General features: G+C 44.6%; 7 protein-coding genes and 6 non-coding genes across 13 annotated transcripts; 3 read left to right on the top strand and 10 right to left on the bottom strand.

Moving 5' to 3' along the window:
* The first annotated feature begins 23,075 nt into the window (after window positions 1–23,075).
* Window positions 23,076–34,578, top strand: mxra5a (matrix-remodelling associated 5a). Its single transcript, XM_070930828.1, has 8 exons — window positions 23,076–23,260; window positions 23,405–23,534; window positions 24,263–24,653; window positions 24,809–28,202; window positions 28,287–28,846; window positions 30,432–31,350; window positions 31,459–31,785; window positions 32,988–34,578. The coding sequence occupies exons 1-8, from the start codon at window positions 23,076–23,078 to the stop codon at window positions 34,576–34,578; spliced, it is 7,497 nt and encodes a 2,498-aa protein (XP_070786929.1).
* A 6,328-nt stretch (window positions 34,579–40,906) lies between these two features.
* Window positions 40,907–53,652, bottom strand: gyg2 (glycogenin 2). Its single transcript, XM_070930926.1, has 9 exons — window positions 53,584–53,652; window positions 49,446–49,657; window positions 49,138–49,312; window positions 47,245–47,407; window positions 46,183–46,309; window positions 45,714–45,909; window positions 44,442–44,537; window positions 42,401–42,535; window positions 40,907–41,399 (listed from the first exon to the last, which is right to left on the bottom strand). Exons 1-9 carry the CDS (start codon window positions 53,650–53,652, stop codon window positions 41,274–41,276), a joined length of 1,299 nt encoding a protein of 432 aa, XP_070787027.1. The 3' UTR covers window positions 40,907–41,273.
* A 1,539-nt stretch (window positions 53,653–55,191) lies between these two features.
* On the bottom strand, window positions 55,192–71,119 carry cd99 (CD99 molecule). Its single transcript, XM_070930925.1, has 13 exons — window positions 70,915–71,119; window positions 67,362–67,394; window positions 66,545–66,604; window positions 65,513–65,551; window positions 65,000–65,053; window positions 64,826–64,864; window positions 64,315–64,368; window positions 62,897–62,980; window positions 61,149–61,181; window positions 60,254–60,274; window positions 56,692–56,808; window positions 56,517–56,570; window positions 55,192–55,818 (listed from the first exon to the last, which is right to left on the bottom strand). The coding sequence occupies exons 1-13, from the start codon at window positions 70,976–70,978 to the stop codon at window positions 55,790–55,792; spliced, it is 681 nt and encodes a 226-aa protein (XP_070787026.1). The 5' UTR covers window positions 70,979–71,119; the 3' UTR covers window positions 55,192–55,789.
* A 13,427-nt stretch (window positions 71,120–84,546) lies between these two features.
* On the top strand, window positions 84,547–96,390 carry dhrsx (dehydrogenase/reductase (SDR family) X-linked). Its single transcript, XM_070930790.1, has 7 exons — window positions 84,547–84,646; window positions 90,992–91,099; window positions 91,611–91,679; window positions 93,603–93,704; window positions 93,815–94,022; window positions 94,899–95,106; window positions 95,690–96,390. Exons 1-7 carry the CDS (start codon window positions 84,547–84,549, stop codon window positions 95,861–95,863), a joined length of 969 nt encoding a protein of 322 aa, XP_070786891.1. The 3' UTR covers window positions 95,864–96,390.
* LOC139306933 (E3 SUMO-protein ligase ZBED1-like) lies at window positions 87,178–89,229 on the top strand. Its single transcript, XM_070930897.1, has one exon. It carries the CDS (start codon window positions 87,178–87,180, stop codon window positions 89,227–89,229), a length of 2,052 nt encoding a protein of 683 aa, XP_070786998.1.
* A 3,397-nt stretch (window positions 96,391–99,787) lies between the features above and the next one.
* LOC139306891 (ankyrin repeat domain-containing protein SOWAHC-like) lies at window positions 99,788–101,533 on the bottom strand. The gene has a single exon (XM_070930854.1). It carries the CDS (start codon window positions 101,531–101,533, stop codon window positions 99,788–99,790), a length of 1,746 nt encoding a protein of 581 aa, XP_070786955.1.
* Window positions 101,534–103,432: 1,899 nt separating this feature from the next.
* Window positions 103,433–109,538, bottom strand: cep70 (centrosomal protein 70). Its single transcript, XM_070930804.1, has 16 exons — window positions 109,458–109,538; window positions 109,264–109,363; window positions 108,896–109,019; window positions 107,692–107,875; window positions 107,301–107,476; window positions 106,643–106,702; window positions 106,449–106,548; window positions 106,281–106,369; window positions 106,120–106,197; window positions 105,581–105,668; window positions 105,298–105,450; window positions 105,002–105,154; window positions 104,644–104,812; window positions 104,416–104,524; window positions 104,227–104,306; window positions 103,433–103,572 (listed from the first exon to the last, which is right to left on the bottom strand). Exons 1-16 carry the CDS (start codon window positions 109,536–109,538, stop codon window positions 103,511–103,513), a joined length of 1,806 nt encoding a protein of 601 aa, XP_070786905.1. The 3' UTR covers window positions 103,433–103,510.
* Window positions 109,539–115,086: 5,548 nt separating this feature from the next.
* trnal-cag (transfer RNA leucine (anticodon CAG)) lies at window positions 115,087–115,169 on the bottom strand. The gene has a single exon. It is a non-coding gene; the product is annotated as a tRNA-Leu (tRNA).
* A 2,213-nt stretch (window positions 115,170–117,382) lies between these two features.
* On the bottom strand, window positions 117,383–117,454 carry trnaq-uug (transfer RNA glutamine (anticodon UUG)). Its single transcript has one exon. It is a non-coding gene; the product is annotated as a tRNA-Gln (tRNA).
* A 762-nt stretch (window positions 117,455–118,216) lies between these two features.
* Window positions 118,217–118,288, bottom strand: trnaq-uug (transfer RNA glutamine (anticodon UUG)). Its single transcript has one exon. It is a non-coding gene; the product is annotated as a tRNA-Gln (tRNA).
* An 817-nt stretch (window positions 118,289–119,105) lies between these two features.
* trnaq-cug (transfer RNA glutamine (anticodon CUG)) lies at window positions 119,106–119,177 on the bottom strand. Its single transcript has one exon. It is a non-coding gene; the product is annotated as a tRNA-Gln (tRNA).
* A 1,513-nt stretch (window positions 119,178–120,690) lies between these two features.
* On the bottom strand, window positions 120,691–120,773 carry trnal-aag (transfer RNA leucine (anticodon AAG)). The gene has a single exon. It is a non-coding gene; the product is annotated as a tRNA-Leu (tRNA).
* An 8,030-nt stretch (window positions 120,774–128,803) lies between these two features.
* On the bottom strand, window positions 128,804–128,875 carry trnaq-cug (transfer RNA glutamine (anticodon CUG)). Its single transcript has one exon. It is a non-coding gene; the product is annotated as a tRNA-Gln (tRNA).
* Between the last annotated feature and the right edge of the window lie 7,211 nt (window positions 128,876–136,086).

Raw genomic sequence — 136,086 nt, 5'->3', positions numbered from 1 at the left:
CTGTGTGTTAGCCACTTTATTTGAAAATGTGTGACCAGTAGCACTTGTAAAAAGGTGCCTTACATCACGGTTTGACGGGGCGTGATGTCTCGCGACGTAAAGTTCCACTTGAAGCCGCTTTTTTTTTTGGGAGCTCCGTGCGGCGCTAGCGGAGGTTCAAAATCACGGAACCCTCTGTACCGCGAGGTCCCGCCGCAAACGCCTGCTGTGTCCTGTCGCCGGTCCACGATGGGTTCATTCGCGGACCAGAAGACTTTGTCATTACCGCCGAGTCCCAGCTGTTCTGCAAAACGAGACTTTCCCCGTGACACCTTGTGCTCATTCACCCCGCATATCACCGCCGCCATTATCGCTGTTGTCGCGCTTTTAAAGCCGAGCCACCACCGTAGAGCCGGCATCACAGTTGACCCTAGTCAGTATTCATCTGCATTTCAGTTCATTGTGTCGCCGAGGCTTCATTTTGCTGTTGGCCTTTTAAAAATAAACATAAGATTCTGTTCGCTGTTCCATTAAAACCCAAGTGATGTGATTTTTTTTTTTTTTTTGTGCCTCGCCCCTTCATTACAGAGCTAAGCTAACGGGATCTCATCGGTGCTCGGACCAAAAAGCACCACGTCTTCAAGGACAGGCAGGAAACACTTCAAAAAGGATGCCTCGGGTTCATGGCGACGCTTACAAAAGCGCGAGTCCGTTGCGTGGCCTGTGTAAGGAAGGAAATATGATGCAGAAAGGCCAGTTTGAGTAATAAATCCATGTGTTTTTATTTTTATTTTTTAAAAGGAAAATAGGCTTTATTACAATGTGTGTTTTATCCTCATGTTTCACAGGTGATTCTTACTTGCGAATTGTACACATTTGATTGGTAAAACCTTAAAATGACTTGGGATGATCTCGTTACAAATTTGGTGGGGGGTTCAGCAGTGGCGTGAATGCAGAAGTTGGTCGGAACGAAGCCATCGTTTTATTTCCAGGGGCCCCTTTTGTTACCACCTTTGCCCACCCCTCGTTAACACATTTTCATCCGGCTGGCTGCCACGCTCACCGCCATCACCTAAAATCTATGCTCCTATGATTCAGTTTTTTTGTTTGTTTGTTTGTTTTTCACATTGCAACTGTGAAATCCCTCTGAACAGAGCCTGGTCAATACTGGATTTTAATGGCACGGTCAATATTTGACATGACATTACATAAGGTAAACATTTTTTTTTTAACGTAGATGTGTACAGAGTGCGACATTTTACAGTTTAAAATATAATAAATAAACTGGCAATTAAATTAGTATCAGTAACAAACAACAAATACAAAGATATTTTATTGTCGAAAGAAGAAAAATATGCCTTTTTGTTTCGTCTCGAGGCTGAAAGCTTCTCCTAACTCTCCGAGTCAGGAGCACTCCCACGGCACGCCAACGCTAGATCCAGCAGCTCCGACGCGGACTGGCCCCCCTCCATCTGTCAGCCAATCACCATGCGCACGGTGAGGACGCCCATTCATCCTTCCTGGGGTGCCTGCATCATCACTTCTGCGCTGCTCCCTCCGAGACACTAGAGCAGTACTCCCCCAACACCTAGAAACGCACTTAAAGGTCCCATATCATGCTCATTTCCAGCTCTGTTTTTATTCTGGGACTACGCTAGAGTAGCTTTGCATGATTCACAGTTCATAAAAAGGTCCTTGTTTATCTTCTCCTGGTCCGAAACGAGCCGTTTTAGACCAACTGAACCACCTCGGAACCGATGGCGTGTGTGGCGGCATCACAACCTTACCGAAGTCCCTAGCGGCCTCGTTTTAAAGGGCGCGGTTTCTATATATGGACTTTATACGCAATTCTCCGCGGACCGAGCGTTTCGATACTTTTGCAGTGTTTACACCGCACCCATAGACCTGCTTTACCAATCAAACAAGACACGGAGATCTCACTTTCTACAATATGGGACCTTTTAAACGACCTGGAACACACGTCCCCGCCAGTTCTCCGACATTTCTTGACGTGTGCTCTCATAATGATGCATGTCTGCGATAAGCTGCTTCCAAAGTGCTTATCGGTCCGTCCTATATTGTTGATTCAACATCACACGAGACAAACCTCTATTCACACACAACTGCAAAGGTAGTACCTCCTCCCTTCTACAGTCAACACGTGCAGTATAGTATACTATATACATTCAGTAGCAGCTCTGTGTCTCTTGTTTATATGTAGCTTATATAATGTAAAAAAAACAACAAAAAAAAACTTTTTTTTTTCCTGCTGAGTCGAGGTGGCGTGGTGCTCGCATCCATTCAGAGCAGCTTTTTTGCGCAACGCTTGTGTCGCCCCCCGGCCCCATTATGTTTTATATCGCCCCACCTTTGCCTTTTTTTAAAATGTGTGTTTTGTCAGCAACATAACAATGCCCTTTAATATATTTCAGTAACCCTTTATGCCTTGAATTATGGAACTTTAAAGCACTGGCACATGTTTGTATGAAGACTGTGGGGTCTCTGTGGAACAACCGGAAGTGACAAAAAAAAAAAAAGAAACCCGTTCTCTTTCCTCTTCTTCTCTTGTCTTGCCTGGTCTTTGCCGCCCTCCTTACTCGCTCCACATTCTCCAATCACTCGGCAGCTCTGGGGGGGGGGGTCTTCCTTTTTGGTGATGTTTAAGGCCTCTCTTTAGACATTACCTGGTGATGAAATGCGAAATGCTCCACTGTGTTCGCCAGCAGCTAGTCTGTAACGGTGTCTGGCCCTAACCCTAATGCAGGTGATTGGTGGAGCCTGTTGGCCATAATACTAAAACAATGAGCTGAAAGGGGGCTTAAAAAAAAAAAAGGGGTGGTGAAGAGGGGGGGGGGGCTGCAGCGGTGGTGATGGTTCTTTGCGGGTTCATCAGTGGTGGAAGGAGGACTCGGATCATTTACCCACAGGCGGAATGAGTAGGATTTGTTGGTTGCTACGTTTTTTATAGTCCCGCACTCATACCCTGTGCGCTGTTATTGGCTGGGGTTGGGTTGACACCCAGAAATGTCTCGAACACAGCAAAATAAGATAAAACAGGGTCTCTGCAGACACATATGATTGAGAGGGACTATTTTTGTCTGTACATTTTTAGGAAAATCCTTCTCATTCTGCCTTTTAAGTAAAAGTAGCAATACGACAATGTAAGAAATACTGTGTAAAATACAAGTACATAAGTATTGGCATCACAAGTACCAAAAGTAACAGTAGTCCATTTATGGAATGGCAATTTTCAGAATAATAATTATTAAGTATAATTATATATTAATTATGTAAGTATAAAATAGCATAAAATGGAAGCACAAGTGCCTAAAAATTGTACCGTACTTGAGTAAACGTACCAGTAGGTACGTTCCACCACTGGGACTCGTCGCCGAGAACTGACCTGTTATCGTGACACGCAAGTCATTTGTCCCATTGTTATTAGAAAAACATGGTGTCACGTTCTCTGCAACCACACATATAGAATACTACAATTTTTTTTTATTGTTTCTATTTTTTTTTCTAACAGAACACATTTAAATTTCTACACATGGTGGGGGGTGGGGGGCTTTAAAGGAATGAATTGCACTTTTCCAACTTCCAAGTCCATTAGTTATAAAGAGAGGAGCTGCGGGGGAAAGAATCATGAGCAGTTTTCCCCAAAACTGTCTAGACTCACTGACAGACTCCAGGAGGTCACTGTTGTTTCTCTCCCCGTATGACTAAGGAGACACTTCATTACTGAATAAGCTCCTCAGGAATGGTTTGTGACCACACAGTTCATCTGCGGGGGTGGGGGGGGGGTTCAGTCCTAATTTTGATGCTCAGACGGTTGATATTAAGAATGCCTGGTGGTAATCAAAGCTCTTCGACGGCAGCCGAGGTGTTGGCGGTTTTTCTTGGGTTAACCGCCTCCTGAGGAAACCCCTGACGTGGCACTTCCCGGCTATTACAGTGTGTTTTTTTTTTCCGATGGAGTCGGTCGCCTTGCGTCTCGTTAACTCTAATCCCCGTTTAATTCCGTATATTACAAGGATTATGGTCAATTCTATTAGCTTTCATTTCCTCTCCCCATCTCCGGAATCCGAAGGTAGGGCTGCCGTTAAATGTGCTGAACGCCGTGTCTCGCGGAGGGGTTATTATGTTTACAGTGGAAAAGTGAGTCACGGTTTTGTCTGGAGTCCCTGCTCGTTCTCTCTTAAGTGATGACAGTCGGGCCTGCGCGGCTCCAGCAGTCCAACTGCTAATGAATGCCTCATGAAGTGCTTTCAAGGTGAATTTGGAGGAGTGGTGGCAGATGGTGTGGGAGCGCAGGGCGATACTTCCCAGAAGGCCTCGGGGAGGTCAGAAAAAGTCCTAATGGGTCTAATATCGCTTCCAAATTCCACCCGATCTGCAGCGTTTACGCTAAATGACAACTACAATTCAGTTCCTGCAATTCGAGTAGAGACGTGTATTAGTACAATCGCAGTATTTTTAGCTTCTTTCAGCTCATTGTTTTGGTTTACTGGTCCACAAACTCCGCTCTCATCGGTCTTATTTTTTCCCCACGCATTTACGTTGTATATCAACGTTATATGGGAGAGATTGTGTTTTTTTTTCAGCTCGGAAAGTGTGTGTGTGTGTTGCACTTTATGTGAGCCCGCTAAGGGCAACGGGACCACATTCCTGGCGAGCCGCTGCACGCTCACGTAGTTTGAACATGCACACTGCTAGCGAGGACTCGTAAAGTCAGTCAGCTGACTCCGTTACGTCAGTCACACTGCGAGATCTAGTTCAAGTCTAGTTCTCTTTATGATGAGACACTTTCATTTTGTCTTTGTTGCAATATTCTGGAAATAATCATCAGGACTATTGCCGTGTATTTACACTCCTGGGGCCACATCTCATGTCTGGACTTCAAGCCAACCCCTTGTTGGGAACGTGACTGGTGTTGATGCAGACTTTTGGAAGGTTATGAGCAGACTCTTTCTTACCCTACTTTCAGGACCCCTCACGGACTCAGTGGTACAGGCCCGGGGGGCCCCAGGGGACCAGGATCCCACCGGACCTTTTTTGGCATTGCAGCCTATTTAGTTTACCGTTGTATCATGGCCGCAAGTTGTCATTTGTCATGTTTTATCAGTTGCCAGTCTCAAGAGGGTCGGTCGTACCTCTTTTTTTTTGACAGGACAGTAGAGAGAGACAGGAAAGGCGGGGGGGGGGGGGGGGGGGGGCATGCAGCAAAGAGCCCGGGCCGCTGCGGCAAGTACCCAACCCCCGACGCCTTGTCTCTTTTGATGGACAATGCCCGCTGACCCGCACTCCTGAGGTATCCTGGTGTAGCGCCTGTCTTCATCTGTTTGTTAACCTAAATGAACTGAACTGTTGAGCTGTTGACGCTGATAATCCGTCATTAAAAGGTAGTATATACACTGTAAACCCCCCCCCCCCCCCCCCCCCCCCATTTTGTAAGGTCTTTTTAAGTGTCATTGGCCCTGTGGAGCCCCACCCGGCCAAACAACAGGGCGCGCTTGTTTACATGCCCTGTGATATCGCGCTAATAACAAGTCAGCACTCGGGTCGTGTCCGCAGCGGTAACCTGGGATTCCTGTCATCAGCGCGGGCCGTGAATGCACCACACCCCTGCTGGGGAGGAGAGACGACACCTCCACACATCACTCCACCCGCCCGACTGGAACTCTACAGGCACATTTACCACCACTTGGGGACATGCTCTCTCTGTGGAAGGTCATTAAATCCAAGCGAAAGAGAAGATAGTTCAGAAATTAATCTTGTAGGGAAAAAAGGGCCAGGTGACCCAGAATAAAGTCCGAACTTTGAGAATTAAGTCAGAAGAAAAGGTAAGAATATAAGTAATGAGTTTGACAAAATAATAAATGAAGCAAAACGTTCCACCTACCAGCTTTTTCCAGAGCTTTGGGACCTCTTGATGGGTCTACCTTAATCTACTTTAATTAGAGGGTACTTGTGTGTTGGAACAAAGTGCGGTTCACTTTGATTTGAGAGGCAGTTAATTGTACCTGCCAGGATAGGGTCACTGACGCCCTGGGGGGGTCACCACTGGTTGCCACACCAAGATGCCGAAGTACGCGTTGGGCTCAGGTCCCTCTTCAATACAATTTTATTTATATAGCGCCAAATCACAACAGAAGTCATCTCATGACACTTTACAAATAGAGCAGGTCTAGACCGACTCTTTAAAGCAGAACCAGGACTCTAGGTGGGCGGTCATCTGCTTTGACCGGTTGGGTTGGAGAGAGAAAGAGAGACATAGAGGGGGAGGGAGGGAGAAAGAGGGAGGGGGAGAGACAGACAGGCAGAGAAGTATGGCAGCACTAGCAGTAGCAATAGCAGCTATAATTATAATAATAATGGAAATATGACTGATAATAGTAGTAATAACAGCTGAGATTAATAATAGCAATAACAGCTTTAATAGTAACAGAACTAAGACTAAACTTAATAGATGTAGTGATGAGATTCAAGCAGGCCCATGGCGGCAGCACCCAGGCGTACCAGGACCACGATCCATGGGAACCTGCGAGACGGCGAAGCACAAAGAAACTCCGGGGGAAGATATAAAGTTAATAACATGCATTGGAGGGTGATGAATGTGTAAAGATGGAGAGGGAGAGGAGGAAAGCTCTGTGCATCATGGGAAGTCCCCCAGTAGTCTAGGCCTATAGCAGCATAACTAGGGGGGCTGGTCCAGGCAGGGCCTGAGCCAGTTCTCTAGTGGGGTAATAGGGTGCTATGAGCTCTTTAAGATATGATGGTGTCTGACCAGTGAGAGCTTTATAGGTCAGGAGAAGGATTTTAAACTCTATTCTGGATTTTACAGGGAGCCAGCGCAGCGAAGCTAATACAGGAGGAATATGATCTCTTTCCCTGGTTCCTGTCGGTACACGTGCCACAGCATTCTGGATCAGCTGGAGAGTCCTCAGGGACTTGGATTGGGACAGCCTGATAATAAGGAATCGCAATAATCCAGCCTAGACGTGACAAATGCATGGACTTGTTTTTCTGCATGTGTTTGAGACAGGATCTTCCTGATTTTTGCAATGTTACGGAGGTGAAAGAAGGCAGTCCGTCCTGACGTTTGTTTTACGTGGGAGTTAAAGGACACGTCCTGATCAAAGACAACTCCGAGATTCCTCACAGCGGTCTGGTAGCCAGGGTTCAGTCTGCCGAGACCCACTCCCGTCATTGTAGGTAGTGAGGCCACATGGCGTCCACCCTATGTTATCTTTTTAGGCTACGCCCAAAGGCTAGGCCCCATGGCTGTAACATGCGTCTTGGGCGGTCCAATCACAAGTGGACAGCTCCAAGTACAGGTGTGAAAGCACCCAAGACGTGAAGGCTTTGCTTGTTGCTAAAGTCATCGCTAACTACTGCTAACTACCGTACTGTAGCTGCCATTGCCTGTGTAGCTAACAGTGCTCTTAGCTAGCTGACTCTAACCATCTGACTCTCGGAGCCCCGGGCCCGAAAACCTCCTCCTCCTCCCAGCGGTCCAATGCCCCTGTGCTTGGTGCGCCGAGCTAACTGAGCTAACGGCAGCCACAGTTAGTAGCAGTCAGCAGAAACCAGAACATATTTTCCCCATAAAATACGATCAAGTTTCACCAAAAACTGTGAATAAAGTTGCGAGTTTTTGTACAGTGATAAGTGAGGCCCGCCCCCAACCTAGTTTTTGTCTCATTTGTGGTCAGTCAATTCAGTGCCCCATACTGCTATTTTCCAAGCACTCTGTAGGCTTTAGGAAGCTGGCCAATCAGAAATAAAGTGGCCATTTAGGGGAGGGAGGGCCTTAAAGAGACAGGAGCTCAAACGGCTCGTTTCAGACTGAGGGGCGCTGCATAAAGGGCTAGTAGAAGATAAATAAGGTTTTTTTTTAACTGTGAATCTTGCAAATCTACTCTATAATGGAGTCCCAGAACAAAAATATAGAGCTGGAAATGAGCACAATGGGTCCCCTTTAATAACCCCTTTTATGTCCCCACCGATCAGACCGCCGCACGCTTTGTTATGTGGGTGAATCAACCCTTCAGTGCCGGAAAAAAAAAATGTTGCCTAACGTCTGTGAACCGTCAGTTCAATCAAATCGTGGTACACTGTGACTTAACAGCACTAGAAACATTTGGCATGACATCTTTCTTTCTTTCTTTTCTTTTTTATTGGGGGGGGGGGGGGGGGGGGGTTCAAAGACTTGATGTTTTGGATTTTTCCATTTCCACTCGCTATTTCTCGCGTGACAGGTCGGACTTTGCCAAACCGGCGTCTCTTCGCGCGCACTTCACTCCGGGACTCCTCTCTCGGTAAACAGGCGCTCAATTGCCTGGTGCTTCCCATCCATCAGCACAACAACAGCTGGATATGATTGAGCGTCTCTCTGCTCTGTCCCTGAAATCTCTGGAGACAAAGACACACACACACACACACCGTTTCCCACACAGTCTAGTCTTGCTATCTCTCTCTCTCTCTCTCTCTCTCTCCCCCCAACTTTCTCTCCCACATCAAACCAAACCTCTGGAGAAAGCCCCATTTTCAAGGCTCCAGTAGGAGCTCAATCATCCAGGCTTCCCTCAAATACCTCCCATGTGGTTTCAATGTACTCCTGACATTTCTTTCCCAGCTCTGTTATCCCTAGAAACATTTCATTTCATTGATGGATTTTCATATTAGCCCCCCCCCCCCCTCCTCTTACTGCTGCTACTTAGTTGCTCAGCCATGCTTGTTTGCACATTAAGCCCACTTAGCCTCATGACCCCTTGACACGCGGAGTAAGTGTTTTCGCCGGTGCCCTGGCGCTTGTGCTGTCGAGCACAATGTGGGATTCGGCGCGCTATTGGAGACATCTTCTTGGCACCGGAGGAAGGAAACATTAAACACAGGCTGATGGCTGTAGGACAAGAGAGAGAGAGAGAGAGAGAAAGAGAGAGAGATTCAGAGATTCATCATCCTGCTGGCCAGGAACGCATCCAAACACTGCTGCCTAGCTCAGGCGGCCCACCGCAAGTCAGTGAATCAGCCCTGATTCCTGACGGTTAATGTGTCTGCTTTGCAAAGCTGCAAATATCTGTGGCTACGTTAGACAGTGCGCAGAGCATCGGTTGGCCCGAATTCAGCAAGCGGCTCGCAAAGAATAAAAGTCCCCCCCCCCCCCACCGTCACTCCCTTTCGTGAATCACGAATAAGTCATCGGAAAATGTCCAGACGCGTTGCCAACGCGTTATCACGGGAATCTGGTTACATCAGACTCTCTGCGTGTGTGCGTGTTTGTGCATATACTGATAAGCACTGATGATGTGCAGACGCAGACATGGCCATGAGTGTGTGTGTGTGTGTGTTCGCGTGCACGTGCACGTGGAGTCCAGGCTGCTGATGATGGATGAAACCTTTGCTGTAGTGAAGTACTATTGAGGAAAATATTTTTTTTGGATTTTTCTTCTTCTTCTTCTTCTTCTTCTTTTTTTTTTAACTTCCTGGAGTCTCCACTACTGGTTGCCTGGGCAACTGCTCAGACGCAAGAAAAGGTGCCCCCATAAAATGGCAAATTGTCATTTTACACACCGATTAAACGAATGAGATACGATTGTGTTAATCGGTGTCTCTCCTGTCGCTCTCCGCCAGAAAGCGAATCCGCGTATATTTCCTAAACTTTGCAGTATGTTTTTACAATAAGGCACTGGTAACTTTTACTCTTGCAAACCGACCCAGGACTACGTTCAACAACTTTGGCTTTCTCAATCCAATGCCAGTTTGTCTGGATTGGGTTATGGTTGATTGTGACGGTCACGGCTGCTACCATGACGACCTGTCAGTCAGGCTAGCGGCGCGTGGTTGTTCGGAAAAAAGACGCTCCTGGGAGTCGGCTTGCTCGCAGTTTCTTCTGGCAAGCAACATTTTACAAGCTAGCTTGTGCATAGAGCCCTCAGGTTCTCAGATCCCCAGCTCCACCCTCTCGTCCAAATATGGTCACTTCTGGTTCCCAAAAAAACACTTCGGAGAAAGTCTGGTCTGGCTCAACCTGTTTGTAGTCCGTCGGGCGGCGCTAAGCCCAGGATGCGGCGATGGGTGCCCTCGCAAAAAAACCCCGGCAACAAGCCGATCCCAACAGCCTACATCCGAGAAAAAAAAAACGGCTGCACACTTTGTATTAAATATTGAAAAAAAATTGGAATTGTATGCTCGATCATTCGGATATGTAAAGACTGGGACCCTGACTGGTGGCATGTCTGTATGCGTGGAACTCCCTACCTGAGGCAGGTGCTGCAGAGTTGTTGGAGCATGCTTTCTCCTCATATCCTGTTCCTATCTGTCTCCATGTGTGGGGTCTGGCGTTGGTCCCTGTGATTCCCCCCCCCCCCTCCATATGCTCATCCAGCCTTCTCTGCTGCGCCGCTCGCAAGGCATCCATGTGTTTCTGTTTCGGAGACGCATCCGCTTAACTCCCAACACTCAGAGGCCATCTGCCTCCTCCTGAGCCTTTTTTTTTAATGATGCACTACCTGTATCAGCTTTTGGTTAGTAGTTATGTAAGCGTGCATTCCTCTGTTCATCTTTTATGTTTCACCTGGAAGAAGGAGGAGGAGGAGGAGGAGGGACTGGAACCATCTTGTTCTTGCTCCGAATACGACTTGTGTTTGTCTCAGGATCTATCAGGCAAAACACAACATTCTCACAATACGGTTGGAGTAAAAATCCCTATTAAAGCTGCTCTGGCCAGGTCTTTTGAAACGCATATGGCCGCCAACGGCCACGACACCAGAGTGTTACCGAATATTATGCACGTTACTTGTTTTTCACTTCAACTTTTCATGGCACGAGCAGCCCGTGAAAGTTCAAGGCGGTCCTCACAAGAAAAAGCATGTTGGCGCGTATTTTGACCTCTAGGCGGACACGGAAACCGCGACTCTTCCCAATCAGGAGCAAATGCGAGGTTATGCTGTAATGCTCGCTCACGGTATGGTGCATTGCGTTATTATAACCTTTTCTGAAGGTAGGCGTTAGTGTATGGCTGTTTTAGCTAGCCGTGCCCAATAATAAACTGGCAACTGGGTGTGTAAATGACCTCTTTTCTCAACACGTCTGGCGTGAAACGACGAGTCCGGGCTTCAGATCATTCATTCATCACCATCTGGAGCAGGGGATATCATTATGGAATCTGATTTATCTCTGTGATTTGGCTCTTATGTGTATCCAGAAGGGTGACGCAACCGGGGTCACGAGGACAGCTGCACCGTGACACGAAGGGGGGAATCCGACCGTGAGCCCTCGTTGTCAAGTTGTCAAGAGCAACCGGGGGATGAGATCTTCCAGCAATAAGACGACCAAACATTACCGAATGCATGCAGTATCCTTGTTCAGAAACAGGTGGCCACCAAACAGCCCTGCTCTCCCATGAAACTCGAGCTTGCACGTCATTATCTCCCCCCCTTCCCCGGCATAGCTTTCCCATGATCCAGCTGCCTTCCCCAAAGAACCACTGGAAATGGCAGACAAGGGAGTCATTTACAGCTGATGTGTTGCTCCCTCGGGGGTGTGGAAGGACCCCCCCCCCATATGGAAGCATCCACAGTACATGTGTTACACTTCAGCTGAAAATATATATTCACACGTTCAGTTTGAAGTTTCATGAAAGAAGAAATGGTCCCCCATGAATAGTGTGTTGAAATGTTCGCCTCCGTTGTGTTAAGGTGGGTGGAGGCAGAGACGGACACCTTGCCTGACGGAGGTTCACCCCACCGCTGCATACGCGCCATAGTTAGCCAAATGGCTATTTTGTAGTCCCCGGGCAGAAAGACTATTAGATTCACATTAAAAGGGTGAACATATGCCGGGATAGAGTTCTGTGTCTTCACCGAGGCTTGTGTGCCAGTCCGTCTTGTAGATCTGGGTAAGTGTCAAGTCATTGGAACCCCCGGCACCCCGGACATCTGACACCACATGTCACGTCTATCCGTCCAATGTTTGTTGAGACATTTGAGTCTGAAGTGGTGTCGCTCTGACGACGATTTGCGCCCTACATTTCGTTTTTTTGGCAGACAGATTGATGGGGCTCACGAAATGACTTAATCCCAAAAAATGCGTGCGCGAAATACGTTTAAGATGTGTCATTGGAATCGATCCAAGGACGGGGCTGTCAGTTAAACATGCCATCAACGAGACAAAAATGTTTTGTATTTTATTCGTCGTTCATCGAGTCATACAGTTGGACAGACTGGGGTGTTACGGAGTCCACTACGGGCCATTATGGTGGATTTCTGGGCCCCTGTGGAGAGTTTTTAGGGGAATAAAACGTAGAGCTCGGGATCCGAAGCGAGCAAGCTTCGCCGTATACGTGTTGTTTTGTCTCCAAATGGGAAATACAGACGCAGTATCTCATTTAAATCTGAAGTGCCCCCTAAAAGTACAATCACAGGGGTTAGAAAGCCCTCTGAACGTCCCCCTCTGGTCGAGTCGACATGTGTCAGCGTCCTCGTACATACCAGTCGGCCAACGTATGTGTGTGTGTGTGTGTGTGTGTGTGTGTTTAAAGTGTGTGAACTGTTTCACGCATCTGTAGTTAGTGTGTATGTTTACCTGGCAGCCAGTCGCAGGGGCTCCAGTCTGACCTGCCGCACCTCTCTCTCTCTCTCTTTTTTTTTTACCTTGCCCACCAGCCAGTCGACATGAGGCATCATGTAGGGTGTGAGCACAGCTGCAGCGCAGCAGGCGAGGGGGCGGGGGTGTTTATTCTCTGGAGTGAGGCTGCGGGCCAGCAGAATACAGAGCGGTGGAGGAAGAGAAAAAAAAAAAAGGCTCGCCTTGAATTGAGGGAACTGACCTAGAAACCTGCGACTGAAAACACACACACACACACAAATTGCAGAAACGCGAGGAGGGAAAACAGCTGCCAGCGGGCTTCCTCGGGGCTACCGATCGCCGGCCGGTCCGATCATATGTGGCCACATATGTGAGCAAACTAGAAATCAGTCCCTGTCCTCTAAATGTTTTAGAATACCACGTTTTTACGTAGGGGGGTTATAAGCTGTGGTTGCCCGGTTGTGACCTCTTCATCTGGAGGACCCTGAGGAGAATCCGGACCAAAGTCAATTCATCATGCACGTATTAACGGTAGACTGGGTGGACATCTTATAGGCAGCGTGGAGCCCACGATTAATAGTCCATTATTAACGGCTTGCCAACATTCGTAACCGTGTTATTACAAAAATGATGTATTAACCGATAGCACAGCCATAGCCATAAAGATATAGAAACAGATACAGGAAACAGTGGCCTCAACGTGCATTCAGACCCCCCCCACCCCCCCACCCCCCTCCTCGGCAATATGTTTAAGTTGACCCAAGATAAAGGTTTAGATCATCTTCTTTAGCTTGTTATAACAACATGTTTCCAGATCTCGGGCAGTTCACTTAGAACCAACGTCCAATGCACCATACTTTTCTTTCATGTTTGAAATGTTCTGACTTCGGAAAACCTTAGTGATAATACATAAACGAGTGTCATGGTCATGATATATTAATGCATGCGTCGAGGACGGTGAGTGCTTGCGTTTAGCCCCGCGTGGTTGTGAGGGAGCGCGCTGTTTGTTTTTGTGCAGCTCGGTGCCTGCTAGGTGTGTCTGGAGAACTGAAGAACAGATGTTATCCCTGGTCCCCCTGTGTGTGTGTGTTTCTGGTGGACAGGGTCTGGCCGACCACATCACAGAGCATGGAAACTTCCCATGACTTCCAGCTAGGGCGAGATCAATAGCGTGCGGGAAATGAGATTACAGTCGGCAGTAGCATTGCAAGACAATTGCCCGATCAAAGGACGTCGTCTTGTTTTGAGTGCGAGCAAAGTATCCTCGCAAGTGCTAACTTTCTCTCGCGGGGTGACGGTACGGCGCATTTGAAATGTTTTATTTCTACCTTCCCATCGTCTGTTTGAATCGATGTTTCTCTTTTTGGAGACAGAGCAAGCAAAAACTATGACCAGCTGTTGGTTGTCTTAAGCTGCAGTTCCTCTGGTGGCCACTAGATGCCGACTCCAGCACGTTCCAAACCTCTGATTGCAGATAACTCGTCCGATTTGCTCGGGGATTCAAGCAAGGGGGGGGTTTGCCTCGTGTATTAGCATTGGCGTTACATTTGAACTCGACACTGTTATTGGTGGTAAGAGGAAGGGTTAGAAGAGTCTTTGAGGACCTTTCCGAACTACCCCGAGCGAGGATTCTTTCGGAGAAACTGATTCCTGATCTCTGGGACTCGAATGTAACACTGATGCTCATCCATGAGAGGCACAAACTGGGGCTGTAGGTTCAGGTTAGATAAAGATTGTAGTAACGGTTAATAAAAAAAAACAAGCAAACCTTAATTGTTGGTCTAGGACTAGCCTCCCCAACCCTAACCCTTTCTGCTGCACTACATGAAGGGAACGCATTACTTTCTACATTCGCAGTTTAGCACTGGATGTAAATTGTGAGTGGCAGAATCGTCCAATGTGGACGTTATTACCAGGAAACTTGGCCGTAGAAAGTATGTGCTTTTTGTGATGTGGGTGAACTGCCCCTTTTAAAAAGGCGTATGTCCAATTTAATCACGATCTAGGGGACTTTCCCTTACTTCCACTTCCCTTAGATTTTCCAGCTTTAGCAACTGACAAGCACCAAGAGATAAGCTAGCAGCTATTTTGTTTTATGCAAAGTCACAATAGCCTCCGCGGTAACATCTGCTTCTTCTTGGCTGATTTAAGGAAAATGAGAAAAGATCGAGAGGACGTCCAAAGGGGCATTTCAGTTGAGTTGTGAAATGAACTGCAGGAACTAAACTCCCCCCCTCTTTCAAGAATCCTGTCTGGTAGGAAAAAAAAAAAAGAAATATCTCTGGAGTTTGAGTGACACATGTCAACCCCCCCCCCCCCACCCCTTACATGAGGTCATAACCGGTTCCCAGCGAGGAGGACACAGGGAGAGAAAAATCGGTTCGAGTTTTAGAGGCTGACACATGTTAACGTTCGAAAAATGTGTCCAGGGGTGACGAGTTCATGGAATTTTCTTTTCCCCCTCCCCTCTCCTTGGACCGTAAAGCTGCCTTTTCTCTACAATGACTTAAAGTTCGCCCCCCCCCCCCCAAAAAAAAAATTTCTACAGGGAAGAGGGATGAAGCGCTGATCCCTTTACCTTCTGCCGCCTCGATCAGCGAACGCCGCAGCCTGGCATTGCGTCCGCAGATGTTGAGGATTTCACCTTCTAACTTTCCAGGCATTAGGCTTCCCTTGGCGTTTATGTAATGTCCAAACTGTATCCAAGGGCTCTCTGGCCCGGGGCTGCATGGGCTTTCCTTTCCCCCCCTCCCCCAAAGAAAATCGTCATTAGATTGCAGAAAGTCACCCTGAGCACATACGAAAGCCATATGTCTGACTGAGGGAGATTTACAGTGTGTGTGTGTGTATGTGTGTGTAAAGGCAGGAATACTCACAGATTCTTTTCACTTCTTCTCTCCAGCTTTTATTGCCTTTTTCATTCGGTCTGTCTGTCTCTCTCTCTCTCACACACATGCACTCACAGCCTTTCTCTTAAACTCAGCTTATTTTCGGGGTGCGTCACGGCCGCTGGTCGGACACAGAGGGTCTACTCATCCACAGGCCATCTCCACATATGAGACTCGTTTTACTGGCGGATATGCAGTAAACTACCTCGTGTCCCATATTCACTGTTTTCATTCGCGCAATACCATCACAGGATCACAATTTCCTTCAAAATACGAGACATATGACTCCTGTTGAACCTGCCTGCGGCTTATCTGCACGCATCCATTGAAGTGAATGTGTGGTAAGTGTGGTTATGTAAAGAAAGACGTTAGTCTCATGTCTGTGTGTTGGGAGTTAGGGATCTAGTTAGCCTAGCTTAGCATAATGACACCAACAGAAAGGAGAGAAGAAAGTTGCGTGTGCTTTAACTATTTCTTGGTGACAGCGAGGTGCTGCTGGTGGGTGAACTTTGGACAGATCCAGGCTAGCTATGTGTATATATATATATATATATATATATATATATATGTATGTGTATATATGTATGTATGAAGAGCCCAGCAGTACCACCAAATTCCTAATTTTGCGGTTCACAGTTGAGTTTTAAAACACAGCCAGCGAGTTTTGGAGGACATTTTGGAACTTAGGCCACTACTGGGTGCTATAACAGAGCCAGGAAGTGTCATTTCTAAACTTGTTGAATAGCGGTGTTTATCCTAATGTGAGAATAATGGGATTATATATTTAAAAAAAACAACGTGAATTCAACATTGTTAAACTGAATGCGGAGAATATAGTTCAGGTATATCTTCTGATGTTGCGGATCCTTTCGTTTTTATGAGACACCCTCTGTTCTGGTACATTTTTCTTCGACTGAAGTCTGCTGAAATGCATTTACTGTTGACAAAATTTTCCAACGTCAGTGTTTTTTTTCTGTGGGTTTTTAATTTTTATAGATTGGGCAAATTCCTGTGGCCCACGATCCCTCTCTCATCACGAACCAAACCTCACGGGAAGGAATCCCTCATTCTAAAGATGAAACACGCAGAGCTCCGCCAAAAAACAAAACAAAACAACGAGTCGCGTTTTGATTAAAACACTCTAATCAAACCATGCGATGACTCCCAAACAAAAGCTATTAAGTTTTACCAAGCAGTGTTGGGACTCTCGCTTGCCATTCGCCGCACTGAGGAAAATAACAGACCAGAACGAGTTTTAATCACATTGTTTAGGGTGAAAATCTTTTTACGTACAGACAGAATTCTTTTTTCTTTTTTAATGGATAGTGACAGACGGGAGAGACAGGAAAGGTGGGAGTTTTATGAGGAGTATCATGGAAACAGGCAGACTCCATCTCCCCATCCTGCCTGAAGCGCTGCGCCGATCAGCTGTCTCCGGTGTTCACGGACATCTTCAACACCTCACTGGAGACATGCCACGTGCCAGCCTGCTTCAAGGCCTCCACCATCATCCCCGTCCCCAAAAAACCAGGGCCCACAGGATTAAATGACTACAGACCCATCGCCCTGACCTCTATGGTCATGAAATCATTTGAACGCCTGGTCCTGTCCCACCTCAAATCCATCACCGACCCTCTGCTGGACCCCCTGCAGTTCTCCTACAGAGCCAACAGGCCGTCAACCTGGCTCTACACTTCATCCTCCAGCACCTGGACTCCGCAGGATCCTATGCCAGGATCCTGTTTGTGGACTTCAGCTCTGCTTTCAACACGATCGTCCCAGCTCTTCTTCAGGACAAGCTCTCCCAGCTGAACGTGCTTGACCCCACCTGCAGGTGGATCACGGATTTCCTGTCTGACAGGAAGCAGCACGTGAAGCTGGGGAAACATGTCTCAGACTCGCGGACGATCAGCACCGGCTCCCCTCAAGGCTGCGTTCTTTCTCCTCTACTCTTCTCCCTGTACACCAACAGCTGCACCTCCAGTCACCAGTCCGTCAAGCTCCTGAAGTTCACGGACGACACCACCCTCATCGGACTCATCTCTGGAGAGGATGAGTCTGCCTACAGGTGGGAGATTGACCATCTGGTGACCTGGTGCAACAGCAACAACCTGGAGCTTAACGCTTCAAAGACAGTGGAGATGGTTGTAGACTTTAGGAAGAGCGCAGCCCCACCCGCCCCCATCACCCTGTGTGACTCTCCAGTGGACACTGTGGAGTCCTTCCGTTTCCTGGGCTCCATCATCAGCCAGGACCTCCGGTGGGAGCTGAACATCAGCTCCCTCATCAAGAAAGCCCAACAGAGGATGTACTTCCTGAGGCAGCTGAGGAAGTTTAACCTGCCACAAAAAATGCTGGTTCACTTCTACACTGCCATCATAGAGTCCATCCTCACCTCCTCCATCACCGTCTGGTACGCTGCTGCCTCCACCAAGGACAGACGCAGACTGCAGCGTATCATCCGCTCTGCAGAGAGGGTGATTGGCTGCAACCTCCCATCTCTTCAGGACCTGTACTCCTCCAGGACCCTGAGGAGAGCAGGGAAGATCGCTGCCGACCCCTCCCACCCGGACACCATCTGTTCGACCCCCTCCCCTCTGGCAGGAGGCTGCGGTCCATCAGGACCAAAACCTCCCGCCACAAAAACAGTTTCTCCCCCCCCCCGAACACAAACACCAGTTATACGTTATATTAACGTACATCACCCCTGTCCCCCCTGCGTTACATTAACGTACCCACCCCCTACTGGACACTTTACCTGGACACTTTACTTTATTCTGGTCACTGCACTGTTGTTATTTATCTTATTTTTATTCTTATTCTTATTTTACCTTTTACCTTTTATATTCTACTTATTTGTTACAATAGCATTTGTTACAATAGCACCTTCAGACCACAGCAAATTCCTTGTAATGCATGTTACTTGGCAATAAACAGTTTCTGATTCTGATTCTGACACAGGCGATGTCAGGTTAAGAAGACCACCTTTGGAGCAAAGTTACATGCATCTGGCTTACTGTGTGTTGCAGCACTCCTTGGCACCGAACCCCGAGTTGCTCCTGACGGAGGCCAGCACCTCGCATGGCAGCTCAGTCGCCATCGGTGTGTGTGTGTGTGTGTGTGAGACCGAATCTTAAGGCTGAAAAGGCGCCACGTAAGTCAGTGGTACCTCATCAGCACAACGTTAGCATTACTCAGACAGCTTCGGTAATGACCGACGAATTCTCACAAGCAACCACGACCACTGTGACAGTGGCACAGGCAGCTGATCCCAGAGCAGCGCAGGAGAACCGTTCTAATTAGCAATGCTACGTACGTGGTGATGGATGTCTTTCAGACTGCTGCAGAGGAAAGTTTTTCTCTTCATCCTGGTGTGTAAATGGACTTCCGTAACATTGAGTACATTTGGCTTTCAACTTTTTTTTTTTTTTTTTTATATGCAGTCAGTCAAATATCCTGGAACCAGGCAGCCTCATCAATCCTGAGAGTAATTCACGGAGCTGCTCGGTTAGCATTCGTTTTGTTGATTAACTGCCTCTTTCTTCTTTTCAGGCGATAACTCTGAGGGGTGACGAGGAGTTCCAGGAACAAGAACTGCTGGAAAATGGAGAATAATGTTGTTTGCATTGGAACTGACTGGCTGTAAACTGTTTCACTGGTAGTTTATTGGATCCTACGTTGGATATGGGCCAATTTTTTTATTTTTTTGCATTGAGCAGCACATTTAGGATGTCACGCCTTCTGCAGTGTGCCTCCACGCCTTTTCGAGGATCGATTCTCTGAAACTCAACTGCAAAGTGCTGAAGCAGACTGCGTCCGCCAATCAATTTACACTCACGATCTGCTTTGGGGGGGGGGGCAGGGGGGGCTGGAAATGATTGCTGAAGCACGCGCTACCTGCAACCGAAATGTACTCGCCGTTGCAGCCGACCTTGAGATGATCCCGTGACGTCCAGGATCAGAGCTAAGCTAGCGGCCCAGCTTGGACCTTGGAGCAGCTTGTGAGGCTGCGATGGGTGGACCTCGGACCCTCCAGGGGGTCGTTGCCAGATCTCAGCAGTTACTTCGGTGAACACGGTGTTATATCATAGTCAACGGAACTGATGGCCAGATGTGGAAAAATGCAACCTAAGTTGTACAAAAACTGTGTTAATTGACCATTTTCCTTGCACACCTGGGCGCTGCATTCCCTTTTTTCTCACCTGCAGGCGAGTGAGCGGGGCAGCGCTACCCCAGTCCACGCAACACCCACAACATCGTTTCAATCCCTCACGCACATCTCACACTCACACAGTCCTTGTTAATGTGCAGCTAGCGACGTATTGAACGAACTGGCTTTTGTTAAATAAATGGCTTTTTCGAAGCTTTTACGCGTCTTAAAAAAAGGCGGTTGCTAACAAATGGCTAAGTGAGAGCACAGCGGTTCACGCCGAACACGGGAAGTCATCCGCTCACTAGTCCATCTTTCCGGCCTTGTTGTCTTTATACTCTCTATCTATCTATCTATCTATCTATCTATCTGTATTGTCTTAAAGGTTAAGCTTAGCGGTGGTGGCGTTGAAGTAATGCAACCGTGGTGCAGTCCTAAACGTTAGCTTTTTGCATTCTGCCGATTCCATTTAAGCTTCAGAAATCATAGACGTGGCGTTCATTTGTGAAGATGGCCTTGCTGAACAAAACCTTTTTCAAGTATCATAAGCTTTTGCGTTTTTGCCGCAGAGCTGATTTTCTGCAATAATCCAAGATCCCGTGGAAAAAAACCCGGGTGGCGATGCCAACTTCTGGGTTGGCCCGCAAAAATACGTCACCCCTGCAGCGCTCTGGAGGGTTATGATTTCATTAATTAATAAGAGGTTGCAACAGAAGTTGAACTATAAAATGGCCCTGGGTTTGAGTGTTTCAGGAGCTCCGTGAAATATTCATTCCTCAAATAAAATCATCCGGGGTTACTCGCGTACAGCGATGGGCCCGCAGTGTCACCGTGATGGATGGAGGCCCTCGGATCAGCGGCAGGAAACGGGAACCGAACCTCGACAAACCGTCCCTCCGTCACCTTTGGACCCCCCCCCCCCTCAGCAGATCCACCGATGGGGCCAACATTTCCGGCACGTGATAAAATCAGCTTTTTGGATCGGGCAGGCATTCGTGTTCCAGTTTCACAAAATCAGACCTCCTCAACTTTCCCTCAGTCCTGTCCTGCCCTGTGGCCCATTGTTGTCATGCCCCCCCCCCCCCCCCCCCCCCCGTGTGTGTGTGTGTGTGTGTGTGTTTTGCCTGTATATGTGTCATGCTTTTTTTTTTTTTGTTTCCCCAGTGGGTGTGCGTCTAGACTGCACGTGGTGCACATGTGAGTCAGCAATAATGGAAGGGCTTTGAAGTTTGCCTTTAGCAACCCAACCCCCCCCACCCCACCCCCCTCTGTCTTTACAGTCAGAGATGGTGAGCAGGGCAAGCCCAGCAGTTTTGCCCCCTTTTAGGCTGACATAGCAGTTTATGCGTGAATTCAGCGCATGTCATAACCCAGTGTCTCACCTTTTCTCACCCAAGTTCACCTTTTCCTTAACTTCCCTTGGCTCCCTGTTTATGAAAGTCTCCTACCAGCATGTGAAAGCTTTTGTGTGTTTAATTTGTTAATCTGATACTCTGTTTGACACATTTCAAGTCTTTTTTTTTTTTTTTTTTTGAGTTCTCTTGCCCCCCCCCCCGAACAACCGCCCCCACTGGACCCCGGAACTCCAGGGGACTCTGAAAGCATCCAAGGCTTACAGTGTGTCAGCAGGTTTGTTCATTTAATCTAACTGTAAGGAGTATTTGGGAACATGCATCGCGTACGTTTCTGGTGATTCTAATGAGAAGAGGAAGTGGGTCGGGATGGGGAGGGGGGGTAAGATAAATCTGACACTTTTGAATCAAGATAACTTGTAAGACAAAATAAAAGCTTGTGCATCAATTTGTGGCCTCAAGGCAAGGTTATGCAGTTAGGGTCAATACCGTTTTTTGATGCATTACTGCGCAAAAGGTCAAAGGTCAAGACCAACGTTTTGGGGGGTTTTTGCTATTCAGGGACACGTGGACATTTTATGGTCTGCAGGGATCAAAGGAACCTAATCAAGTTGGTTTGGGTTGAGGCATTTCTTGAACCAAGAATTGTTTCGGCGGATCAGAGGACCATGGTCTTCCAATCTCCACGGTGCTTGGTACCCCAGAGGTAGGTCCACAAACAAGGCAGCATCTGTTCGGCTTGACTTCCTGGTTTTCGGTTTAGCGCCTACATTCATCTGCACCGTCTGTCCCGCGTTCAGGTCCCCGCAGGACCCTGCAGGATCCCCAGTCCCTCTGCTGCCCTCCGGATGTTCCTGAGAGGTCGGTGAGTCGAGCCAAACTTCATAACCCAGTAAGCCAGTAAGCGGACCCTGTGATGGGATCTTTAAGAAGCAGCAGCAAACATCCTAATTGACCAAGCCATTACCTCGCATAATTCACACAATTCACTTTTACTATTAAGTGTGTGACAAATGAATTGGTAATAAGGGGCGCTTCATTATTAATACAAAACAGAAGTGATTTTTAAGGCCACTCTCTCCCCTACATCCCTCAGTTCAGCTCATCTTCGCTTTAGATGTCCTCCTGCTTCTCTTGGGGAAGGGGGGGGGGTTATCTGACTTCTCATAGTTCCAATTTGACTCATGGAATGTCTCCCAGCAACGCGCAAAAACAAGCATTATTTTACTCAGCGGCAGTAAGAGTGTGATTTAGCCGCGCTCTGAGTCATGACCCTCTCTCTAAACTCCCCTCCCCAAAAAAACAGAACCCCCCCCCCCCCCCCCCGCCGCCTTCTGGCTCCTCCTGTTGCGTCTCCACCATGCGTGCTGGAGAGTCTCCTCCACTCCCTGCTTACCGGAGACCCGCAGAGCGCGCTGGCAATTGCGGAGTTGAGCCCAAACTCTCCACCCAACCCCCTCCTCGCCACCCCAACACACACACCCCAGATGCAGATTTTCACGGGGACGCCAGCGTTGTTTGATTTTTTTTGTGTTTTTGGTTCCATTATTTATTTATTTTTAATTCAGCTGCACGGTTTCTTTTGACTTCACCCATGTCGGAGTGGAATGTGAGGGGTTCTCTGGAGAGAGGCTACCACGGGTCTGAGGTAAGGGCATCTACATTTTCATCACAATGATTTGAGCTGAAGTTCTGAAATATTTGGGATGGGGGGGGGGCGCACTTTGGCTGGAAACCCCCGCTCCTCCGCGCCGCCCTCCGCCGTGCGTAATTTAGCGTTCGAGTTCATCCATTCGCGCGGTGATGGAGGCTGAGGAGAGTCGCCCGCAGCCGAACTTGAGCCGAACTCGGGCAAACTAAGCGGACCCTCTGCCGGATTGTGGCCGTCACCTGAGTCATCTGTTTTATTCCGACTTCCGAGTTTTATTTCTACAGCAACGTCAGCGTCGTTCTTTGCACTCTCCGCCTCGTCTTTTATTTTGAAAAGTGCGATCCACGGTAATAATAATAATAATAATAATAATAATAATAATAACCGCATGTGTCACGTTGGCAATATCATCACTGTAGTTATTACGCGGACGGCCGCTGTGACTGCTCCTCCCGCGGGTGAAGATGGACCCTCCCGCCGTGTGCGTCCTCCAGACCCTGCTGGTGCTGATGATCCTGCCCCCCGTCGCCTCCGTCCCCTGCCCCCGGCCCTGCTCCTGCCCCCAGCCCACGGAGCTCCACTGCACCTTCCGCTCCCTCGTCGCCATCCCAGCTGCTGTGTCCAAACAAGTGGAACGCATGAACCTGGGGTCAGTCCTCCTCCTTATTTTATTTATTTATTTATTTTTTGTTGTTGTTGTGCAGCATAAAAAAGAGATTTAAAACTTCATGGCATGTCAACACCCAGGTTTGAATGTTTGTTCCGCCGCCCCACTCTGGTTGTGTTGTTTCAGGTTCAACAGCATTAACAGGATCACAGACAAATCGCTGGCTGGCCTGAGCAAGCTGGAGCTTCTGATGGTCCATGGGAACGACATCCACGGTCTACCAGATGGAGCGTTCAGGGACCTTACGTCACTACAGGTGCACATAGACCCACTGGTCCATAAAAAATGTTTTCCCAGGGAGTGAATGAGGGAATCAATGAATGGTGGCTGTGGCTCGGGTTTGAGCGTGCCTTGAGAAAGACCCTGAACCCCAATGAACATTTGCACGTTCTGATGGCTTTTATGACTTTTATGAGATTATGGAATCTCATAAAAACACAATGTAGAATACTGAACTTTAATGCTGTCATCACCCATTTGGAACAGTGGGTGTGTGCCTCGGGACTATGGTGTCGCGTTTTATAGGCTGACCAGGTACATCTGCGGCATATAATTCCATTTTCAAAAAAAGAAGACCACATTTGTGCCTCTACAAATTCCAGAGGAGGCCAGAATCATAACTGTATTTTAAAGGGACGGCAACCATTTTATTTGATCTATCCCCTATTTTCTATCATGCTGCTATTTACTACTTTTTATTTTATTTTTTTTACTTTTATTATTTAGATACCAAGAATTAACCTGAAACCAGGACCTGGACCTCCCACTCAATTCTAAATTGATGATGTTGTGACTGTACCAGAGAAATATTACAATGCAATACATAAAGCTTGCGTTGAGTAAAATGTGGCTACATCATTAGATTAAATAGAACTATTCTAAATGTGTTGTTGAAGATCTCTCCCCTGATCAGCATAACATATGTCTCTTAATTTCATCATTACTAATGGTGACTTTCATTCTCCTCGTTGCTCATTGGCTCAGATGTTGAAGATGAGCTACAACAAGCTGCGGGAGATCAACAGACACACCCTTCAGGGTCTGTGGGCCTTGGCCAGGTTGCACCTGGACCACAACCGGCTGGAGTTCATCCACCCAGACACCTTCCAGGGCCTCACCTCCCTGCGGCTGCTGCAGCTGGAAGGCAATCGACTTCAGCAGCTGCACCCAGCCGCCTTCACCACCTTCACGCTGATGGGCCACTTCCACGTCTCCACTCTGAGGCACCTCTACCTGTCGGACAACAGGCTGGCGTCACTGCCCTCCAGGTTGGTGGCCACCATGCCTCAGCTGGAGAACCTGTACCTCCATGGGAACCCATGGGCATGTGACTGCAACATGAGGTGGCTATATGACTGGGATAAAACCTCACCAGGTTAGACTGTTATTCAGATTTTTTCCTGTGCTTGTGGTTAAAAACTAGTGAACTGATACTTTAGAGTATGTAAATAATTTATGTATTGCAACAATGAAAGAGGATAATTCAAGGTCTTATTTGACAGTGTTGTTGATTTTTTTTTTTTTATCCAGGTGTCTTCAAATGTAAAAAGGACAGGGCCCTTCCCGGTGGCCAGCTATGTCCCATGTGCTCCTCTCCAAAGCACCTCCAGAGTAAAGAGCTCCAGGCTGTGGAGAACCTGGTCTGTAGCAGCCCCGTCATCACCTCTCCTAACAGGACTTCCCCACCTGATGATGTCGAGAGTGAGGTCATGACCACGGAGGATTTCAGGGAACCATTTGGAAACATCTCCCTGGGCCTGTCCGACGAACACGGGAATGAGGTGGATCTGGAGTGTAGCGTTGGTGAGCCGAGAGAGCTTAGCAAGATCAACTGGGAGCAGGTCAACCAGTTCCAGCTGGCCTCCAACGTCACTTTGGCGGTGGATCTTGAATGCCCGGTTGATAGAGAAAAGTATGAGCGACTGTGGAGGCTAATCGCATACTACAGCAATGTGCCAGCCCACTTACAAAGGGGGATTATGCTTAGCAAAGAGCCTCATCCAACCTATGTGTACAGGCAGGACTCTGAGAAGGATGCCCTGTACTACACAGGTGTTAAAGCTAACATCATGGCCCTGCCAACATGGCTGATGCAGACAACTGCAGACCTTCAGCTGAACAGACTTCAGTCGTCAGCCAAGATGGTAAAATTGATCCTGAGCGCGGACTTCTCTGAGACAGTGGAGGCGGAACTGATGCGGAGACAGAGGAGGACATGGGTCATGACCGAGTCGACCAGTGCGACTCGCAAAGTGTTGAGCGCTATCCTGGGAAGCCCAAGTCAAATGCACTGTGATGCGCACAGTTCTGGCCAACCGGTCATCCACTGGATGCTGCCAGATGGCTCCAAGGTGGAGGCACCGTACAGCAGTCCGGACAACAGGGTGTCTGTGTCCAGTGATGGACGACTTGTCATTAAAGCTGTCAGCCACACGGACACAGGAATTTACTACTGCATTGCCAAGGTTCACGGAGACCTTGCTGTCTTGCCATTCCGTCTTACAGTGCAGGAATCCTCTAGCCCTCCCCCGGGGGAGGACGCCTCAATTGCACCTATCGAGGAATTTGCAGGTAACCCCATTTCCCTGCCTTGCATTGCATCTGGTTCCCCTGATGCTGAAATTAACTGGATTCTACCAAGCAGTAACATAATTAGTTTCCAAGCCAACTCCTCCAGAGCTTCGGTCTATTCCAATGGCACTCTACATATCCCACATACTCAGTTATTGGACAGCGGTCATTATAAATGCGTCGCCATAAATCAACACGGTGTGGATACACTGGCTACAAAAGTCACTCTCGTCAGGCGCAAATCACTGATAAGGCCTCTGAGGAAGTTTCCAGCAAGACCTCAGTCAGCCTCAGGGGTCAACACTCAGATTAAAGTTCCCACAGAGGATACACAGGAAGCATCAGGGGACATGGAGGTTACTCAGGTTGGGACTCCAATGAGCCGCTTGGATCCTTTGAGAAGGAGAATTCCAGGAGGTGTGGCCCCAGGCAGGAGGGGCATCCATCCATCAAGGAATATGTGGCGGAGGCCGCCGGTGCTTCGAAAACCAACGGGGTCACGCGTTGAAGACAGGAAGAACACAGTTGAGAGCAGGAGGAAGATTAATATGTCAAAGAGCAAAATCGACCCGGAGAAATGGGCTGACATTCTGGCTAAGATTAGGGATAGAAATGCTCAGAATACTGTGACACCACTCCCAGTTCAGCACACGACAGAGAGGAAATTTACAGAGCGGACAACACAGCCCCGAGAATCTATTGAGGGATCATCAGATGGCGTGACTGGGCAGGAAAAAGAGGGCCAGGATTACTTCACAACACCACACACTCCTGTACAAGATACACAAATGAAAACTAATAAACACAGCACACAAGGCCAAAGCACACATGTGACATCTAATAGCTACAGCGCACATAATACACGTGGTGTGACGTCAGACAGTCAGCACACACAGGCTACATACAACGTGCAACACTCAACCCGTGATATGAACTCGGATCAGCACACAACTTCAAACAGTGTATTTTTCCACGCACAGACCACATCTGTTCCCCTACAAGCTGTCACTTTCTGGCAGGCTAGCACAAACATTGCAAGCAGCAGCAGTACATTTTCTCTACAAGAGAACCATAGCACAAATACAGATGTTGACGGAGTCAAAACAGCTGATTGGTCCAAGGCATTGGATAGGAGCAAGAATATGGATAGGCCGAATGTTGTTGCCAGCTCTAATAATGACAGAGAACTCTTTTTGAGTGGGAGTCAAATTATCCCTTCGGTCAACCCAAATGAATCAAAAACAAGCCAAGAGGAAAATGGAAAATATCTCAGTGAGACTGCGACAGAGTCTCACGCTCAGCCAAAGGACACAACTTTTTATGATCTCCAATCTCAAGCAATGCTCACAACAGCGTCTCCGACAACTACGCTTGTACCCACCACTACAAGAAGGAGGGGGTCTGAAGGGCGATCGTCGCCGCGCCTACGGCACCCTAACTCCAGGAGAAGGAATGGGGGACGGCGGAGAAGGCCAAACAGAAGGAAACAAAAGCTGAATAAACCCACCCAGTTTACTGCCACCGATGCTCCCCAAGCAACAGCCAGGACCACTGCCCCCACACGACTAAAAATAGCACCATTAGAAGTTACAACAGCCAAATTCAATACCACTGTTCCATTCAGCGGCAGCCAAGCGGCGTCATCAGGCAGACTGAATCATGAAGAAAGCACAGTCTCGAGGCATGACGACAAGGCAGCCACCAGACTCTCTTCACTACCAGCTTCTCTCCCCGAAACAAATGACAGCCTTCTACCCCAGGCCAAACCACTATTCAAAAGCACATCGGTGGCACCATCATTTCCAACAGCCTCTCCAGGAGTGGGTCACGGGAGGACGAGTTCTCAAACGGCCTTGGGAATCTCAGAGCACTTGGATATGCTCACATCAACCACTCAGCAGAGGTTTACGGGCAGCCCTCGTCCACCTGTTCAACCCTTAGAGGAGACACAAAGGATAAGCGTAACCGGAGACCTTGGACCTGTGCCACGCTCGGACAATTCCTCTGGGATTTTTCACACTGTGACGCAAGTGCAGACAGATGTTGGGCAGAATCAATCCGTCCGGGAATACCCACACACCGAAAAGGGTGGGAAGATGCCTTTGAAAGAGACTGGCATGCATTTTTCACTGCCGCCATCGCCGTCTGCCTCAGCTGCTTCCTCGATTGAGCACGAAATCAAGACAACCTCTGCGTACACTTCACGTGACTTAATTACAACACTGAGCTCGCTTTCTGAGGGTGATTGGGATACAGAGCAGATTACCACAAAGAAGCCAACAGCACCTGAAACATCTTATCATAGTTCTAGTCAAAATAAAACCACAAGCGGTGAGTCAGAGGTAGATCTTAAAGAAACGGCAAAAATAAGAATTAATGTAGATGCTCCCATCCCAAGTGTTGCCGTAACGACACCTCCCTCTGCTGCTGCTTCTACTTCATCAAGGCCCGATGCTGTGATCCCATCCAGAGTGGTGCCATATGTTACACTACCCAAAATGTCTTCCGCAGGAGCCAAAGTGGGCCCCTCACCGAGGGCCACCACTCAGGAGGCTCCCAGGACCAGCACTATTCCTGACAACCACAGTCAAGACCAACAAATCGAACCCATCACCACATCAGAGCCTAGGAGAACGTCAGAGTTCCATCCTGCAACCCAGTCAACGGACCACAAACTGGTTCTATTTATTAGTACAAATCCAACTTCCCCAGCCCTTGAATTTACCAGCGGGCAGACAATCGAGCCGACATCCACCCCTGCCCCAACAATGGCTGCAATCCAAACTGATCCACCCAGAGAGGGACCGCTAACAAGCACTAAAGATGTGTCCAAAAAGCACCATCTACCTGGACAAGAAACTATTCCAAGAGGCAAGCCAAGGATAACTAAGAGTAATTTCCAGACTTTCACTGTGAAAGCTGAAACAGATGCTCAGCTTCCCTGTGAGGCTGAGGGCGAGCCAATGCCCTTCCTGTCATGGGCTAAAGTTGCCAATGGTATGTATGACTCAACCTCATTACTCAGCTTTACGTACATTGTCAGGTCAGCTTTGGCACTTGGTGCAAACACTATGGAAAATGGAAATAACTAAGTGTGTAAGACCCCAGAATTTCTTTTTTTTTATCTGTGGTCTTTTTTTTATTTAAGTTTCCAATAAGCACAGAGCAATATAAATTATTATAACCATTCCTGTTATTATAATAATATATATTATATAATAGATCTAATAATAATAATGCCTAATAGCAAGTCAAATTAGATAAAACATAACTCAGCTTTAAGGATAATGTCCATATGCATATAAGAGTTCAGCCAAATGATCACATCCTACCTGCCACTGCAATAAAAGGTCAGCACAGTTAGTAGTCATCGAAGCATATTGTTCCACAGCTCAGGCATAATCAGGATGATAAGATAGGTCCTGGGGGGGAGGAAGAGAGTCCCAAAGTTTCATTCCCAAGCAGATAACGTCTTCAGGTTTATGAGAAACACTATAGGATCCCATCAAGTAGTGTTATCCTCAGTCTAGCAATTAGCCCAAGGGAAAATTAGCCCATACTTGAGCATTTCACCTCTCCAAACGTGGCTTGGTGAAGGTTTATTTCTCCGTCTCCGGTCTGGAAGTGATAAACCCTCACAACAATCGGATGGGGGGGGGGGGGTTCCCTTTTTTTTTTTTGGCTTGTTTTACAGGCCCTATCAAGGATGGGTTAATTATCCAGTTTCAGGATATCTTGTCCTCAGATATCCCAGTAATGCGGATGTATATTTTGCCTCAACATCGACTGAGAGTTTACTGATATTAGCCAGATCCGAATCTCACCACTTCTGACTTCTCAAGCTCCACCAGACAACTACCATGATTCTGAGAAGTTCTATCGAGCTGCAGTGGCCGCCATCATTTCTTTCTCTGAATGCTTTAATGTACACCTTAAGACACCTGACAGGCTCACTTAACCATGACTCTGTCGAGGTTGTTGAACTTGGCGTGGAAGCAGTGGCGAGTAGGATCTGGCAAGATTGGAGACTCAGTTCCTTTAATCAGGCCTTTTATAGCCCAAGTGGTGCAGGCACAGTCCAAGTTAACTTGATCAGCTGTAAATAAATTGGGTTTCCTTTTGTCAATCAAACTGCCATGACACAGCAGACCGGAAAAGTCTGGAAGAAAATAGGGTTTTTGACACTTTACAGATGCTGATACGACTGTACCCACTGACTTCACAACAAGCAGGAGAACAGTTTTCTCGCTTGTACTGTGACAATTTGGTAGCGATCAAGATCAAATCTATTGCCAGACAGAATGTTGCCATTGCTATTGTTTTACAATACGCTAATTGAATGGAAACATTGTGTTGGAACTGGCTTTGTGCGCCTTGGAATAAATATTCTTTTATTGCTAAAAGCTGAGTCGAGGGTACACTCCCTGATAAACAAATAAGTCGTGTAAAGTGTGTATTAATTAGGACGAGGACAGTATATTGTTGTTGTTTTTTTTCTACATTCAATACTTCACATTAAACGTTGTACTATGTGTAAGAAAACACTGTCATATTAGAAATCGCTCTCTTTCCATTCATGCAGGGGCGAGTATTGCTGAGAACACCAGGGTCCAGAGGTTTGAGGTCCAACCAAATGGTACATTAATCATCAGGAACACGCAGCCCGTGGATCGGGGCCAGTACCTGTGCACAGTCCAGAACCAGTATGGCACAGACAAGATGATGGTCAACCTTGTGGTCCTGTCTCAGCATCCGCGGGTCCTCCAACCTCGGCACAGAGACGTCACTGTGCATCTCGGTGGCAAGGTTGATTTGGAGTGTAAAGCGGAGGGGCACCCTAAGCCTCAAGTCACATGGGTGCTCCCTAACCATGTCCACATGGCTGCTGCCCCACTTGGTGTTGTCCCTCAGCAGCGCGTGGCCATCTCGAGTAATGGGACCCTCCAGCTCAGCCAGGCCACTTACACAGACAGAGGGATTTATAAGTGCATTGGTAGCAGCTCAGCCGGAGCCGACACAGTCTCGGTCCGCCTTCATGTCTCAGCGTTGCCACCTGTCATTCAGCAGGCACAACATGAGAACACCACCCTCCCAGAGGGCAGCACCGCCTACATCCACTGTGCTGCCACAGGCGCCCCTCAGCCTATCATCCGCTGGATCATACCTGATGGCGTGCAGCTCACTGCTTCTCAGTTTGTTACTGGACGCAACGTCTTCGTCTTCCCCAATGGGACCCTCTACATACGGGGATTGGGCCCGGGAAATGCTGGGAGATATGAGTGCTCAGCCAGTAACACGGTGGCATCCAGCAAGAGAACGGTTGTCTTGAGCATAAAAAGGAATCCGTCCTCTGCCAAGGCCAGTATCATCTCATCGTCCCCCCAGAGAACGGATGTGATCTACGGGGGGAGGCTGCTGCTTGACTGTGTGGCAACAGGAGAGCCGGAGCCCCGGATCATCTGGAGGACACCCTCTAAGAAGCTGGTGGATGCTCAGTACAGGTGACAAAGTCAATAATTAGTTCATAATTTTTCTACATCCTCATTTAAATGTTTAAATGAATACATTTAATGTGCTCTGAATGCCATTGGTTTCTATTATCTTTTCAGTTTTGACACCAGGATCAAGGCGTTCCCCAACGGCACTATAACCGTTCATTCTGTGACAGATAAGGACAGCGGCGACTACCTGTGCGTGGCACGTAACAAGATGGGCGATGACTACGTTCTGCTCCAGGTCAACGTGCTGACCAGGCCGGCCAAGATTGAGCAGAAGCAGCAGCGACCCAGTCAGGAAGTGGTGTATGGTGGAGACCTGAAGGTGGACTGCGTGGCCTCTGGTTTCCCCAACCCCGAGATCAGCTGGGCACTGCCGGATGGCACCATGGTCAACCTGGTCAAACAAAGAGATAGTGTCGGCGGGGGGCGCAGTCGCAGGTATGAGCTGCTTAGGAGTAGTGAATCTTAGAATTCACTTTCTTTCCCAAAAGACACCAGACATTCGCCTGTAGCACAAAGGGAGTTCAACTTCGTTCGCCTCTCTTTGAGCTACCCGAGCCCTACGCTCAGTTGCTCGTTTATTAGGTCCCCCAAGTTAAAACTAATGCAGTCTGGTTCAACTTTATGCTCATTTTGGAGGGTGTAGATTGTAGCGGTGATTGTTGACTTAGGGTTGTTTCTAATATTTTGTTCACCCCATTTATTTCAATGGTAGTACACTCTGTACTGATCCCTGCTGAACCTCTTCCCTGGTTGAACCGGCCTACTGACTAGTCCTCTAATCTCGCTTTGTGAAATTTGTAATCCACCCCATGGATTGACTGTATGTTGTCCTCTCTTTATACCCTTGAATTACAAGTGTAAACAAATCTAAAGATACCAGGCTAATTTTCCCCACTTTGAAATTCCCCAATTTCTGCTTAACAGTAAGATTAAGTAATTAACCTTTCACTTTCGATGTTTTCGTCACCATTTGAACGTGTAGAGAAATTCTTATACATCTTCTTACACACAAATGAAGAAGATATATGTCCATATCAGTTATTGGAAACTACTCTGTGCTACTGCGGCGGCTCCCCACCTTAAGATGAATGACTTTTTTCCTCACAAAACAAAAACACTTTCATATTTCATCTGTATTTATAGTTTCCTGCTATGACATGTGGAACATACTGTAAATACTACTTGCCAGTCTATTAAGGTTTGGCAACCAAGCATGTTTCTTTCTGACACATAATAGCTGACTGAACACGGGAAAATAGGCTCACAGAGCATCTTTCTCAAAAAAAAAAAGACTTAAAAGATAAGCACAGAGCCTGCATCACTGGTATGCAAAGGCATTCACTAGCGGCTTTCATTTATATGGATGTACATGGAAAACCATATGAAGGAAGCATTTTTCTATTGTTCATTTGTATTTGTGCTGGGTAATTCTCTCTTCAGTAAGACAAGAGCTTAATATGACAAAAGACAGTCATAATGTGTCATGTCCAAATCTTAATAACGACATAATTCCGTAGAATTATAAATGTTCTATTTCATTCCATTAATGCACATACCGCTTAACTGACAGCGGCAGTCATCCAAGTGTAACGATTAATATTCCTCCCCCCCCCTTCCCTTTCTGAACATGTATACAGGTATGTGGTGTTTGACAATGGGACGCTGTTCTTCAACGACGTCGGCATGCCAGAGGAAGGTGACTACACCTGCTATGCTGAGAACCAACTTGGCAAAGATGAGATGAAGGTTAGAGTCAAGGTCAAGGTTGCAACCTCCCCACCACAAATCCATGGTAAAGACCAAAAGATCGTCAGGGTTTTCTACGGTGAGACCGTTGCGCTGAGATGTAACGCCAAAGGGGAACCGATGCCGGTCATCACATGGATATCCCCTACAAATAGAGTCATCTCGCCTGCTTTAGACAAATACCAGGTCCTGGATGATGGGACATTGGTGGTTCAAAAGGTCCAACGTTTTGATGGAGGTAACTACACTTGCATGGCCAGAAACAATGCAGGACAAGACCACAAAGTCATCAGGCTGGAGGTCCTGGTAACATCTCCAATGATCAACGGCTTAAGTGGAACTGCCCACACCGTCAAGGTGACTGCAGTCCAGGATCAGCGGAGGCTGGTGGACTGCGTGGCGAAGGGAACCCCCACCCCTCGCATCATGTGGGTTCTACCAGGAAATGTGATCCTTCCTGCACCGTACTACAGCAACAAAATGACAGTTCACCAAAATGGTACCTTGGAAATCCGGTCACCCAAGAGGACAGACTCGGGGCAGCTGGCTTGTATTGCTCGTAATGAAGGAGGGGAGGTCAGGCTGGTGGTTAACTTGGACGTGAAAGAGGTTGTCGAGAGGCCACAAATTAGAGGACCCAAGACAGACAGCCTGTCGCTGACTGTTGGGAATGCCATGACTTTGAATTGCTCCATTGAGGGCTCGGCATTACCTCACGTCACGTGGATCTTACCCAATGGCACACCTTTGCATAGTGGTGCTCGGTTCGCAAAGCTTTTTCACCGGCCCGACGGCTCTTTGATCATCAGCAACCCCTCTGTTGCTGAGGCTGGCATGTACCGCTGTCTGGGGCGTAACGCTCGCGGGCTTGTGGAGCATACAATCACGTTGTCCCCGGGGAGAAAGCCAGAGATCAGCAACAGATATAACTCTCCTGTCAGTGTCGTGAATGGGGAAAGACTTTTGCTTCATTGTCAAACCAGTGGCGAACCCCTTAGGCTAACATGGACATTACCCAGTGGGGTTGTCCTCAACAGGCCGCAAAGAGCGGGACGATATGCTGTACTGCCCAACGGGACGCTTGCCATCCAACAAGTGTCAGTCTATGATCGGGGTTCCTACATTTGTCGGGCTGCAAACGAGTACGGCAGCTCTCTGCTTTCTGTATCGGTAATTGTGATTGCATACCCACCTCAAATTACCAAGGGCCCTCCCTCTGTAACTTACGCTAAACGCGGAGTTGCTGTTCAGTTGAACTGTGTCGCAACTGGGACCCCTAGAGTGGAGGTGGCGTGGGAAACACCTGATAAAACCCGCTTGGCCGTCGTTGCACAGCCACGCCTTTTCGGAAACAAGTACATCCACCCGCAAGGTTCCCTTATCATCCAGCACCCAACGCAAAGAGACGCTGGGGTCTACCGATGCACAGCTCGGAATGCCATCGGCGTAGACTCTAAAGCCACATTTCTCAATGTGTTCTGAAGGATTTCACTGTCCACCGTGGCCCACTGCCATACTGTATGCCCAAGCAACTGCCTAGTTGAAAGCAGCTAATGATTTTTAATGATCAAAATGTTGTAAAAACCTGCTGTCACAATGATGAAATAACGAGTTGAGTTAACACCTGCAGTTGAGTGTGCGCTGTATCGAGGCCAAACGTCGATGGCATTTTCGTGCACCGTAGTTTGTCGTTTTCACCATTTTGTGTATCATCCACATCACTTGGAAATATATCTATCGGCCTCCCATTTTGAATACTTTTAATAGCAATGTTTGCTAAAGAAATGCTAATCGTGTGGGAAAGCAGGCAACAATAACGCCTTGGTTTGACATAATGCCATGTGTTCCAGTTTGCCTTTGTTGTTGCATTGCATCATTTCTTTTGTTTATAGTTATCGCTCGTAGACGGTTGCTGTTGTCATGTTCTCATTATTTTTGGTTACCTTTCAGTTGTTGCCTTTTTTGCAGTTTAGCTTTAGGCTAATGACTCCCATAGCATATTGCCCATTACCAAGTGACGGTAGGATTGGATTGGCACCTCATCCCGCAAGGTAATACACAGGCCAAACTCCATAACAAAGCCACATTTTCAATAAAATACATGGGCCACATTTATAAACTTGTAGTTATCTCAAATCACTCAGGGAGGATGGGGCGCACAAGTGACTAAATTGTAGTTCTTTAAATGAAGTTGAATGAAAACACCAGGTGCTTTACAAAAATGCCTCAAGCAAAACGTGGTGCAGTCGCTTCTGACAGTGACAGATTGTGCCAAGCCGTAAAGAACGGCATAACTTCTCATTTTCTAACTGGGATATATTGTTTAACTTAATTACAGAGTTGACTGAAAACGTGTGCGGCGTTGCCTTTGATTCATTTGATTAATTTTTACTGTCGCGGATGTCCATCTGAGGTATTTTCCCGTGTGTTATTTTTCCATAACTGGACTCAGATATTTCAGTAATAATTGCTTCCTGCTCTCAGCAGCGCACGCCACCGTTGAATCTGCCTCTGGAAAATTGCTGACGCAGGGTTCTGTGTCCTCATTTGTAAATTATTTGTCTTCGACAGACTGTGATGCATAGCAATTTCCCCATATTTTAATAAAAGTTTCCCACCTGTGTCTACTAAGCTCAGAGTCAAAAGCAGAAACTTTTTTTTATTTATTTTTTTTTTATTGCTGAGGCAGCAATAAAGCAAACGGCTGGAAGAATGATGACTCAAGAATGTTTGCCACTGTACCATAAATGACATTCATAAGTGAGAATAATGGTTTTTTTTTTTAAATAACTTAGAAATAGGAGCGTTTGCCAAAAAAAACAAAAAAAAAAAACACCATACAGAAGTTTGTCACTTTTTACTTGCTACTACTTTTTTCGCAATGGAATTATTCAAAAGTTGCACGCAGTTTTTTTTGTTTTTTTTATTCAGCTGGCCTCGGGGAGCAGAGCACAGACACAAATCTGAGAAAGTGCTCTTTTTGGACGAAGGAAGTAGGTCACCGTTGGCTCTCGAGGACTTGAGACTCGCAATCATTGCTTTGGGAATACGGCCGCAGTCTCGTCTTCCAGAAAGAAGAAACATCTGGAGCCGCGAGGAAACCCCCCCCCCCCCCATTAGTTCAGCCGATTTCAGCCTGAAAGAGTCTCACTGTCAGTATCTGCGGAGTTCTGTGGCTCTCTTTGTCAAACCTGGCATTCATCATATCAGTCAGGGGGAGCTGGGGTTAGCCAGTGCTACCACTGTGCTGCCTCATCTAACGTCTACCCGAATGATCTTCAGCTTTGGTCTTGCAGATGAAATCAACATTTTCCATCCTGGAAAGTGATTAGACTGTATATTTTACCCCCCCCCCCCCCACACACTTTGTCGCGACCTCTTCTGGTCTGACCCGGATGGTCTGTTGTGGAAACTGACATCGTGGGACATTGAAGGAGAGGTCACCATTTGAGGGATTAGTGCCAAACAAGGCACGTCCCCTTCAGCTCGGATGCAACAAAACAAGGAGAGGCCTTGCGTGGCTGATCGACATGGAATTTGTGTCCTACAGCAACGCAATCAATACTTTTGAGACGACGTCGGCTTCTTTCTTCGGTGCGCGAAAAAAGACATCGGAGATGTGGAGACTCCTCGATAATGGAAATGAAAGCAGCCCTGGGCCAACACCTTTCCTCCTCTGCGCCGCCTGCGATGTTGACAACATTTTCATCAGGCTCTTTCAGCCAGCTGTTAAGTGCGCACGTGTGATATATATCACCCCCCCCCCCCCCCCCCGTCTTTGACAGTGTGTTCATTTAAATGTTGTTTCAAGCAAAATGGTTTTAAAGGTAACAGACTAAAACACTTTAGAGCAGTGACGCCCAAGGAGAAACGTCGGCTCCTTTGCTCTGAACGTAAAGGAAAGTGTCAGGAATCTGCTCGGTGCTTCGCGGGTTTCGTGTTTTCTAAGAACCTTTTTCTCTGCCGCGCATTTGAAAAGATGATTCCAACCTCACAAAGTTGGTTTCTCCTTGTTAACGTTAACGGACTGTTTCACCAGCTGCTTCGTTTCAACGTATGACAAGACACAGGCCACAAGAGTCTCCCCCTGGTTCCAGCTGCTGTGCGGTAAACTTTGGACCTTTGGATCGTCTCCCACTCCGGGAATTAGTGTCTAAGGGCGGATGTGAACATGCCTGTAGGCCAACTTGCTGCTGGATTTTGTTGAATTTATTCTGCCTGAGTTGGATAAGATTCGCAGAATTGATGTTCCGGACCCCAGCAGCCAACTGAGAAATCCTCTTTTTTTTTTACGAGCCCACTGAAAACTGTATCCTAGCTTATCAAGAGGTAACAAATGGACCTCAAACATCCCTGAAGATGCATATGTCCGTCGTATTGCAGAGTGCTTAGTTAGTTAGTGTAATTGGGGGAATCTGGTTTGGTTTGTGGCCCAGAATTTGGTCGGCAGCGCACCACTGCAAGGACGAACCCCATTCGGCTGCTCTGCCCCATCAGGAGCCTTGGAATGAGTGCATACCGGAATCCCCTCCACGGCTGACTCGTCGTTACCCTCGCGGCGCCCAATTAGCCTGATCACAGAAATTGGGGGTCATCGGGATCCTTGAAGCGCTGATCAAATTAGCTGGGCGGCTTTGAGCGTGAATCTAAGTAGTCATGCGACGGCTACCGCACATGATGAGCGGAGGAGGCGGTTCAGAGCGGTTAACCCAGAAACATATGGAGGCGCTTAGGATTCTCTGACAGTCATCACATTTCCCTCTGTGTTTGTCTGAAGGCAATCACAGCATGGCTTAAATAACAGCTGGGGCTGACTGGCATGGGCATGTAGCCTACACCTGCACACACACACACCAATGCTCTCCTTCCTTTTCCTCTGCCCCCCCCCCCCTCTCACACACACACAGCCTCATCCACAATCATCCCTGAATCACTTACTCCATCAAGCAGAAATCTTGTGTACTCATCAAGCCACAGAAGAGTTCCAGATGGGGACATTATCAGGACTATTTGTTCATCTAAACACACTAAAAGAGGGGTGGGGGTGGCACTTATTGAAAATAAAGAATAAAGAAGTGAAGGGGGGAGACAGAGGGAATAGAACCCAGGTGCTTCACCATTCTAGACCAAAAACAGCCCTCGGAGCCCCTGGTTATTTGGCCAAGCGTGCCGTTCAGATTCCTCCCCCTCGAGATTTGCGCTTCTCGGAGGCACATATGGGTGTCAGTCCGACACCGTCAAAACAAATAGACTGGGCCAGTATGGGGAAATTCTTTGTGGGGTCAGCGTGGGGGCATGCGCCGGTTACGCAAGTGAGAGGCTGAAGGCTCTCCGCGAGTTATGCATTTGATTGGTTTCATTCAAACAAGCAGCGCATGTTTGTTTTGCGCTTTTTAACTTTTCTCCCTGGTTGAGTTGCTCAGGAGGCTGAAATGGCCATGGGTCTGCTAGAAACACGGATTTCTTGCTGGCGAAAAGTGGCACCTAGCGCCATCATCAGGTTAAAATGTCAGTACTGTCCGATACTTAGGTTTATAGACCAAAATACCCACAGAACTAACGCCAGCCCCCTCAGCCTCAGCCGTACTTTGTGTTTAGTGCTAACTAGCAAATGTTTGGAATGCTAACACACTAAGCTATGATGTGAACATGGTAGACATGGCTAACATTGTCACTGTGAAAATGTTAGCATGCTGACGTTCACATTTAGTGCCTAAATGCAGCCTCACAGAGCCACTAGTGTATTGACATTGTTCATTCATAAGTGACTGCGACATTAGCAGTTAGCATGCTAGCTTTGTTAGCTTTTTTTCTTGTTGTTGTTATGTATTTCTTACATCAGCTTTTCACAATTCAAAGGAAAGGGTGAAAGTGTGCGCCGCCGACTCATGTGCTCCGCAGCCACGGAGGTGTCGCTGGGGGGGGGGGGGGGGTCGAACAGGGTTCAGGGGTCAACACCTCATGTTACTTGGCCACAACTGTGTGGTCCTCTTCGGCGGTTCTTTGGCATCCCCTACGTAACTGTAACCCCTACATTTTTGGCTAATGTGGCTAATCTAGCCCTTGATGAAATATGTTTCCAATAGGCTGTTAATCATTGGCCAAAGTGGGTGGCCCACATCCAACATCATTTTTTATTTATTGAATCACAAATGAACTGCGGCAGACTTCGTGCGACATGCCTCACTGGTTTACATACTATCACTGTGATTATGTGTATATATATATATATATAACTTGTAATTTTGCCTTTGATTATCTTGGACTGCCACATTGGTTAATTAATATCAGCGTTTGCCGCCTTGTGTTGACACGCTTTGTCAATCCCTCCTTGTAATTACCACTCGGAGGCTGACAGGTCGTATTTATGCTAAATCACACACAACACGAATGCAGAATTAGACTCCAGTCTGCCAGCTAATCGTTGCAGGAGCTGGTTTCACAGATTCATAGTCAGTCAGCTCAGCTGCTGTCTATTTGCTGGAATAAAAGCTGCAGACTCCGGTGGGGGGGGGCGTCTATGGCACCCCAACAGAGCCGTCCAAATAAAGATATCTGTTGTTAGTTAACCTGGGTTAGGAGCCGCCTCGAACGGCGTTATTTCAAGAATGTCAGCGTCTGCGGGGACTAATCTCTGATTCCTTTTTGCCTTCTCAGAGCTTAATGAATGAGGCAGTCAAGGGAAACCAGCAACTTATCCCAGATCGGCGCTCGCACTTTAATCTTGATGAATCGGAGTCAAGCGGGAGCCGCTCGTCCGAGAGCATCGATGTGCCTGGTTGACTTTCAAAGCAATCATTATAAGGCCTTTTTTCGCAGCGCAGGCCCCCGGCCCCCAGCCCTAGCTCACCTCCCGCCATTCGCTTTGCATTCGCCACACTATCTTCCATCGCCGTGTCACAACATTATGGGAGGAACGCCTATGAAAATTACATGCGCCGTGTGCCCGGTGGATAAGGATCACACAGCATACTGCTGACTGCAGCCAGACACCTATTAATCTGTTGTCCCTGCCTCTCTTTGTTTTGTTGCCACGATGGAGAGAGTTCTGATAGAAGCGCCGCAGTGCCCCCTGGTGGAAAAACTAGCACACAACCTCAAGCAGAGAAGTGAATGCAGATTAAGTTGTTGAAAGAGAATAAATCAATAGGAAAATATCACAAGCTTGACTGTCAACATGGATACTTGTGTGAGTGGAGCGTTCACAATTTGGAGATGTTGAATCGTTAACTTCAATTAATTATTTTGCTTTTGTAACGTGGTATATCAAATAGGATTGGGTAGTGCGTTATTTTAGGAATCCCCTACAGTAATTTATAAGTAGGTTACCCGGAAATAAGTATAAATAGCCTCAGAGTTACATAAATAAATTGGATGTTAGCCTGTAGAGAAATTTTCCATCATGTACTCTCTATAGTTACACTCAATCAGTTCACTGGAATTCATCAAATTGGAAGCAAACCACTTGGTCAGCATGGAGCCAAAATAAAGAAAATGACAACCATTCTAATGGAGTACACACAGTCCTGCTGCCGCAAATACTCACTGGAGCACCAAATTGTGGATTAATCCGCCGCTGAAAATAGTCCCCAGCAAATGAACTTATTGCTACTTTAACGTCTGATTAAAACCCCACTGACCACCTGTTTTTGTGAGCTGGATTTCGTTGACAAGATAATTATGAGAATGACACCAGCGTATTAGCTGTCGTTAACCTTTGATGGCGCAGAGACAGAAAGAAAACCACAGCACTGTAAAATCACTTTTACTGTCATTTGTGTCATGTCAATTTTCAGCAGGTACTGCACAATAGTGGTTTCTAGTGTTTTATAACTCTATCAAATGATTTGATCGCAGAGGATTCTGTTTGTAGAAAAAGAAAACAATCCTGGTATAAAAAAAAAAGTGGTTCAGTCTTATGTGTTGGTTTTAGTCCCCAGGTCAGTCTCAATGTCCCCATGAGGGTGGTGGGAGTGGTACACATCACCTCTCAGCCCCAGCGTCTTGATACTACAGCTAGGTGTCAGAGGTCTCACACATGGGAACACAAATCAGTATTTTAGTCTGCCTGTAAAACACGGCGTCGGTCAGATCCTGAAATCCCAGGCTGGAACCACCGGCTTCGGACTAAACTGACAGTCAGTTCGGATTACAGAGCTGTTCCCGCAAGTGGGCCGTTAGTCCAGGAAGCGATCCAGCATCCTCTGGATGTTTTGGAAGGCGTCTCGGCCCAGGTAGTCGGCCTGCCCGGCCTCCCACAGCCTGCGATGCTCCAGCCTCTCTGCCTCTGGGTCTGCGGCCGCCTGCCGCGATGAAGTGGGAGGAAAAACAAATCAGTCTTCAAAGGGAGTGTGTCACAAGAAAGACTCTCTACTCAGGCTCGATCTTAGGTTCTAGCTTCAGGCTCTCAGTATGTGCAGTTGGGCGCGTGCAATTTCACAATTGGCAGATTGCCGTTATTCTATATGCATTATTTATTTGAATGCTCATCTTTTGAACACTTTCAACTAATCGGTTTTACCTTCAGGATCATTCAAAGCGGCCACACTGAGCTTGGAGGCACCTTTTGTTTCAAATAAACGCTTTATTAATGGTAATAAATTAGATACGCAGTAAGGTAACATTAGAATTAACAATAATAATTACATTTACGATCGCAGACACCAAAAAAACAACCCCTTTGTTAATGAGGTATTAGTGATCTAAGCATTAACCCCCCCTCCGCCCCCTCCAAGTACAGTACGCTCCCAACTCAGGGTTGACGTTTCGGAAGCCGAGTACAGCACAGTCGGATAGCTGGATGGATGTGCAGAGGAGCGTTAACTGCTCAGGTTCTAGAGTCAGCATGAACGATCACACATCATTCGTTGCTGTCAGTCGAAGAACTGATCTGACGCCTGTCGGTCTTCCACCACTGGCCTCGGCCGCTGTTGCTGTGTGAACAAGCCAGTCAGAGGCGCCAGTCAGAGCTGTGGTAAATGTGGACGCCTTGCGGTTGGGTACGAACTGCAATCAGTTTTTGAAAACTTCCGCCGGTTGTTAAAATGCGCATGTAACAGAATATTAAGTTGTAGGATTGGAAGTTTCAGACCGAGATGCGCCTTGAGAGATAACTTCTCTACGTGTGTTTGGAGCATTGGAGGACCACCCGGAACACCCGGAACCCTTTCAAGATATCAACGGTGAGGAATCGTAATTACGGGGACACAACAAATGAGGGAGTGTATCTCTAAACTGGTCTTGTGTTTCGACCAATGTGGCAATCAGGGTGGTAGAGAAGTCAGAAAGGAAAAGGTTTACGTACGGGACGTGTACCACCAGTGTCCGAGGCGCCGCTGCCGCCCTCCAACCCCTCTGCTCCAAGAGCTGGGTCCTGGATCTCGGCCCTCTCGGACGTTCCTGAGTCTTCCTCCACCGCCGTGTCATCTGCGGGGGAACGCTGCAGACACCAGTACGTCATGTCATGCTGTACACAAAATGTCGGATGTTCATGTTCATGTTCATGTTCATGGGGTGCTGTCATACGGGAGGGTGTGTGTGTGTGTGTGTGTGTGTGTGTGTGTGTGTGTGTGTGTGTGTGTCTGTTCGGGGGCTAATCTTACAAGCTCGTACAAGCACAATGCATCAAGTTGAAATGAATTAAACAAAATGACAGAAACGCAATGAGGAGGCTCAGAGGCCTGTGGCAGATAATAGGCTCTGTGTGTGTTCTGTTTTGTTTTGTTTTTTTCTTTTCTGCCGGAGTCAAATGCAGTGAAGCAGAAATACTCATAAATTAACAGTCTCATCTACTGGAACTAACAAGAGGCACTCGAGCTGCCTAATAAGCCACCATAATAATCACCATGATATACTATAAACACAAGTGGCTATGCTAATAAGGCCATTCATTAAGCTAATTAATAGAGTGATTAGATAATATTTCTAATGACTACTTCACAGAATATGTGTGACTTAAAATGAAGTATGTTTAAAGGAGCTTTTTTTTTTTCTTCTCTTTTGATGGAGCTAGCAGCTTCCCTCCACTTCCAGTCTTTGTGCTAAGCTAGGCTAACATGTCCCAGACCCATCTCTGTTCTGGATGCACAGAGATGAATGGTATTATTATTATAATTATTAATGAACAGTCTCATCTACTGGAACTAACAAGAGGCACTCGAGCTGCCTAATAAGCCACCGTAATAATCACCATGATATATTATAAACACAAGTGGCTATGCTAATAAGGCCATTCATTAAGCTAATTCATGGATTGATTAGATAATATTTGTAATGACTACTTAGAATATGTGTGACTTAAAATAAAGTATGTTTGAAGTAGCTTTTTTTTTCTTTTGATGGAGCTAGCAGCTTCCAGTCTTTGTGCTAAGCTAGGCTAACATGTCCCAGACCCATCTCTACTGGATGCACAGAGATGAATGGTATTATTATTATTATTATTATTAATTAACAGTCTCATCTACTGGAACTAACAAGAGGCACTCGAGCTGCCTTCTAAGCCACCATTATAATCACCATAATATATTATAAACACAAGTGGCTATGCTAATAAGGCCATTCATTAAGCTAATTCATGGATTGATTAGATAATATTTCTAATGACTACTTACTTCACAGAATGTGACTTCAAATGAAGTATGTTTAAAGGAGCTTTTTTTTTTCTCTTTTGATGGAGCTAGCAACTTCTCCCTGCTTCCAGTCTTTGTGCTAAGCTAGGCTAACATGTCCCAGACCCATCTCTGTACTGGTTGCCCAGAGGTGAAGGGTAAATGTACTTACACTTATTTGGCGCTTTTCAACCTTGGTGGTTCCCACAGACCTTTACAGTTTGGTTTCACACATCAAATATTGGTTGTATGTGCGTGTGTGTCATTTTCAATTGAACACTGGGAGCCAAAATGAAGGATTTTAAAGGCACCCCCACAGGTGTTTTAGGTGTGCAGTACCTTTAGTGCAGCAGGGTTTTTTTTTGGTCACTTGGGGACAGCGCAATAAGCCGTAAACACAACAGTGTTGAATGTGTTAGTTGCCTATTTACCCATCCAGCAGACCCAGAGCAACATAGCATTTATTTGAATGAACCTGACGAATGCCAAGTCCAATATTCGCCCTCCTTTTTAGCTCTCGTTTCTCAACTCCTGAGAGAAATATCTGGCTCTTTCTTTCTGAAGGGGGAAATGTTTCATTTACATATTGGTGAGGTACCATGCTTAAACACACACACACACACACACACACACGCGTCAAGACACCATGGCCATAACAAACATAATATCCGACAGTGGCACAAAAGTAGAGCTATCAATCAAGGTCAAAAGGATCAACATTCTGGTGTCTCAGCTTACCGCCTTTGCTTCAGGAGGGAGTGAAAAATGCGCGAGCAGCGACTCAGAGCGGTCCAAGTTTTCCCTAAATGGCACCTTGGCATCTCGTTGTTGGATCTGCAAAACAAGGGAGGGATTTTTTTTTTTTTTTTAGTGTTCAACCAATACCGGTTCCGAGGCAGCCACGTGTTTATGTTGCAAGCCAAGCTCTGCAGCAGCTTATGTGACGGACCGGCAAACCTTCGACTAAAGAGGGCGAAGTCATCAGCGAACTGTTGAGCGTTCAGAGTGAAAGCCCAGCAGGGCCACTGCCAAAGACGGCACGTGGTTGACCTCCCGCACAATAACATTGGGTGACGCTGCTTTCATTTCTAGAGTAACCCTGAGAGTCTTTTAGTCAAACCAGAGCATGACCAGCTGAACATGTAAAATATACGTAATAAACTTCCAATAATAAATCAACAAAGAATTAATGTTTACTTGGGGTTTAAAGGCTTAGGGTGGTGATATCCTCTATTTTTCCTTCTTGTCAGCTAATCCCGTGTGCAGAGCTGAGCCAACGATGAATGCATCTGCTAACAAGCATTGTGTGTTTGTGTGTGTGTATCAAGATAGCTCTTATTCCACTGAAAATAGTCCCCAACAAACGCACCATTTTCCTTCTGTTTGAGTTTTGAGTAACGTTTGATAAACACCACAGTCAGCAGCTGTTTCAGGCCTTTTATCCCTTTCAAATGAAATCATATATTTGTGAGCTGTTTTTTTTTTAAAGATTTATGTCTTCAGTACTTTGGAAACCCAAAGGGCTTTTTCGAGGCAGAGCGCCAAGTGTTGAGGGACGGACTAACTCACTGTTTTCCAGAATCGAGGTGTTGTGTATGCTGGCTTACAGGGAATGGTGTTAATGTTAAAATAATCCTGTTCTTTTCAAACCACAATGTGGGCCTACTTCAGGTATATTCTGTGTGACTTTGTCTTGTGTCTTTAGATTGCAGTGTAAACGTCTGTTGGCTATTTAATTGTCATTCATGTCACATCAAGTGGTAGATTAAAAAAAGTGCAGAAGATGAACAAACCTGAATCAGAGGCCTTTTATTTTATTCATGAACCTTTCCCTCCCTGACTGGTGCAGCATATTAACAGTGTGGCTGCGTTTATCAGGGTCCCAGCACTGAACCGGCTCGGTTCCTGGAGGTCGGCCCACGTTTGAGCAAGGTCCCGGGCTCCTAACCTGGCTGAGCGTGCAAACCAGAATCAGAGAGCGCAGAATCAGAAGACAGGCGCCTTTCGTACCAGTTGTGGTTTCTCCAAGCCTTGACCGGACTGCGCCCCCGGTGGAGACGATGCCGCGGGACCGAGTTCGTGTTCCTTCCACCACAGAGACACGAACGGTTCCATGGTGTGTGAGCGGCTGCCGTCCCTCCAGCTGCTGGAGCTCCAGGGCTTCAATGCTCCCAAGAAATGGACGATCTTCGCGTTGTGGCCAAACCTGCGGCGGCAAAATGACAACTCCGACATGTTTGCGTCGCGTACAAGGACTTCATGTGCAATCATGTGCCTCTGATTTGACTACTTGGTGGTGGTCCAAGCTGAAATCACATTCTATCTATTACTGCAAGGCACTGCATAGATGAGAATTAGCAATTCCGTCCGTGAGTGCGGTGTCATTACTACTGATTATAGGTTAACCCTCATCCACAAATACAAAAGTGTGTAAACAGAGTAGGGCGTGTGATGGGTATAAAGTATGGTAAACACTCGCTGTTGGAAAGCAGGGAGGTAGCTGTAGACGGTGCTGGCACTGAGGTTGTAGACAAACGGCAGGTGTTTACTGATGTCGTCCACCGGCCAGCCACTGAAGAAAGAGTTCAACAGGCCCTGGTCCCCCCCTGACAGCAACCGGGGAGAAACAGATAGCGTTAACAGGCGCGAATAGCCCGCCATTCTAGTCTTAAAGCTGGAGTGCGGAACGTTGCGCCTGCAGGGTTTTTTTTTTATGCGTTGCAAATTGTCCCGCCTGGTGCTATCTGAAGTATCCTTGATGCGTGGTCTCTGTCTCTACATGGCGTCCCATTCAGCTCGGTTGGCGTACAAAACGCATCACTACTGTTGCACCAGGATCTCCACCAAGAGATTTACCCGGCGGTGAAAAGCGGAATCAACATTGCGTGAAGTCGCTTGACAACGGCTTGAATGTTAACGGACGTTCATTTATACGTAAAAGTCCCGCACTCCAGCTTTAAAAAGGAGCTGTTCACTGTGTTCTGCCAATAAAGAAAGGACCCGAAATCACACAGGGGCATAGGGCAAATGAGTGGGTACGGGTAAGAAAATCAATTTTTCCCGAACTGGGTTTAAAGCCCAACAAGAAGCTGAATTCTCAGTAATCAAGCTGCCGACGTCAAGAGCGAAGATGTGAACTGCGTAACAGAGACACCACGCGATGAAGGACTTTTAAGTAGAGTCAGGAGTTATCGGCAACAGATGGATGGATGTAAAGTCGCATGTGGGTTAGGCAGTCCCCTTTAAACAAGTCCCGAATGCCGAACTTTCATGCGCTTTCAGTCAAATTCTTCTCCTGAAAAAACACACACAAATTTTAGTCAGTATTCATAGTTTTTCAGGTGTTACATCCCACCAAAATAAACAATGGACCACTTTCATTCATTTTAAAAGAGAGAGAGAGACAGAATAACAAGCAACTGAACTCTTGCCTCTTCTTTTGATTCTGTCTGAATGGATTCAGCGGAGTTGCCAGTAATCAGAGCACACAGAGCATTCTCCGATTGTTTAGTTTGAACCCTGACATGTTGCTGCGCGTTACCGTCAAAGCTGCCGCGCTGCAAGGCGTGATCCAGGAGGCCGGCGTGGGTTCGGAGGGACGGCACGAAGACAAACACGCCGGAGTTGAAGCAGTCGGGCCAGCCGGGATCAGGGGCCGCCGACAGCTCGTCTCTCTCGAATAGCTCGTCCACGTTGCGCAGAACCTGAGGGGGAACAGGTCTAACATCTGAAAGCTGGACCGGTGGATATGCGAGCGCATGTGTGTGTGTGTGTGTGTGTGTGTGTGAGGGTAAATGCCCTTTGAAGGCTGATATGCACACGTTTAGGTTGCAACAGCCGAGAGACGGACGGAAGTCTCAGTTCTGCCTCCACCCCGATTCAGTGCAGGTAAATGGGATCTAGTTTGTGCTGCTCAAAGCGTTGAAAATTAACAAGACCTTCCAGTCCAGATTCATTAGGTCATTACCTCTCTTTACAAATCTGAATTTCCTTCAGGTGCGCTAATTGATCCGAATGTATCCAACAAATCTGAGGAACCATTACCTCAGGGTAAAAGCCTCAAATGCTATGCTTTCCGTCTCGGAGAAATCTTAAAATGTCCAATAAAAGCACTAAAGGACGACATGCTGCTCAACCTCAACAGCGGCCTCCCCCAGCTCTGAGTGCGCCTGTGGACCCCCCTCAGCCCCGAAAACTTGAGCTCCTCGCCGACCGGCGCAAAGACAAAGACAAGCGGACATGTTTTTATTGTATTCTTAAGACTTGGGTTCTTACTCATGCTGTTTAGGGTCTCAATGCATTGTTGCACGGACGAGGACTCTGACATTGGAGTTGTGCAAGAAGGAATCCCTTCACGGCCGGTATATATGTACTACAGCAACCAATGAATCTTTCAACACATATGGGCACGCGAGTATTGTTTCAAGACAAGACTTGACGAAATGTGAACCGACCTGAAGGGCACAGACAGCGGCGACAAACATGCATTGAGGTCCAGCACGGTAGGGACGTTTGGGAGTGCAAGACCAGCGCACAAGCAGATGTCAGCGTATGTCAGCGCCGGTATAACCTCGTAACCTACGTTGTTCATCTCCTGTTTACTGAATGCGGCCTTCAAACGCACCTGCCCCTGCTACCCACGAGGGCGCCGTTTACACTGACCAAACAATGGGCCCCAGGCATGTCCTCCGACATGCGTGCAGGTATCGATTTCCAACGGGAACATGTTTGACTTCACTGACCCACACTGGGGGGACACTGGCTAACAGTTCAGAACATCAATGGATAAGCCTTAAAGGAGGTACACACCCACAGAGTGTGTTGACTGACAGATAGCCGGCATTTTATTTAGACAAGCCTCTGCCCCCCCCCACCCACCCACTGTGTGTTCCCCGCCGCAGACACACGCTGCTGAGGAGCTTTTCAAGATGCGGACTAAAAACAAACGAATCTGTTTTAGCGGAAGGATGGTTTTGGACATGCTGGGCACAAGACAGCTTTCAGATTCCCTGATCTGAGACCCGATCTCCTCTTTTTCCTTCCGTAGAACCGTAAAACAGCCTCACTATTTAAATAGACAGCATTTCCCGCGGCTCCTTCACAATAAAAGCCAACAGAATGCCTTTTTAATGTGAAGGAGCAGCAACAGGACATGTTTGGTTTACGTTAGCCTACGCATCGTCCCTGTCAAATGAACATCCATCAAACTATCAGGGACTTATTTTAGGGCACACATTTTAGCAATAAGCTAACCCAAAGCGAGTGCCGGCCTCAGTCTGGCACCCACATCACCCGGGGGGCACAAGGGGGCTGTCACAAAAGCCCACGCCGTCGGATTAATCTGGAACAACAACAACGACAACGGGGATTCTACACATAGTGGTATAGTGCTGTCAACGCGCGTCACATGTACTGTATGTTCGAGTAGACTCACAAGCGTGTCGGCGTCCAGGAAGACACATTTGCTGTACTGGGTCAGAGTCCAGCAGTGGATCTTGGTGAAGGTGACGCCGAGCTCAGGACGTCCCAGCAAGGACAGGCGGAGATGGTCCTCGCTGTCCATCACATCCACCATGATGACCTCGTCGAACACATTCTTAAGGGCGAGCCTGGTGAATTATGAAGATTAGTTATTACTTATAGTTGGGGGCTAATGCCAGGACTTCAATCAGTTTAAACACGTGCGAATTTTCACAGAATTGTATATTAGTGTTGGGACAGAAAAGGTGCGTCTCAACCCACCTTGACTGCTCTGAGACGTTCGGCGTGACCATGACGACGATGCTGCGAGTTGTCCCGTGGCGCTGTAAACTTCGAGCCACCACGATGGCGCCCATGCAGTATGGGTCTGTGGTGGCCAGAGTGACGAAGGCCTCACCGGCTAGAGAGCGATCAGATGACGGAATTAGAAAAAGACATACACAGCACTGATGTCTAACCTCAGCTATGATGGACTGGATGACGTTTATGCCAATACAAATGCACAGATGGGGGCTGGGTTGCACCAGCTAGTCATAGATCCGTTTAAGTTTAAGTTCATAGTCACTGCAAAAAGTACTGACTTCATTAATCAGGTTGCACCATCAAAACTTGAGAAATGCCCCAGCCAGTGAAGACTTTACGTGTAAATGTGTCGCTCGGAAACATCTACGGCGCGGTCCAATCGAGAGCAATCAACTATGTAAACAGGAAGTCACCGCGGTATCGCAAGTTAGCGTAACATCACAGTTTCAGAGGCTAAAAGATCCGTATTTTGTAAATGCTGACCTAACTGACCTTATTTATTCATTTATTTGCAATTTGGGGTACGTTGCGTTATTTCGGTCAAAACGAAATTTTAAAATCTTTGTTGTTCAACACAATCATCGAGTTTCAGGTCAGACGTGTCGACCTCTTTTGCCCCCTCACTCTAAACGGGTCACATGTGAGCATGCTAACTTATGTTAGCTTTGTTGATTAGCTCAGTTGGCGACGCGACAGCCGCGCTTGGCCGCAAACGCACTCTCCTGAGGCGGCTTAGCTTATTAGCTAGATTCGCCATCTGGGCGCTGGCTTGAACATAGATTTGTTTTTGTGATAGTACTTAATTTTTGATTTGTATTCGTGCTCGGCGGGAAAAGTTGTTCCGCGCAGAAACAAAAACACATGGCGTACATCGGGTCACGTGCAGAGAGGGGAAAAAGATTTAAAACAAAAATGGCCGGGTGGTTGAGTAAGCCGTCTCCTGGAATAAACACCAGGTCCCAGGCCACAGACAATCAGCACCTCCCTACCTATGTAATAGCAGCAGCCCATGATTATACAGTACACAACATACATGTACACATGCATATATATATATATATATATACATCTGCAACGCATACACTTACATACATATTACCCATACACATACGTATTAAGTATAAATTTGCACATATACGTATATAAGTATACCAATATATCGAATACGCGTGCCCAAGTGGGTGGTACTGGCTGAGTTATTAGTAAGTATTTTGCCGCTTCACACATGACTTAATTCTGATGTATTTGTAATCATTTTTTCTTCATTCCCACATGGACACTCTTAATAGTGAAAGTAGATTTGTTGTTGCTTTTCAACCTTTCAACGGCTCCCATAACCCCCACCCGGCTCCACCCTGTTCTACCCCCCCCCCCCCCCCCCCCGTGCGACGGTGCTGACCACCTTAAAGACTTCCACTTGAAGACTCTGCAGTACGTACGACGACATTTTCACACAAAGGACCACTAATGGTTCTTTGAATGCATTCATTTCCATTGTTGGTTTTACAATTAAGGGTCCCACACGGCGCATTAACTGCGCAGTCGTGACAGGCGGAGGCATGTAAAAACCTTTTGTCTGCAGCCAGTCTCTTGGCTGCGTGCAGCGTTCAATTTCACTTGCCGTTTGAGCAGAGCGTGGAGGGGCACAGAGTCTATTCTGACTTCAAGTCGAACTGGGTCACTACAGTGTGCTTCCGTGTAATTTAACAAACTCGGAGGGGGAGACCGGAGACAAGAGTGTGTGTGTGGAGGAGGTCAACTGCTGCGTCTGACTGAAATTCGATCTTGCGCATTTTCAAAATCGAGAGCAAATTCTGTTAAATGAAGTCACCCACCTGACATTTCGACGTCTCAAATCTTTTCCTCGCTGTCGTGCTTGGGAGGCCTCTTGGCTTCTAGGCTTCTTGGCTTCTAGGAACAGTCCGTCATGAGGGGCACCCAGCTGACACCGGGGCCTTAAATACCAGGGAGGATGACTTAGAATCTGAAGCCCCGCGATGAAGTCACGTCCCCCGTTCTGTTTTTTTTTTGTTTTTTTTCTCTCAGCAAGAGTAAAGAGCGGCGGCAGAGGCCCGTGTTTGTTCAACTGGTCATTCAACTAGTAGGAAAGGGGGCTTTGCCAAGTCTTGTGCAACGGACACGACCTTCACAGCTTGCCCCCCCCCCCCGGGAATTTTCAGACCCTTTTATCAGTCATTATGTTACAATGTGACAGTTGTTATTCTGGGTGATTTGTTTCTTCTTCCTCCTCAATTTACTTGTGATTTCATCAAACTTTTAGATTCATTCATTTAGATTTAGCCGGTAGTGCTCTTCCAGGTTCCCGCCCCCCTAGACTCATCTTCTGTCCCTCATTTTCTGCCAAGCTGAAAGCATGAACAGCATGAATGTTTTAGATTCTGTGGCTCCGGTCAGATATAAAACGTTGGAATCGACCTTTTTCTGCCGTGGTTGAATGACGAAATGAGGAATTTGAAAAAGGGGCAACGCTGGAAGGCGGAGCGGAAACGGAAGAAGAAGGATAAATGACGGTGACCCCCCCTCGCTTCTCTCGAAGACCTGGTGTCCGCTTATCAGTGTGGGATCAACTGTCCCTCAGAGCTGACCGCCAAGAGGGCGGCTGCTTACCCCTCCTAAAGAAGCCCCCCCTCTGTTTTAAGTCGTTCTAGGCCCATCTCTAAGCTGCCATTTATGTCCAAGATACAGATTTAGAAAACATTGTCTCCACTCATTGATTTATTTTTTTTAGTGGGCCACCGTGTTGTTCAGCCGTCTGGGAAAAACTATGCTGGCAAAAGTGGTGTGGGCAAAGAGGTCCTTCTCTGTTATGCTGGGAGATGCCTCCTTGTCTCGCGCTCTTCTCTTTTGTGGGGTCCCCCCAGGGGTTTATTCTGGGTCCCATCTTACTAGGTGGAGTGTAAATGACTGGCAGCTGGTGGACAAAGTTATAGGAATCTCCTTGATATGAGGATGTGTTAACCTCATCACCTCCTTCAGGGGTCATCAGTCAATACCAGATATTGTCGGATGTGACTTTGTACATAAAACAAAAACTATTAGATGTCATGCTTATATTTGAATATTAAAGCTGCAGTAGGCAATGTACTTTCATTATAATTTTTGTTGAAATAACTATTTTTGACCATTGGTTGTTTGATTCAGACTGGGTCCAGTTTTTTAACTAAATACAAAGGGTCTGACATGCAATCATAGTTAGCTAACATGTTAGCCAACATCACTGCGACTCTGTACCGGTAACGGCAAAATCAGGGGAGGGTCAATCGACCCTCAGAGAGGCATTTTCAAGTAGCCTTAGTGCTAACGGTAGCACCATAACAAGTCATCTGTGAAATGTTGATATTTAACCCAGCCAGCTAAAACAAGCTAACACACATGTCTGGTGCCTTGCAACAGCAAGAGGCTAACCATGCAAACCAATGCCCTGGAACAGAGCTAGCGCATGTTTGGTGCGTAATTTGGTGGCTGTATTAAGTAATGCCGCTAATCTAGAATAGAAGGAAAAACTAGAAAACGAATCAAGTTAACTTGGAAGTTGACTTTGCATTATTTTACGTTTTGTTTCTCTGTAGAAACGAGATTGATTTGTGGTTAATTCATTTGAGTTTAATCTATAGAAGATGATTACTGTGCGGACCCTGAGTTGAGATTATTCTGTCATACTTACAAACCGATCTCAAGGTGAAGAGTGGACCTTCGGCTGAAATTAGTAATCATGAGGCAAGAGATGACAAAACACAGATGAACTGTACAACACCACTTTACTGAAAACATGTACACACACACACACACACACACACTTTAGATCCACTCGCAAAAGTAAACATTGATCAAATCATCTGGCTTGAGTCTCTGCTTGTAAAGCTGAGGCAGGTTTGAATACGAAATACACTTCAAATTGAGATCACGACTGTTGATAATGAAACGCTCAACTTGCAGCATCAAGCCTAAAGCGAAAGTCGGCAGGCATCTATACACATTGTCCTTAGTATTTACAGCTCACAAGGGTGCAACTCATTTGACTGTTTTATAGCGTCATAACGATCAGAATCCCCTGACGCAATGGCTCTGGTCTTACGACACTTGGTGTGCTCATGTTTTGCCGAGGTCCAAGGGAGTCAACATGAACAAAGGCAAACGCGTCCATGATCCGAAGTGTGGACCCGTGTTCCTCGACTGCACGAGACCTCCAACTTATCAGGTCGTTTCTGTCGATTGTTTGATTCCCACGAAAAAAAAAATCGTACTCTCTGAAAAACAAAGTCAAAATGTGCCAGTGCGGTAAAAAAAAACTTGTTTCCGACAAAAAAAAATCGCCTTGTTTCAAGGACTTTTCGACAAACAAGTTTGCTTGTTTCATGTTTCACTTTGTCACTAGTAGGGCAGTGGAAAAACACAACCTCTCAACCTTGAAGTTGTCATGGCTAAGACGTTAGCAACAGCAACCAGCAGACATATTAGCACTTCATTAGAACTGTGTTTGTGTCCACCTGACGAATGTAAATGTGTGGTATTTATTCTTCTCCTGGTTCGGTTTTCGGTCTCCACCAACTCCTGAGGAAAAGAGTTGGCTCTTTAGCTGCTACATGCCCCACCATGTTCACCTGCCCGATGCTGTAGCTTTGTTTAACATGGATAAGCACCGTTTGTGGGCTGTAAAACCAAAATAATGAGCTTAAAAATTTTTTGTTTTGTTTTAAAAAAAAAAAAGGCTAATCATCTGTGGGTTTACAAGCAGCACCTTTCACATTACACAGTCATTTGGTTCATTGTTGATATAAGAATACTGATTAGTGCAGCTTTAAGAAAACAAGACTTTAGGGAATCAAATTACAGACAAAAAATGTTTTAGCAGTGCAAAATCAATCCCCAACATGACAACACGCAAAAAAAAAAAAGCCGATGCTATACGGTACAAAAAGATCCTCAACAATCTCACGATGACACGCCACTAAATTGTGTACATTTATTGGATGTATACATGTGTTTCATAGCCTCCATCTGCTGACGGTCGTGATAAGCATTTCGTATTAAAAGCTCCTTCTGCCGGATTTAGCTCCAGCTACATGATGATCATGTCAGCACGACCAGCTTGAAACATCTTTGGGTTACGCTGTAGATAGGATCGCTGTGAATTCTCAAATAGCTGCCGGCACCTTTATTCACCTCGACTGCAGGTGCGACCGGGACCTTTATTTGAGACAGGCCTTAATTCCCTGTATAATGTACATTCCGACGACTCTAATTCAATCAGCATGTCAAACTCACCACTCCATCCTGAGCTCTGAGCTTCTCCTCTCTGATAACGTACAACTGCTTCCATTTTGCAGTTTTTCTAAATTCTAAATTGCCTTCCAGCAGCTCAAAGGGCTGGTAGGGCTTTTACTTTGAAACATCTACAGGAAGAGTACAAAAAACAGCAAAGTAGAGGGAATTGGGAGTTAATTAGTGAATGAAAGCAGTATTTGTGATAACAAGAGAAACTGAGGGCAGCAGAGTGGGGAGTTTGACATGACCACGAATGCCACCCCTGCCTCCCGTCGTTATTTGAATACCTGCTTTTATTTGAGAATTTACGGCATATGGTTAAGGCAGACTCTGAGGTGTGCATTACAGGGTTGGTTCACAAAAACAAAAAGAAATCAAACAATTTTTTGTTTTTTTTTCTTCGTGGTTTTGGGTGAACAAACCCTTTAAAGGATTTAAGGTGCTAAAGAAAATACTTTACATCCAAACCGATGCAAATACCTTAAGTTTGTTCGATCCTTCTTAGATGCCAGCTGGGTTCGGAACGTCACAGGAGAGAGTCTTTTCCGTTTTCCGACTTGTGTGTGACGCAGTGAACCCCGCCCCATGCAGCAGCCATGTTAAAACTAATCACACTCATCTGCAGCTATTATAGTGTAAAAGGGTTTTCAAAAACAAAAACAACGTATTCATGTAGTACAGTAGTTACACACAGCCAAGAGCACATCGACACAAAGCTCTGTGCAAAAACCACCATCTGTAGACATCATCACTGAAGTAATCAGAGCAGCTCCACTGACAGCTAGGATTTCAGTTTTGTTAAAAAAATAAAATAACATTTTTAAAAAAAAGTTAACGGCTTTACAGGTTTTCAAGTTAGGATGAAGTTGCATTTATGCATTAACCTGATACAGACGGACAGACCCAGGGGAAGCCGTCGGGACATTCCTGGAATTTTCCAGACAAAAGGGGCGATTGAATGTTGTCGTCGAGAAGGCCGCTGACTTTTCTTTGGCGCGTGCGTGCCGGAAAGGCGTCTAAGATGTCCTGAGCAGGTTGCTGAAAACTGCAATTTGGAGAAAAGAAACAGTGTGACTGGATTGAAGAGGGCCTGAACCCGAAAGCCGAGTCTGCAGAGAGCCTGCAGGCGGGCAGGCAGGCAGGCAGGCAGGCAGGCAGGCAAATGTTTTCCTGCACCACATTTACCTGATTGTTACTGGTTACTCCGTAGATTAAGATTTTATACACAAAACATATGAAGACTTTAAATATGATGCATCGCTATGGATAATAATTCAATAATAAGCCAAGCTGCATAATGAGTTTTTTTAATTTTTTTTTTACTTATGATACCTTAAGTAACATTTAGCTGCTAATAACTTTTACTTACACTACTGTGAGACTGTGATTCTGTGTCTGTTCCAGCGATGCATGTATCTATAAAGTGCAGCTCTGTCTTAATATTCTTAAAACGAGTGTTAAAATTCACTACCAAAACACAAGGTCACTCATTCCTGTTTCTCCTTGTGGGCAAGGGAGCTTACATAGCATCCGGGTTAGACGGCAAAAAAGTTCAAATATTTCAACCTTGGACGGCAATTTTTTCAACGGTCCAGCTCTCATCCACTAAAACGACATCCGGTTTGCCGTCTGACTCCACAACGACACCTTACTAACATCACATGTTGTTGTTTTTTGTTGTTTTTTTTTTTACTTTCATTGTCACCCATACAATAAAAAGAAAAAAAAGAAAAAGAAACCTACCTTGAGGATCAGACTGAGTGCCGTGATGGCCTTTACCGCTCTCTGGATCTGCACCTGAATAAAGAACATTTTATCAGCGTGATCCCTGTGGCACGTGCCGTGACGACAGCACGACACTTCCTTTTACTTGTGACTATATTGGTGGCTACATATTGTCGATGTATGGGACACTGACCCCCCTGAATCTTGAAGCAGAGCTTCTTCTTCTGGTAAGCAAAGTAACTGGACGCTGCTCCCAACAGAGCCACTCCGATGGTGCTGACGATTCCTGCTATCTGTCCAGATCCAGCTGCTGCGGGACCGAACACACACACACACACACACAGTTTAAATCAGAAGCTAATGTTATGTAGCATGAAGTAGTACTAGTAGTAGCAGTAGTTTTAGCTTTTGCAATCATGAGTGCATTGTTTCCCATGTGTCTTTGTCATCCCTTATTAGATGTTTTCCTCTACCAGCAACTTTTCCATTATTTTGTAGCCATTCGTTTCATTTTCTATGTAAAAATGTAAGCGTTAATTCCTGCCGAGGTATTGAAGAATTCACACAAATAAAAATCGGCCCGAGTAGGTCCCTTGATACTTTTCCTCTCCTAAAGCTGACCTTAATAGCAATTCTTCGATATATGGCTGATGAAAGTTTGATAAATAGGGGCCACGCTTCCTAGACTGTGGACTGTCATAACCTCCGTTTTCCACAAGGTGGCGGTCAATAACTTTTGATCACAGCCAGAATACTTTTCACTGGGTAAAAAAAGACACACTGGAAGGAAGAAAAACGTTAAAATGTGGTAAAGTGAAAAACAGAACGTGTTTGTCGTCGCTGAAGCAGTGAAGACGCAAAAACTAACACAGTCAATAAAAGACAGAGCAGATCCACAAAGCTTGGATTAAAAGTGAGAAGTGAAAACGCCCGAGCTCCGGGGCAGGGTGGGGCACAGAGGCACACACACACACACACACACACACACACACAAAGGGATAATGACACCGAGACACACACTGGCGGCGTGAATAATAAGCCTGGCTCTTCTGTCAACTGGCATGACTTTAAAACCACAGTGAGTCACGAGGAAGAGGTGTGTCTTGTGATGGTGAGGTGTACTATAACAGGGCGTTGCCTGGACATAAAAAAACCCCAAAAAAAACCAAACAGAAACAGGATGGCAGCATACATATGACTTACTGCTGGAAAGTACAGCATGTGTGCGCGCCGTTCTTCTTTCCCCACACAGACGCGGGACGCCTGAAGTGCCTATCCTATCTGATTTTCAACATGAATGTGTGGAGGAGAGTGTTGTCGTTCTGGGGTGCACATGCACCTTGTCCTCAGTGTTATTATTAGCAGCGGTATAAGAAGCAGTAACATATCTGTAACACTCATAACTCACTGTGCATCAGTTCATAACAAGCCTGTATTATCGTGCCTTTATATCATTGCATTATTTGCTATATCGTGGTGCTCTCTTGCGTTTCTATCACATATTCTTCATAGTATTGTATTATTACTCTATAGTGTGTATATACTGCACATTACATACTTTACATTGTTCATCATTACGTATATTGTACTCATTATTCATGCCTATACACATATACTTCTGCATACAGTGCACATACCATACAAATATTTCAATTCACTTATACAATCTAAGGTGTTGTAATGTACATATACTGTATGTTTTGCTTTTCTAATGCCACCTCTAATTTCTTTTTATTTTTTAAATGTATTTGTAATAAACAGGTTCATGTAATGTATGCAAACATGAAGTGTGGGCTACACCTAAGGGCATGAATCTGCATTATGAAAAGCTCCTTGTAGTTCCTTGTTCCTGCCACAGTAACCGTGGAAACAAACAATGCAGAAACTGATGATCATCAGGCAAGAGTTGAAGTAATACGGAGCGTCTTCTGTCTACGATTTCTAAGCAGATTCATGGGTGTTTATCCGCTCAACATCGGGCTCTTACCAATTTTAGGTTCTGCTGTGCGTGCGGGTCGCTCGGTCGGTTCTCCGGGCCTTGCGTGGATCACAAATCAAACACATTGTGACGTGAACGCCGTCCGTTCCACAGGTTTGTTTTATTCAGTGCGCAATACACGTGCCATGACTCATTGCAGCAATGCTACAAATTCCGTAAAGGCTCAAGGCAAACGCAAGAAAGGCTTTAACTACAAAGAACCCACTGAAAATAAAAAAAAAACGCCGCCACCAGTTACCAAAGAGTCCACAAAGAGCTACTCACTGAAGCTGAAAGTGCCGTCGGGGGGGGACCATCATCTGATCAAATATCTAAAAGTTTATTCAAAGACAATGGGGTGATTCTGACATGAGAAGAATGACCATCTTGGAGGTCTACGCCTCTACATGGTGGATCTGTGAATGCCGGCTATGTTAAGAATGTGTGCACACAGCTGCAGACTGGAGGATCCAAGGTGTTGGGACTGACGCAGGCGGCAACCAGGCGTGTCCTGACACGAAGTGGTGGCAGCAAAACGGCCCCTCGTAGACGAAGACTTTGCCTTCCGCTGACGCAGACATGATGGTCACTAAAAAGAGTCTTTAGGCTCCTTCAAAAACTCCTACACATGAACTTTAGCAGAGCAGATCTTTCTTATTAACCAAGTAACAATGCTCTATTCAGCAACTCATCAAATCAGACACTTCATTTGTCATATGAGCTTATTTAGCGCTAAATAAAAAAGCAAAAAAAAACTCCCCTGCAGCATTACTGCTGTAAACTAACAACATACAAGTGAGTCATGGCCTTCATGAAAGGAGAAGGAATGTATGTACACACCCAAATGCAGGATGTCTGGTAAGTCTGGAATCACGGGGGGAAAAAGCAAGCACTACATTATCTCTTGCAGCTCTGCCGGTTAACCTCACACGGCCTGCGTCAGAGTGGAGCACCCAAGAGGGGAGCAACTCCAGACTGAATCACAAATGTCAGATGCAGAGTTTAGAGCTGCTCTGCGACAAAATAACTTAAAAGAAACTGTGAAAAAAAAAAAAGGTACCCCAATGAGCGCAATCTTACACCCTACTATGTAGCCCATCAGATGTTTGACCAAAACACCTGTAAGACCTGGGAGCCAATCTTAATGGGCTGATGGCTCATGGCATAGCTCGCAGCAGGTCCATGGCCCTCTCTAACAGAGGCGTTAAGGTTTGCTTTATGTTGGACATCCACATATAGAATTCTTCTGGAATGTTAGCATTTAGCATCTTCAGGATTTGGCCCCACAGAAGGTCTGGATCTGCAACGACACACAATCGTAGCAGGGTTTTAGCCAAAGGAACCAGACCAGGGGTACCAATATGAAGAATACACCAGTGCGAGACCGAGGTGAAATTCAATTAAATGCAGATCTAAGCTCCAGCTGACAACGACTATGCCAAGTTGAGCCTGACAAGCGGACATGGTCATGAGCTGCTTTCAAAGCCACGAGCGCAACGGCAAATCAATATGCGGCGGCGGCAACATGTGGAATGACTAAAACACCAGCACACGCAACTGTTGGATCAGAGACGGAAAAAAAAAAACAGGTGGCTTCCTCTAAGACGGGAAACGGGAAATTCCCTACAACAGCTCAAGGGGCCAGGGTCAGTTCAGCAGGGAGACATCACGCTGCCCACACTGACTGACAGTGACAAAGCGCAACGAGACACAAAGACAGGAAAGGGAACGTCCGGAAGAGCGTGGAACAGAGCGAGACTTAAAGAGACGGACTTACCTTGAGGCTCATCAGCGCCACCTGCGAGGAGAGCAGAATGCAAATCAGTCTACGGAATTCATACCACATTGTACGGCACAGGCTCAGTTTTGTTCCAATAATCAATATGTATCTGTGTTGAGTCCCAAAGACTCTAATTATTTAGAACTGCACTTCCAGAGAGTTGGGGGACTAAGAAAGTATCCTGACTTTTAGTCCCTAGTATGGTTCAAGCTCCAAAAACACTAGATCCTACGTTCAGTCCAAGTCTGGCCCAGGAACCTTTCTTGCTTTGACCTAAACGCTAATGCTAACATGCTCGCGGCGACCCTGTTAACATGCTGATGGGAATGTTGTATCGTTTTGCAGGTAGGACATTGGAGCCATTAAGACTGTGACCCCCGACGGTGGCACTAGTTACAAAGTCAGAGGATCGCGAAAGCTATTAGTCCCAGAAGACGCTGTCTACAAGCGTTTTTTTTTACGGGTCGGAGGGGGTTCTCCTCATGAACAGTGCATTTACTTTAGTGCCCCTAAAGCACACCAAACTGTGCAAGAGTGACTATGTTCCTTTCCAGTATGGTAGTTTCTACACCGTGGAAACGGCATGAGGAAGCATTGACCACTTCAAAGTAAAAGAGACTGAGAAATATTGCCTCTGCTGTTGCATGGAATGTAGCACCACATGGAGGGTGTGAAGCACTGCCACAGACCAGCTCTGTATATGTTAGGTGACTACCGATGGGTCCATTATTGGCTTGCTGTATGGACGCTAAGGGGACCCAGCCAGGACCAGTGTCATTCTTGGGGCTGCCGTCGGTCTCGTTGCCCTTTTGCTCTCCTTTATGAGCTAAAACTAATGACAAACGTTTTATGGTACGGCAGAATATAAGAACATAGGAATAAAAAAACGTACCCTGAGGATTGTGGCCAGGGTCCGCTCCACGGCCTGGATTCAAAAGAAAAAAGGGAGAAAAGTCAAGTTTGAAATGATCCCCCCCTCCCCCGCCTCCTCCCAACAGCAGAGTCCTGAGGGGAGGCAGTGGTGAAAATGACTATTTTGCATTGGCTCTCTAAACAGAAATAGACACAACAGAGCAGTATTACTGTCTCGTCGCTGTCCTTCCTCTTGTACACGTTTAATTCGTCATGAGTTAAGTTCCAGCTGAGGGGCTCTGTGTGTTCAAGTGAGCTGCAGTTGATAACAGGCTACTTCAGCTGCTCCTTCACGTATACGATCGCACGGAATCAGATCTGGAAACCAACCATGTGGCTCTAATTACGCTGGAAAGCCTGTGGGTTTGTATTCCTTTTTTTTTTCTCTTTGGGAGGAGGACAACTAATCACTTCCATGCCCTGACTGAACAACAGCACGCAGACACAAAAGACGAAACGCCGAGAAGCGGCCGTGTGTCTTACTTATCAGGACTCCTTTCAATGTGCAATTGGATCATTTTGGAATTTTATTTTTTTATTGAAAAAGTGATCAATAATAGGCCATGACAAATCCATGCAAAGCACAAGCACCGAAACCTGTGTCTTATTTACTCATTAAACATGAGCGGAGCAATAGCGCTGGAACAGTCCCTGTAAACAACGAATTCCATCAACCAACCCGAACGATCGAACCAACGGTAATGCAACTTTGGCGAACGTAAAAAGTGAAAACAAAAACTCCACTCTTGAGTTTGAAAGTTTTAAAGCGGAGCATTTTAAAACGCTATGGCAGGAGAATGGGAAGCGCTAATGTGAAGTAAATGTCACCAGGGAGGTCCTTTAATGTAGTACACCCTCAGCTCCACATTGTGTACACTTGTACACTATCTGATCTTTCTATGAGCCGTCAAAAAACTGCACATGGGTGTATGTCGGCGGATTGCAGGACTAAGGCGCACGCCGCGAAAACCACGTCCTGTGTGAAACCAGCTTGAACACCGAAAGAGACTCCGCCTACTACCTACACCCGTCTCTCTTTAATTGACCGCTACTAGTCATTACCAACATGGAGACACGATCAGAAAGTGGCGTGTGACCTGCAAGCACCCACGGAAACAGTCAGATTGCATAAATGTTGTGCCATTCTCTTGAGACATTCCGCTTGGCTGAGTCAGCGGTAGCGACGGACAACTACACACAACAACAACAAAAAAAAAAAGACAGCTAAATGAGCAAATACCAAATTTCAGTCAAAACTACAAGTATAAGAAAGTATACATATATATAAATACATAAATGTTACTGTTATCTACTAATAGAAAATGGAGCAGTCTCGATTTTGTTTGCTGCTTTTTTTTTGGGGGGGGGGGGGGGGGGGCATCCTGTCTATCAACTGCAGTTCAGATTCACTCCCTGAGTTTATCAAAGCGTCTTATGTAACCCATGTAATTAAAATTCTCTTTCATCTCGCTGGTTTTGAACTCAAGTGTGAATTGTGTTGGGCTGCGAAAACATCATTAGTACACTGGGGTCTCGTTTTTGGGACGCGAGGCTGCTGCAATAACTAGGTAACAATGCAGATTTAACCGTGACGGCCTGCAGTGTGAGCGCAGTCTGACGTATTTAGGTGACATTTGATCCAAACAGGGACAAAAAGGGCCGCAGCAGCAGAGGAATCAAAAGCCAAATCAAAATGGAGAAACGGTTCGGGTGGTACTGATGTCTTACCCCCTCCTCCTGATCGGCCTCCGTCAGGCTTGTAGTCCCCGCCGCTGACGTCAAACAAGTCCGAGTCATCAAAACTTCCACCACCTTTAACAAAAGGGCAACACAAATTCATAAAAAAAAAAAAAGTATGTTACATTTTTCTACTCTTCAGTGCATAAAAGGCTGCTGTTATTTTGTATTTCTTCTATTGTCAACAAGTCCCGTGAAAAGACCAAATCCGACAATGTGTTAGTCCGTCTCACAAGACTTCCCTACTCAGCTCCAAGGCCATTGGTTCCCACTGACGACGTAAAGCTTGTAAAACAGCTCACAAGTACATAGTTTCTTTAAACAGCAGATTTGTTGGGGACTATTGTCAGCGGTGGATGAATCCACATTTGGTGCTCTAGTGAGTATTTGGGGCAGCAGGACAGTGTGTGTGGGATTGAGTCGAAACAAACTACGGTGCGTGTTCACGGTAATGAGGAAACATGTCACATGTCAGTGCAACAGTGTGGCTCATTGATGTGTTTTAAATAGTTTTTGGACAACAATGGAGCTCTAGGGCACAGAGGAACAAGATATATAATGCTTTGGTACTCGTTAGTAGACTTATTCACTGTTGGTTTATGTCTGCACATGGGATTAGTTGACAAGAAGAAAAACATAGAATATCACCAGCCTTGTCCTTTAACATCCGTGTAAATTAGGAAGTCAAAGAACCGATAAATGAGTTGAAATGTTTGTAGACGCACCTCCTCCACTCTTTGGTGGTTTAACAGCAGGTTTGTCAGTTTTGGGGACGGGGTCTGCGGATACAAAAGAGGTCATCAGCATCAATAATGAAGTAAATACGGAAAGAAAGCAGATGCGTTATGGTGTGTGGCGTCGGAGATAAATTACCAGAGGATTATAATGGCAAAAGGAATCAAGTAATAATAAAGCAAAAGAAAAGCTGGGGAACCCCTCTACACCCCGGCGAGCTGTTCCAAAAAAATGTCAACTTTCTGGCAGTGGCTACTTATATTTATGCTTTATATAAATCGAATGGCCTTAAAAGCAACGCTGGGTCGATGATGTACTTAGTAAGCTAGTTAGCTGGACATGCTAACGTTTGCAGTTTACATCAGATAAAGACACTATGTAATGATGGTTTTTAAATGATAAAAACAAGAAAACATCAGCGATTAAAACGTCACACTGGTCAGACCATAGTTAGAAACCATTTGTAATTTCACATCTAAGAGACTTTCCAACAGCTTTACCTGGGCCGAAAGCGTCCTCCAAATTAAATCCAAATCCATCTACAACACATAAATAAAACATACTTATTAGTAGATTGTAGATTAGTACATTCATTGTTGGTCCTTTAACATAACATCCGTGTAAATTAGGAAGTGAAAGAACCAATAAATGAGTTGAAATGTTTGTAGACGCACCTCCTCCACTCTTTGGTGGTTTAACAGCAGGTTTGTCAGTTTTGGGGACAGGGTCTGTGGATACAAAAGACATCATCAGCATCAATAATGAAGTAAATACGGAAAGAAAGCAGATGCGTTATGGTGTGTGGCGTCGGAGATAAATTACCAGAGGATTATAATGGCAAAAGGAATCAAGTAATAATAAAGCAAAAGAAAAGCTGGGGAACCCCTCTACACCCCGGCGAGCTGTTCCAAAAAAAATGTCAACTTTCTGGCAGTGGCTACTTATATTTATGCTTTATATAAATCGAATGGCCTTAAAAGCAACGCTGGGTCGATGATGTACTTAGTAAGCTAGTTAGCTGGACATGCTAACGTTTGCAGTTTACATCAGATAAAGACACTATGTAATGATGGTTTTTAAATGATAAAAACAAGAAAACATCAGCGATTAAAACGTCACACTGGTCAGACCATAGTTAGAAACCATTTGTAATTTCACATCTAAGAGACTTTCCAACAGCTTTACCTGGGCCGAAAGCGTCCTCCAAATTAAATCCAAATCCATCTACAACACATAAATAAAACATACTTATTAGTAGATTGTAGATTAGTACATTCATTGTTGGTCCTTTAACATAACATCCGTGTAAATTAGGAAGTGAAAGAACCAATAAATGAGTTGAAATGTTTGTAGACGCACCTCCTCCACTCTTTGGTGGTTTAACAGCAGGTTTGTCAGTTTTGGGGACAGGGTCTGCGGATACAAAAGAGGTCATCAGCATCAATAATGAAGTAAATACGGAAAGAAAGCAGATGCGTTATGGTGTGTGGCATCAGAGCTAAATTACCGGAGGATTATAATGGCAAAAGGAATCAAGTGATAATAAACCAAAAGAAAAAAGCTGGAGAACTCCTCTACACCCCGGCGAGCTGTTCCAAAAAAAATGTCAACTTTGTGGCAGTGGCCGCTTATATTTATGCTTTATATAAATCTAATGGCCTTGAAAGAAACGCTAGGTCGCTAATGTAGTTAGTAAGCTAGTTAGCTGGGCATGCTAACGTTTGCAGTTTACATCAGATAAAGACACTATGTAATGATGGTTTTTAAATGATAAAAACAAGAAAACATCAGCAATTAAAACGCCACACTGGTCAGACCATAGTTGGAAACCATTTGTAATTTCACATCCAAGAGACTTTCCAACAGCTTTACCTGGGCCGAAAGCGTCCTCCAAATTAAGTCCAAATCCATCTATAACACATAAATAAACATACTTATTAGCAGATTGTAGATTAGTACATTCATTGTTAAACCAAAAGAGACATTGACAGCGGCCATTTTTACATTTTTACTTGTGCTCCCAGTACAGGCCTCTAAGTCAAACTGCCCATGTTCATGTTCTTTTCATCAAGTTCAGCCTATTTTTAACCTTCCATCACATGGCAAGCTAAATCTGACCAGCAGCTAAGAGTGAGCAGCAGGGTCTAAGGGACCAAGATGGTGAACGTGGTGAACATTACACCGGCTTACATCGACATGTTAGCATTGTCATAGCTGAGCGTGCAAGCCTTCAGACATTAGCATTTAGCTCAAAGCACCACTGCGGCTGTGGTCGCTTAGAACCATAGACTGTTACCTTTTATAATCTATGGTTCAAACGCCACCTGTGGTTGTTTCTCTTTGTTATAAGTGGAATGTAAGATGTTCAGGTCACACACACTTATATCAGCTGCACACTTCCTGGTTTGTGCAAAAGGAGCCAGACAACCCCAAGCAGCATTATACCACCCTTGGCGTGACAGCATCATGGTGTTAAGCAATACTTAAGACGTTAGACCTTGTAAGCAAGCCATTGGTGAAAATAATGTCTGATATGTTGGTACTACTTTTATGCTCGAAAAAACAAGCTGAAACAACTCTGAGCAAAACATGTTCAGACATTTCTGGTGTGTAATCCGTAGAGGGTTCTGCAGGTGTAATCTGTAATCGAACCACAGCTTCCGTTTTTTGGGTTACTGCAGGAAGTGCAATTTGACTCAAATAAATGCTTTCAAGAAAGCCGGTCCTTTTAGTGCTAAAATATATTTGATCAGTCAGCTGGGCTATCTTGTCCAAAACAGGACACAAGAAAACCTAAGTACTGTTAACAAAGGGCATAACTTCCACAGGGGGCATGTCCCCCTAGCTTTTAAATATTCGGACCCCCTCATAAGCTCATGTTTTAACAGGTGAAAGGATACAAACCATCAGTTTTAGGTTTCTCTGGGGCCTTCGGTAGGTCTTTGGGCTTTGCAGGTGTTGGTGCTGAAGAACAAAAAGAGTTTGTGCAGCGTTACTATCACAACATTTCCATCCAGCATCCCCCAGACCAACAATGTTAACCCCAGGTCCGGCTTTTGTCTGGCACTTTGGCCCACGTCTCCTCCGGAGAGTTTGCTCCGTTGTGATGGCGATTGATCACGATCACATGTTGGGACACGACCAAAGTTCACGTCAGGGCAACTGAGCTATCTCCAACTGAGGTGGACTACGAGGTGCGAGTCAAAGCTCTGGGAAGAGGCTAGTGAGTGGATTATGAGACTAAGGAATAAAAGGTTTTTGTCAACCGTATTAAACTACAACATATATTGCATTTGCTCGTTCTGAAGGCGTACAGTGTGACGCTAATATCAATTGAAACCCCCCCCCCCCATAATAAACACTCCGTCTACTCTATAGTGAGTCATGAATGGATTATGAATCATCATCATTCAATTCATATCCTCAAAGGAAAAAAGGATCTGAAAGGAACCCGCCGACAGTCAGATCAGATCACGTGCTAATTCGGATGCACCACGTGATTGGAGCTGATAAGAGAGTCTGCTCGGATCCACTTGGTTATTAACCACGTTACATCCACAGCAATACAACGGGACCCTACTTGACCCAAAAAAGATTGACCTGGCCTGACCCGGGATCTGGATAGGGTCAGGTTACTTACCGGTGTGGACCGGTGAAAACTAGTGTATGCGTTTCACACTGGGAATAGGGACACTCAAATAAAATTGCCATAGAGACTTACCTACGTCGTCAATGGCATCACTCAGCTCAAATCCTGTGTGTGGAAGACACGAAGAACATCATTACAAACAGGACAACAAGTCACGACTGATTCACAGTGAACATCAACTGTTTTCTCAAGTAAACCATAGCGATAGATTCCTTTTGACTATTAACCAGCTACACTATTTATCTGCTTTTCACTGCGCGCGCACACACACATACACACACACACACACACGCACACAGTGTTCTGTCATGGTGGCAGCACATGTGTTCTGTGTTTGGGTGTTGCAGGGAGTCGCACCGTGTATTTGCTCGTTGCTATGGCAGCGTCAACTAATACGCTGGGCAGCTTTGAGGCATGAGTCACTACTGAAACTAGTGAGCTGCTTCCCCACAGAAAAAGGCACAATGTTTTTTGCCTGCGAGGCTGGAAAGGCCCGAGTTACAATGAAATGCAGTGAAATGCGCACCTGTGAAAGTTATTTCAAGGACAGGCTAATCTTACCACTTTCTGTGTTAGTTTGGCATGTTAGCTAGGCATGGGACGATCGCAGTGTGGTGGTGCAAATCAGTGCAAAAGGGCTCTACCCTTTTAAATCAGGACTGACTCCACAGTGTCACATGTGAATTTAAGCCTTCCAGCAGCAAAAACTGCTTTTACAGTGAAGCAGCTACAGGACAGCTGATATCTAACACCACATAAAAACTTGCAGTATTCCTATTCCAGAAAACAAGCAAGTCCTGCAGAATCTTTTTTTTTTCCCTTTTTCTTTTGGTATACTCTAAAATTAGCCTGGGAACCAGACGGATCTGCGAGCTCATGTTTTATTTGCTCTGGCAGATGCGTCTGGTATCGCAGCGTGCACCTCCACCGCCTCATATTGAAAACTTGTTTTAAAATGCTATTCAACTAAACCAGTCAGACAGGCTGCAACATGCTTGATAGGTCAATTTGTCCATTATTTAGCGTCCGCAGGAGATGTTTCAGTATTTCCATTGTTCTAATTTTCTCTTCAAATCTGCTTAATTGAGACCACCGTTTTTGTTTTTTGTTTTTTACGGTTTTACTTCATCAAACATGGATGTGGTTTGGATAAAAGGCTGGGGCTCTAATATTCAATATGGCAAGTTTCATCTCCAAGCTATGGTTCCACTGACAATGTACCAATTTGCCTACAGACTATCCAGACCAGTTGACGTCATATAAATCTTTTATTATTACTTCCTCTTTCCTTTTCCTCAGTGAAACCTGGCTAAATATGCTTCTCTTTTGTGGGTTTCAGCGTTTTTACGACGTCCCACAAGCTGTTCCACATGAAAAATGTGAAAAAACTATTTATGAACGATACAATTCAATTCTAAAGATATTCCATCTCTGCCAAATGTCAACATAAGCCGTGACTAAGCTACAAAACATCAGTCAAACCTACTTCAAGCAGACAGCGTGCCAGACTGGATCGGTCATCCGGCCTTCTGTAAACCTGTTTGTGCATTTTTATTTTCCTTTTTCTTTGAGTCTTCATACCGTCAAACCCATTTCAAGTATTTATTTCGTACTGAAACTGTTATATAATGACCCCATTGCTATTTTGTCTATATTATCTTTCTTTTTCTTTATTTATTGTGACTTCACTCTTGTAATAAACTAAATTCCCCTGGAGCAATGTATGTGGGCAGCTAAATATTTCATCCCTATGTGACTCTGACACCATTAGCAATGGTGTGGCGCCATGACAGCCTCCACTCTTCTGGCTGCAGGGATCTGCTCCCATTCATCCATTCAACGCCAATGTTGGGCGATAAGGTCTGTGCTGCGCCTCATCCCAAAGCTGTTGGGATGACGTGGAGGTCAGTCAAGTTCTCCCACACCAAACTGGGGAAAACCATTTCTTTATAACCTGACTTTGTCATGTTCATGCAGGAAAAAGGACTTCCCCAGACTGTTGCCACAAAGTTTGGAAGAACGCCATTGTCTAGATCATAGGTCACTAACATACGCCGTCCTATACGGACCCGAACGCAGCTTTTCTAGTCTTTACGACAATGATTTAGCGGCTCAGGAACAGACCAATTGCGTACAAGTTACGCCCAGCCCACGCGATGCTACTCGGCCAATCAAATCTGTGCATTCCAGGCGAGAAACATTGCTACTCTGCAATTAAGCACTTTATTTTAAGATGCACAATTGTTTTTCTCCAAAAGCTATGTTATTTTTTAAACGCAGCCCTTCTTTTACTTAGAGAGAAGAACATTATATGTATAACGTTAAGTGACAATAAATATAAATACATGCAGACGTTGATACAACTACTAGGCTACTTCAATATATATACAGTGCTTAACAAATTTATTAGACCACCTGTCATAAAAATGAGAAAACACAAATATTTTAGAAATCTGTCAAAAACTTGTTTCAAACTAAAAATTGTATTGTTATTTATTAGGCAAATAACAAACTGGAACAACTAAATAGTTCTTGTTCACATATATTGACCAAAAATCTTGATATCTGGTATGACCTCCTTTGGCCCTGATAACAGCTTGCATTCCTGCAACCACAAAACAAAATTTTCTGTTCAGGAATGCAAGTAAATAACTGTAATTTGGCATCTCAATCAAAAAATAATAATGTGCTTTACTATTTTTTTCTGCTTTGTTTGTAAAACAGTAAATTTGAGAATTCATGGATAACAACAATAACTATATTTTAGCATTAAAGATATCATTTTGATTAAAGAGCTTGGCTTGCACATACTGGTGGATTAACCATTACAGAAACATCAAATATTATGGTAATCAGCAATACTGTTCATTTAGGGCAGCGGTGGCAAACTCCTTACACTGGGTGGTGGTCTAATACATTTGTTAAGCACTGTATATATCACACTAAATCACAAGGCAAGTTAGACATTAGGATGTTCCGGACCTTTGCTTGAGGACATTTTCTCTAACTGGACATAGACCCCTGGTCTATATCATTGTATCCTGTGGCACTGGGACGTCCCTTAACTGGAAATGAGGGGCCTAGTCCAAACATATTAAACGCATACATTCTTCAGTTAAAAACGTACACATAGTGGCTCCTACAGTCCTTAAAACACAACTGCGCACTCTGACCCGCATCTATTCTCTGTCTACAGCAACACTTTTGATTCAGTTCTTCATTCAGTGGAAATCCAGTGTTCTTGCAGTTAGCTTGGACATCGAATAAACCGACTTTTCGGCAGCTAGCATGTCGAACAGTCAAATTTAAGGGGACGGAGCTCGGAGAGCCCGGGGCACTCGGTGCGCACAGGATGGAGAGGGACGAGATACCATCACGAGGTGACTACAGATAACCCCATGGCTACTGGTTTGCAGCAAACGATACAAAAGTTAACATAAAACGTCCTTGGCTATGTAATAGTTCTAATTTAGCTGCCAGGAGGGGGGGGAATAGAGGATAGCCGTAAATGAGTCTTTCCTGCGTCACCTTACAAGGCAAAGCCGCTGAAATACGTACCATAACTCTGACATAACCATTACACAGCCTGTCATTTCGCTCATTATAAGTCCGACGATAAGCTTACCGCCTTGTGTGAATGTTCCGGGAACAAGAAAAAGAAGCAAAACGACCCCACAGCGAAACCTCATGATGACTTCTCCTTCTCCTCGGCTACTACCGCGCAGGTGTTTTAGCTCAAGTTACTATGAACTTTTCTAGCTCCGTCTCCCAAGTGTCTGGCTGGCTGGCTATCTAGCTAACTCGGTATTTGTGGACACAGCTTTCTTGCAGCGTTTACAGACCGCACAGTAAACCCCCGGTGTGGTGTCCCCTTACAGTTTGTAGTGAGTCAACTTTGCCTATGGAACATACTGGGGTGTGGCAGCCCGTCAGAGGGGCGGTGTTTCCATGCCTGGATAAAGTGTGTTTGAATTAACCCTTCGGCGTGTTTTATCCACCGGACATGTGCAAGGAGTTACATAAGGATAAAGCCAACGTAACTCCAGCAACCTTTTTTTTTTATCGAAATAGTTCTATTTTTCGAACTTTTCGTTCATTCCAAACTACGCCGAACTGCAATTACATATGTATACACACACAACATGTAAAATCTTTTAGTTTGCATACAAATTAGGCTACAACAATCTGTTTCTTGATTCGGCATACGTTCCAGTCTTATTGCAGCTCGAATTTTGATTTTTTTTTTTAAATAAAAAAAAAAATTGCAACTTTCATATCCCGTTATCATGTTGTCATGTCTTCACAGGAGCAAAACGGCGACATTTACAAAGGTTTTGTTGAATTAAAGTGCTACGTTATGGGGCAGTTTTAGTCTTTAATTCACCAATAGATCATCCTCATTTACAGGTAAAGTGGCAAGGAATGTGGTTTTGAATGGCATTTGGCGTAAAGTTCATAACATTCAGTCATTTCTAAAAAAAAAAAAAAAAAAGAGTATTACTGGGAAGAAGAATGAGCAGCTCTTGAAGCATCAAACAAATCAAAGTATTAACTTGTTTGGTCTAAAAAATAGAAGTGTCAACTTTACATCAGTTTTTATTCATAACATAAGGGGCCAGAATTATCACTAAAAGCACAGCCTCAATTTATAAGACCAAACCATTTTCACAGGAGGAGGGGTTGTGGGTGTGGGCCACTGCCCAGCTGGCCCAACATGAACCGGCACATGAACCAACAGTGAAACTTGTGTGCCACCTAGTGTATGCAGACCTGGCTTTCATTTGGAATTATTATACTTCTGGTGTGGGCTTTTGTTGTTTCATACCAGGTGGTCTTCTAAAGTCATCGTCGCGGTCACTCATCGATGATGATTGCCTGTTTTGACCTCGCAATGTACAGTGTAATCTAATCAGCTCTGCCTGCGTTCTGTGGGGTCCCTCCTGTTGATTGTAACAATTATATACAGTTAAACTGAAAAAAACACTTGACCGATCTCTTTGGAATCCATAATGTTTTTCAGTAACTGTGTATATGACAGGAACAAAAAGCACAAAGCTTTTCTCCCATTCAGCATCATCATCATCATCATCATCCTTGTGTACAAAGCTTGCAACTTGGCCTGAGGTTAGCGGTAGAGAACAGAAATCATTTCTATAGAGTTGAGGCCTTGCATCATTAGTTTGATACTCCACTGAACTGACAATGCAGGACAAATCACCAACACCCAGGACTCTCATCTCATCACCTTATTTGAATAATGCCCCGTTGTTTGTTTTAGTTTTTCAAAAACCTTCTCTTCTTCTTCTCTAACGTTTTTTTCCCCAGGTTTTCCTGTGTGTTGTCCGGCCATTCCTCACCTCCATTACAGGCTTCTGCAGTGTGGTCCACAGTGAAAAGTTAGAAGTGGTCGACTTCGCCAGGAGGAAGACAATTACAAAATGTCAACATTTGCACGGTGAGATCTGTCTTCGTTGTTCATTTATCCAATCAGAAGCTGTCCAAACAGATGACAGTGAAAGAAGCATTAAAGCCTGCCTCTTCCATCTGGTGCTGTATGTGCATTTAGTAATAAGGCTGTAATCCTGACTGATCACGCAACAGTGACGTGGCTCTACTACATTGTCACCGCTAAATGCTCTTTTTCCTCAGCTAACATGTCATGGCAGGTGCATATCATTATGTGTTTCCTGTTGGACATGGGTTATTGGGACGTGGAAAGGCTCTGCACACCCCAACAGGTAAAACACCTGTTTGATTATGCTGTGCCCTGTGCTCATGTTGGAGGTGTCCTAATACTCCTACAATTGCAGTCTTGAGCACTTAGCCACACCAGTCCAGCCGTTGGTGTAAGTGTGTCCTATAAGGCCTGTTTGCGGACTGACATTATATTTTAACAGATATGAAGAAATTTAAAGGTCCCATATTGTGCTCATTTCCAGCTCTGTGTTTTTATTCTGGGACTCCACTAGAGTAGCTTTGCATGATTCACAGTTAAAAAAAAAAAGAAAAAAAAAGGTCCTTATTTATCTTCTACTGGCCCTTTATGCAGCCCCCTCCAAAAAAGAAGAGTAGTCCTGAGCAAGAAAGACATGGAAATCTCACTTTCTACTAGATCGGACCTTTAAGTTTATGATATGTTGGACTCACTGTGAATATTGCTATTATTCAAGATTTTATCAAAGATTTTGAGAATATATTCTTAATCATCCTTAAACATTTTATCAGACAGAAACCATTCAAAACAAAATGCCACGTCTCTTTTCATTTGTGAGAGTCACAGAATGGCCTCATCAAGCAACCTCGATAGACCCCAACGTGATTGCGGTCTTAACCAGCATTTCGACGTTGTGGCAGTTACTGGAAATATGTCACGCAAGTAGGCGCCCTTGCCTGCTCACGAGTGACGCCCAATTTTGTCCCACCCTAACAGGTCCAACGAAGCTGATAGGAGAGTGAGTGAGTCAGGTATTTAGTCTGCACACACGCAAGCAGGCCTGAGAACAGCTCTAATCATCCAGAAAAAAATCAAGTCACCCGTGTCTTTGATATTCAGAAATGAGTCCGACTCACAGGACATTTTGACTTGTCATGGTAAGAAAAAGGCAAACATTAGCGGTGGCTCCGTTCCAGCAGTAATTAATTGCAACACAATGCAGCAGTGGAACGATGTCATCTGTCTTTGGAAAGCTGAAAGTTCTATTCGACTCGCCCCACCAGGGGGGGCTCATTCCCTCACTTTTTGGAGCCACGTTTTTTAACCAGTGATTGGCACACATTAGCCAAATAACATAGTGATGTGCACAAAAGTTCACCACTCACGATCAACTTGAGTGATTCACCAGGAGTGTAATAAAGCATCCTCCACCGGTCAGCATCACCCACCTTGCCACCATGTATCTCTTCAAGCCTTCTGGATCATAACTTGTGCTTTTAAAATGCAGTAGAGTTGTTTCTTGAAATAATGAATTCATAATAAAATGATAAATGACGTCAGTGTTTTTATTTTTATTTTTTAGAAATGTTTATTCATCAGGATAAAAAGGATTTAAGAAGTTCAGGCATGTTCAGGATGGCGTCTTCTTCTTCCAGCCCGTCCTCTTCACGTCTGAAAACACAAGCTCCATCAGTAACAGTGAGCTGTCGGATGAAAGGAAATCCGTGCTGGAGGGATCTCATAAAGCCACAGGAAATATTATGTATTATTTTCTACTCACAGATGTCTTCCTGTATCTCCACCCTTAGCGGCTGGGCCTCCCATTGAAGCGAGCCGAAGGGGACCGAGCAACCAGCTGCAGCAGCAGGCGGAGCTGCTGGTTTTGATTCTCGATGACCGCGCCCAGTTTTTGGACCACGCTTCCCTGGCAATCTGAGGGAGAGTTTAAATGAATCACAGGAGGAGATAACGCTCTCTACTCACGTGTCGCAGTAGCCTCCTAATATCCAAGTAAACTAGTGAGCGTGGAATAAAAGGAGAGGTGAGGTTTGTAGACTCACCTCCTCCGGTGGGTTTATCGGTGGGCTTTGGAGCTGTGGGAAGAACAGCATTGGACATGACATCAGTTATATCAGGGGGCACTTAAGAGAGCGCATACCAAGACCACGTGATCATTTTCACTTTTGAGTCCGCATATGTGCGAAATGTAGTGAAGACTGGAGGGAATTTAAAAGAGTGGAGAATCTGTTTGGGCAGAAATGTGTGTGGTCTATTTTCACCTTGAACCAAGGTGAATCCAGAACAAGAAAACACAAGGTTCAGGAGTGTGAGCCGAAACATTAAGCGCTTCCATACATGGCCACGCGGCGATGCTAAATTCCATCAGATTTCGCTGAAATCTGTGTTTTGTGAGATATCCTGCTCAATGGAAAGACCCTAAACATGACCTTCTTGGCTGGATGGGAACGTGGAAACAATAACAGAAGCAGGACTTTACCTGGACGGAGAGCGTCCTCCAGATTGAACCCAAAGCCGTCTGGGAATGAAGAATGTCAACGATGCATTAAAATTGATTTGGCTTTTCTGAACGGCAAATGGAAGAAATGCAAACCCACCGCCACCATTAAAATGAGGGAACCACTTTTTGGAAGAATTCTGGAAGGCTTATTAAGATACTTTATGTTGGTTTGCACTTTCATTTGTCAAGAATTGGCGAGAAATGAGCAGTACTCACTTCCTCCAGCAGGCTTGGGAGGTTTGGGATCTGTGGATCAACAGAAACAGTATTGTCAGTATTACAGTATGTTGACTCAAGCTAACTATATTAGCAGACTGTAATTAACCGGAAGGTGTATAGCTTTATGCGTGACGATAATTATCGTTCTCAGCCCGCAGCTCAGTTTCAGTTTCCTCTCCAAGATTCATGAAAATTTTGTCAAGACAAATCTACGGTAACTCTTGGATACTGTTAAGGGAGAAAATGGATTGATTTGTTGGCCACTCTGAAGTCTAATGTTCACTCGCCTTTTAGCTCTGGTTTGGTCTCCACCAACTCCATATCTTTAGCTTTTGGCTAGAAACAACTTTGTCGTCTGTAAAAACCAAATAATGAGCTAAAAGAGGCAAAAAAGCTCAGCAGAGCTAAAAGAAGAACTGTACATCCACATTAACTACGGATCATAGATTACGTGCGAAGCTGTTAAACTGAGTTAGCGATGACATGCTAATGTTGACGTGCGCCTGCTGGATGAACAAAATGACCATCTGAATTAACATTTCAATCAAAGACAAGCAAAAACAAATCAGGTGGCATGAGATGATACTATGTCAGTGTTGTGTTTGCAGCTTGTTCTGCTGCCCCCAAGTGGCCAAAAATTAATTAGCACAGCTTTAATTATAATGAGCAGCATTGGTGTAAATTTATGTCTATCAGCCACGTAAAGTCCATTTCTGTCCAACATTTAATATCAGAGAGTCGTTCCAAATAGCTGAGTTTTACCTGGACCAACAGCATCTGCCAAATTGAACCCAAGGCCCAAAAAATTGTTCATTACAATATATACAGTTTATATATATCTATATATATATATCATTACAAGTGTAATAATGACTCACCTCCTCCAGTGGGTTTAGTAGGTTTGGGTCCTGTAAGATAGAGATGCATAAATAGAAGGCCTCCCTGTCCTCCTGTCCATTTTTTCTTGTTCCTTAACTTCTACACATTGTTTTTTTCTTTCATTTTTCCAGGTAAAAATTGAAGGGGAACCCCCCCCCCCCCACCCTCAAATGCTACATATTAATAAAATGCAATCAAGTTGTTTAGACTTGAATAAAGGGGCAATGAAATGGGGTTATTTACCTGTCCAAAGTTTGTTATTACCTTTAACTAAACTCTCTAACAGTTAGAGCCACTAAAGTGACTAGTGAACCGAGGGGAGTTCAGCTCGTACAAATATGCCCTGATCGAATCTTAAGAGCTACCCAGAATCGTTCATGAACATTCTGCCACATGTTAACGTCTCCTGAAGTTACTCACCATTGCCACGAAGAGCGTCAAACAAGCTAAGTCCTGTTTGAGAACAAAAAGACCATTGGGAAAACCATTACAAAACACAAGGTTAACAGCCATTTTGATGACCTGCTTCAGTTATGGCAGCCAACATTAAGTTTCCCGATGTTGTGAAACGCAGGAGTTTCAACATCAACATCGACTGTAAGCTGCGAGGACATTTGGGGATTTGTGGTGGAAAAATCAGGGTGTGTGTGTCTTTAAACTCAGACCTGATGTTGCTCAACGTGGCTCAGAAAACACACTTGACTATTAGATAAATACAGTGATTATAAAATGCATTGCAGCCTAATAATTTGTTCTGATGGCAAGAAGTCTACTTGGTTTTTGCCTTATCGGACGTGAAATTGCCCTCCTGAAATCTGTTTTCAAACCCTTTATTACCTTTAATATTTCGGACTAATTTATTACCCATAATGACAATAATGATAATAATAATAATAGTCTGAAGCATTTGCACACTCACCACTCCATCGCTTAGGTCGGTGCGCAGCCGCTTCCTGGCTGGGATCTGTGAGTACAGAAACATCAAGTGAAACCAGCACAGGTTCTGGAGCAGTGTCTATTACTGACGACTTTACCTGGACTGGGACTGGCCTGCAGATCAGACCCAAAGCCAGCAGAAGCCAAATAGAATATCAAACAAAATACAAATTCTGTTTAAATTGACCTGGACCTTTTGTTTCTGGCAGTTTTACACTACTGTGCAATACTGCGCTGGACATTCAGTATTGCATATGTAAAAAAAAACCTTCCACCACCTTCTCATCCATGGTACATACGAGGGACCATAGATGGTTGCTATGCTGGAGGAAAACATAAACCCAGTCAAATGGATTTTTACACAACCTATGCAACCTAAAAGGTGTTCTCGCGAATTTATTATTGCAGATGTACAAAGCATTAATGAATGATGAATTGCCATCAATGGCCCCAATGTGCTCTTGTCCGTTTAATATTTCAGCTGCTATCGTGCTCACATGGTGCATGTTCTTTAACAACTGTATGTTTAATATCATATTAGCATAAACTACCTGACATACAGCAAACCTGGGGGCAGGACAGTGTTCTAGCATGACAAAATAAAAAAACCTTGATAAATGCATAACAGCAGATGAAAAAATGACAGTGTTTCTCTGGAGCTAGAATGTTGGGCGCGTGTTGGGCCCCTGTGCAGAGGTGGTGCTTTAGGTGATTAGTTCCACCACAGGTTTATCTCCCGGGTGGCAGCAGAAATGGCGCAAACGCTGCGGTGGCATTAACCCACACATCAGACAACCACAGCATCTGTTTCTCAAGCGGAAAGCAGGGCGTGTTGCTGCTGCTGCCGTTGTCGGGACTCGCATGTCTTTGGTTAGCTCCGCCAGACCGCAGCCTCATTAAGGCAGCAGCTGGACACCCCAGCCCGACTCACACTAATGAATCTGAAGTGCATTCAACATCTATTTCTCCACCATGTTTCATCTTTCGGCCCACCTGTAGAGTATTAACACTTTCAAATCTAAGTTAATTGGAGATTCTTATTGGAGAACTTAATTATTTGTTAAAGGATAACTCTGGTGGGATTCTGTATTTTCTTCTTTTCCCATGTGCAGGGCCAAACTGACACAAAATGTATCTACTAACAAGCCTGATGTACAGTATCTTCTTCCTCTGTGCCATAGAACTCAATGATCCACACTGTTGCACTGGGAACACTGGGAACACACTGTAGTTCATTTTAACTCAGTTTAAATCCCAAATGTGGATTAATGTGCCGCTCAGTATCCAACAAATGCATTATTTCCTCATGTTCATTGTTAAAAAAACTACCGTGACCGGCTAACACATTGTTCTTTTTATGGGATTTGCTGATAAGAAAAAAAAATTAAATGAGCGTAACTGTACACATGGGAAATAATCCCTTATAATTATGTATTTTCAGTCTGATACGATCTTCTTGTTCCTGTCTCTAATTTTAATGAGGATGATGTGGAAATGATCAAAAGCTCCTGAACATCTAAACGAGTCATTTAGACTTTAAAGCCGACGTGGACGAGAAGCTCTTGAAGCCTTGACAAGTTTCCCGTAGAAGTAAAGGCGCGCGCAAGCTTTGTTTTAAATGGCGTTCAAAATACAAAATACAATAGATCAGACACAACATGAAGCCTGATGAGCTTTTCAGGCATTTCTTGGGATATAATGGTGTTGAAAGGACTCCTGTAAATTAAATGAATGAATGATCTCACTTATATAGCGCCTTTCAACCTTCACGGTTCCCAAAGCGCTTTACAGCTAAGTCTCATTCACCCATTCACACACCAATGGCGACCGAGCTGACATGCAAGGTGCTGGTCTCCATCGGGAGCAACTTAGGGTTCAGTGTCTTGCTCAAGGACACTTCGACATGACGGGGGCAGCCGGGGGTCGAACCCCCAACCCGCTCTAACCAGCTTTACCTCCCGTGCGACAGTGCTAACCACTGCGCCACCATGCCGCCCGTACAACGGTCATTTTACCTTTTCCTGTCGCCGTTCCAGTGACCAGAAGTAGAAGGAAAGCGAGCCCCAAACCGAACTCCATTTTGACTGAGGCTTCCAAACTTGAAGTAGATGTGGCCGTCTGTCTTGTGCAGTCCTGGCTCCTACCTTTTAAAGAATGGGACTGGGGTGCGGCAGTCTGGGGGGGAGGTGTATTACGAAAGGATACTCTCAACGGACGCTGACAAAAACAGATTAGTTAAGATTAGTTAACGTTGCAACAGAACAATTAGTGGTGTGACTTATTTTACGCAGTAATTACTTGTTAAAAAACAGAAGAATGAGCCCTCCCTGTGGTCGTTTTACACCAATCAATAACAAGCGTGGAATAACCACCACTTATGTGCATTAACTACCGGGTATTATTCAGTAATGTACATTTTTTCATTCGTTCTTTACATTTTCATTTTTTAAAGAAGGACCTATTATGCTTTTTCTTATTTTCTGTCATATATATCATGTTAAAATGTTGCATATTATGTTAAAGTTGCCAAATAATGAGGTATGTAGAAGTAATCCCTGTGAGCCAAAAGCTCAGGCCTTGGACTGCCATCGGACCTCTCCTATCACTGAGTTGAGAAGCTTAGGCCTTTAGTTCATCATCTTCCAGTGGAAGCTTCTTGCGCTTGCTTTTAGCGTCTTTCCTTCTGAACAGATCAGTTTCTGGGGGTCAGCGAGCTGGGTTTTAGGGTTCATGTGGTGTGGTGTGGAGGAAAAGGATTCCTCAACCTCAACCACAAAGCAGTTTTTTGGGGGGGGTGTGAAGAGGAAGCAGAAACAGTCCGTCAAACACAGAAATTCTCCAGGGTCCTGCAGATTCTTAGCCTGATAATCAGACTGAATTGCCATATTTGTTTCCTTTTATTCAAGAGTTGTTATTAACTTGTGCATCTGCAACATCCACACTTGTCGCCATTTTTTTCTCTGTTGCTATATCTTCCATGGATGTGGCTAGGTAGCTAGCTATGTAGGAAGACATTATTACTCTCGTTGGCTGTCGTTGGCTTGGTTGTGGGCAGGTGTCAAGACGCCTACTCTCACTTATATAGCGCTTTGCAACCTTCTCGGTTCCCAAAGCGCTTTACAGCTACGTCTCATTCACCCACATTCACACCCCAATGGCGACCAAGCCGCCATGCGAGGTGCTGGTTCGAGGATACTTCAACACGACGGGGGGGGGGGGGGGGGGCAGCCGGGGAACCGAACCCCCAACCCGCTCTAACCAGCTTTTCACCTCCCGTGCGACAGTGCTAACCGCTGCGCCACTGAAGCGGTTCTGTCTGTCTGTCCTCTCTGTGGACAGATTTCGTCAACGCGGTAGGTGCGTAATTGCGATCAAAATGAAAGCCGAATTCGAAGGTGGGTTTGGGCCGAGCAAGGGCGCCGGAAGTACTTAACGCCCCTGACCCACATTCCTGTCGCAGATGACTGTTAATGGTCATGTTAGCATGCAGTACGACCCATGAATACTCATGTAATAATGTAGTAATGACTACTGAGTACGGCTGATGTGGTCCCTGTGCAAGATGGTCTCTAGTTGGTCATGTCTACCATGTCGGAGGGGGGGCTTTTGTGTCTTTTTCTCCATTTCTTCTGTTGACAGGCTGACTGGCTGAACTGTACCTGACCCTTTCAACCTGCGAAAGTACATTTGATGAGAGCAGGTTTTTCTTTTGAGAAGAAACAAAACATTGGGGTGCAGCTCAAGTTTACCCTGGGCTCGACCCCATCTCTGAACTCGAAACGAAATGAGGATTCGTCCTTAATTCTCGGTAGATGAGGTGCTCCTGCAGGACGACTTATTATCTCGCACTTCTGGATTTTAGCCAGCAGCCATCATCTGTTACTTGCCGAAATATTTCCACGTAACACAGCTCATTCGTAGCTCACCATCTGCCGTGCGGTTGCCCTTCGGCAAGTTAAGAGGTGAGCTGACCTGGCCAGCTTTCACTGTTTCACTGCAGAACTTGACCCAGTTTGGCAAAAGAAGCCCTCGCAGAGGACAAAAAAAGGAGACGCAAAGTTTTTCAGACGCAGAAATTATGATGAGCCGCCAAGCTGTACGCACTGGAGATGTCAAAATACTTCATGTGTACTTCAGTGATATCTCAAAATGGATGATGGAACGCCGCCTTCAGCTCAGTCTCTCTAAGTCGGAACTCCTGGGGATCCTACTAGACCGCCTTTTGTGACGGGGGATCAGGAGGTGCGTTGTGTGCCCCTGTAGCTGAAGTGGAACGTGACCAAATTTACCGAGGTTAATCCTCGGTAAGTTTGGTGCTTTCTTGGACATTGTTGCATAGTTACATCGCTGGTTATTTCCATTCCTGATTGGATATTCATAAGCTCCTAACGTTTCAGTGTTTAATAGTAGCAGTAGGATAATAGTAGAATTAATGTTTCCCATATGTAGGTGTTATTAGTTGCATTTATTACCCATAGTATAGTATCTGCCTGTGTCTTCAGTCTCATAGAGTGCAATTCATATAATTGCATCTCAAACAAATATCCTGTACAATAGTCAGCAATAAAGAGGCTATTGTGCAAAGCCATTCTTCCGAAGGAATCACGTCCATATCTACCGGTTCAACCGGTAAAAACCCATCATCACAGTGTCCCAGATTTCAAAAATCTTTCTGGGGACAGGCAAATCATCGCGTTTACGCTAACCTGCCCGTTGGATATGATGTGTGCAAAGTTGACACGTTAACCTGAGGATGGAGCGTCCAACATGGAAAAAAAAGGTTCATCTTCTGGAGGACGATGTGCAGTGACTCCAGCGGAGTCTGATGGTGGACAGGCACAAGCGGAAATGTTGGCCGTAATCATCAGGGGATGTCTTCTGGGGATCCTGAATATCAAACCCAGTTTCATAGCTCACCGGCCTGTATTGGTTGTGGTATCTTGTTCTGGACCAAACTGTTTGACAGACTATGATGGTCGTCATATTTTACCCAGTGAAGGAGTCGGAAATCGGAATGCTTTCTTTCATGCAGCCACAGATGACATGAAAGAACCTTGGGGGACGATACGATCGGCTACATTTCGACTGGTAATTATAAAATTGGAAGCTTGTAATTAGTAGATATGGTCCCAAATGTCAAATATACCCTTGATGCAGAACCTTTACTACTTCCCCACATGAATGAATGCGCATCTGTTTGACAGCACACCATGACAAATTATTCAATAGTGGATATTGATTCATTCAGACCAATGACCCCACATGGTTCAGACAACAAACAACAAGACTCTGTTATTTCCCAGCGTTTCGAGGCCATTGCAAATCACCTTGGGGGAGGACTGGGAAGGAATGCTCACTCTATATTAGAGCTTGGTTTAATTAATGTGAGGTTTTCAAAGTTTGTAGTAAATGACGTAAGCTGCATGAGCTAAGTCACGGCTTTTATGATCACCGCTGCCATAATAAATCCAGCAAGATATAAACTATGAATAGAAATGAATTATATTGAGTGTATCGCACCGCTGATCAAAGCATGCATTATGCTTCCCATGTGAGCGGAGCTGCGGGGGTCTGTGCAATATAATTTTGTCATCTGCCCATGTCTGCGATGGTCTGTTTTCTGGGAATTTGGGGGATTTTGGTAGGGTAGAGCGGGTTGGGGGTTCGACCCCCGGCTAATTAACCCTAATTAGTTGCTCCCCATGGAGACCACCAATGGATAAATGTGACCTGATCTGTAAAAGCGCTTTTCGGAACCGTTAAGGTTGAAATGAGTGAAGACCATTTACCATCTCAGGACAGGCAGGATAATGGTGGTGTTTTGGGTTGGCTGAAGTTCCTCTGTTTCACCTAAGCTAGAGCAAGCCGCGGCGACATCCAAAGGCTCAGTTGCGGTTGTTTCAGCCACACCTGACTTGACCCTTAAGGGCCCCACACATGAGGGGAGCGGTGGGGAAGCGCTACCCTTGGCGTGGCGCACACGGCTTGAAATTTCTCGTGAGTGCTGCGCTCAAAGTTCTAATTACTTCAAATTTGACCTTTCAAAGTGCAACCAATGCGATAACAGCTGTATGCGATGTAGCCAGAAGCGACACACACAAGCCGGGGAGGCAGAGAGTGACGGAAGGGAAAGCTCATACTCTGTGTTCCAGAATTCCCCAAACTTAACATTAACATGAAAAAACATACCACGGCATTGCCAGGAAAAGTAATGCGTGGCGAATTGTCGGCAGTCACGTGAGGCCACCAGGTTTGTGAACAGGCACATAGTTTACAGACTGATGTGTATTATTTGATACTAATTGTAAAAGTAGTCTTTTCATAAAATGGTATGCAACACAAAGTTGCTACTATGCAGTGTTCCAGGAAGACAGCTAGCAGATGTTGGGGCCCCATATAAATAAGATTAATTACTAGTTAGTCTAGTTAGTCTTGACATGGACTTCCTTGGAATATGATAGTCACGAGATAGAGGTTAAGGTCAGGGATGTGAAAGGTCATTCTGAGAGGTCTGTTTTCCTGACCCTTAGATGGGAAACGGAAGTTACAGACTCATGTGTTATAGTAGGACCCCATGTATGTCTAAAGGTATAAAAGACGAGCTTGAACAGGGTTCGAGGCAGCAGTACTGATTCGGCTACGGGTGCTGTACAGGCTAAGATGCGCATGCCTGTTGATCCTGATCTTTGATGCAAATAAAGAATATTATGTAAAAAGTCAGTATCAGCGGAGTTTCCTTCCATCATCGAATCATCGTCTACATCTGGGGAATGAAGAAGGAATTCACAACATTACTTTGCTAAATCCAATGCTAAACTTCTAAACTCAGCGCTATTTGATGGCGTATACCTGCGCTGCGCTTTGCCCTCTGCAAGTGTCTGCCGTGGTGTCAGTCTGTCCAAATGTCTTATCATCTAAAGGCAGCTTAACTGTGTGGGCCCTCCTGCTGAGATTGCATAGTATAATAATGTTTTAAATATTGTAATTTCCCTTGTGCAAATTAAAATGTGTGTGTTTTTTATGCGGTTTACATCAATTATTAGGAGCGACACACACAGCTTTAGCCTACAATGAAATACAATACATTCATAAAATGTAGTAAGAAATAAAAAGATAAGCCAAATTAATCGGCACCATTTTTGGCATCTTGTGACGCAATTTTGACCAGGGGCGGAACCACGGGCAGATAAATACCAGGCTAGCTCCGACCCCGGACTTATTAACGTGAAGCACAGTTGGACTCGGAAGCTATTCGGTCGGAAAACAGAGGGATGTGGCTGCTGTCAGTGTTGGTGCCTCTTGCCAGGCTGTATTTATGCGGAATTAAAGTCCTTCTTTATCAGATGTTCAACAGCTCTTTTACGCTACCAGGTCAGGTCAATTTATGTTTCCCAAATGTCTGTTACTGTCTGCTAATCTGTATTCTTCCAAGTTAAAATTTCCCGGTGTCAACAATACGTGTCGTTTGCATGCCGAACCCCGTTAGGAATATGACAGTTTACAAAATTATTACCTTATTTATTGACGAATGAACATAGGGGATGGAACCTGAGTAAAGACTTTTAATGACGGTGTGTTCTGGTCAGTTCGGCATACTTATGATTCGCAAAGCATGTAAAGCTCATTATAATCTTCCAACAACAAAACCCCCAAAACAAAATAGGGAGCTAACCTTGTGAACCAATTCTGAAAAATGCAACTGTTGTGGAAAGAAATGCTGCCAGAGGGATCTGATGCGTGCGGAATTAACTAGCTAAGCGAGCTAACTACTGAAAGAGACAAAGCCAGATTCTCCAACGGGGGTTACGGTTGTGAACAGTCAAGGCAACGGTCAATTGGGGATATTCTTAACGGAGTTTGGTGACAGTGACTATATGAGTGCACAACCTGTCACTGCCCTATTTAGCCATCTACGGTGACAGTTAAAGGAGTAAAGGTAAAGTTTTTTCACGTTTGTCTTAAAACAGTAGTGAGGTGTCCATATGAACATTGAAACATTTGCTGTTAGACAGAATTTCAGAATAGCCAATGTATCATTGAGACCGTGTGTCTAATATTGTATCTACCTAGAATAATGGTGTGTTTTTTTTTGTCAAATGAACTGACTGGTAATAGTTCCCTTACCTTTATGATTTAACAGCATGTGTACTACAACTCGAAGCCTGTCCCCTGTAGGCTACATGTCCCCACTTGACAGTTCAACTAGATCTTAGCATAAAAAATCAGTTACATTTATCATGGTTGATCAATGTGTAAAATTATTTGTTGAAGCCTTAGTTGCCTTGGTAAGGTGATATGGTTGAAAATGCTACCACAATATCAATAAGGATATTTTCGTTCATCAATATATAATTGTATATATATATGTATATATATATATATGTATGTATGTGTGTGTGTGTATATATATATATGTATATGTATGTGTGTGTGTATATATATATATATACATATATGTATGTATATGTGACATTATTTGACCCTGATTTATTTGTAGGTTTATGAGTGCTGAAATCAATCCAGGCAATATCTCAATACTCTTTTTGACACTAGAACTTGAATAACCTTTAGATTGACTACAGGAGGGAAATACTCTCCCTAGACTTTGCTATTCAGAAGACCAGCAGAAATGCAGTGTTTGACTCCTTCCAAATAGTCAAATTAGTCAATTTTCCTGCCTAATTGTAGGACAACGTGCCTTTAAAAAAAATAAATTTAAAAATAAATAAAAAAAAGTCAGGTAAGTCTGACAATTTCGCCATCAAACTTCACTCTTGACCTTGGAGGTATGAGTAGGAGTAAGTTTGATAAAATCATCGTAACTCCTTTTTCAGGTCATCTGCTGGGAACCATGAGATGTGATTAAAAGCTGTGGAAAAAGGTGGTTAAGTGGACCTTTTTACACTGTAAACAATGAAGCAACGCATAACCGGAATAACTGCGCGCAAATAACAACTATCTCACTTTAAGGCTCTTAATGTGCACTCACTTTAATTGAGATTTAACGCCACAAGCCAAAAGGAAATTTTCTGTAAAAGCATGTGATGGTAGACTGAGAAATCATTAATGGGTTACACTTTAAGACAAAGAGGTGATTGTGTCGCCAGACACCAACTCGTATAATCTCATAATCTCTGTTTAACAGGCAGTAATGGAATTTCCTAAATTCTTGTTATTCACACGGGATATTCCACGCCGTGACAAAAAGATAAAGCCTGACTGGCTTGTGATCCATGAAAAGGAAATTCCAGTTTTGCAGCCTGGACGTAAGTGTTGTTGTTCATGGACAATGTTTACAATTTTCAGTCAGGAGTTTAAGCCAATTTTAAGTTTAAACCACTTATCCAAAATAAGAAAATTAAGATTTATGTCTGTTATAATCCTCCACTGCATTGTAAAACCCTGAGTGCACAAAGAAGTGGAGTTGGTCAAAGCTGAATCAGACTATACAGCAAATAGTTCAGGTGTTCTTTTATATCCTCCTCCATTTTCACATTGTTTATCAAATAACTGGTTTAGGAAATCAGGTAAATTGTGGACACAAATCTGTCTAATGCTTCATATCGCAATGTTCACTGTTCACTGTGTTGAAAATGAAAAGTGCCCTGAGATGACTTCTGTTGTGATTTGGCGCCATATAAATACAATTGAATAAAATTGAACTGAACTGAGCCCGTGGCTTAAGAGTTAAGATAACATGTTGTAACCGTTACGATTTTAATGGCTAAAACTATTAAAGATTGTGCCTAGACACAACACAGCTGAAACATTGCACAATCCCATCTCAGTGGAGCTTCACAAATGGCTATAATGTTTGTATCATCGTCCTCAAATGTTTATTTCACCATTCTTGTTAGGTACTCAATAAGTGAAGGCAAGTGGATTGCTTACCGAAGGAACCAATGGAGGGTAAAAGTTCAGGACCTTCATGCTCTGGCCTCAATCTGGTCGCACACCCGCGGGCCAAAAGCAAAGTTTGGAAATACTTTGGCTTTGACACAGATGCAGATGGCTGCATATTGCACTGGAAACGGATATACTGTCGCGTATGTATGAGTCAAATAGCTTATTCTGGAAACACCTCCAATCTGTCGTACCACCTTGAAAAAAACCACCCGGTAGAGTTTAGTGAGTTTGTGAAGAGCAACACAGATCAGATGCGAGAGGCATTCGCCACAGCGTTCTCTAGGATAAAGACGGAGCCTTCGGGTCTACATGTTCAGCAGCAATCCCAGGACACGAACTCAAGGCAGAGCTTAGACTATGAAAACAGACGACACAATGATCTGACTGTTGCTGTCATCAACTTCATCTGCGAGGGGTTGTACCCTGTATCTGTAGTTGAAGAGCCTACTTTCAAGACCTTAATGAGTACCGTTGATCCTGGGTACTCTCCGCCGAGCAAAAGGGACCTGGCAGTTAAAATGCTTCCTCAGATGTATTGCCATACCCGGGACATGGTCTTTAGTGAGCTTGCAGGGGTTTTGAACTGTGGCGTTACTACCGACCTTTGGCAAAGCCAAACCCAGAATAGAACATACATTTCACTCTCTATGCATTCAGTCAATTACAACACTTCAACTGGCTTCTCTGTCACCAACAAGTGCCTTAAAACTTTCGAAGTACAAGAGGACAACACAGCCGAGAACATCACCAGAGCAATGTATGAAGCGTTTGTTGAGTGGGGGATAACTCATAAAGTCAGCGGTGCCACCACAAATGGTTCAGTGGACATTGTCAAAGCATGCTCGCTCTTGGAACTATCAGTGGAAATGCCTTGCCTTGGACATACTGTCAACCGTGCAATGGACGAAGCCTTCCAGCTGCCACGAGTTGACGGCTTTCTGGGATGCTGCCGCAAACTTGTTGATCATTTCAGAGAACCGCCGATTTATCTGCTGAAGGAAAAACAGAAGCAGCATGGCCTTGCTCAGTGTGCACTTATCACAGACAGGGGTAGGTCTTGGTTGGCCACATTGGCAATGTTACAAAGACTGAAAGGGCAACAGGTTGCTATAACTGCAACACTTATAGAGAGTTCCAGCGGCCATCATTTCAACTTCGATGGCCCTGACTGGGCCTTGTTGGAGGGCTTGATTGAAGTCCTCCAGCCTTTTAAAGTTGTGGCAAACATGATAACTTCTTGCAGGTACCCAACCATCAGCATGGTTAGGCCTGTGCTTCATATGCTGTTGAATACCACCCTCAAGGTCAAGGAAGGGGACCTCAAAGAGATCAGCATGACCAAAGAGGTCATCTCAAAAGTCCTATCAAGCACCTATTCACAGAATTCACAGCTATCGCAAGAAATTTCAACATTCCTCAACCTTGCTACCTTCCTGGATCCTCGGTACAAGAAGTTGCCTTTCCTGTCCACTCAAGAACGCTCCAAAGTTGAGAATATTATCATTGACGAGGCAAAAGCAATCCTTGAGAAGCAGATTGTAGAGCGACCGTCTGTAGACGATTTCTCCTTGGTATCTGACGAGCCGCCTAGCAAAAAGCAGACACCTCTAAGGGAATCTGCAGCGAGCAGCGTAACCCAAAACAATCCTTTGGCTGCCATATTTTGCCCGTCTGATGCGGACCAGAGCCAGGAGGAGCTGCATGCACAGGTGGTAGAGGAACTGAGCAATTACAAATCACAAAGAGTCCTAGGTCTGGATGAAGACCCTTTACTGTGGTGGTCAAGTCATGCACCCTTGTTCCCCACCCTACCCAAGGTGCTCCAGAAGTACTGGTGTGTTCCTGCCATGAGTGTGCCTTGTCACAGGCTGTTCAGCTCCTCTGGGACTGTTCTGTGTGGAAAAAGGAACCGTATAGCTCCAGCTTTAGTTGATAAGCAAGTCTTCTTGTATGAGAACTCGCGAAGCTACTATGAGCCTGAACCCTGCGAGGATGACTTGGACAGTGTTTGGGAAGGAAACTGTAGTCTGAGTCAGCCACTTGAATGACAAGTCAAAGAATTTTGATGACTTTATTCCCTGACTACTGTGGGCCTACATGCCAGACGTGTTGAAGCATTAAAAAATATAATCAAGCTGTATCCATCAGTAGTATGAAAATGTAATGGACCTTTTTATAATATCCTTTGATGTATGATCTGTTTGAAAAGAGTTTGGCCTATGGTGTCTTGCTGAGTAATTTTAAAAGAATTGTCTAGCCTGGCATCGAATGCGAATTAGTCTGGAACCTCTCCGTTCATTTTCAATTTCCAAGGGGCGTTACGAACGGGCATCTGGATGCAATTGGATAGACCTACAGCCAATCAGAGCAACAAAGCGCACAATGAAGCGCTGAGCGACGGAAAAGTGTTGTGATGGAGAAGAGAAAAATAGAGAAAACGTAGCGTCCAGTTTTTTTAGTACTGACGCGACGGCGGATTCAACGGAACGTTCCACATCAGCGGTAGCCATCTTGGTTGTTTTCAGACATGCATCAATGGCGCTGCTCTGTCAGCCTTCATATCACACCCGCCTCGTATTAGATAAACGGTCGTGGTTGACCCGACCCTGGCCAGGCCAGCTGGAAATCACTAGTGAACTCCCATTTGTTCAATTTTTCAAGGGAATGACATTTTGGTTTTTTGTGAAATGTCTCAACAAGTATTGGATGGATTGTCATTGTCATTGCAGTTTGGTACGTACATTTATGGCGCCCATAGGAACGAACGCTAACGACTTTAGCGATGCAAGCAACGTCCAACATTATATACCTGCTAACATCTGCATTTTAGTATCGTCATTGCGAGCATGTGAGCATACTGATGCTAGCATTGAGCTCAAATCACCGCTATGCGCACGCACAGCCTCACAGGGGTAGCATGGCTGTAGACTCTCGGGCTTGTTACATTGCAGTTCATGTATGGGTTAAAGAAATAAGGCACTTTTTGTTGATTAGAAGTGCTGTTCGTTTTTGTTTTTTTTTAACCATGTGCAGAGCCAGGCTAGCTGTTTTCCTCTGCTTCCAGTCTTAATGCTAAGCTAGGCTCACCACATCCTGACTCCAGCTCTGTAAGGATTAGATTGAAATCAATCTTCAAGGTGGAATGTGTATTAAAACTTATAGGTCAAGTATACAATGACTTTTTAAAAAAAAATTTATTTAGCTATTGCACAAATGAGTGAAAATGATTAAACTGCTATAGTTGACATCGCATTTTCCCCCTCATCATCGTAGTTTTTCCTGTCAAAAGCTGAATGAATTCTAGCGATTACAGAATAGTAATACTGTGTGATGTCTCCTACAAACATCTACTTGGTATGTTATAAGCCCTGTTGTGTCTTTTTGCACTTTTTTTCAGGTCCTATGGTTCAACTTGTTTAGTTTTATTTGGGATGTACGTTGTAAATACCTACTGTATATGGAAATTGCGGCATTAACCACGTACGATTTTTAAAAATGTCTTGCTCTGCAGAACACCGCACATATATATATATATATATATATATATATAGTATATATATATATATATATATATACAGTATATATATATATATATACTATGATGTAAAAGAACTCTATGAAAGTAAAGATTTTGTTTTCAACATTTGCCTGACTGGTTGATGTCTAAACATGATTTAACCACATTTTAACTCCACCTGTTATTTACGCAGAAAAAAAAAAATTCAAATTATATTGCTACCGATTCCCAAAGAAATGGAAATGAAGGATTGCCTAATGTTCTCACGTGGTCCCCTCTCTCCTCCTACACAGTCTTACCCAAGCAAAATGGAAGGGTTGCCATTGTGACTGGGGGTACCAGAGGAATGGGTTTTGAGACAGCGAGACACCTGGCAAGCCTCGGCATGCATGTTGTCATAGGTAGGCTACTGTCCAATCATATGCCTTTCAGCCAGGTTATGTAGTTCAGTCCAGTTCCAATTTTCCCCCCTCATCTTAATGTTTTACCCTAAATAAATTACGCAAATGTTGTTAGAAGACACTGGTTGTGCGCCATAATTGTGTAAAATCCAGTTATAGTTTCTGCGCCTTACCCCCTCCCATCAGACTGAATTCCATCGAACTGTCTGAAATGACTTGCGTATCAATCAACAACAGGAACTATCCCCTAAGGAATGTTATGGTGCTTTGTGATTACGTGTCCTGTCATTTGAGTTCATGCAGTGTTTTGTCCAGTAGTCAAAATGAAATAAAGCTTAGATCGATTTATGTTTTATATATATATATGACAGGTAAGACTTTTCAGGATACATGAACAATTAGCTCTGCTCTAAACAGTCTTATTGAGTCAGTGTAGGCAGTTGGATTGAGTCAAAGGTGATATCTGCTGGACATCTGCCCACCAAGCCTCTCTGATCTCCATCATGTCCAGCTGGGAACGAGAAAGAAGAGGGCACAGCAGCCGTCCAGAAGATTCATGAAGAGGGCAGCAAGGGTAAAGGTAATCATCTGTCTGTCTGTTTGGGGGGGGGGGAAATAACAAATGCCCTCATTGGACAGCCACTATCATATCTATATACATCTGGATCCGGATTTACTTTCAATTCATCATGTATCACATTATTGTTGGTAGAATAGCCCATCAGGGTGGAATACACCAAGACCTAATTAATGAAAAAAAAAAAAAAAAAAAAAAAAAAATATATATATATATATATATATATATATATAAAAAGGGGCAAATAAATAGTAACAGGCAGTGGTGGAGAACTTTTTAAGAAGTAACAGCCTTTGTCGTATGACTGGTAGCTTATGGCGGCTAATGTTCGCGAATTTAAATAAAGCAAACTTTAGCTAAATATTGCTGTGTTGCTGACACTACTGAGTTAGTTGGCAATACCACAATGTAACAATGCTCCTTTAGACGTATTTATTTTGTTTTACTTTAAATTTACCCTTACCCAATAAAAGTTTGATGTATTTTGAGTATGAGCAACAAAACACTCATACACGTATGTATATATGTGTGTATATGTATGTATATATATTTTTATGTGTATGTATGTGTATATATATTTGTGTATGTATGTATATGTGTGTATATATGTATGTGTGTATATATATAGATATGTATATATATGTGTATGTATATATATATATATGTATATGTGTGTATATATACAGTGCTTAACAAATTTATTAGACCACCTGTCATAAAAATGAGAAAACACATATTTTAGAAATCTGTTAAAAACTTGTTTCAAACTAAAAGTTGTATTGTCATTTATTAGGCAAATAACAAACTGGAACAACTAAATAGTCCTTATTCACATATATTAACCAAAAATCTTAATATTTTGTATGACCTCCTTTGGCCCTGATAACAGCTTGCATTCTTGCAACCACAAAACAAATTTTGTTCTGTTCAGGAATACAAGTAAATAACTGTAATTTGGCATCTCAATCAAAAAATAATAATGTGCTTTACTATTTTTTTTCTGCTTTTTTTGTAAAACAGTAAATTTGAGAATTCGTGGATAACAATAACAATAATTATATTTTAGCATTAAAGATATAATTTTGATTAAAGAGCTTGGCTTGCACATACTGGTGAATTAACCATTACAGAAACAATACTGTTAATTTAGGGCAGCGGTGGCAAACACCTTACACTGGGTGGTGGTCTAATAAATTTGTTAAGCACTGTATATATATGTGTGTATATATATATAGATATGTATAGATGTATGTGTGTGTGTGTGTGTGTATATATATGAAAAATACTGTAGGTCAGCTTTAAGAGAATCTTCATCTTTAGAATGAAAGAATAAAGATGTCTAACTTCCGGGGCACTAGACTAAATAGCCCCATGATGAAAACGTGTCTTTCCAAGTGAAATGTTGAGTGGTTCGTGATAAATTAATATGCAACGTGATGAAATGATTCTGAAACTACGACTATGAGAGTTTACAGTATTTGGTTCAACTCATTTGTTTTAAATAGGTGCTCGAGACAGTCCGTTCAGAAGAGCCACGAGCGGTGGTCGTCAATAACATGCCCGAGCGTGAGACGTTGCTAATTGTTAAATGCTAGCTAGTATCTGGCAGGTCCAGGATGTAGACAGAAGCGCCTCCTCTCACATATGCTTTGTTGACGCACCGCGTACACTGGCAAATCAGCATGCATTTCTTGAATAATAAGATTTTTCTATGGGGATCAGTATACTTTTTATAGTACATTCTGTCGTACTGTAGTATTCGTCTTAGAAAGAAATGGAGTAGAGCTCCACATGAGGACAAGCCACAGAAGTATTGACTGAATCTGGTGGCTACGAATATTTTAGATATAAGTTTTCCTCAATTTGGTTTTCAAAACCTGGTCTAACCCGGAATCTGTGCTAACATGGCTTCCCCCCGTTCCACAGCTGAGTTTGTGTACGTGGACCTGACCTCGCTGAAATCGGTGCGTCAGTTCGCCCAGGCGTTCAAAGACAGAGGCCTCCCGCTCCATGTCCTGGTCAACAACGGTAGGCCGCTTCGATTGTCCCCGTGAATGCATAAAAAAAAGTCATGTTAGTGTGCCATTTTTAAAAACAATTTTGCATGCACCCCTATCTTCTGTCGCTCTCTCCCGCAGCTGGAACCATGCTGGTTCCTGAGACACAGACGGAGGATGGCTTTGAGTTCCACTTCGTGCTCAACTACCTCGGCCACTTCCTGCTGACCAACCTGCTGCTGGACACACTGAAGAGGTCGGGAAGACAGGGCTGCTGCACCAGAATCATCAACATGTCCTCTGCCACACACTACGCGGGAGTTATGCACATGGATGACCTAAACAGGAGGTGAGAGGAAGAATGGAAATCATGGTTTCACACACACACACACACACACACACTCGGCCGGCGCCCCTATTTTGCAAGTACAAGGCATCTTGGGACTCCCAGACTATGTGGGGCGCCTCGCAAAGTGGCCGGGTGACGTGGAATATCGACCAGAGGGGTCGCTGACCGATACGTCCAGCCAGTCACATCACTGTTCTCATCGCTCTGAAACGGGCGGGGCCAATCACAGTGGAGCATGACGAGCTCAACCAATGAAAAAGACGGCTTCTTCAGGAAATCCTATTTTCTGTCTTGGATGCTGCAGAGGTGTTTAAAATAATACAATTTCTCTAAGGAGGCTGTGACCCACAGAGTTCAAAAGAACGGCTCATTGTTCTTCTTTTGTATTTTTTTTATAATCACTAAATAAATAAATAATAAATAATCACTCGGCTAATGATCAGGTCCAAACATGCAGACAAACAGATGTGGATATGAGACTCAGCGCAAAGTTAATTCCGGGGGGGGAACAAAACCAACGATGGTGACTCCCACATGAGCCATGTTGCTACCCGAAATGCTCACCAAGTAGCACCAAATATGGATTAATCCGCCGCTGAAAATAGTCCCGCAACAAATGCACTATTTCCTCCTGTTTGAGCGACGTTTGTTAAAAGATGCAATGACCGCATGATTTAGGAAATTATCGAGCCTTTTTTTGTTTGTTTGTTTGTTTGTTTTATATGTGCAAACTACGATGTTTACAGCTCGGAAACATAACGGACAATCCTGGCTCAGGCTTTGGGCTCGTCAGATCGGGAATTTGCGCTCACTTCAATGAAAGGCAAAAACATAATCTGCACACTCTGATCACCCCCCCCCCCCCCCCGTCTCCAGGATCTGCTACAGTTCCCATGGCGCCTACGCCCAAAGCAAACTGGCTCTGGTCCTCTTCACCTACTACCTGCAGGAGCAGCTGGCAGCCGGCGGCTTCCCGGTGACCGCCAACGCCGTGGACCCCGGCATGGTGGACACGGCTCTGTACAACAACCTGTGGAGTCTGGCGCAGGCGCTGAAGAAGCCAGTGGCCAAGATACTGTTCAGGGTACATTTTTTACTAATACGACTTTGTGTTAACACAGGCTGAACCCTTTTTCTCCAAATCCATATTCTCAATTAACTGAGTGGCGACCACTTTTTCGAAAAAGTTTTGAAAACTGTACAAATGGTTGCACAGGGTTGGATCTGACTTGGGGAAAAAAAATGTTGGGAGGTGACTTGTAAGTAGAAACTGTTAAAAGGAATTTGGCGCAAATTCAATCATAATTCCTGGAGGAAGGCAGCAAATTTTAATGTCTCCATTAAGGTATTCGGGCATTTTCTCCAGGTTCACAACTCTGTGCTCCCTTTAGCAGCCAAGACAGTTTCCAATTATTCAGATTTGAAGGGTTATGACAGTATTTTTTTTTACCACCAAACAAAGCCACGTCATATAAATGCTAGTCTAGGCAATTAAGGTTTTTGTTATTAGCATGTGCTCAAGCCAAAAGCCTCAAATAATCATTAATTCCAACTTTATGTTAATGTAGAAATTAGCTTTGATACAATGACTGACACGGGCTACAGTTGCAGTCTTTTCCCGTCCTTTTGACAGTTCTGTTTTCCCCATGCATGTCCTCCTCCGTCAGACCCCAGCAGAGGGAGCATCCGTGACCATCTACGCTGCGGCCGCCTCTGAGATGGAGGGGGTCGGGGGCTGTTACCTGTACAACGGCGTGAAGAGGCAGTCCTCCGGCATTTCCTACGACTCCGAGCTACAAGCCGAGCTGTGGAAGAAGAGCTGTGAGCTAGCGGGCCTTTAGGAGGCCCCGCTGTGCCAAGTAATCGCCGACAATCTGAGCACAAATCCCAAATGTGGATTAATCCGCCGCCAAAAATAGTCCCCATCAAATGCAACCATTTCCTCCTGTTTGAGTGACGGTTGTTAAAAGATGCAATTATGACCAGATGATTTAGGAAATTATTGAGCCTTTTTTGCTGCTTGAAGATCGCTCTCTTACTTTTTTCTATTAGCATAAAAAAAAAAAGAGATTAACATAAGAGATTAGGTTCGTGTCTCCAATATCCTCTGGTCTTTTATCGCTGTGCCACCTCTGCTTTGTAAAATGCACTGTATTGCATTTTAGCCGGAGACTGTATTCCAATCAAATGGCCAATGTATTGATTATATATTGGTTTACCGTGATCACTGTGAATGATGCCCTTTTCCAGTGTGTATTAATTTATAGTCACTGCGAACAGTCTGCTTACATTTATTGTATCAACAGATTGAGAAAGGTGTTACACTTGAGAATATGTTAATCGCTAATAAACATATTCCGAGCCACCAGATTTATCATTTTGTTGTTTTTTTTAAATTCATTTGCATTATTTAGTTTTATTTTTTCCTACTGTTATTTAGGTAAATAACACTCCGAGAGGGTTGTCTAATCTGAATATTTCCCCTGTAAGTGAGACTCCACAGACTTTCATGGGGAACTATTTTCTACTGAGGATGAATAAAGGTGAAAACTGTTCATCCTATGGCACTCCAATGGCTTAACAGTCCCTTTTTTTTTTTAAGCAGTAAAATTCAAAAGGAGCCGTCAGTTGACCACAGCCTGACCCTCACATTGTAAAACGACGCGATCCTGAGAAATGAAGAAACGACAAATCTGAAAGTTCATTCTTGACAAAACAGTCTTAGCTCGAGGTTCACTTACGAGCCTTTTTTTTTTTCCTGGAGCTTTCAACTGCATCCCGCGGTTCGCTAATGAAGACACTGTAAAAAGCCTCAGAAAAAGCTTGTGAGTGAACAATAGCTTGACAAAACCTCATCGGGAAAGGAGTTAGATTGTCAGTGAAGACCCCACCTGAGCTACAAGGACAACCGGAAGCCCCCAAAGACCCCCCAAACAACTGATTTTTAGGTAAACTCATTCATATTTTCACATTGGCACCTACCACGGGTCAAATCAGACACAGTCCTTCATACAAGTGCAATGATGTACAATATTATTTATTAAATCAAGAGTAAAAACATTAAAAACATTCACACCATTAAAATGGCCCCCATAACCCAAGTAAACATTTACTACTGTTCGAGCTCTTTAAAAGTACAGGCAACAGAGTCTAATGTGCAAATGCAAATCTAAGAGCTTGTTTTTGTTCAAATGTGCAAAGATGTAATAAAAAAAAAAAAATTAAAAAAGGTGCCATTGAGTCAGAGAAAATCTTAGTTACCACAAAAAAAAAAAAAACATAACGTAACATGTCAGGCTGTATTCGTTCATGTACAACTTACAATACAAATGAGATGATGGGCTTCCATCCCTGAAAAGAAAGGTCATGTATGGAAGCCCAATGCCACCAAAAAAAAAAGAAAAAGAAAATTAGATGAAAAGTTAGGAATGATGACAAATATGTATTGCAAAGTAATGTCACAATTCCACGACACTTTGCGTTGCGAGGCAGGTCAGATCTCTGACCGTCCAAATTACGAGATGCTAGGTCTCAACGTCGTTTTTGCAAAATTGTAATTCTGAGGCACAGAGTCCTACTGTAATTAAAATACACTCGTGCAAATGTTGTAGTTTGACCATTCCAAACTTCCCATCTACTGATTTAAAACACCCAGGGATAGCCAGTAAAATACTAAACAGCACATAAACTAAACTACTAACAAACAATATAGCTGTAACTGTAAAGTTAAAATGCAAATGGTAGACCGATTAATACAGGATTTGAGTTCTGGAGGCTCACGTAATGTACAATGTGGCCTGAAATCCACTGTTATCAGCCGACGTACAATATCAATACCGATATATAAGCTAACATCAGCCGATATATGGGCCCAATTTAATAACAGCGTAATAACAGAGGGACGGCCTTGGATTCCTCTGGACAGATTTAAAAAAAAAAGCCAAACCAGTCTGCGCTCACAAAAGCCGTCACTGGAAATATACGATACCAGTATTATTAAAGTTACCTTTGATCAAGTGTAACCAGAAATCTAAAAGCGATGGCCCCTCACCCTCCACAGTTATTGTAGGAAACTCAACACAGCTTGACGTGCAAAGCTCGTGCAGTGGGTTCTGCCACGAAGCAGCATGTTGTGGATTAAATGACTTTTCATAACCCCAAGCGGACTTACTAAAGCACAACGTCGTGACTTTCTATACTTAAGATGAAGTGTCTCCATGCTTGAAAACTGCCCTTTTATGCTGGCTTGATGACGTCGTTTTCCGGTCTGGTTTCAAATCCACCATCTCATGTGACACATTTATTAAACAATTTTGCAAAATACTGCACAGTCTGCTACATTCACATGAGATCATTTACATTCCTGTTAAGTGAACCGTGAACCTGTGCAGGTCCTTAACCAGAGGATTTATCCTGTTTCTTGGACTTAGCCCTCTCCAGTTGGCTTAAGTATTTCTACGGGAGGTCTGTCTGACTTTATTTTACCCTCACATGTTGGCGACATGAATTCGAATTCTGACCCTGTGAAGTATGGAAAGTAAAATTACCCAAGACCAGAACGTAGTACCATGGATGCAGAAATCTGCCTGCAGCGGTCCCGAATACAGATTCGAGGTCAAGAAGCTTTAGTGTCGGCTGTGTATGGATAAAGACAAGCGGGCTGACCTGCAGTCTAATCTGGGTCGTCTGATTCAAACTGATAAATGCAGTGACACAACAAATGGTAAATCGCGGAGCCAGGGCACGACTTACGTACGGTACATCACCGGAATGTTCTCAGTGCGCTAGTTTCTTCAGTGAAAAAGCACTTCTATCATAAACAAAAGTAAATAGAGGAAAAACTCGAATTAATACAAACCAAGTGGGGTGCTAAAAGGGCTTCATTGCATTTAATACGTGCATTTGCAATGTGCGGTGATATATTCAACATTTTCTTTAATTGTCAACAAACTCCACGTGCCAAGCCAAACCAACAGTGAATGTATCTACTAGCATAGTATTGTGTGTGTGCATCACAGTCTTTTCCTCTGTGCCATAGAGCTCCATTGTTGTCCAGAAACTACTAAAAACACACCAGTGGGCCACACTGTCGCACTGGGGGGGGACATGTTCCTTCATTACCATAAACACACACACCGTTGTGCTGCCCCAAATACTCACTAGGTCCACCAAATGTGGATTCATCCGCTGCCGAAAATAGTCCCCAACAAATGCACTATTTTGTCCAGTTTGAGTCCAGTTTTTTTGTTGTTTTTTTTTTTTTTTTTTTTAAATAAAAACAGTTTTTAAAGATTTACACCTCCAGTAGGAACCAATGGGCTTGGAGCAGCCACAGGCAGGAAGTCAGACAGTGTTTGGGGATGACCTAACATGTCGTTGGTTTGGGTTAATTCATGGCATTTGTTGAGTATAAGAAATTAATCAATTATCCTCATCTAGCTATCGCATACAGATATCACCGATGTTCTGAAACTGCCTGGGCATCTCTACCATTCCACAGTACAAATATTACATATATGAATATGAACTGATGAGATATGAGACTAGTTGTTGGTGGGAAGACGTTAACCAAAACCAGTCTAATGGAACAACTTGACCAAATTGAGTTTCAGAGATCTTTCCACTCTATCAAGGATGACTGTTTTGCTGATTGTTTGAAGTTTTGAGATATTGTATTCAAGTGCTGATTAAACGAAACAAAACTACAAAAGCCCACAAATATTGAACCCCTGTATACCATTTCCCGTCCTCTGTCAGTATTGATCTCACCCAAAGAAATGTGTCTTGGGCCTGGACTTAAAAGACCCTTTCAGAGACCCCTCCAGCTCGTCTTTGTCACGGAACGACGTCCTCCAGCGGAGCTTCTGCAGTTTGGGCTTCATCCGGCTGAGTGAAGACTTCCTCCTGAGGGGTTTCTCTCTGAGTCGAACCTCCCCATCCACAGAGTCACAGTCGTTGGGGCTGAGGAGCCTGAGGGGCTTCAGGTTAGTCTGGAGAACCTTGGAGAACCTCCAGCGGCCTCCGTCCCTGCGGTCTGCGTTCTCCGAGTCAGAGCGCTCGTATGCTCCTATGATGTCCCGTATGTCCACACTCACGTTGTCAGTGAGGTACTGGCAGGCCTTCCTCCCACTGTAGTCTCTGATCTCCACATCTGCATTGTAGGCACCAACCAGGAGCTTCACCACCTCCATGTGGTTGTGCATGGCAGCTATGTGCAGCGGCGTGTAGCCGGTGTTGGACCGGACATCAACACTGATGGGAATATTGTGCTGCTTGGCAAAGTTGATAATCAGGGCTATCAGCTCGGGCTTGCCGTGCTTGGCTGCCCAGTGCAGGCAGGTGAAGCCGGTGACGAAATCCTTCCTCAGGACAAGGCTGGGCTCTGTGGCGAGGAGGCGGTACAAGCTGCCCCACTCCCCATCCGAAGCGCACATCATCCACTCATGTTCCAGCGGGTCCAGAGTCACTGAGGTGCTGTCGTCGTCCAGGTTGCAGGAGACCAAGGAAGCTGAGTCACTGTCACTCCGGGAGGACAGGTACACTGAGCTGCGCAACACCATGCTGCGCCTCACCTGGGGGGAACTGTTCATCATGACCTCGATGAAGTGTTTGCGGCTGCCTTTCGGGGTGCCGTTACCTTCACTCCCAGACAAACTACTCGCGTCCAACTGCCCCTCGTCCTCCCCTTCATCCGACTCCGACTGTCCGGCTCTGTGCTGGGATCCATTTGAGTTTCTGCGCCCGGCCACCGCGTTAATATGCTCTGCTTCCTTCAGCAGAGACTTAGTCTCAACCTGTCCATCTCTGGGACTGAGTCCTCCTACCTGTCCTGCAGCGCCGGTTTGTGCAGGCCCGGGCAGGATGAACACAGATCCCCCCGCAGGGAGAGGCGAAGCTTCAATCACTGCAATTTCTGGTATGTCAGGCACTTTTCCACCACCCTGCTCCTTCTTGGACTCCCTGCTCTCTCGTCGAAAGCTCTCTCTGTTTCCCATCTTGCCCGAGCTGCTGCCCACTTCCTCGACTACACAAACAAACTCATGAGGTTTACTTTCGTCGTCTGTTTTGTCCGGCAAAATGGTTGCGGGGGGGAAGTTATGCGGAACTCTCACCTGGCTGTCATTTCCGTAACCCGAGCCAGGTAGTTGCCGGGCCGGATCCTCCCCTGCGTCGTCGTCGTCGCCGCCGCCGCCGCCGCTAACCCGGCCGCCGTCTGCTCGCTCTGAGCCTGCGGGGTAACGGCGCGCGGCTTCCGTCTCTGTCGAGCCGCGCCGCCCCTTCTCCGAGCCGCGGAACTTTTTCTTCAGGCAGACATGCTTTACGCCACTCTCGGTTTTAACGAAAGCAATGTTGTCGACGTAGTTTTTAAACTTCTGACGGACGGCCGCCTTCTCCCCTGGCTCCTCCGGGAATACGGCCTTAAACTGCCCAATTAAGTCCGTGTTTTTCACTCTGCCCCCTCTCTCCCTCAGAAAGTCCAGAATTGCCTCTTGAGTGCACTCGGTGGCCATTGTAAACAATTAGAAACACAACAACTTAAATACAGTTGGCGGGGCAACGGTTAAAAGGAGCAAAGCGACATGTAGACATGCTTCCCCTGTCGTACCGTCCCGTACCGAAATATCCACCGAATTATCCCTCGGTTTAGAAATGAGTAAAATAGAACCGGTAACGATGCTAAACGTGTGGGGCAGAGCTTCTCCTTGCGTTTTACTTCTAGCGTTCAGGCGTTCTCCGCCTCCTAGCAACCGAGTGCAGGAAACTGACACTTGCGGACCGTACCATTTCATCCGTGTGTGTGGGTGTGAGTGTTTAACAAACGTAATTGTTGTTGTACACTGTTAATGAATATTTCTTTTCTTTTTTTTAAACGATGTACACTTTTCAACATGATTATGTTTGGGAAAAATGAGAAGGTAATAATGCATCACTAACTTTTTTTTGTTGTTGTTGTTGTTGTCCCATCCAAAGTGGTACTCGGTGGCAATGGCATTACCAGCTTTGCCCTGACACCACCTGCCACAGCATTGAGGAAGACAATGCAGAATGAGGCGTGTAAATGTGAATAACTAAGGAAAATGTATTGTCTCAGATTACTGATTTGTTTCTAATGAGTCATGTGTGCACAGTTTGTTGTGGGAAAACCAACAACTGGGCCGGTTGCTGTGCTTGAACAGCAGGACTGAACAAGTCTGGCATAGCACCGGCCTGAGTCAGCCAGTTGCTCCAAACTACAAAAGAGGTAGATTAATGTTCCCTGCCATTTTCAGCGGATGGATGCCCGATGCGTTGGGCCATGTTAAGTATTGTAGGTAATACAGGCATCCCGAGTTCGATAAGTTACCTCAGAAGTCAGCAGTGTTATGGTAAGCTATTTTAAAGTCCAAACTGTTCTTCATATGCGGATATCTTATCTGGTTTATCATCCAGATCAGAATGTTGACGATTTGACACAAGAGGGGTGGCGGGTCAAATCCAGGCCCCTCCTGTCAAAGTGTCCTTGGGCTCTCACAGTGAAAAAATGGCTGTCCTGATTTGATTTAACACAATACAAACACTAAAATCCCTGTGCCGCCTTTTAATGTTTTTTGCCTAAAATTAGTCCAATAGGCAGCAGACGGTTTGACATGCAACAGTGGTCAAAAGCGCAGGCGTGAGTAATCAGATGATGGCTGAATTCCATTTAGTTACTTCAGAATCAGAATCAGAATCAGAATCAAATTCAGTTTGAGGGCCCTGGTACCGTCGCACTGTTGACGGCTCACAGGGACACAAAGCTGCCGGGGATCAGGTGAGGGGCCGGCGCCCGACCCCGTTGCTGCGGGCGACGTCACGCGTCAGTGAATGTGAAATAAAATATTCATCAGTGGATGAATGAAGTGGATTTCATTACAAGTGTTTTATATAGTGTATATTGTCACAGGTTTAATACATGAGATTTGTATCTGGCATCAAACACCATAAGCATGTGATATTCATTTTTTCTCCAACAAATCACCATTGCAATTAGTAATTATTTAATGTGCACTTAATGAACTCCTTTTGGTTTGAATAATTGACACGCAAAAAGACACGCAACCTGCAGCACACTGCCATCTGCTGGTATCAAAAGATACCAAAATATGTCTAGACTTTTGGGGAAAATATTCTCCAAATTAAAAAGGTTTTTTTTTTACTTTTTTTTTTAAGTGATCTCAGGTCAGCATTCCTACTAGCTGATATAAGGTTGGATTTGGCTGGTTCTATTTCCGTTGAGATATAAAGGCTTTTTGAAAAAGATGAAGGACTGGTGTCCGATATGTTTTTTTTTTAAATTCCCAATAAAAAGCTTTAATTTCATTGCTCTCCGGTATTAATGTTGATATTCTCAGTGAATCATTTACTTAACACTCAGGTTCTATCATCCAACGTTTTTATTAAAAACAAACAAACAAACAAAAAAAAAATCAAACTCCACAAAACATAGCACTCGAGTTCGATCCATAGAGTCATTGTGCCGTTTGTTTTAAAGACTCCAGTGCCGGGAGGATGTCGTCCAGGTGACTCACTCCTGAAACACACACACACACACACAAAAGTACTGATTCAGCACTCTCAGCCGCGTGATGAGTGAAACACTCGAAACCAGGGCCCCTGCTTGGCCGTGAGGTGACCCCTGGCCCAGCAAGGACACACTAAGAGGGATTAGGTCACACTTGGCAAAACGGGATGGGTACTCTTAAATACTGCTTTTAAATGCGAGGTTTGACTTTTCAATTTCAGCACAACTGCTGTCAAACAGAAGACAGAAGTCATTTGCAGCCAGCACCAATTACAAAAAAAACCAAAAAAACATTCCCCCTTCTGGTGAAGTTGCTCTGGTGCACGGCTCACAACAGGACACCACCAGTGGAGACGATGCGCTTTTGGCCATTTTCTCTTCCAGTTCTTCCAGCTTGGTAAAAACGCCTGACCGATAAATGGGCATGGCTGATGCTGTATTATCCACTGGTTTTCTATATATCACAGATATGATACACACGTTTCAGGTCTTTTAGAAACCATTCCACTCCACTACAGTTTGTCAACCAGAGCTTACTGTCAATGTAACATCTCAACTGCACATCTTGATATCTAAAACAAATTCAAGAGATCCTTCCTGATAAAAAAAAAAAAAATCTTGTACCGAAATGCTAATAGGTCAAGTAACATAGAGTCTATTTACCTAGAGTCTGTAGCATTTCCATGATGAGGGCATGGAAAGCAGGGAAGAACTCCTCATGCTGCTTCACTTTGACGACGATACTGGAAAACAAAGAGAAAAGAGTGACCTGTAGCCCTGCAGTACATCTGGCCCTCAACTGCTGGTGTCGGATAAATGCGCACAGTGTGTGTGACTTCGGTATGTGTGAACCTGTCAATGTCGGCATCTGCCAGCAGATCTCGGAATCCAGCAGCGTGTTCAGTGGAGGAAACCAGTCGGGCCACCTTGTTCACCACCTGAGCAGCAGGAACCCCGCTGTCTGACACAAAACCACAAAACAGGCTGTACGTGTTTTTGGTCCATCAGAGTCGTTTCCGTCCTGCTTGTTAACTATTGTACAAAATCCACACGGGGGCTTCGATTCCAGCTGAAGGTTACCTAGCTCCAGAACATCTCGGAGGTTCCTCATGGTGTTGGTCGTCTCTCCCAGCCTGGTGTAGACCTCGTTCATACGTGGGTACACTCCGCTGAGGGAGGTCACGTCAAACAGCTTCTGGAAGTGAGATACCATGGAGCCCAGAGTGTAGCGGGTGGGACTCCTGAGCACCTAGCAGGACGAAGACCACCACAGGAAATGCGCTTTTACGTAAAGTAGGCTTCAATTGGAGTCTACCCCGTCCTGGGTCTGGGATGATTTGACATATCAATGCACCATGAATTGTATTTTGCGCCATTAAAAAAAATACATTGAAACACTACCTTGAGCAAGTAGTAGAAAAGTAATGCAGTGTCCTACCTTTTCATCCTCAGTCGAGGCGTTTTCCAGCATGGTGTCCACCAGCAACATCATGTCCTCCACCGTCACTGCGTCCGCAGCATTACGGCCACCATCAGACGGCTGCCAGGGCATCAGCCTAGCACTCAGTTTATCTAAACCCTGTTGCAGATCCTACCAACAAACAAGGATTCTAGTCAGGTGGTAAAAGTAAAGCAAGTATCTCTCTAAGCTGTGTCAACTACTTCCTGGCTACTTGCTACGACTAGTATTTCCCCATCAACTACCCTGGTGGGCTGGGACACTGAAGACTTTACCTTCAGTAGGTGGAGCTGCTGGGCCCAGGCCTCCAGCGAGGGGAGGACGGACTGAAACTCAGCCGGCTCCGAACCGACAGAGGAGGGTCTCTGTCTGTGCAGTCGTAACGGTGCGCGGGGGTTGGCCACAACAGCACTGATCCCACTCAACAGCTGGAGTTCAGGAGAAGAAATTAGAAGAAAACTCCTTAACAGTTACGTTAAGTTGAGCAAGTACCGGAAATGACTGAACCCCGGTGGAAAGCAGATGAGAAATATTCAGCTGAGAAAGCAACATGCTTACATGGTGATAGTGGGCACATAGACTGGCTTCCTTGGCCTGGTCACTGATGTTCTCACTGATCTCAGTTCTGTGGTCTTCTTTAGGCAATCTGCAAAGGTGGTTGGTACTGTGCATGAGCGGCGTGCTTCTAATTAGACCGCTACCTGGACACCAAAGCACCAGAGTTTGGTCCTTCAGTCCCTTGGGCTGCAATACAGACCAAATACGGCGGTTGGGGGGGCCATTACCGCGAGGGAGTGACACTACGTGGCCCATCTGTGTGACGCCCCCAGAAGGATGCCAGTAATGCACTTAAAAGCAGTTTGCCAACTGCGTCTAAACAACAAAAGCTGTCCGAAAACTGTAGGGTCGCATCAAATACCAATTCTTGCATTATGTCGCTTTAGGGACAGTGGCTCTGAACTTTCAGTGGCTCTTGTAAAAACGGTGAACACACTCAAGAGCTATGAGAACATTCCCACTCACAAAAGTCATGAACACCACCCCAGTGGGTGGTTCAAATGTACCGACCATGGTATTCCCATTCACAGTGTTCCTACCTTGTGTTATTCTGTCTGTTTAGCGCCTCCAAGCGGCGGAGTTTGTGTTTGTAGATCTTCACTTCTTTGAGCGTCGGCCTGCACAGAGGAACACAACCGGCATGAATAACTGAATGTGGCGGACGCATGCATTTTTTCCCCCGAGCCGGTTGAAGGCGCACCTCGTCTCCAACTCTTGCTTCAGGCGCTCAACCTCCCTCTTTAGCTCTTCTATTTGAGTGCTGCTTCCCTTTTGCTGATCTTGGTACGCCTGGGAAGGAAAGCAAGAGTGTTACCTGCTGCTTTAGGGGAAAGGAATCGGGACAATGAATAAACGTCTGTCAGGTTACCTTGAGAATGGTTTTGAAAGCTGGGGTGACACTGCTGGACGCCTTCTTGGTTCTTGTCCGAGGAGCCAACTGAGATCCTTCCGGTTGTCCTTTGACAGATCTGGGGTGAAAATGAACATCTAATTCATGGCGCTACTTTCTTGAAGTGTTACCCTTCAACACATTCGGACACGCTTTGGGATTGCGTGTGTTACCTGAGCTCGTCCGTCAGCTGAGTCATTTTAGTCTCGTAGAAGTCGATCACATCCAGCACCCTGTGGACAGAAGAACCAGGAGAAATGTAGCAGTCGGCTCATCACAGAGAGCACTTTCTGTCTCAGGACGACCCGCAGGATGCAGTCGAAAGCCGTGGAAAGGGCTAGTAAGTGGACCTTGAGGTACGACTTCTTGAAACACTCATACGACGTGTTTCCAGGTGGAACGGGACAGGCAGGCGGGACGCAACGTCGGGAGTAGCTAGCCAACTAATGAATCTGGGCTCCGTGCCGCACCAAAGTTGAAGTTTGGATTGACGGGCGGATGTCACGATATCATTGGTTGAAAACGGTTGGTTCAAGCTCGTGTAGGCACACAAAACATGATTGGATTTTGATTTACAAATAAAATTTTTTTGGCATATATTGTTAGATAGGTGCACAATATGACCGGGGATGTGATCTATAAAAGGGTTAACGGGGACTTTTTAATTTCAAGTGTCCAGCTTTCAAATGACTATGCCTCACGTACTCCATGCCGCCACGGCCTAATGACCAACATAAGAATCCACATCTTCCTTTAAAACCGCACTGTGCTCATATTTTACAGCCAGAAGAGGAGATTATTATTCATGGTTCACTACAATCACGGTCTTACTGCTGCTCTGCTGGGCAGTCCTGCTGGCTGACTTTGCTGCAGATGTGCTGGAAGGTCTGACTCTGTCGAACCAATCGCCGCTCTTCTTCTTTGATGGTGAAATGAAGTTTCCTCTCAAGCAGCGCTGCTTCCTCCCTCTGTTTCGACAGCTTCTGCTCCAGAACCTGACACCGTTTCTAGAGAGATGAAACAAAAGAAGACGATATGCTCTGACTGAAGCTGGTGATGGACAATACTCACTATTATATATATTAGCCTATTTTAATGGCAAAAAAAAAAAAAGCTATGATCTTTGAACAGATAATTATTAATCATTTATTCACATTTATAAATGAGCCAAGATAATTAATCCTTTCTGTAAACGTATGCATGCACGCGTCTGCGGACACACCTGTGCTTCTTGTTTTTCCTGCTGCAATTGCTGCCGTGTGTGGCTGTGCTGCCAGGCGGCCTTGCCAAGGCAGCGGTCCTCCAGGTCCTGGACTCTGGCCTTCACTGCGTCCAGCAGCGCCTCCAGCTCCGTGGCCCTCTGAGACTGCTGAGCCGCTCGACTCATGTGCTCATGAACCTCCTCTCTGAAGACACACACACACACACACACACACACACACACACACACACAGAAAAGGTTCATTTGAACATAAGGAAAACGTAAATATTTAGGCAGTTTTAAAATATAGATATGTTTGAGCCTGATAAAAGCATACAACATGTGATTTCCTAATGCTGATGTAACACAATAGGCTCATAACTACAGCATTTCTTTTGACTCAATGATCGCTTGGCCCGGAGAAGTTGTGGTGAAACACGAGCAGTATTAACAGTCAGCTGGTTCCCCCTTCACACCTGCACTGAGCTACCGATACAGGACTTTGGGGGTGTGTCTCTATGGTGCTCATCTGATGCGGATGAGATTAGATGACGGGAGGACAGGTGGTCGACACACGCTGCATGTACATTATTAAAGAGGTACACCCACAGTAATACACGCCGCAGGCATGTGTACACTGGGAGAGACCCTCAGCCTCCACTTCAATCTCAATTTTCTTTATACATTCCAGCAGGAGGACATGATGGAGTCTGCTACATACTGCTACTTTCTACATTTCCAACCCCTTACTCTGCCCTTTGGATAGCCAAAATGGCGATGAGTCCACAAAGAAGTTGAACTAGATTAATCTTATCCTGCTACTAAACTTTCACTGTAGTCTCGCTGAAAATATCTACAAAATGATGTCAAGTGGTCCATGTTCGGTCATTATGCTATTTGTGGTCATAAGAAAAGAATACAACAAAATATCTGAATAATCCAAAACTCTGAACAGAGCGCGGTTTGGTTTCTCCTCCGCTTTGTCGCGGTGTCCCGTGGTTTCCCTGAATGTATTCATTCATAAATGGTTAATTGTTTTTGACGCAGTTTTCTTGTATTTTCACTATTTGTGAGAATAGTAATAATAATAATAATAATATAAATGAGGTGGCAGTGCCAATGAAACAGATGGTCCAGGAGGCGGTTGGTACTTTGTATAACGCTTTTCTTGCGAGGATAATAATAAAAAAAATTTAAAAAATCTACATTTCTCTGTGTGACTCACTTGAGTTGGTTGTTAGACTTGATGAGCTCCTGGATGAGGGCCTGTCTTCTCTCCGAGTCTGCGAGCATCGTCCTCAGAGTCGCCCTGATCTCACCGGCCGACCTCTTGTCCAGCAGAACCAAATCTAAGGACACGTGGAGGATTCAAGTCGAAGCGCTCAAAGCCAAATGCAAATTGGAATTTCACAGTGACAAAACTAAACTTTGCCGAGGCACAAATGCTACTGCAGTTGATTGTACCTTTAACATTCTGCACAATGTAGCTATTACAGACAACTTAAATCCAAGAACAAGACTTACTTCCTTCAAACACATTATCAATGTAACTAGAACTTACTCGCCACGAAATTGGAACCACAGACTTCTTACCCGAAAGGCTCTTATTCTCCAAGGGATCAGCAAAATGCACTGGCTTAAAACCATGATGCTGCAGCAGTTTATTCACATCATCCCATTCTACCTGCTCCTGCTGCAACACAGACATAGGCCATCAGAAGAAAAACAAACAAACAAACAAACATCACAGAGCAATGTCAACCTGTTGAAGGATCGAGGAGCTCTACCTGGAACTGCCTGCAAGTCCACAGATAAACATAAGTCTTATGTCTTGATTGCAAATGAGCTGTCCTGCTGTCCGTGTCCATTCTCAAACGTCGCCCACTCAGCACAAAATTAGCGCAAGAGCATCACTGTAATCATTGCAGGACTTTGAGCGCCCCTTCTGCATGAGGTGCCTCCCGTCAAACCGACTAGTAGTGATCAGGTTTCTGCAGCTCCTCGCAGAGCTGCGAGGAACTGCCACTACTGCCCCCCCCCCCCCCCCCCCCAAACACAAGCCATAATGATGATAATGTCATATGTTTACTTACCTGTTCCATCGTTTCACCCCACTGCAGGAAATAAAACAATATCCGCGGCGTTAGTTAGATCCCATCAGCGTTACGTTTTGTTCCTGGCAACGACTAAAGACGACGCTGAACTCAATTTAATAATCTGGCAATTTAAAGCTGCTGGAATGTCGTTAGCAACACACAACAGCAAAGTACGGGAAATGATACCAATACGGAATCTTGAGGTTATTCTGGCAAATTCGGTGTACAAGTTAGCCAACCAAGCAAGACTTTTGATGGGTTAAATCAACATTGAACTGCCACAATTTGAATGGAGTTCGACGGGCTTTAGTGCCGTTAGCTAAATTAACGTATGGAAATGATACCAATACGGAATCGTGAGGTTATTCTGGCAAATTCGGCGTACAAGTTAGGCAACCAAGCAAGACTTTTAATGGATCAACATTAAACTGCCACAATTTGAATGGAGTTCGACAGGCTGCAGTGCCGGTTAGCTTCCGTAACGTCACGTTACCGCGTAATATTAGCGGTGCATTTGTTACGGTTACAGAGTGCGACATTAATCACGAGGTGGGTTACCAATTGTCGGTGTTGCCGTTATCAGCTGCCGAGTTGTCCGATAAATACTTTAACCAGCGTTAGTGTCACTATTTACTATACATTTACTCCATGGTACGCCTCCTTCCGGCATTCAAACAAGTGCGCTGTGACGCAATCGTACTAAACCAATGGGATGTGGCGCTTCTTCTTCTTCTTTTTCGTCGAGGTTTTTGCGGCAGTTGTTGGCATCCACGACGTTGCATTTACTGCCACCTTCAGGTTCTCTTCTCCCTCATTGCCCATTCATTTTTTTAAAAGCCGTCTTTAAACTAAATAACGATGCCCTCCCTTGAACACATTCACCTCCACATTCTACGTTGCCTACCGGCCTTATTTTTTCCGGTAACTGTGTCACCATTTCTTAGAGTCTTTCATGTGTGGATTTCCTGCATGATGATATACGGGATAATGCTCCACTGCCTCAGCCTCAGATCACAAAAACCTGCTGGATGGATGATAATTCTCAACCTGCCTGTTATTACTTGCTCTTTCCATTTTGCTCAACCACTCCTTAACGCGCCTACTCTGCTGCCATTGTTGTCTGCTCTCTCGTTTCCCAGGATACCTGAATGCGCTGCGACCCACGTGTCTGGCCATTCTTGGGGTTTAATAAACAAGATTTCACAAAGAAGATCCTGATGACTCCTGGCCGCACCTGTCTTAATGCTTGCAAGGGCACAGAATCACTGCATATTGATACATCGGTGCAACTAAACTGTTTAAGAGGTCTCCAGTGTGTAAACAAAAACATTGTGTTCCTCCCTATCACACGCTTTTTGCTGCGTCATAAGCTCAGCCACATTTTTAATAGACAAAACTGAATCAGATATGTCCCTTCCTGGAACACCACACCCCTGCGACTCATTAACAATTGTTCCTATGACTTTTTTCAATCTATTTACCAACACTTTTGTCAAAACGTATAGAGCTCACTTATGGGCCCCGTTCTCCTGTTACCTGGCAACCTGCCGGTCTTCCTGTACCTACCAGTAAGCCTTGTTCTTTTTTTTAACCTCAGATATTTATGTTTTTCCGAAAAACATTCCATATTTATCGTATTCCTCATCACCCTCTCTCGCTCAGTCTTGTCCCAGTTCCTCTGCTTACTGTAATTAATACAAACCTTCTGCAATCTCATTTTGACATCGTCCCACCACATAATTACATCCTCCACACATGGCAATTCCTCCAGTTATTTTCTGTAATTGCTTCTGTATCTGACTCATCATCCACTTAACTGGAGTAAAAACACCAGCTATCCCTTCACCCTTTACACCACAATTTCGACCTAGTAGACAGCCTGGCATTGCATGATGGAAAAAGACACGCTCTCTGTATCATTTTAACTGCCCCCCCTTTTTTTTAAAAATCCAACCGTTCCTTTAATACTGTTATTAGCAAGCCGTTCACCTGCCTGCCTCTTCCTTGACTGATTGACCCGGAAAGAATCAAGATCACGATCCCATCCCATAACAAGAGAAGATGCCACAACAGACCGAGTAGACTAACGTGAGGTCTCACTGAGTTAGACTAGTTGCTTACTGAACCTGACCCGCCTCCTCAAGTAGATTCTCAACCTGTGGGAAACACTCTGGATTTTCCCCTCTCCGCACATCAGTCAGACCTTTTGCTCCCATGACCTCTTTCAGGACCTTCAGTTTTACCATTAACGCCGAACATAGCCAGAATGGCTATACTTTCCCATTATCAATTGGTTCCAATTTCCAGTGAAAAGCTGTCAGAAATGGGATATACACATACAGCAAGTCATTCAGCGGATAGGTTGCATTCTCTTACATGTTGTCCCACACAAAATCAGGTTCCACCGAGATTTGAACACATTCTAGCATGTGTAGTGACTTCCAACCATTAGCACATACAGATTGAAAAGCTGGGATAGCAATAGGCTGCTATTCGTTGTGAATGGGACGTGGCGTTGCAGTAGCTGGAGGGTCATGAGAGGCCAGAGACTTCCTACTAGTCTCCCTGTCAGTTTTACATTACTATAGGCAATATGATGAGATTGTAATTGGAACATTGTGACTGATACATTGTCATGTGCGGAAACATTCTTACTTCAAAGTCAGAATGTCACAGAGAAACAGTTCTGGTAAAAAACTTGTTGTCAGAAGGGGGATTTGAACCCAGAGACTGCCTACTACTTTGAATCTGTATGTCTGTAAGCAGCGTTACAAATGCTGTAGTTGTACCTTTAACGCTGAACATAGCCAGAATGGCTATGAAATGACTTTACTTTCCCATTATCAATTGGTTCCAATTTCCAGTGAAAAGCTGTCAGAAGTGCGATTTGAATCCACGACTCAAGCAGAGACTACAACCTGAACGTAGCGCCTGCCACATACAGCGAGATCAGACAAAGGTCTATCATTCAGCGGATAGGTTGCATTCTCTTACCTGTTGTCCCAGGTTCCACCGACATTTGAACTCGATTGGATTCAGAGTCCAGAGTGCTAACCATTATACCACGGAACCTCAATAAAAGATAGGATAGGATAGGTTGTATTGTCTTACCTGTCGTCCCACTTTAAAGGTTCCACTTTTTAAAGTCGGTTGTTACATTATTATAGGCAATATGATAAGACTATTATTGGAACATTGTCACTGATACATTGTCATGTGCGGAAACATTCTTACTTTAAAGTCAGAATTCTGACATCAAAGTCAGAATTCCAAGATCAAAGTCAGAATTCCGAGATTAAGGTAAGAATTCTGACTTTAAAGTCACATGTGGCCCTATTTCTCTTCTGTAGTCATGTAAGCCCATAGAACACATTCTAGCATATGTAGTGACATGAAAACCTGGGATAGCAGTAGGCTGCTATTCGTTGGGAAAGGGACCTGGCATTGCATCAGCTGGAGCTTCATGAGAGGCCAGACATTACCTACTACTGTGAATCTGTATCTGCCTCCAGTGGAGACTGCGACCTGAACGTAGCGCCTTGGACTGCTCGGCCATCCTGACTACTCAAACACTCTTTGTAGTGGAATTTTTGCTATGTAACTTGATATGGTAATGAAATGATATTAGTAGTAGCTGGAGGGTCATGAGAGGCCAGAGACTGCCTACTAATTTGAATCTGTATGTATGTAAGCAGCGTTACAAATGTTGTTGTTGCAAATGCTGTAGTTGCAAATGTTGCACTGATACATTGTCATGTGCGCAAAAATTCATACTTCAAAGTCAGAATTCTGTCTTTAAAGTCACATGTGGCCCTAATCGTAATCCTAGCATATGTAGTGACATGAAAACCTGGGATGGCGATAGGCTGCTGTTCGTTGTGAATGGGACCTGGCGTTGCAGCAGCTGAATGGCTGACTTTTCTTTCCCAATATCAAGTCAGAGGAAACGGTTCAGGTGAAAAACTTGCTGTCAGACACCCACACCTGGAAAAGATTTCCTACAAACAATTAATCCAGCATCAAACAGGCCTACTATATACAAACGTGTAGTGACTTATAACCGTTCGCAAATAGGGAATGAAAAGCTGAGATCGCGAGAGGCTGCTATTTGTTGGGAACGGGACATGGCATTGCATCAGCTGGAGATTCATGAGAGGCCAGACACTACCTACTACTTTCAATCTGTATGTCGGTAAGTAGCATTGCCTGTATTTTCTCATATGCTTGTACCCGAACACAGCAAGAACGGCTGACTTTCCCATTATCATGCTAGAGGAAATGGTTCTGGTTTCCAGTGAAAAAAAACACACCTCCAGTGGAGACTGCAATGTGAACGGAGCGCCTTCCACATACAGCAAGATCAGACAAATGTCTGTCTTTCAGCAGATTAGTTGCATTCTCTTATCTGTCTGATGACTGCATGTGTTTCCTTGCAAGTAACCATGTGCGATTTGAATCCACGACTCAAGCAGAGACTACAACCTGAACGTAGCGCCTGCCACATACAGCGAGATCAGACAAAGGTCTATCATTCAGCGGATAGGTTGCATTCTCTTACCTGTTGTCCCAGGTTCCACTGACATTTGAACTCGATTGGATTCAGAGTCCAGAGTGCTAACCATTATACCATGGAACCTCAACAAAAGATAGGATAGGATAGGTTGTATTGTCTTACCTGTCGTCCCACTTCAAAGGTTCCACTTTTTAAAGTCGGTTGTTACGTTATTATAGGCAATATGATAAGATTATTATTGGAACATTGTCACTGATACATTGTCATGTGCGGAAACATTCTTACTTCAAAGTCAGAATTCTGACATCAAAGTCTGAATTCCAAGATCAAAGTCAGAATTCCGAGATTAAGGTAAGAATTCTAACTTTAAAGTCACATGTGGCCCTATTTCTCTTCTGTAGTCATGTTAGCCCATAGAACATATTCTAGCATGTGAAGTGACATGAAACCTGTTATAGTGATAGGCTGCAATTGGTTGTGAATGGGACCTGGCGGTGCAGCAGGTGAATGGCTGACCTTTCTTTCCCAATATCATGTAACAGGAAATAGTTTGAGTGAAAAACTTGTCAGAAGTGGAATTTGTACACTGTGTGAAAAAGTTTCCCTGCAAACAATTCATCCAGCGCCTCCAGTGGAGACTGCAACCTGAACGCAGCGCCTTCTACATATAGCAAGATCAGACGAATGTCTGTCTTTCAGCAGATTAGTTGCATTCTCTTACCTGTCTGGCGTTGCAGCAGCTGATTGGCTGACTTTACTTTGTCATTATCATGCTAGAGGAAATGGTTCAAGTTTCCAGTGAAAAACTGTCAGAAGTGGGATTCGAACCCACGCCTCCAGTGGAGACTGCGACCTGAACGCAGCGCCTTGGACCGCTCGGCCATCCTGACTATAAAAACCCTTTTTGCAGTGTAATTTTCGCAATGTAACTTGATATGGTAATGCAATGATATGCCATGGCTCAACTTTTGTCACAACCATAACACTATGGAATCTCAACTAAGCTTTTTCAGACTGTCGTGGAACAGATTCTTACATGATATCACCATGTATGTACAGTACCAGTCAAAAGTTTGGACACACCTTCTCATTCAATGGTTTTACTTTATTTTTAGTATTTTTTACATTGTAGATTAATATTGAAGACATCAGAACTATGAAGGAACACATATGGAATTACGTAGTAAACAAAAAAGTGTTAAACAAACCAGAATATGTTTTATACTTCAGATTTTTCAAAGCAGCCACCTTTTGCTTTGATGACAGCTTTGCACACTCTTGGCATTCTCTCAATCAGCTTTATGAGCCTGGTTTTCAATTAACTGGTGTGCCTTGTCAAGAGTTAATTTGTGGAATTTGTGGCCCATCAGTTGTGTTGTGCAGAGGTAGGGTTGGTACACAGTTCTATACAGTGAATTGCCCTATTCAACTCCTGTTCTAATCCATATTATGGCAAGAACCACTCAACTAAGTAAAGAGAAACAACAGTCCATCATTATTTTAAGACATGAAGGTCAGTCAATCCGGAAAATTTCAGGAACTATGAATGCATCGTAAAAACCATCAAACGCTATGATGAAACTGGTTCTCATGAGGACCGTCCCAGGAAAGGAAGACCAAGAGTTACCTCTGCTGCAGAGGATAAGTTCATTGGAATTACCAGCCTCAGAAACCACAAATTAACAGCACCTCAGATTAGAGCCCAAATAAATGCTTCACAAGTAGTTCAAGTAGCATACACATCTCAACATCAACCGTTCAGAGGAGACTGCGTGAATCAGGCCTTTATGGTCGAATTGCTGCAAAGAAGCCACTACTGAGGAAGAACAACAAGAGGAAGAGAATTGCTTGGTCCAAGAAACACAAGGAATGGACATTAGACCAGTGGAAATCTGTACTTTAGTCTGTGTAGTGACTTACAACCGTTCGCATAGGGAATGAAAAGCTGGGATAGATAGGCTGCTATTTGTTGGGAACGGAACCTGGCATTGCATCAGCTGGAGATTCATGAGAGACGAGACTCAACCTACTACTGTGAATCTGTATGTTTGTAAGTAGCATTGCTTGTATTTTCTCATATGCTCACACCTGCACACAGCAAGAACAACTAGCTTTACTTTCCTATTATCATGCGAGACGAAATGGTTCCAGTTTCCAGTGAAAAACTGTCAGAAGTGGGCCTGAACGCAGCGCCTTGGACCGCGTGGCCATCCTGACTATACAAACACTCTTTGTAGTGGAATTTTCGCTATGTAACTTGATATGGTAATGAAATGATATTAGTAGTAGCTGGAGGGTCATGAGAGGCCAGAGACTGCCTACTAATTTGAATCTGTATGTATGTAAGCAGCGTTACAAATGTTGTAGTTGCAAATGCCGTAGTTGCAAATGTTGCACTGATACATTGTCATGTGCGCAAAAATTCATACTTCAAAGTCAGAATTCTGACTTTAAAGTCACATGTGGCCCTAATCCTAATCCTAGCATATGTAGTGACATGAAAATCTGGGATGGCGATAGGCTGCTGTTCGTTGTGAATGGGACCTGGCGTTGCAGCAGCCGAATGGCTGACTTTTCTTTCCAAATATCAAGTCAGAGGAAATGGTTCAGGTGAAAAACTTGCTGTCAGACACCCACACCTGGAAAAGATTTCCTACAAACAATTAATCCAGTATCAAATAGGCCTACTGTATACAAACACATTCTAGCATGTGTTGTGATTTACAACCATTCGCACACAGGGAATGAAAAGCTGGGATAGTGGTTGGGAACGGGACCTGGCATTGCATCAGTTGGAGCTTCATAGGAGACCAGAGACTGCCTACTTCCTTTAATCTGTATGTCTGTAAGCAGCGTTACAAATTTGTTACAACTTGTACCATTAATGCCGAACATAGCCAGAATGGCTGACTTTACTTTCACATTATCATGCTAGAAGAAATGGTTCCAGCTTCAGTGAAAAGACAGTGAAAAGCTGTCAGAAGTGGGATTTGAACCCACGTCAGGACTATGACCTGAATGCAGCACCTTCCACATACAGCAAGATCAGACAAATGTCTGTCAGCAGATAAGTTGCATTCTCTTACCTGTCTTCCCACTTTAAAGGTTCCACTGAGATTTGAATTCAGATCACTGAATTCAAAGTCCAGAGTGCTAACCATTACACCATGGAACCTCAACAATGGTCTTTAGGCTGTTGCGGAACACTTTCTCAGATGATATCACAATGCAAGTATGTTAATACGGAGAATATGACATAGAAGGCATGTAACAATACCAGTGGCACAGAAGATACAACTGATCACACATATGGAATAAAAAGCTGGGATAGCGAGAGGGTGCTATTTGTTGGGAATGGTACCTGCCGTTGCAGCAGCTGGAGGTTCATGAGAGGCCAGAAGCTGCCTACAACTTGTCCTTGAACATAGCAAGAATGGCCGACTTTTCTTTCCTCTCTCTTCTTCTTCTCTGCTCTTCCCAAGACTTCCCACAAAAAATTCATCCAGCATCAAATAGGCCTACTGTATATAAACACATTCTAGCATGTGTAGTGACTTCCAACCATGAGCACATAAAGAATTAAAAGCTGGGATAGGGTTAGGCTGGTATTTGTTAGGAATGGGACCTGGCATTGCATCAGCTAGAGCTTCACGAGAGGCCAGAAACTACCTGCTACTTTGAATATGTACGTGGCATTGCCTGTATTTTCTCATACGCTCGTACCTGAACATAGCAAGAATGGCTGACTTTACTTTCCCATCATCATGCTAGAGGAAATGATTCCTGTTTCCAGTGAAAAACTGTCGGAAGTAGGATTTGAACCCAAGCCTCCAGTAGAAACTACGACCTGAACGCAGTGCCTTAGAGCAAGATCAGACAAAGGTCTGTCATTCAGCAGATAGGTTGCATTCTCTCCCCTTTTGTCCCACACAAACTCAGGTTCCACCGAGATTTGAACTCAGATCACTGGATTCAAAGTCCAGAGTGCGAACCATTACACCACGGAACCTGAACGAAGGTTTGTAGGCTGTTGCAGAACACTTTCTCACATGATATCACAATGCAAGTATGTTAATACGGAGAATATGACATAGAAGGCATGCAACAATACCAGTGACACAGAACAAAACATGAAAAAGACTTCGTACAATCAACTCACCCAGCATCATCACAAAAAATGAATGTATGTATGTATGTGTGAAGCAATATGATGAGATGTCATGTGCGGAAACATTCTTACTTCAAAGTCAGAATTCTGAGATTAAGGTAAGAATTCTGACTTTAAAGTCACATGTGGCCCTATTCCTCTTCCATAGTCCTGTAAGCCCATAGAACACATTCTAGCATATGTACTGACATGAAAACCTGGAATGGCGATAGGCTGCTGTTCATTGTGAATGGGACCAGGCGTTGCAGCAGCTGAATTGCTGACTTTTCTTTCCAAATATCATGTCACAGGAAACGGTTCTGGTGAAAAACTTGCTTTCAGAATGGGGATTTGAACCCAGAGACTGCCTATTACTTTGAATCTGTATGTCTGTAAGCAGCGTTACAAATGCTGTGTACCATTAACACCCATTAACCATTAACCATACAATGCTGTGTACCATTAACGCCGAACATAGCCAGAATGGCTATGAAAAGACTTTACTTTCCCATTATCAACTGGTTCCATTTTCCAGTGAAAAGCTGTCGGAAGTGGGATTTGAACCCAGACCTCCAGCCGAGACTGCGACTTCAATGCAGTGCCTGCCACTTACAGCAAGATCAGAAACTCAGCGGATAGGATAGGTTGCATTTTCTTACCTGTCTTCCCGCTTAAAATCAGGTTCCACCGAGATTTGAACTCGGATCGCTGGATTCAGAGTCCAGAGTGCTAACCATTACACCATGGAACCTTAACAAAGGACATGGCGTAGTGACTTACAAGGATTAGCACAAACACAACGAAAAGCTGGGATAGCGATCGCCTACAATTTGTTGTGAATGGGACGTGGTGTTGCAGTAGCTGGAGGGTCATGAGAGGCCAGAGACTGCCTACTACTTTGAATCTGTATGTATGTAAGCAGCGTTACAAATGCTTGAGTTGTACCATTAACGCTGAACATAGCAAAAATGGCTGACTTTACTTTCCCATTATCATTTCAGGTTTTTCATACATTGTCATGTGCGGAAACATTCTTACTTCAAAGTCAGAATTCTGAGACTTTAAAGTCACATGTGGCCCTATTCCTCTTCCGTAGTCCTGTAAGCCCATAGAACACATTCTAGCATATGTAGTGACAGCTGTTTGTTGTGAATGGGACCTGGCGTTGCAGCAGCTGAATGGCTGACTTTTCTTTCCCAATATCATGTGACAGGAAATGGTTCTGGTGAAAAACTTGCTGTCAGAGGGGGGAGTTGAACCCACACCCGACAAAGACTTCATACAAACAATTCATCCAGCATCAAATAGGCCTACTGTATACAACCATGTGTAGTGACTTACAACCGTTGGCACACAGGGTATGAAAAGCTGGGCTAGGGGTAGGCTGCTAGTTGTTGGGAACAACAAGTGGCATTGCCTGTATTTTCTCATACGTTCATACCCGTACGCAGCAAGAACGGCTGACTTTACTCCCAGTATCATGTTAGAAGAAATGGTTCCAGTTTCCAGTGTAAAGCTGTCAGAAGTGGGATTTGCACCCACGTCTCCAGTAGAAACTACGACCTGAACCTTTCACATACAGCAAGATCAGACAAAGGTCTATCATTCAGCGGATAGGTTGCATTTTCATACCTGTCTTCCCGCTTAAAATCAGGTTCCCCCGAGTCTTAAACTCAGATCGCTGGATTCAGAGTCCAGAGTGCTAACCATTACAACATGGAACCTCATCGAAGGTTGTATGTTAATGCAGAGAATATCACATAGAAGGCATGCAGCAACACCAGTGACACAGAAGATAACATGTAAAAAAGACTTCCTACAATCAATTCACCCATCACAAACAATTCATTCATATGTGTGAAACAAAACAAATCTTCTTACTACAATGAAAAAATCCACCTTCATAGAAAACTCTGCAGTCTTCCTGTCAGTGTTACATTATTATAGGCGATATGATGAGATTATTATTGGAACATTATCACTGATACATTGTCATGTGTAGAAAAATTCATCCTTCAAAGTCAGAATTCTGAGATCAAAGTCTGAGATTAAGGTAAGAATTCTGACTTTAAAAACACATGTGGACCTAATCCTCTTCTGTAGTCATGTAAACCCATAGAACATATTCTAGCATATGTAGTGACATGAAACCTGGGAAAGCGAAGGGCTGCTGTTCGTTGTGAATGAGACCTGGCGTTGCAGAGGCTGACTTTACTTTCCCATTATCATGCTAGAGGAAATGGTTCAAGTTTCCAGTGAAAAACTGTCAGAAGTGGGATTCGAACCCATGCCTCCAGTGGAGACTGTGACCTTAATGCAGTGCCTTGGACCGCTCGGCCATCCTGACTATACAAATGCTTGTTGTAGTGGAATCTTCGCTATGCAACTTGACATGGTAATGCAATGATATGCCATGGCTCAATGTTTGTCACAACCATTACACCATACAATCTCAACTAAGCTTTTTCAGACTGTCGTGGAACTGTTTCTTACATGATATCACCATGTATGTACAGTACCAGTCAAAAGTTTGGACACACCTTCTCATTCAATGGTTTTACTTTATTTTTAGTGGTTTTTACATTGTAGATTAATACTGAAGAATCAGAACTATGAAGGAACACATATGGAATTATGTAGTAAACAAAAGTGTTAAACAAACCAGAATATGTTTTATACTTTAGATTCTTCAAAGCAGCCACCTTTTGCTTTGATGACAGCTTTGCACACTCTTGGCATTCTCTCAATCAGCTTTATGAGCCTGGTTTTCAATTAACAGGTGTGCAGGTTAACAGGTTTTGCCTTCTTAATCAGAATCAGAATCAGAATCAGAAACTGTTTATTGCCAAGTAACATACATTACAAGGAATTTGCCGTGGTCTGAAGGTGCTATTGTTTTGATAACAAATATGTCGAATATAAAAGGTAAAATAAGAATAAAAATAAAAATAAGAAAAGATAAGATAAATAACAAACAGTGCAGTGACCAAAATAAAGTAAAGTGTCCAGATAAGTGTCCAGCAGGGGGTGGGTGCGTTAATGTAACACAGGGGGGTCTTAACTTGTGTTGTGTTTAACTTGTGTTTGTGTTCGGGGGGGGGGGGGGGGGGGGGGGGGGGGTCAATGTAAGTTTGTCAGGTTGACTGCAGAGGGGAAGAAACAGTTTTTGTGGCGGTAGGTTTTGGTCCTGATGGACCGCAGCCTCCTGCCAGAGGGGAGGGGGTCGAACAGATAGTGTCCGGGGTGGGAGGGGTCAGCAGCTCTCCTCAGGGTCCTGGAGGAGTACAGGTCCTGAAGAGATGGGAGGTTGCAGCCAATCACCCTCTCTGCAGAGCGGATGATATGCTGCAGTCTGCGTCTGGCCTTGGTGGAGGCAGCAGCGTACCAGACAGTGATGGAGGAGGTGAGGATGGACTCTAGTAGAAGTACATCCTCTGTTGGGCTTACTTGATGAGGGAGCTGATGTTCAGCTCCCACTGGAGGTCCTGGCTGATGATGGAGCCCAGGAAACGGAAGGACTCCACAGTGTCCACTGGAGAGTCACACAGAGTGATGGGGGCGGGTGGGGCTGCGCTCTTCCTGAAGTCTACAACCATCTCCACTGTCTTTGAAGCGTTAAGCTCCAGGTTGTTGCTGTTGCACCAGGTCACCAGATGGTCAATCTCCCACCTGCAGGCAGACTCATCCTCTTCAGAGATGAGTCCGATGAGGGTGGTGTCGCCCGCGAACTTCAGGAGCTTTACGGACTGGTGACTGGAGGTGCAGCTGTTGGTGTACAAGGAGAAGAGTAGAGGAGAAAGAACACAGCTTTGAGGGGAGCCAGTGCTGATCGTCCGCGAGTCTGAGATGTGTTTCCCCAGCTTCACGTGCTGCTTCCTGTCAGACAGGAAATCCGTGATCCACCTGCAGGTGGGGACAGGCACGTTCAGCTGGGAGAGCTTGTAATGTGTTTGAGCCCATCAGTTGTGTTGTGCAGAGGTAGGGTTGGTACACAGTTTTATACAGTGAATTGCCGTATTCAACTACTGTTCTAATCCATATTATGACAAGAACCACTCAACTAAGTAAAGAGAAATGACAGCCCATCATTACTTTAAGACATGAAGGTCAGTCAATCAGTCAAAAATTTCAGGAACTTTGAATGCATCCTCAAGTGCAGTCGTAAAAACCATCAAACGCTATGATGAAACTGGTTCTCATGAGGACCGTTCCAGGAAAGGAAGACCAAGAGTTACCTCTGCTGCAGAGGATAAATTCATTAGAATTACCAGCCTCAAAAACGGCAAATTAACAGCACCTCAGATTAGAGCCCACATAAATGCTTCACAAGTAGTTCAAGTAGCATTCACATCTCAACATCAACCGTTCAGAGGAGACTGCGTGAATCAGGCCTTTATGGTCGAATTGCTGCAAAGAAGCCACTACTGAGGAAGAACAACAAGAGGAAGAGAATTGCTTGGTCCAAGAAACACAAGCAATGGACATTAGACCAGTGGAAATCTGTACTTTGGTCTGATGAGTCCAAATTTGAGATTTTTGTTTCAACCCGTCATGTCTTTGTGAGATGTAGAAAAGGTGAGCGCATGGTTTCTACATGTGTATTTCTCACTGTGAAGCATGGAGGAGGAGGTGTCATGGTGTGGGGGTGCTTTGCTGGTGACACTGTTGGTGATTTATTCAAAATTCAAGGCAACAAAGCTTTTCTAGACTGTCATGGAACAGGTTCTTACATGATATCACCATGTATGTATGTTAATGCAGAGAATATGACACAGAAGATACAACCGATCACACATACAGAATAAAAACCTGGGATAGCGAGAGGGTGCTATTTGTTGTAAATGGGACCTGCTGTTTCAGCAGCTGGAGGTTCATGTGAGGCCAGAAGTTGCCTACTACTTGTCCCCGAACATAGCAAGAATGGCCAACTGTTCTTTCCTTTCTCTTCTTCCTTTTTTCTACTCTTCCCAAGACTTCCCACAAACAATTCATCCAGCATCAAATAGACCTGCTGCAGGGGTGCACACACTTTTTCAGCATGCGAGCTACTTACAAAATGACCAAGTCAAAATGATCTACCTACTATAAAAATGCAAAACATATATTTATTTATAAATATTTTGAGTATTCTTTATATGTACAATATATGTTGGTGTACCTTGCATAACTGCATGAACCCACATTGGACAATATAACTCCGTACATTTTTTTTCATTACCTTACTCTGATGACTTGCACTGAATGGAATCAGCCAGGGATGCATTTTGCCGCACTTGGCGCGCTTGTACGTGCATGCGTGGTGACCCATGTGTCAGAAAAGATCAGATGTCAGACTGGCTGCCCTGTATGTCAATCAAGTGACAAATTTCATAGTGCGGATGGATGATAGGCTGATCATCATATCCTATTACAGAGACTGGAACATTTAATTGGCATCAAAGGAACCGTACTAAGCTGGTTTAAGTCGTATTTATCAGATCGATCTCAGTTTGTACATGTTAACGATGAATCCTCCATGTTCGCCAAAGTCAGTCATGGAGTTCCACAAGGTTCTGTGCTTGGACCAATACTATTCACCTTATATGTGCTTCCTTTAGGAGATATCATTAGAAAACACTCCATACATTTTCGTTGCTATGCGGATGATACCCAGCTATATTTATCGATCAAGCCAGAAGAACCTCATCAGTTAGCCAAGCTCCAAGCATGCCTTAAGGACATAAAGACCTGTAATTATCTGATGTTGAACTCTGAGTTATTGTTCTTGGCCCTGAACACCTCAGAAACACAGTATCTAAGGATATTGTTACCCTAGATGGCATTGCCCTGGCCTCCAGCGCCACCAGGAAGATCAGGAAAATCCTGTCTCAAACAGATGCAGAAAAACTTGTCCATGCATTTGTCATGTCTAGGCTGGATTATTGCAATTCCTTATTATCAGCCTGTCCCAATAAGTCCCTGAGGACTCTCCAGCTGATCCAGAATGCTGCGGCATGTGTACTGACAGGAACCAGGAAAAGAAATCATATTTCTCCTGTGTTAGCTTTGCTGCACTGGCTCCCTGTAAAATCTAGAATAGAGTTTAAAATCCTTCTCCTGACTTACAAAGCTCTTACTGGTCAGGCACCATCATTTCTTAAAGAGCTCATAGTACCCTATTACCCCACTAGAGCACTGCGCTCCCAGAATGCAGGGTTGCTTGTGGTTCCTAGAGTCTCCAAAAGCAGAACAGGAGCTAGAGCCTTCAGCTATCAAGCTCCTCTCCTGTGGAATCGGCTCCCAGTTTGGGTCCGGGAGGCAGACACACTCTCTACTTTTAAGAGTAGGCTTAAAACTTTGCTTTTTGATAACGCTTATAGTTATGGCTGGCTCTGGCCTGCCTGGACCAGCCCCTAGTTATGCTGCTATAGGCCTAGACTGCTGGGGGACTTCCCATGATGCACTGAGCTTTCCTCCTCTCCCTCTTCATCTTTGCACATTCATCACAGTCCAATGCATGTTATTAACTTTATATCTTCCCCGGAGTTTCTTTGTGCTTTCTCGTTTCGCAGGTTCCTGTGGATCGTGGTCCTGGTATGCCTGGGTGCTGCTGCCATGGGCCTGCCTGACTCTCATCAATACAGTTATTATGTTTAGTCGTAGTTCTGTTACTATTAAAGCTGTTATTGCTATTATTAATCTCAGCTATTATTACAGCTGTAACTACTATTATCAGTCATATTTCCAGTATTATTATAATTATAGCTGCTATTTAGATTTATTTATAAATATCTATATAAATAAAATTGAAAGTGAATTGAATTGAATGGGAGGTGGCGTTGCAGTAGCTGGAGGGTCATGAGAGGCCAGAGACTGCCTACTACTTTGAATCGGTATGTATGCAAGCAGCGTTACAAATGTTGTAGTTGCAAATGTTGCACTGATACATTGTCATGTGTGGAAAAATGCATACTTCAAAGTCAGAATTCTGAGATCAAAGTCTGACTTCTGAGATCAAAGTCTGAATTCTAAGATCAAAGTCAGAATTCCGAGATTAAGGTAAGAATTCTGACTTTAAAGTCACATGTGGCCCTATTCCTCTTCTGTAGTCCTGTAAGCCCATAGAACACATTCTAGCATATGTAGTGACATGAAAACCTGGGATGGTGATAGGCTGCTATTCGTTGTGAATGGGACCTGTTGATACCGCAGTTGAATGGCTGACCTTTCTTTCCCAACATTATGTCACAGGAAACAGTTCTGGTGAAAAACTTGTCAGAAGGAGGATTTGAACCCAGGGACTGCCTACTACTTTTAACCTGTATGTCTGTAAGCAGCGTTACAAACGCTGTACTTGTACCATTATCGCAGAATGGAATGACTTTACTTTCCCATCATCAACTGGTTCCAATTTCCAGTGAAAAGCTGTCAGAAGTGGAATTTGAACTCAGGCCTCCAGCGGAGACTGCGACCTGAACGCAGCGCCTGCCACAAACAGCAAGATCAGACAAAGGTCTGTCATTCAGAAGATAGGTTGCTTTGTCTTACCTGTTGTCCCACACAAAATCAGGTTCCACCCAGACTTAAGATAGCTGGATTCAGAGTCTAGAGTGCTAACCATTACACCATGGAACCTCAGCAAAGGTTTTGCAAGCTTTTGCAGAGCAGTTTCTCACATGATATGACAATGTATGTACTTTAATGCAGAGAATATGACATAGAAGGCATGCAAAAATAACAGTGACACAAAAGATAACATGTGAAAAAGACTTCCTACAATCAATTCACCCATCACAAACAATTCATCCGTATGTGTGAAATAAAACAAATCTTCTTACTTCAAAAAATGAAGAAAATCCACCTTCATAAAAAACTCTGTAGTCCACCCTTCAGTGTTACATTATTATAGGCGATATGATATAAGATCATTGACACATTATCACTGTCATACATACATTGTCATGTGCGGAAACATTCTTACTTCAAAGGCAGAATTCCGAGATCAAAGTGAGAATTTGGTGATTAAGGTAAGAAGCAAGAGGCTGGGATTCGTTGTGAATGGGACGTGGCATTGCAGTAGCCTGAGGTTCATGAGAGGCCAGAGACTGCCTACTTTTTTGAATATGCATGTCTGTAGGCAGTGTTACAAATGCTGTAGTTTTACCATTAATGCCGAACAGAATGGCTGACTAAACTTTCCCATTATCATGCTAGAAAAATGGCTCCGGTTTCCAGTGAAAACTGTCAGAAGTGGGATTTGATCCGACGCCTCCAGTGGAGACTGCGACCTGAACTCAGCACCTTCCACATACAACAAGATCAGGTTGACTGCAGAGGGGAAGAAACTGTTTTTGTGGCGGGAGGTTTTGGTCCTGATGGACCGCAGCCTCCTGCCAGAGGGGAGGGGGTCAAACAGATAGTGTCCGGGGTGGGAGGGGTCGGCAGCGTTCGGCAGCGATCTTCCCTGCTCTCCTCAGGGTCCTGGAGGAGTACAGGTCCTGAAGAGATGGGAGGTTGCAGCCAATCACCCTCTCTGCAGAGCGGATGATACGCTGCAGTCTGCGTCTGGCCTTGGTGGAGGCAGCAGCGTACCAGACAGTAATGGAGGAGGTGAGGATGGACTCTATGATGGCAGTGTAGAAGTGAACCAGCATTGTTTGTGGCAGGTTAAACTTCCTCAGCTGCCTCAGGAAGTACATCCTCTGTTGGGCTTTCTTGATGAGGGAGCTGATGTTCAGCTCCCACCGGAGGTCCTGGCTGATGATGGAGCCCAGGAAACGGAAGGACTCCACAGTGTCCACTGGAGAGTCACACAGGTTGATGGGGGCGGGTGGGGCTGCACTCTTCCTAAAATCTACAACCATCTCTACTGTCTTTGAAGTGTTAAGCTCCAGGTTGTTGCTGTTGCACCAGGTCACCAGATGGTCAATCTCCCACCTGTAGGCAGACTCATCCTCTCCAGAGATGAATCAGATGAGGGTGGTGTCGCCTGCGAACTTCAGGAGCTTTACGGACTGGTGACTGGAAAGCTGGATGTAGTGACACGAAAACCTGAGATAGCAATAGGCTGCTGTTCGACCTGAACGCAGCGCCTTGGACCGCTCGGCCATCCTGATTATACAAACCCTCTTTGCAGTGGAATTTTTGCAATGTAACTTGATATGGTAATGCAATGATATGCAATGGCTCAATTTTTGTCACAACCATTACACTATGGAATCACAGCTAACCTTTTCCAGACTGTCGTGGAACAGTTTCTTACATGATATCACCATGTATCTATGTTAATGCATAGAATATGACATAGAAGGCATGCAACAATACCAGTGACACAAAAGATACAACCGACCACACATACATAATAAAAAGTTGGATAGCGAGAGGCTGCTATTTGTTGTGAATGGGACCTGCCGTTGCAGCAGCTGGAGGTTCATGAGAGGCCAGACGCTTCCTACTATTTGTCCCCGAACATGGCAAGAATGGACGACTTTTCTTTCCTCTCTCTTCTTCTTCTTCTTCTTCTCTACTCTTCCCAAGACTTCCCACAAACAATTCATCCAGCATCAAATAGGCCCACTGTATACAAACACATTCTAGCATGTGTAGTGACTTCCAACCATTAGCACATACAGAATGAAAAGCTGGGATAGCAATAGGCTGCTGTTCGTTGTGAATGGGACATGGCGTTGCAGTAACTGGAGGGTCATGAGAGGCCAGAGACTGCCTACTATTTTGAATCTGTATTTCTCTAAGTAGCATTGCCTGTATTTTCTCATAGGTTTGTACCCGAACGCAGCAAGAAAGGCTGACTTTACTTTCTCATTATCATGCTAGAGGAAATGGTTCTAATTTCAAGTGAAAAACTGTCAGAAGTGGGATTCGAACCCAATCCAATGTATGTACGTCAATGCAGATAATATGAAATAGAAGGCATGCAACAATACCAGTGAAACAGAAGATAGCGTGAAAAAGACTTCCTACAATCAATTCACACATCAATAACAATTAATCCGTTTGTGTGAAACAAACAAATCTTCTTACTATAATGAATGTGTTCTATGGATTTTTCATAGAACACATTCTAGCCTATGTAGTGATATGAAAACCTGGGATAGTGATAGGCTGCAATTGGTTGTGAATGGGACCTGGCGGTGCAGCAGGTGAATGGCTGACCTTTCTTTCCCAATATCATGTAACAGGAAACGGTTCGAGTGAAAAACCTGTCAGAAGTGGAATTTGTACACTGCGTGAAAAAGGTTCCCTGCAAACAATTCATCCAGCGCCTCCAGTGGAGACTGCAACCTGAACGGAGCGCCTTCCACATACAGCAAGATCACACAAATGTCTGTCATTCAGCAGATAGGTTGCATTCTCTCACCTTTTGTACCACACAAAATCAGGCTCCACTGAGATTTGAACTCAGATCACTGGATTCAGAGTCCTGAGTGCTAACCACTACACCATAGAACCTCAACAAATGTTTTTAGGCTGTTGCAGAACCCTTCCTTACATGATATCACAATGTAAGTATGTTAATACGGAGAATATGACATAGAAGGCATGCAACAATACCAGTGACACACAACAAAACGTGAAAAAGACTTGGTATAATCAACTCACCCAGCATCATCACAAACAATTAATCCGTATGTGTGAAACAAAACAAATCTTGAACATTGTCACTGATACATTGTCATGTGCGGAAACATTCTTACTTCTAAGTCAGAATGTCATAGGAAACAGTTCTGGTAAAAAACTTGCTGTCAGAAGGGGGATTTGAACCCAGAGACTGCCTACTACTTTGAATCTGTATGTCTGTAAGCAGCGTTACAAATGCTGTAGTTGTACCTTTAACGCCGAACATAGCCAGAATGGCTATGAAATGACTTTACTTTCCAATTATCAACTGGTTTCAATTTCCAGTGAAAAGCTGTCAGAAGTGGGATTTGAATCCACGACTCAAGCAGAGACTGCGACCTGAACGCAGCGCCTGCCAGGTCTGTCATTCAGCGGATAGTTTGCATTCTCTTAGCTGTTGTGAAGTGGGATTTGAACCCATACCTCCAGCGGAGACTACAACCTGAACGTAGCGCCTGCCACATACAGCAAGATCAGACAAAGGTCTATCATTCAGCGGATAGGTTGCATTCTCTTACCTGTTGTCCCAGGTTCCACTGAGATTTGAACTCGATTGGATTCAGAGTCCAGAGTGCTAATACCACGGAACCTCAACAAAAGATAGGATAGGATAGGTTGTATTGTCTTAGCTGTCGTCCCACTTTAAAGGTTCCACTTTTTAAAGTTGGTTGTTACATTATTATAGGCAATATGATAAGATTATTATTGGAACATTGTCACTGATAAATGGTAAATAATCTCACTTATATAGCGCCTTTCAACCTTCATGGTTCCCAAAGCGCTTTACAGCTAAGTCTCATTCACCCACTCACACATTCACACACTGATGGCGACCAAGCTGCCATGCAAGGTGCTGGTCTCTATCAGGAGCAGCTTAGGGTTCAGTGTCTTGCTTAAGGACACTTCGACATGACGGGGGCAGCCGGGGATCGAACCCCCAACCCGCTCTAACCAGCTTTACTTCCCGTGCGACAGTGCTAACCACTGCGCCACCATGCCGCCCATGATACATTGTCATGTGCGGAAACATTCTTACTTCAAAGTCAGAATTCTGACATCAAAGTCTGAATTCTGACATCAAAGTCTGAATTCCAAGATCAAAGTTAGAATTCCGAGATTAAGGTAAGAATTCTGACTTTAAAGTCACATGTGGCCCCATTTCTCTTCTGTAATGCCAGGTCCCGTTCTCAACGAATAGCAGCCTACTGCTATCCCAGGTTTTCATGTCATGTAAGCCCATAGAACACATTCTAGCATATGTAGTGACATGAAAACCTGGTATAGCGGTAGGCTGCTATTTGTTGGGAACGGGACCTGGCATTGCATCAGCTGGAGCTTCATGAGAGGCCAGACATTACCTACTACTGTGAATCTGTATGTTTGTAAGTAGCATTGCTTGTATTTTCTCATATGCTCACACCTGCACACAGCAAGAGCAGCTAGCTTTACTTTCCATTATCATGCTAGAGGAAATGGTTTCAGTTTCCAGTGAAAAACAGTCAGAAGTGGGCCGCTCGGCCATCCTGACTACACAAACACTCTTTGTGCTATGCAATTTTCGCTATGTAACTTGATATGGTAATGAAATGATAGTAGTAGTAGCTGGAGGGTCATGAGAGGCCAGAGACTGCCTACTACTTTGAATCTGTATGTATGTAAGCAGCGTTACAAATGTTGTAGTTGCAAATGCTGTAGTTGCAAATGTTGCACTGATACATTGTCATGTGTGCAAAAATTCATACTTCAAAGTCAGAATTCTGAGATCAAAGTCTGAATTCTGAGATCAAAGTCAGGATTCTGATTTTAAAGTCACATGTGGCCCTAATCGTAATCCTAGCATATGTAGTGACATGAAAACTAGTGGTGTGCGATACTGCAAGATTTGGTATCGATCCGATACCAAGTAAATAGAGGGCCAGTATCGCCGATACCGATACCGATAACTTTTTAATAATTAAGGTTGATACATCATCCAATTGCTAAATCTGAATGAATTTTCATGACCATTTAAGTGTTTTTGTGATTTTTCCTTTGGATTATTAATTAGTTAAAACCCAGGACAGAATTTGGTCAAAGTTTATAGGTAAATAGAAAATACCTTATTATCATAATAAAAGTTTTTGTTCAGAAACAATAGAACAGTAACAAAACAATTTTCCCCCATACATTGTCATGTCTGGATTTTTTTCTTAAATAAACAAAGTGCACAAAATTATCACTCGAGAACAAATTAAAACAAATTATTTTTTGAGGTAGAGTGTTCAGAAACAATACAAATATTAAATAAAAATTCTCCCTTCATTGCGCTTCTTTTCTGGATTTCTGGACTCTGTGCTGCTTGTGTGTGTGTACTGGTGGCCGGGCCTGGCGGCTGAGCCTGCTCGCTTGTTTGCCTGGCGCCGCTGAGTCACGTGATGGTACAACATAAAAACACAAGAGGGGGGAGGAGGAGCAAAGTGTGCCTGCTCCGCGCTGTGGCAGCAGTGGCACTTGAAATCAGCGGCACTTACACAGACACAGACAGCCAGGTCGCCTCTTTGATGAAACCGCAGCAGTGCATACAGGAGAGAAACTGAAACTAAAGTATCGATCTCATTACACTGGTATCGATCAATATCAATACCAACGTTGGTATCAATATTATCGATATTTGGATTGATCTGCCCACCACTAATGAAAACCTGCGATGGCGATAGGCTGCTGTTCGTTGTGAATGGGACCTGGCGTTGCAGCTGAATAGCTGACTTTTCTTTCCAAATATCATGTCACAGGAAACGGTTCTGGTGAAAAACCTGCTGTAAGAAGGGGGATTTGAACCCACACCTGAAAAAGACTTCCTAGAAACAATTCATTCAGCATCAAATAGGCCTACTGTATACAAACATGTATAGTGACTTACAAAGGTTCGCACATAGGGAATGAAAAGCTGGGATAGCGGACAGCTGTTATTTGTTGGGAACGGGACCTCGCATTGCGATGCTGGAGCTTCATGAGAGGCCAGACACTACCTACTACTTTGAATTTCTATGTCTGTCAGTAGCATTGTCTGTATTTTCTGTTACGCTCGTACCCGAACACAGCAAGAACGGCTGACTTTACTTTCCCATTATCATGCTCGAGGAAATGGTTACAGTTTCCAGTGAAAAACTGTCAGAAAAGTGGGAATCGAATCCACGCCTCCAGTGGAGACTGCGACTTTAACGCAGCGCCTTGGACCGCTCAGCCATCCTTACGATACAAACCCTCTTTGTAGTGGAATGTAACTTGATATGGTAATGCAATGATATGCCATGGCTCAACAGAGACTGCCTCCTACTTTGAATCTGTAGGTCTGTAAGCAGCGTTACAAATGCTGTAGTTGTACCATTAACGCAGAATGAGCAAAAATGGCTGACTTTACTTTCCCATTATCATTTCAGGTTTTTTATACATTGTCATGTGCGGTAGATCAAAGTCCCATCACTCTATCTCATTCGGTTCTTGACATATCGTCAATACAATATAATATAATATATCGAATATATATTCGATATATTATATCTATTTTATATATAATGTCAATCACTTAAAGCTGTAAAACCCAATCAGATACAGTTTTGACACTCAGACAAACAGGCACACAGAGCTATGGCTCTTGCTGATGCCCTTCTTGATGTTGGGTTTACCAACACCAACAATCTTTTGCGTGCCTTCACAGACTACCCCAATGTTGGAGACTTTTTGCATGCAGATTTAATCATTGGGATACATTCCACGACATTGTCTGACCCCACTTCTTTTTTGAGGTTTTCTTTTGACATTGATGGGCTTGTTGTGTAAGTCCAACACCTGTTCATTCATGAAGGTGGTGCTTCTGCTCAATCAGAGACATAGAACAACTGGATATAACTGACATCATTGACCCATCTGACGTTAGGTCTGTGTCTGTCCACTTTGGTTGCAAAATTGTGGCCAAGGACCCTGAAACCCATATCCTTTTTTCTAGATATGGTTTGCAAGACCTTGTGGGTTTCAGGGGCGACTTCTTCACCACACTGGGGATCCATGAGGCCACACATTTTCAGAGCAATCTGGACAACACTGAGATGGATGCAAGCAAGGAGTTGCTTGATGTTCTTGGCAATGAAGGAAACCTCACCTTCCTTCAGTTGTATGTGGACTCATCACATGCTCACATTCAGATGCCATACAAGCATCCCGTGACTGGTACTATAGTGACATGTGGGTTGTCTCATCCTAACTATCAAACTGCGCTTCTCTTGCGGGCAGGGGACTATTTGAGGCACATGAGGGACCTACATGACAGGATGGTGGGTCAACTGAAATGCCGCATTGAACAGGTTGTGAGATTTGACACTGAACTGCCGTGTATCCTTGACCCATCACACCACTTCCATTTGGAGAGATTGACTTGCCTCTTGGAGCAACGTGCAATCCTTGTCCCATTCAAGGAACATTCTACTGTGGGTCTGGTTTCAATCCTCTGTGATGTGCTGAGTTATTTGGTGGATACCCTAACACAACTGTATCAGGACAATGCAGGAGTGGCATGCTACCATGCCACATGGATGGCATTCCAGTGTGAACTGGCACTTGAGGAGATTCTCTATGGGCGTCCTCTATCACCACTGGATTTCCAACTAAGTGTGTCCTTGGGCACAAGTACAGTGAGTGACGAGAGTCTGAGCAAACAGAGAGGGTTAACCTGACACCTCATTCAAGTGCAAGTTCTGAGGAAACGCCACCCCAAATTCGTCATTGGACCAGAGACAACCTCCAAAAGATACGCATTGAGCGTCTTTTTCCCCTCTGTCGTACAGTTGATTCAGCACCATCAGTAACTGGGGCTGCCCTTGTCAGAGTACTTCTCGGGGATCTGTACAAGTGGAACACAGAAGTACCCATGTCTGCTCTGACATCCACACACCCACCTGGAAAGCTGATAGGTGCCTGGTCTCTTGAGACTCTTTGCGAGGACCTTTCTGTCAAGAACTACTTCCCAGCGCCAAACACCTTTGCCAGGGCTCACACATTGGTGAAGACGGTTGGCAAAGATGTCAAGGAGTGTTTTTTGCAAGGCTTCATTGAATCAAAACTAAACTTCTTCCCTGCGTTCAAATTCCGGGATGTCAAGAAGAACAAAAGGATTTGGTGCAACACAACAAAGACGGGATGAACCACAGCATTGTACATGAGGATGAGGCTCAGAAGGTCGAACTGCAGGATGACCTGAGACTGATAGAGAGGTCGCAGGCAATGTACCTACCTGCACATTCCTCTGAGCAATGGACAGCTCAGGAGATGTCACTCATCCCCACAGACAGGACCATGACGATCAAGGTAGCCTACAGACAATACAGTGAAAAGTGCAAGGAAAAGAAGATTCTCATCAGATCTTACAATGCATTTCGCTACAGGATTAAAATGGTGAGATCACAAATGTAAGGACAATTTAGAAAAAGACAGAAAAAAAGGAAATGTTCTCAGATGTTGTGAACCCTTGATGTGCATTTGTTCAAAAATAAATTTTCTCAGATGTTGTGCACCCTTGATGTACATTTGTTTAAAAAGAAATGTTGTCAGATGTTGTGCACCCTTGATGTACATTTGTTCAAAGACAAAAAATTAATGTTTTCAGATGTTGTGCACCCTTGAACAAGAAATGTTGATATAATTAACATTAGTGTACTCTTTGTGTTTTACTTTGTTCATACTTATTTCAGTATTGACAAATGAATAAAAGTTCAAAGATGCAACAAGCTTCTCTTGTCCCTGTTTCTCTATCAGTAGGCTAGCTCGAGGTTAGGCAAGGTAACACATTTCACACTGGTTCAGGTCAGGGAAAGGGGTCATGCCAGTACCAACCCACCAAAATGGTCAAAAATCAAGTCTACTCCAATCGACTCAGAATTGCCTGAAACGTGCCCCTAACCACTTTCTAGAAGGACCGATTTATTAGAGATTTTTGACCTCCGCTTGAAATTGCCCCATTCATTTCCTATGGGGAATTTCTGCAAATCCTATCTCCGCATAGTAAAGTACTACACACTCGTGGGTGGTACTGTTGGAAAGGCCATACCCGTCTGCCATAATTCGGTCACGCTGAACATGCTAGTCCTGGTCCCATGTCTCTACGACCTTCCGTTGCGGAGATACAGCAATTTCAAAGACAGGAAATTACGTATCTCAGGAACGGAAGCTCATACAGAGTCAGGGGTGGTACCGTTGGAAAGGCCGTGTCCAAATTATATCAGATAGATCATGGTTTCAGGTCTCTACGACCTTCCTATCGAAAGTTATTCAACAAAAACGGTAAGTTAAAGGGTAACAAAGTATTAATTAAATGTATAATGTTGTTATACTTGCATTTTATATGGATGTAGAAACTTCGTTTTGCTGTCATTTCACCTCTGAGCCTCCTACAGACAAGCAGTTTTTTGCGTACTGCTCCTCGGTAGCCTTCTTTTGGTTTATATCACTTTCCATCTACACAAATAACTGCTTCTTTTTCAGTAGTACTTACCTGTGACTGACAGTGAATCTGAAAAGAACAAGAACAATGGATTTGCCGGATGAACTTTCTGATGTGGGCATTGAAAACACAACAAATGTTCTTGATGCATTTGAAAACTTCAGCAGTGTGGAAGACTTTATGCATGCTGATTTGTATGTGGGACTACACTCTACAACGGTGTCCTAGCCCCATCATTTTCTGAAATACGTGTATGATGTGGATGGACTGGTCATAGAGTTTGACAAACTGCAAGGGCTGCTGGGTGGTCTGCACCACATCTTTCTCCCATGTTTCAAATCACCTTTACTGAAGCCACATTACCACATGCTGAAGAAACATGAGGACTTGACCAAATACAGTCCAGATGGCATCCGTGCCCTCAAAAATGCTGTGGGACACACACTTGGATATGTAGATGGTGGGTACTACCTACTGTTGACCATTGTCCCGTCTGACAGTACAGCACCAGACACAAGGCTGTTCAAAAAAGCTCTACAACATTCTGGCCACAGAGTTGCTTAATAAAGTG

Source organism: Enoplosus armatus, chromosome 24 (genome assembly GCF_043641665.1).
Source record: "Enoplosus armatus isolate fEnoArm2 chromosome 24, fEnoArm2.hap1, whole genome shotgun sequence".
NCBI lineage: Eukaryota > Metazoa > Chordata > Actinopteri > Centrarchiformes > Enoplosidae > Enoplosus > Enoplosus armatus.
Note: the sequence above shows the minus strand (reverse complement) of the source record. Positions and strands in the feature narration are given on the sequence as shown.

Excerpts from the sequence above, each read along its gene's own strand:
- LOC139306891 (XM_070930854.1), bottom strand. The coding sequence starts at position 101,533 with ATGGCCACCGAGTGCACTCAAGAGGCAATTCTGGACTTTCTGAGGGAG.
- dhrsx (XM_070930790.1), top strand. The coding sequence starts at position 84,547 with ATGTGGCTGCTGTCAGTGTTGGTGCCTCTTGCCAGGCTGTATTTATGC. Across the intron at positions 91,100-91,610 it reads CGGCATGCATGTTGTCATAG|CTGGGAACGAGAAAGAAGAG; the intron begins GTAGGCTACTGT and ends CATCATGTCCAG. Across the intron at positions 91,680-93,602 it reads AGAGGGCAGCAAGGGTAAAG|CTGAGTTTGTGTACGTGGAC; the intron begins GTAATCATCTGT and ends CCCGTTCCACAG.
- gyg2 (XM_070930926.1), bottom strand. The coding sequence starts at position 53,652 with ATGGACGCGTTTGCCTTTGTTCATGTTGACTCCCTTGGACCTCGGCAA. Across the intron at positions 49,313-49,445 it reads AACGTCTCAGAGCAGTCAAG|GCTCGCCCTTAAGAATGTGT; the intron begins GTGGGTTGAGAC and ends ATAATTCACCAG. Across the intron at positions 47,408-49,137 it reads TCCTGGACGCCGACACGCTT|GTTCTGCGCAACGTGGACGA; the intron begins GTGAGTCTACTC and ends GTTCCCCCTCAG.
- mxra5a (XM_070930828.1), top strand. The coding sequence starts at position 23,076 with ATGGACCCTCCCGCCGTGTGCGTCCTCCAGACCCTGCTGGTGCTGATG. Across the intron at positions 31,351-31,458 it reads CTGGTGGATGCTCAGTACAG|TTTTGACACCAGGATCAAGG; the intron begins GTGACAAAGTCA and ends TTATCTTTTCAG. Across the intron at positions 31,786-32,987 it reads GGCGGGGGGCGCAGTCGCAG|GTATGTGGTGTTTGACAATG; the intron begins GTATGAGCTGCT and ends ACATGTATACAG.
- LOC139306933 (XM_070930897.1), top strand. The coding sequence starts at position 87,178 with ATGGAGGGTAAAAGTTCAGGACCTTCATGCTCTGGCCTCAATCTGGTC.
- cep70 (XM_070930804.1), bottom strand. The coding sequence starts at position 109,538 with ATGGACACGGACAGCAGGACAGCTCATTTGCAATCAAGACATAAGACT. Across the intron at positions 109,020-109,263 it reads GGAGAATAAGAGCCTTTCGG|ATTTGGTTCTGCTGGACAAG; the intron begins GTAAGAAGTCTG and ends ACGTGTCCTTAG. Across the intron at positions 104,525-104,643 it reads CCGAGATGTTCTGGAGCTAG|ACAGCGGGGTTCCTGCTGCT; the intron begins GTAACCTTCAGC and ends GTTTTGTGTCAG.
- cd99 (XM_070930925.1), bottom strand. The coding sequence starts at position 70,978 with ATGAGGTTTCGCTGTGGGGTCGTTTTGCTTCTTTTTCTTGTTCCCGGA. Across the intron at positions 67,395-70,914 it reads CGGAACATTCACACAAGGCG|GATTTGAGCTGAGTGATGCC; the intron begins GTAAGCTTATCG and ends TTCCACACACAG. Across the intron at positions 64,865-64,999 it reads ACCACCAAAGAGTGGAGGAG|ATGGATTTGGATTTAATTTG; the intron begins GTGCGTCTACAA and ends TATGTGTTGTAG.